Source organism: Zeus faber (genome assembly GCF_960531495.2).
Source record: "Zeus faber genome assembly, chromosome: 10".
NCBI lineage: Eukaryota > Metazoa > Chordata > Actinopteri > Zeiformes > Zeidae > Zeus > Zeus faber.
In genome coordinates this window covers 28,693,253-28,833,731 of record NC_137199.1, presented here as the reverse complement: position 1 = coordinate 28,833,731, position 140,479 = coordinate 28,693,253, and the positions used below count along the sequence as shown (strand labels likewise).

Here is a 140,479-nt window from a genome sequence, read left to right as displayed (position 1 = left end):
ACCATCCGATCCTCAAATTCACCCATGTGATTGACAGCAGTTTCCATTAACTTCTTTTGTATTGGCTTCCATGTGTGCACATTGCAAAGTCCGATTAAACATTAACTATAACCTTTTCTCCCATGTTTACCTCTCTCTACCTCGCTCATTTGTTTTCTTCTTTTTCCCCCCAATGACCCCTCACCTTTTCTTACCCAACACTTGGCCATTCTTATAGTATCACTCTTACTGCTGGTGACCTTTCACTCAGCTCTGTCTCTCTCTCTCATATATGCAGTGCTTGCTCTTTTTTGTGTAGTTTTCAGCTCAATTTCATCAGGTTTTGATGCAACCTGCAGGGTTCACTCAATAGTTGCAAATACAGTTACAAAATGAAGTCTTAAAGAGGCATTATGCACTTTCTGGTATCAATGCACGACTGACAATCACAGGTTTTTTGGAAACCCGCTCTGTGCTTGACATGTAGTGTAATGTGTAAAATGCATCATTTCCAAGCAAATGCATCCAGACTTCATGGCCTTAAGCCATGGAGTCTATAATTTTAAAGGCACTACTTTTTCCGCAAAAGCAAGTTGGCACATACGTTTTTCGGGGACCCGTTCTTGCTCATTTTACATGTGACCATAAATTGCATAGCGGCATTTAACTGAAGACTGGCATGACACATTCACCCTACTGGTGCACACTTAAAGTAATTATTCCGCCCTCTCCCCTTAAGGTTTCTATTCGGTAAGTGGGAGCTCTCTGTCAGACTCCTGCTACTCCGTCTCCAGCGAAGTGGCTCTGGGGGTTCCGGGGCTGCCGACCAAGCCCCCCAGACTGTGCGAGCAGGGCTCTGTGCCCGGGGACCACAGTGACACGCAGTGGTCAGAGGCCACAGGGCAACCTCAGCACCCTGCAGTGCGGAGCTCCCAGAGCGAAGCCGACACAACAGGAAGGGAGCAGCTGTCAGGTGAGTTGGCGGAGGTTGTGGGTACATGACTATGAACCAGAAATACAATTCATATTCAAAAGCACGTAATGCTTTATGTCAATGATGTTATAATTAAATAAATCAATAATAACATTAAAGTCACAATCGGAATGACACTGCACATACTAGGAAGGAACAAACATAATTCTTATCCACCATGACCTATAAATAGCTTAAACATTCTGGTAACCCTGTAATGATCATTTGAGACATATGTTCAAAGACAATTAAGATGAAAAACGGTAGAAGTCCACCAGACACGTTGGCGCAGCATATGGGCCCGGCCAGGCGTGCCCTAAGTGCACGCTTCCTATTTAATCCATGTTCATCCACTGGTGCAGCTCCACTGGGAACGTCAGCCACGCGGCGCTGCGTGGCATTTCTTTACTTACCCGAGAGGTTTTTTTTGTCCCCCCCCCCCCCCCCCCGTGCGTGGCTACGAGAGCTTTTTCCATAGAAACACGAGATAAAACCCCCTCGACACCTACAATTACCCACTCTCCTGGACACCTCCCCAGAAGAACTTAAGCAAATTATGACAACCCACCAATGAACATGAACCCCCAGTCATACACACACAGCCTTAACACTATTAAAGATTATTTATGGCAGATGACTCTAAAAATATTTTTTAGTAACTTAACTGGATAACTGCAAGACTTTGTTCAACTTAAGTGTATGCAGAGATCATAGGACATATTGTGAGACAGTCTCAACAAGATCAACAGGTTGTAATGTCATGTTTAAACAGGTAATAAGCAGAAATCCCAGAGAGTGTGATATTTTCACACAATAACTAATCAGGTAATTTGTGGTAAAAGTGTTTGTTAAACATTTAAATCACTGTTTCCTCTCTCTACGACAACATTGACACATCTCGGACACTTAACTACATTGCCGACGAAAAACCATGCTCTACGCTGCGCCAAGGAGCACGGTGGACTTCTACCGTAACACTGAAGTTTTTTCTTTACTTCAGTAAATATGGACAAGTGTTCTTAGCTTGCCCCGGTGTCTGACGACCAAACTAGCTTTTGTTGAATTTGGAATAGGAGTTATATTTGGAAGATATATTTGGATCAAGTGAAACATGTATCAGTTCTAAAGTCATAAAAAACAGCTCTTGTTTCTCAGTTGCAGATGACCTTGAGGCGACTGGTCTGAGTTTTTTATCTGACCTCTGTTCATCTTTCGGAGACCCTCAGCCCTCTGTCCTCCTCTCCCTCTTCAACCACTCCTCAACTCCCGCTCTTCATCTGAGACCACAGCTGGATCCTCACTACTGCACAGACCTGGTGTCTCGAAGGACCAAGGAGGTGTACCCCTACCCCAGCCCACTGCATGCCGTGGCCCTCCAGAGCCCCCTCTTCACACTCCATGGTCAGGAGCCAGGTGAACCAGATGAGTCTGTAGCCTCAACAAACAAAACCACTACAGTGCCCCCGACTCTGCCCAGCCAGCCGCACCAGGCTGCCTCAATAACCCAGCTGGAGCAGTACATCTCGCGGCTGGCTCATCAGTACCGCAGCAGGGCCACGTCCTCAACGTCTGACCTCATTCTGGCAGCTACTCCTGGCCCAGTCCTCAACAGGGGCCTCTGCACTCCTGGCAAGGGTCATGGTTCCACCCAGTCTCTTTCTGCCTTTGAGAGCCGCAGTACGCCCTCCTCGACGGCAGCAGTTGGCAGTGTCACGCCCTGTAAATCCCTGCTGGGAAACGCATCCAGAGTCAGTCTCAGCAGTATTGGGAAAAAAGCCAGCAGGAACTCAATCAACCTTGGCAACCTTCCCTCTGCCACCGGAGACGACTTGAGCATAAGTCTGCATCTCAACCTCAACCTGAACATGGTTCCTGGTTTAAATGGAAGCCTGGGTTTTGTGGATAACTCTAGAAACAGCAGTTGCGGAGCTTTGAGGAATGACATCCCTGCATCCTCCAGTGCCTCAGCAACCTCACTGTCCTCATCCACCCCGACTCCAGGGCTAAGAGCCCGCTCCCGCATTTCCACTTGTCCCTCCACACTGAGCCACCGCAGCTCATTGGAGGTTGCACCAAGCACCTGTTCAGCACTGGGGTCTCAGTCCTTTTGCCGTTCATTGGACTGGAGTAGCTGTGCTCCCCCTGGTGCCGGAGCAACAGCAGTGGGTTTTGGTTCCAATCCTGGATCAGCTCCTGGATCCCAGCGTAGCAGCTTGATACAGGAGTCCAGTACCAAGCTGAGTGAGGAATCAGCCATGGTGGAAGAGATTTCCCGCCTTTCAGGCTTGTCAAGGGCTGTAGTGGTGGGGCTGATGGAACAGGGCGTGGAGCTTGATGTCGACTGCTTCAGGGTAGATGCTGCAAATGAGGTGAGGGTTCAAGGGCACCAACCAGGCGTGGCGAGCCGCCTGCCTACTCAGACTGAGCAATCGCACACTAGGGTGAAGTTGCACAGCGCATCTGTTGAGACAGACCTCATTCCGCAGAGACCCATACAGCTGTCACTCAGTGTAACGCATTCTCCTCAGTCTCACTCTGGTCTCACGCCCCCTCTGTCTCGCTCCCCACAGTCTCAAGTCAGTCTCACCCCTCCTCTCTCACACACTAGCAGCCCCATACACATTTACCAGTCTGCACTACATCATTCCTCACACCACCACTACCAACAGAATCCGCCTCCATCTGACACACCGTCTTCAACAGCCTCATCCCCTGCGCCCCGTCCCAATCCAAGGGGCCACTCTCCTCCCTGCCCTCTCCAGCCCTCCCCCCTAGCCTCAACCCCTCTCTCAGTTTTCAGACGGGATGCGCCCTCCCAGTGTTCCCTGCCGCGCATCAGCTCTAGCACCTCTGCTGCAGGTATCCGACCAAGGGGAGGATCACTCCGGCAGAACCAGGAATCTGGAGAAGGAAGACGTGCGGCTACTGGTGGCTGGAAGAGGCCAGAGGGAGAAGGGCTCTACAGAGGGAAACACGCATCGCGAGAGCTGATCAGAGCATCGACATCAAGCAGCTTCGCCAAGCAGGAAAACTGCAGGTCTACCTGGGGGGAGGAGGAGGAGGAGGATGAGGAAGAAGAGGACAGGACAAGGGCAGCCGTGGCGGCAAAAACGACGCCAGGGAAACTCTGGAGGGGCTGGGATGGGCGCCTCTGGGGTAAAGATTCTGAGTGTGAAAGGGAGGAGACAGACAGAACAGAGTATGGATATGGATGGAGAAACAGCAGCGGGAGCTACAGGAAAGACTATCAGAAGGCGAAGACCATATTTAGCGCTAAAGACAAGAGGTCGACAGACAACAGCTCCCCCAGCTCCAAGAAGAGAAGCAAAGGCGGATGGGAGAAGCGTAGCTCCAGCCTCAAGCTCTCCAGGAGGGCTCTGTTCAGGAGCGAATCCCAGGGCTTGCTGGAGCCTCGTACCCGAAAAGCGGAACCTGTACGGGCCACACACTGGGTCTCCTCCCTAGATGTGGGCCGATCTTGGCTGGGGCTTGATACTTATGAGGGGGTGAAACCACTAAGAGGAGTGGAGGACAAACGCCTCGCCTCCACCGCCAGCCTCTTCAACCTCTCTCGTTCTCAAAGCCTGGAGGGAAGCTGCCTTTCCCTCTCTCCGCCCCTCTCTTCCCCTTCCTCATCTCCTTCCCCTCCGCCACATGCCCCCCTACAGCGCTCCCGCTCACTGAGGGACCTTGGGAGGAGGGTGTTTGGCTCCATGAGGTCCCTGAGTCTCAAGAGAAAAACATCAAAGAAGTGAGACAATAGTTTCATCCAAAAAAAAAAAAAAAAAAAGATACAATTCTATAATTAAAAAAAAAAAAGCCAGTCTGTATTTTACTAAAAGGCAAGTGCCACCATTTTTTTCTTGTGAAAGACTTTAATCACGTGGATGAGTGTGTGTGTATGTGCTGCTTTTCTGCATGCCGCTCTGTGAATTTGTTCAGTGATAATGGCTTTAGCGTGAATGTGACGTACATTTTTTTTTTTTTTTATAGGCAATATTGCCCAAGAAGTACAATCATATTGGCCAGATATTGACCAAAATCAAGCAAATACTCTTTACCTTGATATTGTGCTCAGGATTTTAAAATATATATCCCATGAGTTGAATAGGAATAATACGATTTATTTCAGACAAAATGTTGCTTCACATGGCCTATAATTAATAAAAGAATCTTCAAAGATGTATATTGTGTGTCATTTCCATTTAAACACTGGATTTAAAAGGGATATTGCAAAGTTTGACTTGGGTGACCAAATAACTAGAAAAGTATTTATTCAAACTAAACAAAACCAACTGGAACATATAAGGCAACATTCACAGCATTGATCAAAAACTAAACAGGACTGAGTAGTGAATAAGAAAGTGTCGCTGGAGCTTTCAAGTGCCTTTTAAAATACCTGGGCTCATTCTTTGAATAAGGTACCAGCCAAAACGTCGTTTTATCCTTGCTATATGTCCAATGGGGCCTAAACTGTGCTCTCACCCTTTTAACTTCTTGCCCAATCACCCAATTAGTGTGCACTCCTTTACTCATTTGCACGCAAAGCCATACTTTTTTCTTGCAACATCAGGGAGATGGCAAAAAAAATTTCAGGAGGCAGTCATCACCATCCGGTTCGTTTTGCAATCAGCTCAAATTGGACAGGGTTCTTGTAGTGGGTGAGTTTTGTTGGTGGGTTAGGGTTAAACCCCGCTGGCCACATTGCCCTGGTTGTTTCCTTCCACCGAGCTGCCCTTGTCTTGAGAGGAGAACATGCCGCGATACATGGCCTTCTCCTTCTGCAATTCTGTCTTCAGCTTCGCTTCTGCCTTCTGGAGATGCTTCTTCACATTGACATCTGCAAAAAAAAACAAACAAACAAACAAAAAAACCAAAACCCAAATGAGTTCACATTCCGATGACTCTTTCCTCTCTATTCTTATCACTCTGTGCATTCCAATATAAAAAAGTATGCGGAAGACTTCAAAGCTTCAAATACACAGTAACAATACAGTGAGTAGCAGTATGGGGATGGTAGCTCAGGAGGTAGAGCTGGTGGTCTAGTAATCTAAAGGTTGCTGGTTGGATCCCAGGCTCCTCCTGCTAGCATGCTGTAGTGTCCTTGAGCAAGACACTTAACCCCTTAATTGCTCCTGATGGCTGCGTCCGTCGGTGTTTGAACAATTGTAAGTCGCTTGGCACGGTGGCGCAGTGCATTGCACTGCTGCCTCACAGCAAGAAGGTCCTGGGTTTGATTCCCGCCTGGGGCGCTGTTGGCACCGTGCTCCGGCGGGTTATCTCCCAAATAGGAGCCTTTCTGTGTGGAGTTTGCATGTTCTCCCCGTGCTCACATGGGGTTTCCTCCACCTCACGTCAGTAAGGACCCCCCTCAAAAACATGCACCCATCATCGTCTGACCAGCGATGGACACTTATCACCTGGTCCCCGGGCGCGTCCACGTATGCTGCCCACTGCTCCTGGCTGTGCCCCCGGAGGAAGGACAAGCCAGGATGGGTCAAAAGCAGAGGAGCCATTTCACCGGCCACCATCAAGCATGTGCATGTGTGTGTGTGTGCAAGCATGTGTTGTGGAGTGTCGTGTGACAATTAAATTTTTTTTCTGTTTCGCTTTGGATAAAAGCGTCTGATCAATGACTAAATGTCTAGACTCAGCCTCTCAATGGACACAATGCAAAATGAATTATGATGTAAGGATTTCATAATAGGAAATAATAAAATTGTGCAAGTATAAAAAAAAAAGGAGAACACAAAATGCAGGAGTAGGTGTCAAACTATTCTTGATTTGTAGATATTTGGAAAAAGACTTTCCTCGCAGTAAAATGTTTCTCATCGAATTAAATACACACGCCAATGAGGGGTTAAACCTGAAACATAATTCTGCAAATTAGGTGCCTATCAATCTACTTGCACACAATGTTAGCTTTTGCACTAGGGGGCAGAGTTACATTCACCTAACCAGAATGTACATGAAACAAATAACTTGCAAATTGCTCTTTGAACTTTCCATCTGTGATTTTGCCGTTTTTTGTTTCAGTTCAACTTTATCCCCAATACTACCAGACATCCTTCCCTGCTCGACCAATCTGTGTTTTGGATGTGTGCGTCTGGTGCTGCGATCAATAAACTCTGCATCCCTATGCAAAGACATTCGCACGCATCTTTGCAGAGACCTGTGTACGCGGCTTACCGTTAGGCTGCCACCTGCAGGCCTGTGTGAGGTACTGCTTGGCACTCTGTGCATCTCCCAGCACCAGTGTGGCCACCCCAGCCCTGTAGAGCGCCTTGGCATCATCGGGCCGCCACCGCAGGACATGCCGACTGTATTCTTGGACACGGGTGTAGTCGACGCTTTGTTTTTGGAGCAAACAAGCTAAGATAGGGAGATGGATGGGGCGACAGACAGAGAATGAGAGGCTTTGTAACATCTCTTTTTGGTTCCACATTATCTTCTCATGGCAAGCAAAGTTCCTGCAAGGTCTGATGAGGCATTGCGTTCAAACAGGAAGGAACACATTTACCGTCACAATTGTTGATTTGTTTAAAACACACAAGGCTCAAGATGAGCATGAATCTAATCAAAACCTTATGCCCTACGCAAATACTCAATGGTTTCGAAAGAACAGATATTGCAATGCACTGTGATAAGACTTGTAATTTACAATCTTAGCAATAAATGCACTATACATGTAAAACTGACCTGCGTTCTGTTGAAGGGTTTCACATCTAGTATTGTTTTCATATTGTTCTGTCTGTCTGTCTATCAGAACAGTGCAGTGGACCGGAATTTGTTCAGAGATTTGAACATACCAGCTAAGTTATTGTAGCAGTCCACCTGCGTGTTCCTCAGCTGTTCCTCTTGTGCGGCCGTGAGGACAGGTGTGGCGGGTCCAAACCCTTTCATCGCTGTCATCACCTCAGAGTCCATGCCCCGGAGGACCAGAAGGGCCCGGTGGTAGCGTCCAATAGCTGAACGTATTTTCTTCTCCCGGTAGAAGGCATTCCCCTCCATTTTCAGACGGGCAGCCTCCTGCAGCTGGTCATCCAGCTTGGCTGAGGAAGTGTTGGGCCTCCGCAGCTCTGAGGTGCCCTGTGCTGCCTCTGGACTCTCCTGGCCTCTTGCCTCCATGTCTGGTGTGGAACTAGACACCTGCTGAGATGCAGTGGTGGAATGCACTTTGTCACTATACATAGTACATTTTCCAGCATATTCTGTTTTGCAGAACAGAATTCTGAATCATTTTATTTGACACACACACACACACACACACACACACACACACACACACACACACACACACACACACACACACACACACACACACACACACACACACTTTGATGGTGCCCGGGGACCAATTCCAGGTGTAGATCCATGGGACAGGACAGGAAATTGTTCTGCCTGTTTTTAATTGGGGTCCTTTTTTTTTTTAATATATATATTGGAGGAGACCCATGTCAACGCAGAGGGAACATGCAAACTCCACACAGAAAGGCCCCTAATCGGGAGATAACCCACCTGAGCACGGTGCCAACAGCGCCCCAGGCAGGAATCAAACCCAGGACCTTCTTGCTGTGAGGCAGCAGTGCAAGTTTGTTGATCACAAACTCCATCCACAATAATGAACCAAGATTTTCGATTTGTATTATGCTGCATTTCAAAGCAAATACCAATACTTTTAATGTACTAAACATATAGCACAATCACATAAAAAAAACCATAATTTACATATATATTGAAATATACCATTGCTATACAGTACAAAAGGTACAGTAGTACTTGATGATGTAGAAGGCTCTGTTATAACAGTGAACTTGATATGACGAGTCAAATACTTTTACTTTAAATACTTTATCTACATTGAACAGCAAGTACTTCAATACTTTTACTTGAGTAGAAATGCAAACGTGGTGCTTTCACTTTAGGGTCATTTTGTATCAGGCTATTTGTCCGTTTACTTAACTAAAATATCTGAGTACTTCTTTCACCACTGCTGAGAGCAATGCTTTTTCTAAACAGTTGGAAAACAGATGACACATAATGTTAGATATAGACCGAGCCACTCTTATTTGACTTCAGAATGTGTGTGTGTGTGTGTGTGTGTTTTGGAGCAGCACCAGCGTTGTGTTACTGTTTATTCATATTTCATCTATTCTAAGGTTATTAAGGTGACTAATTAAAATGTGTCGAGTGACATGACATTTTGACACGGTGACAAATGTACTTATTGTACGTGGCTTTGGACAAAAGTGTCTGCTAAATGACATCATGTAATGTACTGTACTGTACTGACAGTTAGTTCACAAGAAGAGAATAGAAAGCTAAGTTATGCATCTCAAATACAATGGTTAAACTTTTCACGTAATACAACGTGAGCAATTTCATTCACGCCTTTGGCAACTTGAAAGCCTGTTTTTCCAACTGGTCAGTAAAAAAAAACAACCACTAACTCACCAGTTACTCACCACTAACTCACCAGTTACATACCACTAACTCACCACTTACTGACCAGTTACATACCACTAACTCACCAGTTACATACCACTAACTCACCACTTACTGACCAGTTACATACCACTAACTCACCACTTACTGACCAGTTACATACCACTAACTCACCAGTTACATACCACTAACTCACCACTTACTGACCAGTTACATACCACTAACTCACCAGTTACATACCACTAACTCACAACTTACTCACCACTAACTCACCAGTTACTGACCAGTTACATACCACTAACTCACCACTTACTGACCAGTTACATACCACTAACTCACCAGTTACTCACCAGTTACATACCACTTACTCACCAGTTACATACCACTAACTCACCACTTACGCACCAGTTACATACCACTAACTCACCAGTTACATACCACTAACTCACCAGTTACATACCACTAACTCACCAGTTACTGACCAGTTCCATACCACTAACTCACCAGTTACATACCACTAACTCAGTTACCGACCAGTTACATACCACTAACTCACCACTTACTGACCAGTTACATACCACTAACTCACCAGTTACATACCACTAACTCAGTTACCGACCAGTTACATACCACTTACTCACCAGTTACTGACCAGTTTAATACCACTAACTCACCAGTTACTCACCAGTTACTCAGCACTAAGCTAAATCCACCTTTTCACACCAGGCTGATTTGCGCGTCAATTTAATTCACTCAACACTTAAAAACGACAGAAGCCACAAATGAAACACTGGCGCCTTATTGACAACTTTCGCGATTTGTCTCTGGAGGACGTTTGTTGTCATTTATTGCTTCAACTCAGATGTTTTTATTCTTACCTGGGAGGTCGTTTGTTGTCATTTATTGCTTCAACTCAGATGTTTTTATTCTTACCTGGGAGGTCGTTTGTTGTCATTTATTGCTTCAACTCAGATGTTTTTATTCTTACCTGGGAGGTCGTTTGTTGTCATTTATTGCTTCAACTCAGATGTTTTTATTCTTACCTGGGAGGTCGTTTGTTGTCATTTATTGCTTCAACTCAGATGTTTTTATTCTTACCTTGGAAGCCACTCGGGAGCACGAGCACAGGCGGCCACCATGCTACCAAGGCCTTCTTCTTCTGCGTCTGTTTCAACGGCGGTCGGCGAGGCAGCGGGCTGCCGCATTACCGCCCCCACTGGACAGTTCAGGCAAAGGCAACGTGACGCTGCAGCAGTCTGAAATGGCAAATTCGACGACTTTTTCCCCCCTTTATATACAGTATATAAAGGAGAAAGAGTATATAAATATGTCAAAAAGAAAGTGTATATATATGAAAAAAAATATACATATATATATAGCTGCACAGAAAATAATACACGGATAGCCATCAAACATACAAATTAACACAGTCAAAAAATTGTTTTTAACACTACACTTATGTACACATCACTTATATACTTCATGTATAAATCATGTAATTTACCACTTTATTTATGAAATGTGTTGCAGTAAAAACAATAATCGTCAAGCAATTAACAATATGCTTTTAATATGTGATTTTTATTATACTGTGCATCCAAGTTATTCAGTTTACATAAATAATTATAATAATTTGAGCGCTACGTGATGAAAGCCTCCTATGGCTACTAAAATAACCATTTCAAGCCGGCATGGCCGTTTAATACATAATCATTATAACATTATTACATTATGAGCAGTTTAAGAAAGATTGAGTCCTTGTGGTTTCCAAATATAATATTTTGCAATTCTACGTGGAGCAATTGTTAATTTCACTGGCTTGAGAAACATATAAGGTACTGTTTCAGTCAATTGAAGCCAAGTTGTACATTCAATTGTACATTCAACATAGTGAAGCTCCGCACTGCCATGTTAATTCTGCAGTCTTATTATTATTATTATTATTATTATTATTGTTATTATTATTATCATTAATAAGAAGAAGAAGAAGAAGAAGGAGAAGAAGAAGAAGAAGAAACTTTATTTGTAAAGCACTAGAGAATTCAGCTCAAAATGCTTTTACATTTCAGCACACAAAAAAAATTAAAATAACAAATCTAGCTGCAGGCAGCAATACGCGTGGTCCAGGGTGGTCGGCACTTCGTTAAAGTTCAATGGACGAATGCGCTTTGGCTCTCTGTTCCGGTGTGTTTTGTGACTACGGAAGTTAAATAGTTCCGGCCTGGTAACAATGTAATTATATAATCGGGCGGTGTTTGCGGCTGTGGATGGGTTTCTTACGCCGCAATTAACGACAGTTTCCATTCTGAAGTAGGGCTGAATGGCTAAAATTATAACAACTAGTCAATAATTAGTCAATATTGTGATCACGATTATTTATCACGGTTATTAATCCATTTCAGGGAACAGAATTCCTTAATGGCACTTTGTAAATCAACAGAAAACTCCCTTCACAATAATAATGTATTTTATAAACCTATAAATAAATAAACTAAGGTAAGTGGTTTAACTAACTTACATTTTAGAGGATGTACAATGAAATGAAATGTGTGTAGTGGGCTACACATTTTTGTTGCAATTGTAACAAATCTTTGAGGCATCTGGAAGAAAACACAAAAAGAAGGAAAATATTTAAAAACACATACACAATACATTTACATTTAGTCATTTAGCAGACGCTTTTATCCAAAGCGACTTACAAGGGAGAATAACATTCAAGCTACAATAAAAACATGTTCCTTGTATAATGTAATGATTTATGGTTATTGTTACCAGTAATTGTATTTCAGGAAGTTTGTATAAATTGATATCTCTGCAATGTCTGTAAATTCTGACAGTTATGTCATTGGGTTTTTATTTTGTAGAACTTACTCTGGTGTGTGTCAGTTGTCCTCTGAAGTGTATATATTTATGACATTTAATACACTGCTCTTTGTTTAATCCAATTGTCTTCTGGTAATACTTAAACTTTTTAAAACACACATAAACAACCATAAAACATATTCAAGTTTAATAGTAATAAAATACTGTCACTTTGTAACTTGGTATGATTAGGAGTTTTTATCTTTTATTCCTTTAGTTAAAGTCCAATCGCAACTATATCTGTGTGTCACTAGACTACAGTGCTATCACGTGATCTGTATACCCCGTTAACTTGCGCATGTGCGCGGCACCACCTTGGTGAGGTGGCAATTGTTGATCACAAACTCTATCCACAATAATGAACCAATCTGGGTGAAACTCGAACAATGCCGTGTTGGAACAGTACATCTTATTCAGATTGTCTGTGGGTTCATTGGACCCATGACATCCATGAAATTCTGACATCAGTCCCCCATCTGCACATGCCATCATCTTGGTGAGGACCCGGTTGTTGACCACTAATCACTAAGACTGCAATGCTATCATGTCTGTCATGTGCACGTAGCATCGATGATAAGAAATATAGTTGTAAATGTAAAACTAAATGATTCCATGAGGTAAGGATCAAACTTGGACAACAGCATGTCTGGACCGCCCTGAATACATATTCATCTTGTCTGTGAGTGTGATGGATCCATGACATCCATAGACTACTGACGGCAGTTTTTCATTAACAATAGCTATATAGCTCCGGTCCCCCCCTTTGGGGCTGGACCTCTAGAAATCTGAGAAAATAAAATAGGGTTGCAGCCCTACAGGCTGGATCTCTTATAATAATAATAATAAATCTGCAGGCAACAATACACAGGGTGCAGTTTAGTCGTGTTAGATATGTATTATTGTTTTCTGTTCTGTGAAACACAGCATGAGTTACAATTTTCTGAGTTTACAACCACCACGCATAGTTTATTTTCCACTCGTTTCATCACTATTTTCAAGGTTTTCTCAGATTTCCTTGGTCTTCTCTTTAACGCGAGTGGGACTAACCTCTAACGATGGATGTTTGTCCACTCCTTCTTTACTGAGTGGCAATGTGACCTGGTCGGGTCGCACTGAGGAAAACCTGTCTTGATCGAGGGTCACTCCAATCTGCCTCGTCCACTGCGAGGCCGGGGCGGAGGGACGCTGTTTTTTTTTTTTAACGTAGATCTTATGTTTTGGAGTTAAATTGTGTATAAATAAGGACGTGTTTACTTTCGATTAAGTATCTTATTTTTCCATGTGTTTTTTCCAATGGACTTAGGTGACCGAATGTTCATCTTGGGTGGGTCAGTTTGAATGTCCCTCAAGAATGGCGTTGGAACAATTAAAGTCGTTCCTTGATCAGGCAGTGTGGACGCAGAAGAAAGAGACGATTCCTCCAGAGGTTCTGAGAACTTCCTGTGGTGCAGAGACGCCTTCTGTGACCAATTTGTTTTTACGGTTTTGTAAAGCGCAGCACGGGTCCCCGTTTTCCGAGTTTTCTTTGAAACGCAGCATCGGCTCAAGTTGTCCGTCTCAAGGAGCAAAGCCCTCAAGGTGCTGGATGCGTGTTGAGTTCTGAGAGACGAAGCTTGGACTAACTTAATGATGACGACGGCGACTTGATGACGTCACAAAGTGATCCTCAAACTAATAAAATTGCGCCAACGTTCATCTACTTCCGGTAAAATTGCAGGCCTAATAATAAAAGACAATAAAAAGTACATGTAAATAAAAAAATCGGCAAATATACACATAAAGCCGAAAAATACAAAACGGAAATTGTGAAATAGTCTAGTCCCCAGTTGTTTCTGTTATCTGTATAAATCCTTAGTTACAGTGGAGAGCGTGGTTCTGAATCAGTTAAATATACATTAATTAGAAAAGCGGGAGGTCATTAAACACTTGTCCAACCATTGAAAATGAAGCAATTCCAAACAACCCTTTTATTCAGTATTATGAGTTACGTTTTCTTCTCTCTCAATGTGACAGAAACATTTCAACGTTTTACTGCTGTACCCAGTGTCACGGCTGAGGCCTCGCTCATACCTGCATGAGCAGCAAAGGCGTTTGCATTGCGAGTCCCTCTGCCATTGAAATGAATCCCAAGCGGCCCTATCGGCACAGGCGTGCAAGGTGTCAGCGGGGGGCGCTGTCCCGTCGTGGTGATAAGGCAGGTGCACGACGGGCGTCGATCAATAAAAACTCACCAGGGGGGGAAAAAAAAATAATGAACAGCGCCGCCATTCATGTGGGAAATTTTAATTGATATTTTGCAAAACGGGGATTTTTACCTCACGGCCTCAGCGTTGCGACTGGGAACAAAATACAATCGCAGCTTCCGTGGCGGATGGTTGAGTTACTGTCGTTTCCCATTCCGCGTCGGAGGGACCCAGGCCGCCTCGAGGCGTCGTCCATTCCTGTAAAATGGGTGTTTTTCTCCTGCTGCATTCGATTGACGGCCGGAACTCGGTTGTTCCGACTCCGTGGCCCCTACTCTCCAGCTAAGCGTGGCCAACGCAGCCCTCTGTGTGGGGAGAAGGCGGACGCCCCGCGGCTAATGTGAGCGTGCGTGACGACCTTGGGAGCTCCACAAGAATCTGCACAGGAGCTGAAAATGGCAGAGTGGTCGAAATCGACGTTGTCTGCCTGAGATGGAAGGGGCGTTTTCGAATAAGAACAATGTAAGGTGGGGGGGGGGGCTTTGTTCGCCGCCACGGTGCTGGGACGTGATGCCTGGTGATGCCTGGTGATGCCTGGTATCCCGGCAAGCTCGCGTCCGAGCGGCCTGGCCCAAAAATCCGAATTGAAGGGGCCGTTGCTTCGCGCTCTTAGGGTGGGGATCGTGTTTTCCCGAGTTCCGGCTTTAACGGAACGCAGCATTTGTTCGGCGAGGTGGGGGGGCGCGCTGGGCAGTAGTACGCGCCTGCGCACTGACATTTTACCCAACCGCAACAAGCAAACATGGCGGCGGCCGTCGACAGTGTTGTGAAAGTGTAAGTTTCCCCTTTATTTTACGAAAAATACGACAAAAAAACGGTGTCTACGCGGTCGAATTGTAGGCTTTAGATCGCATCGGCGCTATTTCGTGTCGAAAATGGAAAACGATGCGTCGGTAATTGGCAAGGTGATAGTTTCCCTGGAGACTAAGGTTTCCCATTGGAAGTGGTGGTCAGCAATGAATTCAGTGAAACAGTCTTTATCTCTCCCCGCGCCACCCGTGAGTGTAAGGCATTTTATGTAAATTGACACTTACATCAAACGGTCGTTTGTAAATTGGCCTGAGATCGGCGGCGTAAATTTCCAGTTATTTGTCATCGTGGCGGGCGTATTGTTAACAATCCTCCTTTTGTTCCGACCCCATCCACTCTGCTGCTTCAACGCGGGCACGTGTCTTTAGTGTGTGCCGATCTATGAAGAACGAGATTCATCCTGATTTTGTTGAGATAAGATGAGATGAGATCAACTCAATAGACCGGCGAGGAATAGTTTTTAACTACACAAAACCAAAATGGATGAAATCCCAAATAGGAAATCATAGTAAAGCAATACGAGTATGTATGTGACAAATAATTTCTTGAACTTGAACTTGAACTTGAATACAATCTGAGAAAATTTGGTTCTACAAAAAAACCCAAGTTTAAACACAAAAAAAATGACAAGACCTAGAAATTACATAATCAACCAGTAAAGAAAAGAAAACAGTGCCTCTGTAATGTGAAACAGGACACGGCATAAACCAAGCCAAATCATAATGTCAGTGATCTGTCAATTCTGGGTACTTTTAGTGTGTATCTGGATTTTTTGTGTTGTTATTGAAATTGTCTTTTACCAATGTGAACATGAAGTACACAACAAAAGCACTATTGGAACCAGATGTACAAATGGAACATCATTTGTGCCATTCCTTATTCACAATGCACATAATAAAAATTGTTGCTGGAGCAATTTCAGTGGAACTACATTAGGTATCATTACTATCAAACAGAGCTGTGGGATATAATTTGGTATAATTTTCAATGTATGTATTATTATTTTGGATCTAATTACATGGCAATTTGACCTTTCCATATTTCTCTACCATATTTAAGGCTGGGAGAGCAGTATTATAAAGATGCCATGGAGCAGTGCCATAACTACAATGCCCGTCTCTGTGCCGAGCGCAGCATCCTCATGCCTTTTCTGGACTCGCAGACTGGTGTGGCTCAATCCAACTGCTACATCTGGATGGAGAAGAGACATAGGAGTGCAGGTCTGGATCGAATCGGCCCCATAATGTCCTGTCTGAGCCACACACATACAAGAAATGATGTTGCTAATTATCTTTTTGGAGAAAAATAAAGGATCATTTTTTTTTTCTAATGTCAAGAAGAAAAAGATTCAAATGATCAAGTATGACCTTTTTAGGAATGACTGGAATTCTGATATTTTACTGACCTCACATTTTCTCATATAAACTATCACTCTTATGTTGCTGTCTAATAACATACTCATACTAATCTCTACCAGTGGCTTTCAAACTATTAACAGCTTGTCGGTGATGCTTCTTGTTGTACATTGTGCTTTGTGTAAACTAGGCCAGTGGTTCTCATATGGATGGATGCAACAGAGCTACAGTGTGTACTTGAGAGAAATTGTATTTGCGTCAAGTGATTCTGAATGAATCATTTGCTATATATCCTTTCAATTCTAAATATTAATGTTGATCCCTATTTCTTAGCTCCCTCACCCATTGTTAGAAAAATGGTCTCTAGGGTTCAAGTGGTTAACCTGTCATTTTCTAATCTGTTTGTATTATCAGGTATAGCCCCGGGGCAGTTGTACACATACCCTGCCCGCCGTTGGAGGAAGAAACGACGCGCTCACCCCCCCGAGGACCCCCGTCTGGCTTTTCCCCCTCTAAAAGCAGGTATGGGAACAGTCTGAGGGCACTTAAGTTAGGAAATCTTTATTTGTATAGCACTAAAAAAATCACCAAAAATACAGTTATAAAGCGCCTCATGGGTATACTGCAGGTAGCATAAAAGAAGCATAATTGAAGAAAGATTATTTACTATTTACTATTTACTACTATTTACTATTATTATTTAAGATTTTTTACTTAGCACTACCTAGCAGTATTTATTGTTACACTAATGTCTCTGTCGCAATGTAGCTTGAATGTTATTCTCCCTTGTAAGTCGCTTTGGATAAAAGCATCTGCTAAATGACTAAATGTAAATGTAATTATTTTGTTGTTAGATCAGTAAGCCAGGGTGTTGTCTACATAAAAGAGGAAAGGGATGCATAATGCATTTACCTGACCTGAGGAATGTTCCATTCTGCCGAAAGTAGTGCTGTCGCCTTGAGCAGTACCGGAGTCACTTTTGATAGCCGCTGAAATTAGAGTTGACCTGCATTCATAATTGATTGTCTGTGTTTGTGGCTGCCTCTGTGTGTTTTGATATGTAGCTGATCTGGAGCTGGGTCTGAAGCGCGACGCCCTGGGGGCCGTGGACGGGAGCAGCCTGGAGGCCCTGCTCAAGGGGGAGCCGCTGGACAGGAGAGGGGGGGCGTCAGACCTGCGAGGACCTGAGGACGACCAAGCCGTGGCAGAGCCTGTCGCCGCCTCTGCGTCCAGCCACACTTCCTCCGGACGAGTGCGCAAGGTCAGGCAGGGGGCTCACCGGCACACAATTGTGATTGGTTGATTGATAATGTTACATACTGTGTCTCTCTATTGGCCTTTTAACTCCTTGGTCGCTATATTTATTTTTTTCAACTACTATTCCCACTTTATTTTTATACAGAGGGTCCTGGACCACGATGACTACCTGGATGACCTGGATGATGAGGACTTTGAGGATGAGACCCCTAAGAGACGAGGCAAGAGCAAGTCCAAGGTAATTGTCCTGTGTTATCCTCCAGTCGTCGTCGGTTTCCTTCATTGGAATAAAGACGATGTTTGTTCAGGCTGGAAACCTGTTGAGTTACCTTCCTGACAAATGTTGGACCCAATTTTAAATCACAGAGACACCTGCCAACCTGCACGCATTTTGTCTACCAACAACGCAATTCTTGGTCAAAATATGCAGGTACGAAAACCCAACTGAAACTACGCAAAAAATATTTATTGATATATAATTACTGAAAACAATCAATCAATACAAAACAATACCGTACATTTATTCTCGTAAAAATGCTCCGATACTCAAACCCTATACCAGCGCAATGTAACGTAGTAAACGCTCAAAACATAGAGTGAAAGAAAGAAAATTTCAGCTGTTTGGAGGTACTTCAAGGTACACAAAGAAAATTAGATATATTATTTATCTATTGCCTGACAATATTCCAAAATTGTGCAGACTGCGTATCTATCGCTGTCACTACAGCGGAGCCTCTGCTCTGCTTGCTCCTAGTGCATGAGCTCTGCTCGTGATGAAAGGTTCCACTCTTATTTGAGACTCGGTTCATGACGAGCCACTCAGCAAAACGAGTCGTTCAATTTGATTCCGTTGGATTAATGCACGGTGAGCGAAGGAGGACTTCCAGTGAACGAGAGTGAGAAGAGTCGGCCATTTATTATTATTACTTTTTTTTTTTTTGCAATGATTGCACTTTATTTTGCAATGGCATTGGAATTGAAGCAGTAGTCTTTATGTGCAGTTGTCCTATCACGAGATGATAAGAAAATTTGATTTCTCCGATCACGGATATAAACTCAAAATGATCGTATGACAATGTAAGAGATATTTAATAGTCCATGTTTTATTATGAACATACAATTGAATCAGAATCGACCAAAATCAGAATCGACAGGTCAGACTTTTAAAAAATCAGGAATCTGAATCGGCCAAGAAAATTGCAATCGGTGCTGTAGTTGGTAAACATGTTTGGTAACTTTAAGAAATTATGCATTTCAAGGGGACTTTTCTAATGTATACTGGATATAGTCTCAGTGTAGTAGCGTGCACGCAACATGATTAGCTTCATTATGAGACGGCTACGGTGTGAATAACTGATGGAGTGATTTAGCTGCAGTAACTCAAACTCAAAAAGTAGTGTTTTATATAACGCATCGTCGGTAACCGTGGGATGGCTCTAAATGTTTTACCACAGAGTCGCAGTGAGAGGAATGGCAAGAAGAAAACTGAGGCGGCTGCTGCAGCGCTGGAGGAGAGGGACAAGCCGTATGCATGCGATAGTGAGTAGACCTCCCATCTGCAGTGTGTCGTGCGTGCATATCAAAAAGACGTGGCTGCTGCCCGTTGTGGTAAAATGAGTGGCACTGTTTGGCTACAGTTTCACCTTGAGCCTTGTGTGTGTGTGTGTGTGTGTGTGTGTGTGTGTGTGTGTGTGTGTGTGTGTGTGTGTGTGTGTGTGTGTGTGTGTGTGTGTGTGTGTGTGTGTGTGTGTGTGTGTGTGTGTGTGTCAGTCTGTGGGAAGCGCTACAAGAACCGCCCCGGCCTGAGCTACCACTACACACACTCTCACCTGGCCGAGGAGGAGGGCGAGGATCGAGAGGAGATTGAGGCACCACCCACTCCTCGCCAGCCCGAGGAGCAGAAGAGTGAGTGACACTCTTGTGCCGGGGGGAGAGGAGTGCAGGGCTGTGGAGTGCGTCAGGTGCATGCATGCTGACCTGGGTGCGCTTGTACAATGCCAGCTCTCTCTCCCTCATGCATTATGTTTTTCCTAATTTGTCATTTCTTTTTTTCTTCATCCTTTTTCTTTTCTTCTTTTATTTTTTTTTCAAAATTTATTGAAATAAATTGAATCTATTCGTGCCCCCACGGAAGGCACATACATTTTATATTTTTGTACATTTTTTTTTACATTTCTGTGTGAAAAGGGGGCCATTACATACTTTTTTGGTGAGGTAGAAAGAGAAGATTGGGCTAAAGGAGATTTTAGCATAGGTGGGTAGATGATAAACAACCTTCCCCAGAGGTGAGAGACTCAAACGCCTGACTGTCTCAGGGCCACACGCGGGTTAGATCAGGACACATAATGCTTTCTGCTAAGAACTGAAACTGAAACTGATGTTCTGCTAAATGGACCAAGTGGCTTTGGGTAATGCAGACCGTTGACATTTATGTGGACTTGTGACTTGGATATAAACTGCAACAGCACTGGACTGTTGTGTCAGGATTTTTTTGAACTGGTAATTACCGTTTTTTATATAGTATGTAATTATATATTTAGGGAATGGTATTCTTATCTCATCATATGGTGTACTGCATACGCCCCAGAACACTGCAGTGGTAGAAAATCTGGTTATTTCTGACTAAACGGCATGATTAACCAAATTGGATGGTCATACAGAATGCCTCTCTCAAGCCATAAGCCATTCTCCTCTGTTCATTGAATAAGCAAACCCTGTTTAAACGCTTACTTTGTCCTTTTAAAAAGTGGAAGATAAAGTTCAGGCTTATTAAGCGATCTGTTGTACTATGAGCCAGAACTTTTTAAAGATTTTTGCGACTGCATCCAAGATTTCTCTGTCACCGAGATGATTTATCATATGGTGTAATGTGGGTAGAAATGTCACTAACTGCACTCTTTTTTTTATCATTATGTTTTTATTTATTTATTTTTTTTACAAATATTCATTATCTTTCTCACTTGGATTGCTGCATTTAGAAGTTGTTTAAGAGTCATCACTTTTATCCAACGTATTTCCAAACACCAGACGAACTTCCTTTCATTTCTTTCCAAACCAATAATTAAGTTAGTTTTTTTTGGCTACTGTGCATCTCTAGTCATTCTGTTTGTCATGATTGAAAAATCATTGGATAATGTGGTGTGCATGCAGCAGGTGATGATTTCAGCCATTTGACCCATGTAAATTGCACTCTTTTTCATATTCACTCTCAATCATATTGAGGATGATTTAAAAAAAAAAAAAAACACCCAAAAAAACCTAGCTGGCTCATTGAGGTAAGATAAAGTTATACCTGTGATTTGCACCTAATGGTTTCTCTCACTCTCTGTCTTGCTCAGCACCTAAGAAGGGTCCCAATGGACTGGCCCTGCCCAACGACTATTGTGACTTCTGCCTTGGAGACTCCACCCTAAATCAGAAGACTGGCCAATCAGAAGAGCTGGTTTCCTGCTCAGACTGTGGTCGTTCAGGTAGGGGCCACATTTCCAGACGTATATTCTCTACAACTTTAAAATATAGTGTAGCTTGCCACTTGAACTGCCAATCCATTTAGAGTTTTTCTCTCTCCTCTACTTATGTTGGGTGACCAATTACAACTCATTTTGGTAAACTTAGTCTATGTATGGACCAAGCTCTTCACTTTCTTTTCAACAGATTTTTTAAATTCAGCTTGGGAGGTATTGGCCAAAGTTTGATGAAGGCATGGCCTGAAAGGATGATGGTTACAACTCCATGACAGTTTGCTGTATTACTCAAGTATTATTCCGGCTGGCATGTCTAGTGATATTTAGGCTTATAACTTGAGTTTGTGAACTGAGTGAGCTTACCAACGCCCTGTTTGGTACATGTACACCAGGTTTCATGCAAATCCACCTCTGTAATGGAAATGCTCTTCTAATGTCAAGTATTAACTCACCTTAAGGTCATTCTTGTTTCTATAATGTAATCCTATGTGCTTTTGGGAGCTGTTTCTTTGTATGTATCTTTCATTGCTGCTTGTGGCTATACCTCCCCCATTTAGGCCACCCGACATGTCTGCAGTTCACGGCTGTGATGATGGCTGCTGTGAAGACCTACCGCTGGCAGTGCATCGAATGCAAGTGCTGCAATGTCTGCGGAACATCGGAGAATGATGTGAGCGACGCTGAGTCACGGCTGTTTTATTTTTTCATGTCGTTGTTTTTTTAAACAGGGGCTCATGTTTAAGAACTCTGGGGGAAAAATAAGACGGCGAGAAAGTCTGATGGGTAAATCGGAAGCGCCGCTGAACTTTCAATCTGGGCTTTGGCAGACTGGCTCTTTTTGGGGTTTTTTTCTTGGATGAGATTAAATAATTTGTCTCTTAACAATTTAAAGAGAAAATCTTTAGAGATGCCTGAGGATTATCTGCCAATAACTCAGAACCCGTTTTGATTTCTCAGCTTAGCTTATTCAAACATAGTTGACCGCTGACAGTTCCACAGCTGCGTTATTTCCCCCTGTGTCAGTGGGCCTCGAGGAGATAATGAACAAGGTCGACTGGGAGTCAAGGTCTTTTTACTTCTAAAAGGTGGTTTTACAAAACGTTTGAAGCCCTGCCCTCTGTCACCACAGAAGAATACTTGTTTTCTTACGACATAGTGAAACAAGACCCAACTTATATGGTTTATTTCCGACATTATTCATGATTTTATATAAATCCAAAAAAAATTGCAAATTGTAAAAACTTGTAATTTTTGAGATACAGTATAGTTATTATATTTCTGTCAGCTATCATCCATTCAATGAAATGGACTAGATCATCGGTAGTAGTCTCTTTTTTATTTATTTATTTATTTTTAAACCTCAGATGTGTCTAAGAGCTCGACTGTTCCTCATTCTCGCCTCCGCTTTGTGTGTTTGTTTTTTACAGGACCAGTTGCTGTTTTGTGACGACTGCGACCGAGGCTACCACATGTACTGTCTCAGCCCCCCCATGACTGAGCCCCCAGAAGGTAAACTGTCTGACACCCCCCCCATGAGCATGTGGTCATATTTGTCATCCTTTACACATTTAGCAAATACCTGTCACCAAAATATAGCAGTTTATGCTAATTAGATGTGAGGAGGGTCTTAATGTAGATACTGTTCAATCATCTGCCTTTTTCATTATTTCAACAAAATGTCAAGTGCAAGTCTAAATGAACCAATGTTTGTATTTTGGGAGTAAGTTACTTGACGGCTGACTCACCAGCAATGAAAGCAAAACCTATCTCGGTATACTAGTGCAGTATCCTGAAATCTGTTTTTGGTGTGTTTGTGCTTCTAGGCAGCTGGAGTTGTCACCTGTGTCTGGCTCTGCTGAAGGACAAGGCCTCCATATACCAGCAGAACCAGAGCTCCGCCCCTGAGTGATTCACCACAACACACCCTCACCACCCCCAACCCCTCCCCGCCCCCCGTCAGCATTGGGGAGACCCCCACCCCACCGCAGCCTGCCCCCAAACCGCAGGGCTCCATCCTAACACATGGGCACATGGGGAAACTTCATCACCCCTGACCCTCAGCAAAGTCCAGAACAAACACTCCTTCATTCACGCTGCGCCCACAAACGCTCCTCAACAAGGTAGGCAGGGTGAGACAGAGCAATACAGAGCGCTCGATAACCATGGCGACCAGCATCTCCATGGGAACCCTGTGGAGTGAATAGAATAGCATCACGGCTAATTTGCTAAGCCCACCACCCCCATAACGCAAACATCTACACACAAAATCCCCACCAATATTGTGAGGAGCGGAGGGGGCTTTTAAATCTGCTAAACCCCCCCAGATGAATTGTGGGAAAGTGATGCAGAAAAGTGCACGTCACATATGGGTGGTTGAAGCAGATCCTGCTGTCGAGAGATATTAACGTTATTACCTGTGGATTTCTATAGTGGCATTCGTCCGTGTATTTCTGTTTGAACAAAAACATCAGCGTTTAGTTTGCAGGGAATCTGCCAGTGCCAAGGTCCATTATTATTAATCACACACATTGCCCCACCAAATACCTTGCTTAATGACCACAAGCTTGTCCTTATTATTTTTGTTATTATTGTAATTTTTATTATGATTATTATTAATCATAATAACAATCATAATAATAATCATATATATATATTATTATTTTTTATCAAAGAGGTTGAAAGAGGCTTTCTGGCAAAGCCAGTCTGTTATTGAGGCTCTTCAGTCAAACAGCCATCACCATCAACTCCTCCAGATGTTTGGAAGAGCGATGTTTAGCCTTCAGTTAATTCTGTTGCAAAAAGTTGTTGTTTAGCAGTTCAGCCACAGCGGCTTTGTCCTGTGCTGCGTGTGGTTGATTGTGGGGCACAAAACATGGAAAAAAGGCCGGGGGAAGTTCTCGGGCGCTGACACACTAATTCAAGCTTCATGTCAGCCCCGACTTCCAGCACAGTACATCTGTATGTTTGTTCTGGAGGTTTTGCAGAATGGCAAATATTGAGGCATCATGTTGTCCATGACACACCCCGTCCGTTGTTTTAACCTGCTACGGTTCCGCTACGACCAGTTCTCTGCGGTGGTCATTTCAGAGTTGCTTTTTCCACCCGTCATGCTGAAGCAGATTTGCATGCAGATTGTAGCTGTTTGAATGCACGTAGACACTCACACAGCAGATTTTTAATATTTTGTACAAGGTATATACTACTCGATATTCCACTGGTAATGGGAGTTTTTTCTAGTATTTTGTAAAGTATATAGAATAGCTAACATTTTTTGGGCGGGGGGACGGACGTGTAGTTACTAACACATTGTGTGTACTGTATTTTGTTATGATGGTGAGATGTTTTTGTTTTTTTTGGTCACTCTGCAATCATGTCGTAGACCTCCATTATATGAGTATTTGTAATGGTAAAATGATGTACTTTGTCGTATTTTTTTATTATTTTTTACATTAATTTGGTATTGAACCTGATGAAGTCCGACAGAAATAAAAAATAAATAAAATAAAAGAAGTCATTGTCCTTTGAGTAACATGCATAAATCATTCCGTGAAGAAAGACTTTGAAACTATTATGAATTTATTTTTAAGAAATTTTTTTCTTAATTTGTTACAATGTTGTCTGTTTTGCACACCCCTGACTACACACTGAACCTAGTGGAAAGGAAAGGGAATCCACCACACTGCTCTAGTATGGCCATGGGCAATACTGGGCAATACTTTTTTTAACATCATGGTAGTTCCCTGCAATTCAGACATCACAATGTCCATCAGAGAGCTGTTTTCTGAGTTTTATCACCAAATGTTAAGTGTAATAGTTTCACAACATCATGCAAAAAGTTACTCCGTCAAATGTAAAAAAAAAAGTACAGTGAAAAGAAGAACCTCCTGCTAAATGTATGATTTTTATTTCACTCACTTCTTTCTAAACACACAAAAAACGCTCAAAGTGCAAAAGATCCTACCTTATAACAAAAGCAACAACAAAAGAGAAACATCTCTTGGCTGACAAGCTTAAAGGAAAAGGGATCTTATGGGCACAGGAGCTTAGTGCAATTATCTGTAGCGTGTGGATCAGCCATGCTACATAATACAGGACACAGGCAGGATACAGTGTCTACAACGAACCCTTCACATAAAATAAACAACCCAAAAGTAACTACACATACACTGAATAAACAAATTGTATAAGTCATATCTGTTCTATTAGGTTTACTTTTCACGGCGGTCGTTAATGTCTACAACTTTCTTTTCTTTTCTTTTTTTCGGGGGGATACCTCGCACAATTTCAAAACAACAACCTTGCAGTTCCAGGGGCAGTGGAAGGAGGCACGATACAAAGTCAACACTGTTAAAAACGTGTGTCATCGGGAGACGACAGGTAGTTAGCCGATATCACAAAATGTGGGCTTGGTATAAAACGATGCAAAATACTTCTCAAAGACAGAAGAATAAAGCCACTTGTACACACACCAGCCTCAAGGGAATGCAAATGTCTGTCATATTCAATGGATATGGTAAGCGTTGAATGTAGAAAGGTGTGTGTGTGTGTTTGTGTGTGTGTGTGTGTATATGAATGTCCTCTACAGCCGTTCAAAGCCGATGGAGCACAGGAGGAAGATGGCGTAGAGCAGCATGAGACAGAGGCCCAACCTGCGGTCCAGCCTCCAGCGGTTCAGGTGGACGCTCAGGACCTGAACGGGGATGACAGGGAGGGGAAGAGAAGGAGAGGGTGATGAGAGGTGGAGAGGTGGAGGCGTCGGGTACGGTCATGTGTTGCCGAGCGTCGGATGCTCCTACTCACGGTGAGTGTGACTGACGCCAGCAGCAGGATCACAGAGTACACCAGGCCTCTGCTGTTGATCTTAACCTGAACAGAACAACACACTGCTTAGCAACCGACTAATTAAAGTGGAATTAATTTGTGTTTAATTTACCCGTGGGCCTACCTATAAATAGCAGCCGAAATGGGAGCGAGGAAGCCTTCATTTTGTCGCCTCAGAAAGTGTGATCTTTTGTTGCTTATTGTTTCCTGTTCTGCTTTAACTGTCTGTGTGATCTGTTTGTTTCACTTGTTGGGAACTTTCTTTATTTATCAAGGTTTTGTTTTCACAAATGTTCTCGTGGTTTATTATTATTATTAATATTATTATTATTATTATAAGTATTATTTGAGTTTCTCTTCTTATTCCAGTTTTTCAACAACTTCTGTGAAATGGGAAAATGTTGAACCTTGATCTCCCACATTATAACTCCAAATTATACCAAACGTGGTAGATACAGTATTTTATCATTGACAAATAGATGAACAAGTAGCAGCTTTGACTTTTGTAAGAACTTGAAGCTGAAGAAGCTGAAATGTAGCGGCATCCTCCTTGTAGGCGTTGCAAACCCTTCCTGTGCAAGATGAGTCACTGAAATGATTTCACATCGAACCAAACAATCTAATTTATGCTACGACTTTGTTCATTGATTAGATCCCACGAGTTTTTTTATGTCAGTAAATAATCACTACAGGTTGAATTCACTTTATTAACAAAGTTCCAACCTGTTGTGCTGGAAGGATGTTGCTTCAGAGGACCTTTTTTTTAAATTAAATTTTCTTTTCAAAACAACCCAAACCTTATTATTATTTTTTTTAAGTTAAAGCTATATACAAAAAAATGATATATATTTATATATATTAAGCAATAACAGACCGCAGCACACCAGGGTCAGTATCCACGGTAACGCACTTGATCGATGTATTGAAGCAATAAGATCTCTCGATCTTATTGCTTCAATACATCGATCTTTGTCTGTGTGTCAACGCCATCTGCTGGGAGTCTCAAACAGGTTAGAGAAAAGTAGGACCTCCTTTGCATCACTGAGAATTTTCTAATTAAATTCTTATTTTGAGAAGCTTGATAAACACAGGCCCTGGCCACTTGGAATAAGACATTTTTTCTTCTAGACAGTTTGACCATTTACCACCAAGCTCTTCACTCTTTTCACTCATTTTTTTTTTTACTTTTTATATTGGCCTATAAAGTTAAAAGAAGGGAAGGCCGACTGAAAAATGTCCAGTTTTTAATTCAGCTTGTTTTTTTTGAAAAAAAAAAAACTTGAAACTTGAAACTTGCTGTGTTGCTCAGACACCTGATTTATGCAAATCCATCAACCGGACCTTGTTTTTGGCATTATGACCCTGAGAAGGCTGAGAAGCCTATAAAGTAGAAGGTATTCACCACTGATCCATAGTTCACTATAAGAGTCCTCAGTGCCCATGGAAAGCCCAGGCCCAGCAGCACGTCGAAGATATTACTGCCAATGGAGTTAGACACGGCCATGTCCCCCATACCTGGGGCAAACAAGCACAGACACACACACATATACAAAGAAATTACACAGTACACAGGGAGGGATGTGAAATAACGCCACGAGACCGTTGCCCACACGGGTACACTTACCTTGGCGGGCCACAATCAGGCTGGCCATGCAGTCTGGGACACTGGTGCCTGCTGCCAGGAAGGTGATTCCCATGAGGACTTCTGGGATTCCCAGCGTGAAGCTAATGATGGTCACCTGCAGAGAGGCATCCCAGTGAATGTGTGTGTGTGTGTGTGTGTGCGTGTGTGCGTGCGTGCGTGCGTGCATGCGTGCGTGTGTGTGCGAGTGTGTCCATATCCATACCATCCAGACCATGAGGTAAGAGAAGAGAGCGATCCACAGCGTGGAGGCCAGGAAGGTAACCAGGTACCAGCGCTGCCACTGTGGGTGGGCGCAGTTGGGCACGGTGCAGTGGAGCAGCAAGCTCACCGGCCACGCCAGCAGCCACTTCAGACGACCGCTGCAAGAATCTGAGGGGAACACACACACACACACACACACACACACACACACACACACACACAGACACACACAACTTATTCCCTACTGGCATCATTAAAGTTAAATAAATATTAATGTGGTGGGGCTTTTGAGAACATGAATGTTTGTGTGAACTTGAACTTTTAGCAATGGGACTTTTAATTGGCAACACAACCATCAATTAGCAACGAAGGTCCCCAACAGCGCTCGCCAGCGGGGGTGGCTTCTGCACACGTGTGTGCGTGCGTGTGTGCTCGCGCGCGCAACCGCATGTCAGCTCACTCGGCACGACGAAGGGGCTAAAGGGATCGCTCTCCTCTCCCTTCTCCTCTTCCTCCTCCTCCTCCTCCTCCTCCTCCTCCTCCTCTTTGGACTGCGTCCCCGCCGCCATCTCTCCCCCCGCCTCCTTCCCTCGCTCCCTCTCCCCCTCCAGGGGCTGGTGGTCTCTCTCCGCCGTGGCCCCGTTCGCCACCCCCCAAGGCCCGCCAGCGCCTTCCTCCGCGGTGCCCGCCCCCTCGTCCGGACCCCTGGCCAGGATCAGCCGCTGCCTCTGTGAAAGGGGGGGCAACTGAAATGTAAGACGACATGACAAGTGCTAAAGAGCCTCAGAATCTGCAGAGAAGACTTTGAGATCCTTGTTTTCCTTTGGCCTTGACATACTGTATGCAGGTAAAAAAGAAAGCCCGCGGGGGGCAGATTGATCGCATCACCTGTAGCACGTTGCGATGTGTTTCGGTGCATTCGCATGCGTGTTTGTGAACAAACTTTTCGTGGCTTCGGCCTCTGAGAGACGGTGTCTCCGCGAGGATGAAGGGGGAGGCGGCGTGAGAAGGCTTGCCTCAGAGAAGGAGAGCTGGCGGGAGTGCACGCTCAGCAGCTCGTCCGCCATGGCCACGCCGGCGTCCTGGCCGGCCACCGGGCACGAGTCTGGGTGGAGAAGGGTGGGATGGATGGAAGGGGGGTTGGATTGACATTGAGCCACGTTCGGAGATGACGAGAGCATTGGTTGTTGGTTGATAACGTGAGCGGAGGGTTAGACAGAGTGTGAGGAAGACGGGGGATGAGAAGGTTTGATACGGGTATGGAGGAGGATTGGCAGGAGACTAGAGGAAAGTGGGGCAGAGTTTTGGTTTTGCAAGAGATAGATTGGATGTCATCAAACAAAGGTTAGAGAGAGAGAGAGAGAGAGAGCGAGAGAGAGAGAGAGAGAGAGTGAGGCAGAAAAGGGGGCTCGTCTCTGTTGCTGCACTACTTCTATTTCCGCTCGCTGCGCGCTCACTGGGGGATTGTGGGGGTTTGATTGGCAGCTTTAAGTGTGTCACTGGGAACGTCTCACAAGCCTGAAGAAATACGACAACGTTTACAAATGTTGTTTCTCTTCCTCTCGCTCGCTCGCACACGCACATTCTTACGAAGATAGAGACGGACGCATTCTCCAGCAGATTTATGTCAGGCTGTGTGATTGCTGTATATTAGTGCTGGAATCTGTCTTTAAGTGCACGTCTCCTCATAGACTGTATATATACGGCACAGATAGACAGAAGGATACATATATAGACAGATGGATTGATAGACAAATGGATATTGGTGCATCACCTTCAGCCCATTAAAGGCTGAAGGTGAGGCCGCGGCTGCCCCCTAAGATTATCTCTGTATTTAAAATTTTCTCTCAATTCCTCAGTTTTCCACATGCAGTATGTACGCAAAGACACACACACACACACACACACACACACACACACACACACACACACACACACACACACACACACACACACACACACACAACCTTGTGAGCCCACACAGCTACAGCTTCACCTGGTTTCAGCGGCACCATGTCCGTGTCACAGTCTCCCGCGTGTCCCACGGCGGTGGTGCGTCGCAGACTGCTCAGGCAGGGCTGGCCCCCCCGAATGCAGTGTCCCTCCACCCAGCGACACAGTGACATGTTGAACCTACACACGCACGCGCGGGCGCGTGCACACACACAAAGACGCACATTCAGACTATGGCACAGGGTGAACCGATGTCGTTCTCGGTGGGAGGGACTCACTTCATGATGAGGATGTAGATCCCGTACATGGAGATCAGGATGATGGTCTCCCACCTGCGAGGAACCCAAGAGAACACATTTATTCTCTCTATTGTTCCCTGTTTGACTTCAAATTGATTGTAGTCCGCCATCATACAGTAGCTGCTTTTCTCATGGTCTTACCATAGGACCTTCTCATCGTAGATCACCTACAAATAAAGTTCAGTTAGATTTCAAACACCATACAGTATCTGGCATTTTTTCGATTTGCAGCAAAACATGTGAAGATGTCAAAATGAATTCTGGCTGAGGCTCTTACTCTCACTCTAGCTCACATGTCGCCAGCACCCTTGTGGTCACAGGTTCGACTGAGCTTTGACTCTTTCTCTTGGCAATGATAGGTTATGTTACAATCTATGTGTTTTTTTTTTTTTACTCCAAATGGTTTGACCTGTGACCAAAGTGCCATTGAGGTTGAACCTACCAGGATGAGCACCAGTATGGACAGGATGTAGAAGATGGCGTCGCGGAACAGAGGCCACCAGCTCAGAGAGATGGGCTAGGAGAGAGGTGCACACCAGGACAACAACAGACTTTCAGGTCACCCAAAATGTAAATCAAGCGGTGTAACCTGGTTTTATTGAACTGAGGAGAACGGGATTGATGCTGGAGTCTCCTATCTGCATGTACCTGTCCGGAGAAGATGCCACAAAGGCCAATGATGACTAGGACGTTAAAAACAGCTGATCCTACAATGGTTCCCACTCCCAGGTCTCCCTTTGTGATGAACACCCCTAAACACACAAAACGAAGAGAGTTTATCGTGAACTATTACCAATAGCTGTATGCCTGTCAAGTTGTCATTTGTTTACCACAGAATTCTGTTTTCTCGTAATGAGCATCAATCATTTAAAAACTCGAATTTTTAACCCCATTATGGCATTTTTTTTACAAGTAACACACACACACACACACACACATACATGGGTTGATAACGGAATCCTATAAATTAGATAATTGAACTCGATTTGAGTACAAGTCGTTGCGTTGAGGAAGGCACTGCCCGCCGGCCAACGAGAGTGAACGTACGACCAGTCGAAGGGGCTGATATATATAAACTGACCAATCAGGGAGGTGAAGAGCTCTGGGGCGGAGCTCCCCGCGGCCATGAACGTGGCCCCAGCAACATCTTCGCTAAGCTGGAGGTTCTAGAAGACAGAGGGGAGAGAGGGAGGAGATGATTCCTAACCACCACTTGCTCAGTGAGCGCCGCTGAGACGGTTGTTCCCATGCACCAAGTGAAAGATTTGACGCCGGCCCGACTCAAAACATCTATTTCATTTCACGACCGCTTTAGAGAAAAACCCCACTGGGGACTCACCTCTGATATCTTTTCCAGCGCTGGCACAAAATAAGTGTCGCAAACGATGGCCAGAGCGTAGAACATGTAGACGGCCTGGTAACGCAAGAGAAACCTTGTTGGCCAGAGTTTGTCCTTGTGCTTTGCCGTGGTGGAGAAACCACAAAATCCAGTTGCTCAACCGCAAGGGGAGATTTCTAATTCAAATTTCGACATGAGCACCGGAGTGCTTTTAAACGTACTTGAGTATCCAAAAGCACATTTTCTTCAACTGATGTTAGTTATAAGTTGTTGTACCTGAGTTTGAGTTCTTCGGCTGCACTCACGTTGAGTACAGATACATAACTGAAAGTGTACTTTGTTACCCACCACTTGTGGTTCCTACTAAATAGTACGTGTTTTCTCGACAAACCCTCGGGCAAAAACGGGCGATCACCGTGGTCACTCACACACAGGACATGCAGAAGCACCGCTCCCTGCCTCCGCTGCCTCAGAGTGAAGATGTCTTCAGGAAACTCGTGGATGGCTGGAACAGAGATGGAGGAACACCGAGGGAAAGAGAGAGAGAGATCTAATGATGCAAGTGGGGTGGTGGGGAGTTGGGGTTGGGGGTGGTGTATTTAATCAATTAAACAAGAGACATCAGCCCTCCACCCTCCACCTGTGTCCTGCTGTGTCCCTTAGCAACAGGTGGCCAGGAGCTTGAAGGTTATCGTGGGTCTGGTCGCGTCACGCAACACGACCAACGCTATATTTGGTTTTGGACACAGACTCTCATAATATTTCACCCAACACTTGGAAATATTCACAATGTTGAGCGATATCTGTATTCTATTCCCCTGCCTCTGAGAGTCCAGCATCAGCTCAGTGTACACAGAGACAAATAAATATCCGGATTGAATTTGGTGCTTGGTATTTTCCCCCGGCTTAATTTGCAGAACTCTTCCATGGCTTTGGGGTCGAGCCGGCATTAGATCAACTGCAATGGACCATTAACAGCAAAATGAAAATGGAATCGTCCTGCAGAGTGCTTCCCTTTATGAGAGTAAAAGTTTTGACTTAATCAATCATCGGTACGTGCGAGTGATTTCCGCACTTTGACCTTTCTCCTTCTTCTTGCATCACTCGCCATACACAACTACTGAATTAATCACTGAACACATTCATTCCATGTCCTGAAAATACCTTTTATCCTAAATGGAAATCCACATAAACCTATACTATATGTGTATAAATAAACATATATGTATATATTTTTTTTTTTACCAAATTGAAATAGCTTAAAACCAGTTGGAATACTGACTTACAGTGTACCTGGATGTCGTGATAGAGGATGTTGTGCAAAATCCGCAGTAACACCACAGTATACTTCATACAGGATATAGTATACAAAACCGTACACTAATGTGCGTCAATCTCTCTCTCTCTTGTACCCAGTTATTTCTGAAGAGGGATGTCTGTACTCTCTTGCTGCCTATTTACCGGTTGACTGATTTGTCTCTGTTTTTTGGTTCCTTCGTGATCAAGTTGCTGCTGCTGTGACATGACTTACAGCAAATAAAGGAGTCTGTCTGTCTGTCTGTCTGTCTGTCTGTCTGTCTGTCTCTCTCTCTCTCTCTCTCTCTCTCTCTCTCTCTCTCTCTCTCTCTCTCTCTCTCTCTCTCTCTCTCTCTCTCTCTCTCTCTCTCTCTCTCTCTCTCTCTCTCGCTCTCTCTCTCTCTCTCTCTCTGGTGAAGCGCAGCCAAAAACAAACAAACAAAGGCTAAAGCGCCGACAGGCCTGCAGATGAGAGTGTTCTAATCAGCCGGTCATTACAACAGTACAGACACTTTGAACAGCTCCAGATGCACACAGGTTGCGACCAGAGATTCGGCATTCAGTTGCCAAGCAACATGGGGAGGGGGGTGGCTTAACTAAAATAAATGAAGACGCACAAGGTAAGACTAGATAGGTAGATCGGTGAACAGAAGAGACAAAGTGGCATTCATCTGATAATTACTTGATACACACACACACACACACACACACACACACGCACACACGCACACACGCACACACACACACAACTACAGGGAACCTGGTCGAACCATATTTGGGAATATTGGAGGTCTGGTTGTCTTCTGGCTCCTGGTTGAGCTCCTTCTTGGACCAGATTAAGACACTGTCCTCAGAGGCTTCTTTAGACCCTGGAGGGATGGATTGAAATTGTTTTTTATTTGCTGTGTTATCATGGCTGAGTGGATTGCATGATCATCAGGTAGATAAGTTTGAGTTCCAGCCTTAGAGTTTGACTTTAAGTTGTAGCACGAGAGGCATCGAGTGTGACCACATCTCCTTGTGGGTAATTCTATGTTTATTTTTTCCAAAAGTTATTCAAGATTCAACATACTTTGTATGTCACATACGTCATACAAGTACGGTGCAGTGAGATGATAAAAGAGCAAACTCCAAAGGCTGTGCAGAAGAAAGTAGGTATAGAGTAATAAAATAATAATATGATTAAGAAAATAACGGAAAACAATATAAGAAAAAACACAAGAGAAAACATCAAGAGAAAAATATTATCTAACTTATATAAAAAATATATAAAAGTCTAAAACATATAGTATAAAATATATGTATGTATATGAATATATCTATTTTTGTTATATATTTTTGCTATTTTTATATTATATTTTATATTTATATATTTTTACTGAATGTACCCTAGCATTGCACACTGTACATATACACATACATATTTTTCAATGTATTCGTTGCTTTGTTGTTGTATAATTATTCTTCTGATTATTGTATTTTTATTTATTTATTTATTTAAAAAAATATTATAATAATAATAATAATAGTAAAATAAAATTAAAAAAAATTACAATAACGCGGGAAACGCACCTGTCACCTCGAGCCAGTGCGCGAGGCAGCTGGCTGCCAGGAGACCGACACCGCACGCGACGAGCCGCGGGAAGAGCCGCGCGCGCCTCGGTCTCACCGGCCCCTTCATGTCGGCACGCGCCGCCGCCGCCGTCCTCCTCCCTCCCGCCTTCTGCTCAGAACATGTCGCCGCCCCGGTCGCCGCCCCGGTGCGGTGCGGTGCGGTGCGGTGCGGTGCGTTGCGGTTCGAGGGGAAGAGCAACTGTGGCGTCTCACGCGGCGGCGCCGTCGCAGCTTCGTCGCTGTTTGATGCGGAATCCTCAGCGAGCGCGCGCGTCGTCGTCCTCGGCGTCCCCGCGCGGACCGCCCGCTGCGGCGCCCGACGCCCACGCGCGGCCCATTCAAAACAAATACAAAAAATAAAAAAATATTATTATTATTATTATTATTATTAATAATAATAATCAATAATCAATAATCAATAATCAATAATATTAAGGGTGAAATTCCATTCCGACGGACGCGGACGGGAGCGGATCACGGACGGCACCGAGATGACATTATCCATCCGCCCGCCCGCCTCACCCCCTCCCCTCCCCTCCCCTCCCCTCCCCTCCGCCGCTCCACTTTGCGGCTGTTTCGTGACCGGGGGGGGATGGAGGCTTTCGGCCACGGCGCCGTGGACGCTGGCCACAGGCGGGGCGTCGCTTCTCAAGACTCAAGAGATTCAAGATTCAAGATTCAAGATTTTTATTCGTCACATACATATACATACTTTCATACATATACATACTTTCATACATCTACATACTTTCATACATATACATACTTTCATACATATACATACTTTCATACATATACATACTTTCATACATATACATACTTTCATACATATACATACTTTCATACATATACATACTTTCATACATATACATACTTTCATACATCTACATACTTTCATACATATACATACTTTCATACATACATGCAGTGAAATGTAATGCAACGCACCCGGTGATAACACACAATATGTCCGAGGAAAAAAAATATTTCTAATAGACCAACTAACTGACTCCTAAAACGTAATACAGTAAGTTGAATACTTATAGAATAAAATAAAAAATATATAGAATAAAATAAAATACAATAAAAATAAAATGGAATAGATAGAGGGAATATGCTTATGTAAATAATCGCGGGGGGCGGATTAACGACGCCCCCGCTCTGGAGGGAGTCTTTGAACAGCGGAAACGGAGAGGAAACGCCTGGAAGAGGCCGTATATTTCAATGTTACACTGGCGGCCAAAATAATTCAGAGAATTAAAAAAAAACAACAACAACTTCTCAGAAAATGTGAGGATGTATCTACTGCATGTTTTGCGCGTGTGTTTTTTTTTTTTTTGTTTTGTTTTGTGGAAAACATTCACATAAATGAAAATACATGAATAAAATACTGTTTACAATTAACAAATTGGTTTGCGACTGCCTCCCTGCAATTCCTGCGATGGCCAATAGGGGGGAGCTGATTCCGATTTTGGATCACAGGATGGAAGTACCAGTAGATTACAGCATGAGATTTGAAAGAATAGCTCTGACTGAAAAAGTTAATCATGTCGTCACTCAAATCACTACTCTTTCCAACAATCCTACAGTTTTCATAAATATCAACAAACAGTAAAACTGGAGCCCTTGCCCATATTACCTTCAAATGAGGCAACGTGACTGGGTGGAGTATCTCGTCTTAAAATTGCCACCAATCACCCTTGGGTTCAATTCGTGGGCTGATAAAAAAATTTATTGAATGATGTTTTCCGTCTATTTTCATTGAGGGGGTGGAAGAATTACGGTTGACAGCAAATATTATTCATTGCGAACATGCCAAAATGTCATGGTTTTCAATCTTTATTTAATAATATCAGATGAAACTTCCATTAAGGCGGTTTTCACTGTGCATTAAACTAAACAAAACGATTTTCTTTTGGTAAAAAAAAAAAAAAATGTATTCAATATAACATTTTAGCATATATAGCGTGTTACTAATGACCTTTAAAATATCTGATTTCAGTTTGGGGAAAAAAAACATTTTGGCAGATTGTTTAAGCTGCGTTCCCTTGAATTCGGAACTCGGGGAAAAAAATCACTCACTTCACGTTCGCTCGCAACTGACTGAGAGCTCAACTGAAAGGATCGTTTGAGGAAGTCATTTAGTTCAGTTCGTTCTCCCAAAAATATTGGTCTGCGGTTGTTACTGTTATAACTTCTTATATATAATTACAGAGACGAAATAATTGACTTTTAGAAATTTTATTGCAGATGAATCGTGCATCCGGTTTGAATCACTTCCGTAATCGTGTGGCTCACTTCCGTTATGTGGTTTTGCGGTTGTGTTTTCCATTATTTGCGAGTGTTTTTTTTTTTTTAAGTCGCAGTGACACATGTGCAAACAAAGTTCCCTTTGCGTTGTTCTTTATTTACAAACACGTTCAACGTCATCAACTCTGTAGTTTTATAATGTCGCGTTACTTACGTTTGACCTGGGATGCCGGGACTCCCGAGTTGGATTTAACCGATTTCCGAGGTGCGCTGGAATGCAGCATGCGTTAAATCACATCTATGTCACGAAGGAAAACATAATATTCCAGGAGATAAAGATACTTTATTTTTCACATGAAATAATGCAGATGACATATCTGCTAAAATGTCTGCTTGGAAATCCATCAAGATAAATATATTGTCACAGCACCATCTCCATGAAAGAAACTGGTCGATTTTCCCGTCGTTTCTGCTGCGCATTCCCGTCCGCCAGGTGGCGCTACCTCCACCAGCGACAACCTCCTGTCTCAGGCGGCGGTGCTGCAATATCAGCTAACTAGCTAGCTGGCTAGTTTACTGCCTAGCCATCCATAGACAACACACACAAAGGTAAGAGTGGAACTTTTTTGGGGGGATTTTATACCGTTTTTATGTTAATAAAGTCCTGGTTCCTCGGTGACCATGCATATAGCAGCAAGCCAACAGCGTTGCTAAGCCAACGACGCAGTGCTGATTATCTTAAGCTAGCTAAATGCTAACATTCAGCCGACGCCAGTTTATCCAAAATGTCACCTACTATGCATGGACATGAGTAACTGAAGAACTTAATGTTCTTGGCTTGCAACCACAAGTCTTTACAGTTTTTTTTTTAAATGATAGAAAAGTTGTTGTCTTATGGAACAGACTGCTTAACTTGACCTCACTGCATTGACTACTTTCCATGTGTTGCCATATTTAGTTCTCCTCTTCGTCAATACGTCCTGTAACCCACGACTGTGGTGCAGATCGGTTCATATATTTATATGACTATTCGCTTTATCCGATTTTGATCCGACATCGTCAGGTCACACCAGTGTCCAGTGGTTGGTTGTTTACCTTATTCTTCCTTGAGTTCAATTCTGAGTCGTTAGAACCTGTTACCCACTGTCCCTGTCTCCTTTCCTATTCTGCCTTTCAGTGCTCTTTGACTGCCTTCCATGTTCAGATCCTTAAAGCCTAGGACTAAGTGTTCATTTTACTGTAAATGCTCCTGTGGATCACAGACCTGTTTCTTCTTCATTACAGTTTGTCTGTTTTCTTTATAGAAGTGACACTTACACAAGCACCCACCTGGTTGTGTTTCAACAGAGGTAAAGCATGCCCCCTGTGGAGAGGAGACGTTACCCTTGAGTTAGACTCCTTTCACTCTTTCACATCAGAAAGCAACAAAAAAGACATTTTTGCGGGTCACCTCCTTGGTTCTGTATCTTGAGTCATCTACCGAACGGTGTCGAGACCTGAGTGGAGAGCCAGTATTGAAGGACAATGTCTCAGAAGAACCTGTTGGACGGTGGTCAGAAAGGCTTCACCGTGGGCCGCGGGCTCCTGGCAGCTGCAGAAACTTTGAACTTGAGTGTTAAAGAACAGTGTTCTGGCCCTCAGAGCCGGATATTGGCGAGCATGGTCCCCAGCTTGGGGCAGTCGCCTGCTGACCTTGACGCTCTGGCACAGATACCTGAAGAGGACATAAGTGTAGAGACCTTGCCACAGATACTCATGCAGCTTAAGAACCGGAAGGGGGAGGCTGGAGACAGACGCATGGCAGGCAACCCCAGAGATCTACCTTCACTATCTTCTGAATCCTCCTATCAAGGAGGCAGGGACGATTGGGGGGACATGCGTGGGGAGAGACTGGGTGGTTCTTCTATGGGACAAGCTTCAGCCCGTGCCCCACCCCAAGCAAATTATGCTTATGGTTCCATGCAGGATGCCAGCCCTGCCCGGGGATACAATTTAGGCTACAGCAGGAACAATGGAGGGACTGGCAACAGAGACAGACAATATTCAGACCTTTCTCGCCGAGATTCCTATGGCGGTGTTGGCATGGGGCCCCCCCAGTCCGACAATGTCTTTATGCAGAGGAGGATGGGCTCCCCGTCCCAAGGCAAAGTTCAAGACTTCTTGGGAGCCATGCCCCCCATGTTCCCCCATGTTTGCTCTCTTTGTGACTTTGATGTCCATTCCACCATGGTGAGTACCAGTCCATGCTCTTTTCCTGCCTTTCAGTGGGATTACCTGGTTAGAAATACTATGCCAATCCGAAAGCTTGAGCTCAGACTGTTTTTTGCCTCCAATTCAGAATGGGTGAATTTTCAGTTCATGTGCACATTTGACTGGAAATTGTATTAAAATAGACTTGCTATTTTCAGTGTTAATCGTACCGAACTAAAACATTTCAATATTTAGTTCAAGATGGATCTCACTCTGTCATCAGGCTGAATATCTTTAACATCGTGCCTTCCTATACTTTGGAAATTTAAGATGATCCGCTCTTAATCCAGTCATTGTAAATGTGATTTTCAAGTCAGCCTAAGCAGGAGTTTGTAATAGTTGAGTTTGTCTTCTAGGAGTGGGATCAACACACCAATGGGCTCCGTCATGCTGAAAACCGAAGGGTGCTCCTTCGAATGTAAGTTTTTCACCTCCACACCAACATGGCTTGATACAGCTCTCTAAAGACGTCTCGCAAAATGTAATCACATGTGATATATACCGTATTTTCGCGACTATAAGGCGCATATAAACGTCTTTTTTTTTCCTCAAAATGTGCGGCGCGCCCTATAGTGCGGTGCGCCCTATGTGTGTTGTTACTGCGGACGTTGTTGAGACCACCATGAGAACGTTAAAGGGGGAAGTGTGGGCGTGGATTGTGTATAAAAGAACAGGTATGTGCTTTATGCAGAACATTGTTGTCTTAACAACCCTTAAAATGGCAAAGAGACACGCCTATGAAGCACAGTTTAAACTGAAGGCTATCAGCTACGCAGAGGAACATGGAAATCGAGCAGCCGCGAGAGAATTCAAGATTAATGAATCGATGGTTCGCAAGTGGAGGAAGATGGAAAACGAACTCCGACAGGTGAAGAAGACGCAGCTGAGTTTCCGCGGACATAAGGCGAGGTGGCCCGAGTTGGAGGAAAGACTCGAGCGGTGGATCATCGAGCAAAGAACGAGTGGGGCGAGCGTTTCGACGGTCACTGTTCGACTAAAAGCAGTAACGCTAGCGGAAGAAATGAAAATTGAACATTTTCAAGGAGGTCCGTCGTGGTGCTTTCGTTTTATGAAACGGTGCCATTTTTCCATCCGGACCAGGACTACAGTAGCGCAGCAACGTCCGGCGGATTATAATGAAAAGCTGGCGAGCTTCCACTCCTACTGCAGCAAACACATCGCCGACAAACGCATCCAGCCAAGCCACATCACCAACATGGACGAGGTGCCGCTCACTTTCGACAGAGCCTTACTTTGAGTCAAAGTAAGGCTGCGAGCGGCGTGGGAGCGATGGATGACCGACGGAGACCACAGTTTCACGAAAAGTGGAAGGCAGCGCCGGGCAAGTTACGCCACAGTTTGCGGATGGATTGTAGATGCTTGGGCTAACGTGTCTGCTGGCACTGTTGTTCGAGCTTTCGCAAAAGCCGGCATCATTTCCGAGGAGCCGCACGGCACGGAAAGTGACTCTGACAGCGAAGAAGGGGAAACTGGCATGTCTGATTTAGCGCAGCTGTTTAATTCAGAAACAGAGGATGATGACTTCGATGGGTTTGATTAATACTTTGTAATAAATACATGAATAAAGCACAAACATACTCAGTTTTGCTCCCGCTCTATTTTTAAATACGCAGTAGAGGTATTTAAACGTAGTAGAGGATATGTACCGGTATATAAAACCCGCGCCCTATAATCCGGTGCGCCTTATGTGTGTGTTAAATACAGTAATGGCACACATAACTGAGACTGCGCCTTTTAGTACGGTGCGCCTTATGGTCGTGAAAATACGTAATATATTAAATAAATATATAATAATATATTTTTGGGTGAATGACGGTGAACCTTTTTCCTCTAGGTATCCAGATTGGGACCCTGGCATGGCCCAAAACCGAGGGTAAGACATGACAGATTAAAACATATGGTTAAGATGTGGTTGTGCTGTCTTTTTGGCAGGGCAGGAAGGTCTTTACTTGTGTTTGTGACTGCTATTTCATTTTATTATTTTTGGGGTGAAATGTTTTCGGAGGATTTTTATTTATAGTTGTCAATGAAACTTTTTGATTTAAATTAATTGTGTGGAAGCAAACAAAATCGAGTCTTAAGGTTGCCACTTCAAGTCATTTGCTGCTGTTATTTTGAAATACATTTTATACCCTGGAACTTATTGGTGTCCGATAATGTTTGTGTAATGCAACTATTCCAAAAGTTTAGGATGAAGTAATAAGTAAAATTAGATGTAACTGCATCATATTGGCACAGACAGTTTATGTCCCTTAGATTCAAGATTCAAGATTTTTTATTTGTCACATACATATACATACTTCCATACATATATGCAGTGAAATGTAATGCAGTGAAATGTAATAGCTACATGTAAGTCAGTATACTGCTACTCACTTTCATAGCACTTTCCAGATTTCAAACCATTATTTACCAGTCAACTCAGTTGAATTTTCCCACTGTCGTATGACTGCTTCCGGTCTCGTTCATCAGTGGGGGGGCTCGCCGCATGGAGACACCCAACCTTTCTGCTGGGCTGCGAGAACCCGCTCCCATGTCCCAAGGCCAGACAGCAGGCGGCATGTCCTCCAACTGGGGTAGGCAACCTTACCTCCTATCTTCATGACTTTGGTAAACAGTCTAACATTTATCTATATTTAGATAAATCTCGGGACTTTCTTCTCATCAGCACGACTACATTATATTGTGGGAAGAAATCTGCTTCAGTCCTCATAATTGATTGGCTGTTTACCATTTTTTATGTTTTTTTTGGTTATGAGAGAAAATATAACCATAGCTATTTCCAAAGGTTAATGAAAATGAATTGTAATCTTATCTATTTTATCTTCAATAACGACATAGGACACCCCATCAAAGTTTAATCTCTCACACGTGTTTTATTCTAGGGGGCGGTGCAAGTTCCAGCTTCTCAAACAAGAACCAGTCTCACTCAACTATGTTTCCGAATGTAAGCCATGTTTGTTAATATAAACTCATTGAAATCCATTTGTTGTTATTATTATATGTGTGTTTCTTTTACTTGATCTGAATTTTGGAATTTCTCCAAGTACACTTCCTATATAGTATAACTGTTTCAGTGGAGTGGCCAGCACAAAAAAATGTTTTACTTTCTTTCTTTTGTTCCCTACTGGATCAACGTTTACTTATGGCTGTTAAGTTACTTAACTCTAAACTCTTGAAGACTTTATTTGAAGGACTTAACCATTAAAATGAAGGTTGATGGCAAAACAATATAAGTGATATAGACTTTCCCTACATCTTATTGTACTGTGCTAAGCTAAAATTGAAAGTGACACCCTTGTTCCCTCAGATGAAAAGCAGAGTGGTAATGGCAAAATATGGTAGGAAGCCGAACAACAACAAAGCCTTGTTTGCTTTCACTAAGCCTTTTGGAACCCTGCGTGAGCATCTGGTTCTCAAGACAAAGGTAAATACAAACATGTCTCTGCATCAGATCAATTTTAAATTTTAACTGTGTGAACGTCTTGCCACTACTAGGAATGTTTCAATTTATTAGCTTTAACACATGATATGATCTTGTTGAGCACTTTGGAATATTAATGAAAACACTGCAAAATGGCACAATTTATTGAACGGTTTATTTGTTTATTATTGTTTATTTGTTGCTTTAATATTCTACTCACAAATAGTTAGAAATAGAAGGTTAACTACTTTGTTGTAACAAAATGAAGGTTCTTCTTCACGTCCCTCAGGCCTTCCTGGAGATGGACACGAATCAGGAGGCTGTAGACATGGTGAACTATTACCAGCAAAATCCGGCCAGAATGTGCGGAAAGAATGTGATCTTTTACCTTTCCACGGAATTACTGGTCATTGAGGTAACCACACTGGATTTGCTTTCATCACCCAAATAATATATTCAAACATTTCTTTTTATGGAAGCCAGCCAAATGGTTACAGATACAGTTGGCTCCATTGATTCTCGATGACTACTTGAGAGTGAAGAGAATATTTAGATGTGAGGTATAGATAGATCATGCAATAAAATACAGGACTGATACAAATGGACTTTTATTCTTGGTTTGATCGACATCATCTATCCAGTTTTTCCATTATTATTTGCTGACAGAGGCTAAATCTATTTTAAACAACTGATTTGTTTGTATAGATTATTATTATTTTTTATTTAATATGCCACCAAACTCTGTTTAGTAATCCTCTTGGGATCTCTGGGGGCTGCTGACGTGTTTTATGTGGTTTTCACTCCCTCAGAAAGAGGACCGGGTAGGGGACATAGTCAACAGAGACGTTAATGGTCAAGGCAGCCAGGTGGTGTTCTTCTCCAACCTGCCGAGGCAGCAAGACAAGAAGATGGAGCTGCTCACTGTCGCAGGGCGCTTTGGCCTCGTAGAGAAACACTTGTTCTTAACAGACGAGGTAACCAAGGGTGTGACAATACAAACCATTTGTTTGTTTGGTCAGATGTCAGATAGTGAAATTTTACAACAAATGCTACAGAAAGTTTGGATTCTTGTTGGGATTGATGTCATTCAGTCATTCTGCCATGTGATTATAGGCTCCTTTCACCAGAAGTTGTTTACCCAGTTTCCATTTTCGAGTCTTTCTAAATAAACCTGACTAGACTAACTTGGATGAAGTGATTCCATTCCTCTTCCTTTTCCTCCGCCAGGCTTTTGTCCAGCTCGGGACCCCAGAGGATGCTGAGATGATGGTGAAGTACTACAACCAGAACCCGCTCATCATCAAAGGCAGGAGCATCCGCCTCAACATCTGCACCAAGTACAAGACCCTCAAGTAAGTCGCTGGCTGAAGAATTCTGTACTTTAATTCACCAATTAAGGTACCTGGAGAGAGAGATGGGATGTAGTCTGTAGGACTGCACTCATCCCAATGGATACAAGTTGCCAAGCACGTGGCAGTTGTTTCTGTTTCATAAATTTTATCAAGACTTGAGTAATCTAAAGACAGATCAGCCACAACATTAAAACCACTGAAAAATGAAGTGAATAAAATTAATTATCTTGTTACAATAGCACCTGTCAGGGGGTGGGATATCTTGAAGTTGATGTGTTGGAAGCAGGAAAAAATGGCAAGTGTAAGGACGTGACCAACTTTGACAAGGGCCAAATTGTGATGGCTGGATGACTGTGTCAGAGTATCACCAAAACGATTGGTCTTGTGGTGTCTCCCTGGTATGCAGTGGTAAATACCTACCAAAAGTGGTCCGACAAAGGTCAATCTGTGAACCGGCGACAGGCTCATGGGCGCCCAAGGCTCATTGATGTGTGTGGGGAGCTCGTCTAGTCGAGCTCATCTGGTCTAATCCCACAGAAGAGCTACTGGAGCACAACTTGATGAAATGTTAATGCTGCTATGATAGAAAGGTGTCAGAACACACAGTGCATTACAGCTTGCTGTGTATGGGGCTGTGTAGCCGCAGACCGGACAGAGAGCCCAGGTGGTCCACCACCGAAAACGCCCACAATGGGCATGTGAGCGTCAGAACTGGACCATGGAGCAATGGAAGAAGGTGGCAGACCGGGGTTAGGGTCCGATCTGATCGACTATCTGTTGGATGTGCTGGAAAAACAAGCCTGACCTATCTGCTTCTAACTACTTGGTGGCGGATACCACAGGACACCTTCAGAGGTCTTTGCCTTGACGGGTCAGAGCTATCTTTGCAGCACGAGGGGGAGCTACACAATATTAGTGGTTATTAGTGGTGGTTTTAATGTTGTGGCTGATCGTTGTATATTTTACATGGATACAGATTATTTTTACTGTCTTCTTCTTTCTTTGGTGTCTGCTGATGTTTTTATTGAACCTTATTTATATTCCTCTTGTAGATGGAGTTCATTGATCCGTGCCGATGTTTTGGTGAACTTGTTGAAACATTACTTCTAGGTCAGCGTCGCTGAATTTATTTATTTATTTTTTTCCAGAGCTTATTCAGTGATTCAAAACAAAACTGCATATCTTAGCTCTGCTTCATAAACAGGTTCCAGGTGATTTGTCAACATTTGCGTTTTAAAGAAAACTTAATTTCCTTATAAAATGTTATTGATATATGACATGATATTCTTTTAGTTCATTGTGGAAACCGTCTTCATGGCTGCAACCCAGGGACCTACAAGAAATGAAACTGTTCAATGTCATGCTTCTTTTAGTGTGAGCCGGAGAGGTGGCTATGGACTGTCTATGGGAGACGACAGAGGCAGGTGGAGCAGCGAGTCAACACCAGCCAACAACAACTACTACAACCGTACCAGGGCCAAGACCTCCCCCTCGAGCTCCTCCTCCAAATCCACCGCCTCGTCAAAGGAGAAACGGGAGGAAAAGCACATGGTGGAGGAGGAGGAGGAGGTAGCCGGTGTGATGGAAGGAGACGATGAAGCGGAAGAAGGAAAAGAGGAGTGCGAGGTGGAGCGGGAGCCAGGTGTGAAGGAGCCCGGCACCTCGGCTCCAAGCGAAGTGGAGGAGGAGGGGAATGATGCTCAAGCTGCCGAAGCACGACAAGAACCTCATGGCATTCCCACCGGCGACAAAAGCGCCACAGAGGACAAAGACACCGACCGAGAGGAAGATAAGGACAGTCATCTGGCAGAGACCGAGGAGCCGTCCGCACGGACTGAAAGCTTGAGGGAAACGGCCACTGATCCTGCAGAGAGTGCCAAGATGAAAGAGGGAGAGCTGCCTGAGGACCTGGTAGGAGACTGCCACACACACACACACACACACACACACACACACACACACACACACATCCTCATCCAAGCAACTACAATGGGTGATTTATAGATATTGTGACATGAGACTAGATATAACTTTGGTTATCGTAATATCTTGATATAGGTAAATGTTTCTTCTTTCAGGCTGCATTACAGTGAAGTAAGGCAACTTTCTGAACTTCATGGACTGTTCTAGTTAACAAATGCCTCTCCCGCTTCGTTATAATATCCACTAGGGTTGAATGATTTGAGAAGATAATTTAATCACAACATTGGATACAGTCAACATAAACTTGTGGTCGATGTGTTATGATGAATTGATATGAATTACATATTTATTTAACTATATTGAATTGTAAAAAGAAAACCGTCAAAGAATATTGGCTGATTGATTTAATTTCAAGCCTTGTAATTGTTAGAATCTGAAAATTAACATTAAAAGAAATGCAGTGTTTCAGCAGAAATGTATACATTTTTCGAAAAATGTCCACATCCTCTGATCAATCAAGTGAATGATCTTTGTCCAGGTGCCACTCTGTGCGCTCAATTCTTTTTTTTATGCTCATTAAATAGATGGATGGATGGATGGATAAACAACCAACAGACACAGTGTTCTGGGAGAGGCTCTGTGCTGACTCTACAGGAGTTCTGGGCTCTGCCAGCAGCACATGGCCTGCGCTGAAGCACTGGTGTCGGGGCAGCGTGGGGGATGGTTAAAACAATCACTTAATTAGGCGGTGGCGGGGTTTGTTTAGTTTTTTCCATTTTTTGGGGCCGCTTTCTAAGATCTCACAAAGGATGAAGAGCGGAGGAGCTAAATAAAAGAACCGGTTGTCTCCAAAATATCCATTCCTAGCAACTTTCTTGATGGTATTCAAATGTAGTTTTTATAGTGTGTGTGTGTGTGTGTGTGTGTGTGTGTGTGTGTGTGTGTGTGTGTGTGTGTGTGTGTGTGTGTGTGTGTGTGTGTGTGTGTGTGTGTGTGTGTGTGTGTGTGTGTGTGTGTGTGTGTGAATAAAATCTGTCCTTCAAAACTTACTACAAATTACCACAAATGAAAAAGGACTGGTTATCTCTAAAAGCAAACCCTGTGGTTCAATGATCATAATAACATTATGACCTGCATTGTGACCATAATGATACAGTAAATGGTGATAAGTGCTTCTTGTCTGTTAGGGGGGAACCCTGGACCAGGATTTCCTGGAAAACATGGACGACTTTGTGACGCTGGATGAGCTAGCAGAAGACAAAGATGACCTACACACCAAGGATTCTGATTCTTTTGGTAAGGCGTCCATCACCTGATTCTTCTTGTCATTCTGATTGGCTGGTTGCTGTATTTGGCACAGTCAGGCCAGGAAATGAGCCAATTCACCACACCTTTTTAAACCAGCTAAATGTTGAGTAAATTACCTCTGTATGAAACTTACCATGTATTTGATCACAGCTGAAGTAACAGCTGTCGGTGGTGGCTTTTATGATATTTCCAATATTTCTGACGTATTGAAATGTATGAAATTGTAAAACTATCTTGAGACAATTTTATTTTGCGCACTTCTCATTTTCTTTGTGTTCTGTGTTTCTCTCATCCCTATGATAGACAGTACAAAAGAAGGGGTAAGTCCATGTCCCTTCTCTCATCAGTATTTGTCTCAAAAAGTGTATCAGCTGAGTTCCATACAGCTGTGCATACTGCCGACATAAATTCTAACTCTAATGGAAGTGAGGGAATGCTCAGTGGTTGTTGTGTTTGTTTGTGCATAAATTTAGAGACATCAAGTCTCTGACAGACCCAGTACCACATTGACCCTTTATTTTAAATGGCTAAACTTAGGCTGACCAATGAATCCCTAATCTTGAAATGCATATGTGGTAGTTATGAATGGTGGTGTTCAATTGTTCTGAGCAGGAATATAAATATGAATGAATAAGAATAATGAACAATTGTTTTCTTCAGGGAATGAGGGTCGTCAACATCCTTGGATTCAGACGTGGTTACAATTTCCTTGAAGAGCTGCTTGCGCTGGCAAAACCCTTCGGCAAAGTAGTCAAACACCTGGTGCTGGACATAAAACCAGAGGTATAGCTTTCACTGTTTATTTCATTGTCTCAACGCATTTCTAACTATTCCCTTATAAGGACGAGTAAGCACTTAGTAGAACGCAGACCTCACCCTCAAATAATTTCCTTGCAGTCAGGATGCAGGATTACATTACATTCAAATTCTACGTAAATGTTATTCCAATTCACACACAACCTAAAGTGTTGTGTGTGACCAATCTTCCACATTGGTCTTCATATTTGCACTCAGTTTTATACTCCTCAATCGAATGGGGGATAATTTTTGGAAAAATTCTGAATTAAATATTCAATGAATTTGTCTCTTTTTTTGCCTCTCAAACAGGCTTATCTGCAGTTTGCAACAGAGGATGAGGCTAAAGCCATGAGCAGATTTTATAACAGCAATGTGACAGCATCGGTGTGCGGCAAACCTGTGAGGGTTTGTCACTCCCAGACCTACCCAACCATCCAGGTGAGACACATCCTCGAATAGAAGCTTCTGGTTTGCAGTATGGGTTTTTTGTTTTGATGCATGAACAGAATTCTCATGTTGACACGTTAGATTCGACATTTTCTGCAAGTCCACATGTTATTGTTCACATAATCAATAATAATCAAGTCTTAAGTCTGATCAGATTTTCTTTGACTTTCTTTCTTAATTAATAAAGTCAGCCTAGAAAAGGTTGATTTGGTTTTAACTTAATGTGTTAACTCATTTGTGATTTTTCTTTGTCTCAGTCTGGCGGCGGCAACAAAGTAGTTTACATTGGACAGCTCCCAATCTCCAACTACACAGACGAGTCGGTCCTGAAGCTAGTGGAACCCGTTGGCCAAGTGAAGACGTATTTTCTAAACAGGTTACGCAGAGAGGTATTGATGACGCATTGGTTATAGAAAGAAAATAGAATTTGATCAAGTTATTTAGATGCAATAATAGTTATAAAGTCTACTTCCAACCATATTGACTGAACCATATACATAAACAGTCGTGTAAAACTATGACCATTTACTCATAATTGGGACTCTAAAATTATATTTTGTATTCTTCAGTGTTTTATTCAGATGGAGAATACAGAAGACGTAGAGAAAGTTGCTGACCTTTACAAAGTCAACCCACCCAAACTACAAGGCAAACGGCAGACGGTATTGGCGTATGTCAGTAGGAAGAACAAGCCACAGAAGTACGGGTGAGTCAGGTTTTAATGTTTTCACCACAACGGTACCTTTTGTATCACTCTTAAAGGTTACAGTCATTTAATGGCAAGTCCTGCTGCAATACATTGATTCCAGAGTTGACAATATATAGTTAACTTGTAGTGGGATGCATTAAATTGGTCCCCAGTCCTTTAGATTGAGACCCTGCCTTCCAGAACCCCTAAAAGTCTCCTTTCTTTATTTAGGCAGAGACGCCCCATTCAGCTTGAGGAGAGAAAGGCGTCAAAGAGAGACGCTTCCAGCAGCAGCAGCAGTTCTCAGGATAAGTCGTCCAAACACCCCGAGGAGACTCCGGCCAAGAGGTCCAAGGAGGAGACGACACCAGCGGAGGAAGAGGAGGCGGTGGAGAGGGAACAGGAGGAGGAGAGTGCTGAGGTGTCCAGCGGTGAACAGGAGGCGGCAGCAGAACCCATGGAGACACAGAGCGAGGATCCAGAACCCGGAGAGTCAGATCAGCCCGGCGAGCAGGACCCTGCTGTGGTGGGTGGAGCAGGGCCGTGTGATAGGAAACATTGACGTAGTCACACATTTTTAGTTACACCAATCATCCACAACATTAAAACTACCACTTATATTGTGTAGCTCCCCCTTGTGCCGCCAAACAGCTCTGATCTGTCGAGGCATATAGTCCCAAAATACCTCTGAAGGTGTCCTGTGGTATCTGGCACCAAGATGTTAGCAGCAGATCCTTCAAGTCCTGGAAGTTAGGAGGTGGGCCCCAATCGGATTGGGCCCGAACCCCAGCCCTTTTTTGGAACTGTACGGAGCGGGACAGTCCCTTAACTTAGTTGTGTTTAAAAATAAATAAATAAATGTAGTAATTAATTTCATACCTGTGGGAAACAAAGGAAAATAAATAGATATAAAATTAAAAGACAGGCACGGGAGCTGGCACGCACCGCTGTGTGGGGGAGAAACAGGTCCGCTCTAATTCTCTGAGTTAGGTTTACGTTTTTCATTTTCCATACAATTAAGAAACTAAGGAAACAAAATAAATGGGGATGGTAGCTCAGGAGGTAGAGCTGGTGGTCTAGTGATCTAAAGGTTGCTGGTTGGATCCCAGGCTCCTCCTGCTAGCATGCTGTAGTGTCCTTGAGCAAGACACTTAACCCCTAATTGCTCCTGATGGCTGCGTCCGTCGGTGTTTGAACAATTGTAAGTCGCTTTGGATAAAAGCATCTGCTAAATGACTAAATATATAATATATATAAATATAATATAAATATATATATATATATATATATATATATATATATATATATATATATATATATATATAATATATAAATATAAATCAAAATCTTTCCGTTTGAGATTATATTTTATACTGCTCTATTATAACTACAACATTTGCATATTGAGGTACGTGCAGGTGGGGGTGGAGGGTGCCAGAGCACCTGCCCTATGGACTCCATTGTGCCCTTCTTTTTTAAGCGTCAAGGTAGCGGATTGTCTCGGCAAGTTATTCATGAGGAACTCCTCATGAACCTTGCACCTCGGTGCACCTGCGATGTGCGCACAGCGACTCTACTGTGCTGCTCCGTTTGCCCAGAGCGGCAAAATGCCTAGAACCAGAAGTTCTTTTTTTTTGAGCACCTGCCCCTCAAAGTCTCTGTACGGGACTGTAGAGCGGAAGAGACCCGATCACCAGTGGTTACTGGACAGCTCTGAGCAGAGAGGGGGAGAGCCTCCGCCCCCTCTCCCTCTTCCCCCCTTTACCTCCCCACAACAGTTTCAGAACACGGTGAACTGCAGTTACGTTTCAATGCTCGCATTTTTCCTGGTGGATTAAAAAAAAAAAAGCCGAGCCCTCCACACCCTGGATGGATCCTTGACTGCTGGAACAAGCAATGGTCCGAGTCAACCTCCACGTTGAGGAAGTTCATCAACTCCCCTTCAACCAATCCACCTGGGTGTGAACTACCGCGGAATGCCTAGTAGCAAAGACCCAAACCTATCTGCATATGATTGGAGTGTCTGCCACAGATCTCTGCAAATACAGAAAACCACAGACTGTTGAACACATCATTGATGAATGCCCAATCTTCAAATCACCACATGGAGTCAGCGGCCTCATTGAACTGGATGACGATACCACTTCTTGGCTAATGTCCCAATTGCCTGTGTAGCCCGGCACGAACGAACGAGAAAAAAAAAAAAAAATTAAATTTTAAAATAATTGTAAATGTAAAATAATTGTAAATCTACCCCAGCCTTCTGCATACCGGGAAAACCCCACAAGACCTGCCATTTTGGAGATGCTCTGACCCAGTCGTCGAGCCATCACAATTTGGCCCTTGTCAAAGTCACTCAGATCCTTACTCTTGCCCATTTTTCTTGTTTCCAACACATCAACTTCACTGACTGTTCACTTGTTGCCTCATATCCCACCCCTTGACAGGTGCCATTGGTACGAGATGAGCGATGTTATTCGTTCACCTGTCTGTGGTTTTAATGTTGTGGCTGATCGGTGTTTATTTCTGACCCCGCCCCCCACTGGTTCTGCTGCAGGATGTGAAACGTGAGGAGGTGGAGGATGTTTCCGCCGATCAGAACCAGAACAGACCGGCCGAGGAGCCGACGCCAGCAGAGACCAAACCAGCCGCCGCGTCTCTGCCTCTAACGCCGTACGAGCAGAACAACCCCGTCGGTGAGTCCACTCACGCTGTGATGAAGTTAAAATCTGACTGTACTGTGGAGCCTGTTTTAATACAGGGAAACATATTTAACATTCACTTAAATTAGATCATAGAAACATATCTAACACACTCAAATTAGATTATAGAATATTCTCTTTTCAAGGTAGATTTTCTTTCCCCTCCAATATCATTTGCTTTATGTATTATTTCTAGAGAAGTCTAAGCTGTGATTTACGGTGGTTTGATACTTCAGACAAAATGTTCTTATTGCAAGTCAGAATTTGGTGACAGACAATGTTAATGTCATTTTCGATGTATGTAATTTATTGACTTGGTTTTAAGCCCAGTTTCAATAACTCTAGTTTGCCATCATTGGCGCAGTCTTGGATCTGAAAATTTGAACGCGTGCGGAGACTGAACAGGGGTTCTCGTTTGGATCAGGTGTGGAATACGTGAGGACGGGTTTCTACTGTCGGGTCTGTTTCCTGTTCTACTCCAACGAAGAGACGGCCAAGAAGGTCCACTGCAGCAGCCAGGCGCACTACGACAAAGTCAAGGTACACGCCTCACTGGCTTTGTTCAGTTGTGCCAAACCATGAATTTAAGCACAATTTAATTCATCATGTTTTATTTGGTGGTTAGCCAGCAGCTAGGAGGCTCCAGGAATCAATCCACTGATTTCTGGTGCATTCCAAAATGATTTATCTACAAAATGGCGACGCCTAGTCTCGGGATGATGGGGAACATAAAACAACAAAGAAAAATTACATCTATGAAATAAAAAGCTAAATGTTCTCGCCAAACAAGTGATTTGACATACAGAAAAAAATGTAACCCTTTCACATACTATTTACATGTAATACCTGGCTCTTTTCTTTTTATGAGAAAAAAACGTATTAATGGTAAACCTTGAACTCAAACACAGTATCTAATCTTGCTTTTTGGTGCAACCCTCCTCCTGTCTTGTGTTTCAGAAACATCTCGAAAAGGAGCAGGCAAAAGCACAGAACAAGAAAGAGAAAAATAATTTGGAGTAACCGTAAGATATGTTTCTACTTTCCTTTTTTTTAATGTGTGTTTTGTATTCTCAGCCTAGTAGTGTGGACGCACACTACAGAGAACAAATTGAACTTTTGGGACTTGTTTATGTAAAGCATCTGCTGAGTATTTTTAAATAAACACTGAAAACTCAAGCTTTGACACTTTGTACTTGTTTTTTTTTTTTCTTGTTTTTTTCAAAAGATGTGTTCACTAACAAAGCTACGCAGTTTGAAATCTAGTGTCTATAATGCTGCTGAGGATCCTGTGGTAGGTTTGTTCCCCTCTACCTACCGATGGGTGACTAACAACCTTTTTAAAATGCTTTAAATTATTCATCATATATATCATACCAGCACTGTATGGAAAACACTCGCACAACTGAACGTTGAAGCAGATGAGGAAGCTATTTGCACATAAACTGCAACGTTGGGTGAACTGCAGATGAACAGCGTGATTTCCTTAGTTTTTCTGAATGCTGCCGTGCACCTTGCAACAGGAGAGGTGTACGTGATTGGCGGCTGACTTCACACTTGATAGGTGTGTTGCTGGGGACCCCAGGACGTGCAGTGTTGAATTAGGTGCAATTTGGATACAAGACACGCGTGATCTTAATAAACATTGAATAAACAAGCAAACAGTGAGCTGCTCAGCTCTGTGCAGCAGCGGCGTCGGGGCAGGGCGGGGCTTCAGGACTCTGAGACTTTTACGACCGCAGTGCATCCGTTCCGAACAGCCATGTTTTGAACTACAGGCCTGTTTTTGAACAGTACCATAAAAGGAATATACAAGTAGAGAAAGATGAGCCATTAAAATAAGTTATAAAAAAAAAAAAAAAAAAAAAAAGTAAGGAATTGTACAAGGGGCTAGAATAAATAATATTCAGACATAAGTATATAGATTTTCTTGGCATGGGCTTTTTTTTTTTTTTTTTTTTTACCTTTTTATACATTTGTTTAATATAGATTTTTGTTTTTTGGGCATTCCACAATTGGGGGATTTTGCCAAGCAACATTTATGTATAAAGTATTTTGTTATGGTTATGATAATATTAACTCTAAACTCAATATGCTTGTCCTCCAAGATTACTCCTAACTGGATAGTTTTTAAAAGAGTATAAATCTATTTATTGAGCTCAGCAACTCAAGGATTTCCATAACTTTTGTGAAAATGGTGTCACAAGCACAAAACAGGTTGGTTCTTTTTTATTTGTTATTTTTTTATAAACCTGTGCTGTCAGCATGCTGGGCGTACAACACAGATTATTTTTATGCCATTGCATTTTGGGCAGAATTGGTCTGCAAGTGGAGTTCAACCTCTCAACCTGCAATGCAACTCTTCATTAATTTTTTCATCGTCAACAACTGCTGCAATAACTCTGTCCTGCGGACGACCCGTGGAGTGCAAGAGCACAACCTCTTGTTACGCAGAACCGCCACCAAGCCCCCTCTTTGGCGAACTCTCACCCATGTTTTGGTCCATAAGCAGCTAATCACTACTCTACAACTACATCACTACAACTACAACTACATCACCACTCCAAGAGGGGGCACCTAACCCACAGTCACCAGCCACGGGCACGAGGCGGCCCGCCATGCGCCCCCCATCGGGCCCCTGACGGTCGCCGCACAGACCACGGAACAGAGGGCGGCAGAACGCCCCCCCACCCACAGCCCGAGAGAGAGAGCGCGCGCCAGAGAACAGGTCCCCGGGCAGGCAGGTGGGACGACGGGAGTCCGCCCATCGTCCCACCTGCGATGGCCGCCGAGGGAGACCCACCGAAGGGGACCACATATGGAGCCGCCACATAGGTTGTACCAGGACATCTGTTGAAACATGGCTACTCCATGAGCGATTTGTACCACGATTAAAAAATGATTTAGTATCAGAAAATTTCCGCTGTGTGCGTTCAGTTCGAGTTTAATGTTCGGCCCAAACCTGCAGATACCTCCATGATGCGCTTGCCGTCGAAGCCGCATTGTCCCCTGAGGCCCCCTGCCTGGCCGCCTTTCCTTGCCCGCTCGATTCTTGAGCACAGCCACCCAGGTTAATCTTTATTTTCAATAGAAACACAAGATGAAACGACATAGAAATGTTTTTGTAAAGAGTGCATTCAATCAAGGTGTCAATCAAAGAAAATAACCCCCTGGGATGGCTGTGTCCCTCTTTATTACGGACTTCTCTTGAACGATTCTTTTGAACGGCTCTTTTGTTCACAAAGCGAAGGCACACACACATTGGTCTGACTGAGGTTTTAGTTCATGAACTTACATTACATTATAATATTATTATTATTATTATTATTATTAATAATCATATTCATAATAATCGTAATAATAATTTATATTCTTTTTTTTTTTTATTATACCAAAAAACAAACTAAAGCATTGGTTTTCTTTTTTTATTGTGAAAGTTTAAAAAATATTATGAATAAATTAATTTATATTCATGAAGATTTATACTGGATGTGGTGTGGCGATGGTGTGGTTTGAGCAGCCACACCTGTCCTGGGTCTACGTAATTGGGGCCCTGGATCAGTGTGGCTGCATACCTGCTGGTTGGTCTAACAAGCAACAGGATAAAAACCCCACCCCCCCACACACACTCAGGAGAGGAGCCCTTGTCATGACACATGTCCATCTGCTCCAGGTCTTGCTCCATCTTGCACACTTTCCACGATCAACTGTGTGTCTGAAACCCCGTCGTCTGTGTCTCCGCTGGAGGGCCCTGAAAGTGCCACTTGGGTGGTGTGTGGTAGGCGACATTCCCACACTGAGTTATTCTTTATCCTGGACACCTCCCCTCCAATCAGATGAACTTACGCAAATTATAATAACCCACCGATAAACTTGACCCCACCCCCCACAGTCATAGGCACATTATATATCAATAAATAATAAAACACATACATACATTCACTCTCACTGACTACTTTATTAGGAACGCTACTGTACAGGTACTACTCACTTAACGACCGACTTCCGTCGCTGGGACCACGTCGATAAGCGAGGACCCCTGTTATGTCACGCTGAGGGGGCGTGGCCATTGCGGACGCTAATGTAGTGAACACTGACAGACTGCAGGAACGAGACTGAGAACTGTGATGAGATGAGATGTATACACTGTATATAGTATACATAGTATATCGAGTGTGTATATACAGTAGAGTGTATATAGAGTGTAGTGTATGAAGGGAGGTGCGCGATGAGGCGCCGCGCATGCGCACGCCGCGGTATTGTACGCAGCGCACAATACTGACTGGTCAGAGAGCTGGTCGTAGGTCCGAGCGGTCGCTGAACAAGTGGGTCGTTAAGTGAAGAGTACCTGTATACTAATACTGGGTGCTGCACATTCCCGTCCGCCAGGTGGCGCTACTTTCACCAGCGACAACCTCCTGTCTCAGCCGGCCGTGCTGCAATATCAGCTAACTAGCTAGCTGGCTAGTTTACGATCTAGCCATCTATACACAATACATGCCAAGGTAAGAGTGGACTTTTTAGGATCTTTTATACCGTTTTTAAAGTTGATAAAGTCCTGGTTCCTCGGTGACCATGCGGGGTTTTAGCATATAGCAGCAAGCCAACAGCGTTACTAAGTGAACGACGCAGTGCTGATTATCTTAAGCTAGCTAAATGCTAACATTCAGCCGACGCCAGTTTCTACAAAATGTCGCTTCACTCATTGTTGACTATGGTACACAAAACAGAAGCTTTCCTAATATACCAGACATGCGAGTATACTTCAAATACTTAACATTGCTTAAACACTAACGACTTGCGGCTCGCAAGCTCCAGGCCGCATGGCTCCCGTCTTGGTTTGATTGGATGATAAACTATGTGACTGAATAACTTAATGTTCTTGGCTTGCAACCACAAGTATTTACAGTTTATTTTCAAATAATAGAAAAGTTGTTGTCTTATGGAACAGACTCTGATCAGATTAAAGCTAGATTCTGTTTAATTTGACCTCACTGCCTTTCTTTACTTTCCATGTGTGTGGCCATATTTAGTTCTCTTCGTCAATACGTCCTGTAACCCTCGACTGTGGTGCAGATCGGTTCTTATATTTCTCTGACGATTCGTTTATTCGCTTTATCCGATTTTGATCCGACGTCTTCAGGTCACACCAGTTTCCGGTGGTTGGTTGTTTACCTTATTCTTCCTCGAGTCGTTCGAACTTGTTACCCACTGTCCCTGTCTCCTTTTCTATTCTGCCTTTCAGTGCTCTTTGACTGCCTTCCATGTTCAGATCCTTAAAGCCTAGGACTAAGTGTTCATTTTACTGTAAATGCTCCTGTGGATCACAGACCTGTTTCTTCTCCATTACAGTTTGTCTGTTTTCTTTATAGAAGTGACACTTACACAAGCACCCACCTGGTTGTGTTTCAACAGAGGTAAAGCATTCCCCCTGTGGAGAGGAGACGTTACCCTTGAGTTAGACTCCTTTCACTCTTTTCACGTCAGAAAGCAACCATCAACCAACTTCTTCTGAATAAAGACATTTTTGCGAGTTCACCTCCTTGGTTCTATATCTTGAGTCATCGACCAAACAGTGTCGAGACCTGAGTGGAGAGCCAGTGTTGAAGCACAATGTCTCAGAAGAACCTGTCGGACGGTGGTCAGAAAGGCTTCACCGTGGGCCGCGGGCTCCTGGCTGCTGCAGAAACCTTGAACTTCAGCATTAATGAACAGCGTTCTGGCCCTCAGAGCCGGACATTGGGGAGCATGGTCTCCGGCTTGGGGGTCGGTGGTGGTGGGGAAAGCATGGACCGCAGCTCCCAGATGTCCCGTCATGTTGGCGGTGGCGGCGGTAACCATCTCGGTAGTACCATGAAGCTTTTTGCCAGCTTGGGACTGTCGCCTGCTGACCTTGACGCTCTGGCACAGATACCTGAAGAGGACATAAGTGTAGAGACCTTGCCACAGATACTCATGCAGCTTAAGAACCGGAAGGGGGAGGCTGGAGACAGACGCATGGCAGGCAACCCCAGAGATCTACCATCACTATCTTCTGAATCCTCCTATCAAGGAGGCAGGGACGATTGGGGGGACATGCGTGGGGAGAGACTGGGTGGTTCTTCCATGGGACAAGCTTCAGCTCGTGCCCCACCCCAAGCAGATTATGCTTATGGTTCCATGCAGGATGCCAGCCCTGCCCGGGGATACAATTTAGACTACGGCAGCAACAATGGAGGGACTGGCAACAGAGACAGGCAATATTCAGACCTTTCTCGCCGAGATTCCTATGGGGGTGTTGGCATGGGGCCCCCCCAGTCCGACAATGTCTTTATGCAGAGGAGGATGGGCTCCCCGTCCCAAGGCAAAGTTCAAGACTTCTTGGGAGCCATGCCCCCCATGTTCCCCCATGTTTGCTCTCTTTGTGACTTTGATGTCCATTCCACCATGGTGAGTACCAGTCCATGCTCTTTTCCTGCCTTTCAGTGGGATTAGCTGGTTAGAAATACTATGCCAATCCGAAAGCTTGAGCGCAGACTGTTTTTTGGCTGTTTATCGTACAGAACTAAAATATTTGAAAATATAGTTTAAGATAGATCTCACTGTCATCAGACTGAATATCTTTAACATTGTGCTTTTTTATACCTTGGAAATTTAAGATAATCCAGTCATTGTAAATATGATTTTTAAGTCAGCCTAAGCAGGTGTTTGTAATAGTTGAGTTTGTGTTCTAGGAGTGGAATCAACACACCAATGGGCTCCGTCATGCTGAAAACAGAAGGGTGCTCCTTCAAATGTAAGTTTTCCACCTGTACACTAACGTGATTTGACACAGGTATTTAAAGACGTCACACAAAATGTAATCACATACATTTGTTATCTTTGTGAAAAGGGAATCTTGATGTGAATTTTATTTATTTATTGTTGTGGTGAATGATGTAGGTATCCAGATTGGGACCCTGGCATGGCCCAAAACCGAGGGTAAGACATAACACACACAGCAAAACATAGGGCTAGGATGTGGTGGTCTTGTCTTTTTGGCAGGGCAGGAAGGTCTTTACTTTTGTGTGTGGCTGCTATTTTATCTTATTACTTTTGGGTCAAAAGGAGGAGAAGGATCAGAAGGATTTTTTTATTTTTAGTTGATAATGAAACTTTTCAATTTAAATGAATTATGTGGAAGCAAACAAAATCCAGTCTTCAGGTTGCCACTTACACAAAATCATTTTTGCTGAGGAATTTAACACATTAGCTGCTGTTATTTTTAAATACATTTTTTACCCTGAGACATATTTGTGTCGGATGAATACAAGCCTGCCTCAAATAAAGACCAGGGGAAAAACTGATCGGCGCTACTCCGGTGCGGAGCCCCGCTTTCAAACAAAGCTGACAAAAGCAGTGTCTTTAATGTAGAGGTACTTAATTTACTCCATTTCCTACTGTTGCGTAGCAGATCGCAGATCACTTATTGGGACAAATGCCCCCGCTCTGAACGCTTTCACTCTCCAGTGCTCCAAGCAGGAGGTGGTGCGTTCAAGGCGAACTCAGAAAACTGTAACTCTCCCATTGGCTACCACCACAACTGAGACTTTTAGGGTAGCTACTAGTTCTCTCTTTTTCACCATACATTTGTTTGCGTGGCCTGGTACGCAGACGGATGTTTAATTTAAAATTCATTCTAAAATAAGATCAAATATATTTATTAAACAGAAGGAATGAGATATGTAATGCAATCAAGGTTTGGGACCCTTGTTACAGAAATTAAAGGGTGGCTTTAATCTGCAGTTTGTCAGTCGGTGGTTTTAAAAAAAGAGGCAGACAGATGCTGGTTTTTACTTGTACAAGGGTCGGGTCAGAGATGTGCTAAGGAGCAGCTCTCTGAGTGGAACAGTTTATTTTCAGGGAGTCAGAGAATATATGGTCGGTTTGACGTCAGTGATTTTTACGTGTTCAAGATAAATCTTGTCACACCAAGGACAGTGAGGTGTGTTCTTGCTTTTGTAGCTGCATCGGCGGGGGGAGGCCGAAAAGACAATAGCATACAGACTATACTCCTATTTGTCCGGGTTGGAAAACCATTGGAAAATAAAGATATGTGACTGAGGATATATGAGGTTGTGTTCTTCATTATGTGTGTGCATATATTTTTATGTGATTACATAGATCTAGATTTATTTATCTCAGTTGAGTTAAATAGAAACGCCGGTCACTATTTTAGGAAATACTGTAAGTCATCTGCTACTCACTTTAACCAGATTTCGAGGTCATTATTTACCTGTCAACTGGGTTGAATTTGGATTAAAAAAAATAACTTTAATTTAAATCAAAAAAAACAAAAAAAGACAGTTCACAGTGTTTGGGTATGATTTTGTCCTGTTTCAATCTGGCTGTCATATGACTGGTTCCCGTCTCTTTCTTCAGTGGGGGGGCTAGCCGCATGGAGACGCCCAACCTCTCTGCTGGGCTGCTGGGACCCGCTCCCATGTCCCAAGGCCAGACGGCAGGTGGCATGTCCTCCAACTGGGGTAAGCCACTTTTGTTCTAAAGCATATTACATACAGTATATCATAAATACATCAAGGTTGTGATTATTTCACTCCTATTATGGACGGGCATTTTCATTTATTTTTGTGGTCGACGACCAACAAGAATTTCAGTCGATAAGTCACTAGCCGTGACGTCATAAATGTTGCCTCACAAATCAGCTTCAGTCCTTAAAATTGATTGGCTGTTTACTTTTTTTTTTTTTTTTTTTTTTGTCAATGAGAGAAAATATAGCCATAGCTATTTTCAAAGGTTAATGAAAATGTATTGTAATCGTATCTGTTTTATCCCCAAGAACTACATTGGCCACCTTGTCAAAGTTGAATGTATCACATGTTTTATTCTAGGGGGTGGTCCAAGTTCTAACTTCTCAAACAAGAACCAGGCTCAGTCTGCAATGCTTCCGAAGGTAAGCCATGTTTGTTAATATCAACTAAATTAAATGTGAGGTAAATAAGTTAAATAACTAACTTAACTAAACTAGGTAACTAAATTTTACTGTTGATGGCAAACCAATGTAAGTGTTCACTGATTTAGACTTTCCCTACATCTTATTGTACTGTAGTAATCTAAAGTTGAAAGTCTCACCCTTGTTCCGTCAGATGAAAAGCAGAGTGGTGGTGGCAAAATATGGTAGAAAGCCGAACAACAACAAAGACTTGTTTACGTTCACTGAGCCTTTTGGAACCCTGCGTGAGTATCTGGTTCTGAAGACAAAGGTAAATACAAACATGTCTCTGCATCAGATCAATTTAAAACCTAAACCGTGTGAACGACCTGTAGTGCTGAGCGATTTGTGAAAATAATCGACTTGTTTTTTGTTTTATTAGGATTTTTTATATATATATTTTTTTTTGTAAGATTGTGTAACATTAAAAAAAACAACTATTTTTATTTATTATTTTAATCACAGCTGTTGCGATGCAAAATTTGCGTTCTCTTAGATTGCAATGTTTGAATTTGATAAATCGTTCAGCCCTAACGTCCAACGTGCCATTGAGTGGCTTTCACACATGTTATGATGTTGTTGAACACTTGGGAATAGGAATTAAAATACTTATTTTTACAAAATGGCCCAATTTTAAGGTGTATTTCTTTATTTGTTGCTTTAATATCCTACTCACAAATAGTTAGAAATATAAAGGAAATTCCCTTTTTCTGGTCCTAAGAAAAGGGGAGATGATGTTGAAGGACTAGTCATGGTTAATAAGCAGGTTAACTACTTTGTTGTAATGACATTAAGGTTCTTCTTCACATCCCACCAGGCCTTCCTGGAGATGGACACGCATCAGGAGGCTGTAGACATGGTGAACTATTATCAGCAAAATCCAGCCAAAATGTTTGGAAATGTTCGGGTGATCTTCTACCTGTCCAAGGAATTACTGGTCATTGAGGTAACCACACTGGATTTGCTTTCATAATCCAAATGTTATATTCATACATGTTGTACGGAAGCCATGGTGGAACCTTTAGGAAATGGTTACAGATACAGTTGATTCCATTGATCATAGATGACAACTTGAGAATGGTGAGAATATTTAGATGTGAGGTATGGATAGATCAAGCAATAGTACAGTACAGTGCAATAAAACACATGGTTGATACAAATGGACTTTTAACATTTATTCTAAATATGATAAACATCATCGATCCTGTTTTTAATTTTATTCGTGGAAGGGGACTACATTTATTTTAAAGAACTGATTTTTATTGGGATACACAGATTTTTATTTTTTTTTTATTTAATCAGTCACAAACTCTTTTTAGTCATCCTCTTGGAGTCGCTGATGTGTTTTGTGCTGTGTTCCTCAGAAAGAGGGCCGGCCAAGGGAGAGACCCAACAGAGAGGTCAAAGGTCAAGGCAGCCAGGTGGTGTTCTTCTCCAACCTGCCGAGAGAGCAAGACAAGAAGATGGAGCTGCTCACCGTCGCTGGGCGCTTTGGCCTCGTAGAGAAACACTTGTTCTTAACAGACGAGGTAACCAGGGTTGTGACAGTACAAACCTTTAGTTTGTATGGTCAGATGTTACATAGTGAAGTTTGACAACAAATGCTACAGAAGGTTTGGATTCTTGTTGGGATTGATGTCATTCAGAGAGAGATTTAATTTCCAACTCCAAGCCCCTGGTGATTTGCCATGTGATTAGGCTCCTCTCACCAGAAGTGATTTACTTGGCATCCATTTTCAAGTCTCTCTAAATAAACCTGACTAGACTAACTTGGATGAAGTGATTCCATTTCCCTTCCTTTTCCTCCGCCAGGCTTTTGTCCAGCTTGGGACCCCAGAGGATGCTGAGATGATGGTGAAGTACTACAACCAGAACCCGCTCACCATCAGAGGCAGGAGTATCCGCCTCAACATCTGCACTAAGTACAAGACCCTCAAGTGAGTCGCTGGCTGAAGAATTCTGTACTTTCATTCACCAATTTTAGTTACTGGAGACAGATGGGATGTAGTCTGTAGGACTGCACTCATCCGAATGGATACAGGTTGCCAAGCATGTGGCAGTTATTTCTGTTTCATAAATTCAAGACTTAACATATGTGTTATACATGGATACAAATTATTTTTTACTATCTTCTTCTTCCTTTGGTGACTGCTGAATTTTTTTTATTTAACCTTATTTATTTTCCTCTTGTAGTTGGAGTTGTTTGGTCCCTGCCAATGTTTTGCTGACCTGTTTCATCATTCCTTCTAGTTCAGCATAAAAGAACAGTTAATTTCCTTATAAAATCTTTATTGATTTATGACTTGATATTGTTTTAGTTCATTGTGGAAACCATCTTTATGGCTGCAGCCCAGGGACCAACAAGGAATGAACCTCTTCAATGTGGTGTTTCTTTTAAGCGTGAACCGGAGAGGCAGCTATGGAGCGTCCATGGGAGACAACAGAGGCAGGAGGAGCAGCGAGTCCACACCAGCCAGCAAGAACTACCCCAACCAAGCGGGAGCCAAGAGCGCCTCCTCCAAATCCACCGCCACAAAGGAGAAGAAAAAACCAGAGGAAAAGCGCATGGCAGAGGAGGAAAGTGAAGAGGAAGAAGAGGAGGTAGCTGGCGTGATGGAGGGAGACAATGAAGCGGAGGAAGGAAAAGAGGAGTGCGAGGTAGAGCAGGAGCCAGATGTGGAGGAGCCACAGCCTGGCACCTCGGCTCCGGGCGAAGTGGAGGAGGAGGGGAATGAGGAAGGAGCTGAGAAGCTGCCGGCTGACTCTTGCCACGCTGCAGAAGCACTACAAGAACCTGAGTGCATTCCGACCGGCGATGACACGAAGGTCAAAGACGCCGACGGAGCAGAAGATGAGGACGATCACCCGGCAGAGACCGCGGAGCCGTCCGGACCAACTGAAAGGTTGATGGAAGAACCAGAGACCAGAGAGGAAACAGCCGCTGATCCTGCCGAGAGCACAGAGATGACAGAGGGAGAGCTGCCTGAGGACCTGGTAGGAGACTGCAACACACACACTCACACACACTGACACACACACACTTTATTATCCAAGCAACGAGGATAGGAGCCAGACCAATCAGCCACAACATTCAAACCACTGACAGGTGAGTAACTGACAAGTGAATAACATTGCTCATCTCCTTCCAATGGCAGCTGTCAAGGGGTGGGATATATCAGGCAGCAAGTGAACAGTCAGTTGTTGAAGTTGATGTGTTGGTAGCAGGAAAATTGGGCAAGAGTTATGGTTGGGCCAAATTGTGATGGCTAGATGACTGGGTTAGAGCGTCTCCCACACAGCAGGTATTGTGGTGTGCTCCCGGTATGCAGTGCCTAGTACCGAGCAAAAGTGGTCCAAGGAATGTTACACATTCTAACCAATAGGGCTGTCCAGGGCCAGCTCTTCTTATAGGTGAGATAGGTTGCCGCCTAGCGCGCCATCCCGGGGGGGAAGTGGAAGGGCACAGTTTGCACGCCTGTCTCAGACTCTCAAGACTCTCAGCCCGTGACCGGCACGCCAGAACAGTGTGTTTTTATTTAATTTAATGTCTCCTAATGGAAAAGAAGTGTGTATGGAACAAAACTGTGGGAAAAGAGGACACGTTGTCCGTGCCCCCCTGCCTATAGTGACTGTTTTAAGCCTCTGCCGCCCGTCGAGACCCGGTTCTTTGGCCGGGTCCATGGTGCCCTGTGCGCAAGCGTATGCTGCTGGCAGAGCTCTGGACGCACCCTCTTCCAGAATAATGTGTTTGTTTTTTTTATTTAATGAGCATAAAGCTGTCCCTGTGGATGTATGCGTGCAACATTTCTATAAAAAATAATAATTACTGCATTTTTTTTAAGTTTACTTGTCAGATTTGAACAATTACAGGGCTTGAAGTTAGATCAATGTGTGGGTATTCTACTGTGATTGAAGGTTTTTCCTTTTATAATTCAATACTTAAAGATATGTTATCCATATCAATTATTGCATCAATTTATCTAAATTCATCATAACATGTGGGCCTTGCCGACAGGAAAGAGCTGTTTATATGTTGACTGTGTCCATTCTTGTATTGGTCATACTATAGAATGATTTTTCGCTTGTGTTTAGTGAATAATACAGAAGATGAAGAACTTGAAAAAATAAATCACATACCAAATCGCAATATTGGTTCAAAAAATCGCAATTAGATTATTTTCCCAAATCGTTCTGGCCTAATCTGGGAGACGTGTACAACAAGCCTGATCCTTGGAGGCTCCACCTTGCAACTAACAGGACTCAAAGGATCTGCTGCAAACGTCTTGGTGCCAGAAACCACAGGACACCTTCAGAGGTGTTGTGGAGTCCATGCCTCAATGGGGACCTACACAATATTAGTCAGGTGGTTTTACTGCAATGTTGTGACTGATCGATGTGTATATAGATATTGTAATATGAGATGAGATATATCGTTTGGGATTTTGGTTATCGTTATATCTTGATATAGGTAAATATTTATTTTTTTAAGGCTGCATTACAGTGAAGTAAGGCAACTTTCTGAACTTCATGGACTTGGATGGTCTCGTTAGTAAACGCCTCTGCCTTCCTATTCATAATATCCACATTACGAATGATAAGTTCTTGGAAACTTGTAAAGTTCTTTTGAAAGCACCACTGGTTGTCCCCAAAATATCCATTCAAATCAATATTCCTCATGGTTTTCAAATTTAGTTTCAGTGTCAGTTTTCAGTGTACAGTAAATACTTTAACAGTGTATAATACAAACACGTGTATATAAATACTTCTTTCTTTCAAAACTCACAAAAAATGACTACAAATAAAAAAAGGACCGTTATCTCTAAAAACTACTTCTACCAACACTGTGGTAATATGATGATGATGATGATTATGACGATGATTATAATAATAATAGGGAATATAGCTGCAGGCAGCAATACACGGCTCCATTATTGACACCAATTACAAATGTTTGAGTTCCCATGGAACCTAACATCAGTTTGTGCTGTCGCTCATCTTAACATCAGAATTACGTCTAAAACGAGTTACATTTTCCAAGTTTTATATTGAATGCAGCATCAGCTGACGTAATGATGCGATGACGCACGTTTTCCCAATCCTGGTAAAATAATGAATTACTAATTCAAGCATATACGCTTGCTGCGTGTTATGACTTTATCCTAAAAATGAGAGGGTGGCTGACTCACGGTGTCTATGTGGAAGGAAATCACTCCGTGTGGAAGTTCCCAACAACAAGGTTCCGTTCAAACGGATTCGACACTCATGTCCCTCGCATTTCATCAACTTTTTAAAATTTTGGGACTAAAATAAAATGGACACGATTCGAACCTGTTGCTCTGGAGCTGCAAGCCAACTCCATGTGTGAGGACACAAATACGAAATATGTTTCGGACTGTTTTGGACTCCTACAGTTGGCGTGTTATGATTGGTTCCAATGCGGCGGGAGCTACACGGCACCGGCTTAGATGGGAACGGAATGTGTTGATTTACAAAAAGGGCAAAATAATGAAATATCAAACTAAATGCCCCACTGAGGTCAAGCAGGTAAGGCGATACACACATTGCTCACAGACACATGCACGCAGTTTGTAAACACTACAGAGCGATGGAGTCCACGCCACGAAGCTCGCGGGGTGCGAATGTGCGCTCGTAGCCACAACCTGCACATAAATAGCAATTTGGATGATGATGTCACAACGCATATCACTCCACAAACTCATCTCGTTCCTCATCCGACTGGTGGCTTTCAAAGGTTGGTGTGTCAGCGATGCACGAACGTTCACCTGCTTCCGCTCAAATTGTCGGTTTTTCACTAATTCCTGCTCCGTATGTGGATCGATATGGATGAAACTTGAACCACAGGATGTCTGAAGTCCTGGTTCTCACGAAGCCTCAACCGTGTTTGTGTTTACAGTGGTTATCCTGTTCCAGACACTTTTACCCCCGAAAAGTGCAGAGAAGGATACAGAAACGACACAAACCGTGTTATTCTCTTCTGCCGTTCTGTTTCAGATAGTTTTAGCCTGAAAAATTCAGAGAATTTTTTCATTTACAATTTAACATTTCTAATGTATAATTTCTAACAATTACAACTATTATTAGGTGTCCATCCCGTAATAATAACATTATGACCTGGCCCTACATTGTTATCATAATGATACAGTAAATGGTGATAAGTGCTTCTTGTCTGTTAGGAGGGAACCCTGGACCAAGATTTCATGGAAAACATGGACGACTTTGTGACGCTGGATGAGCTAGCAGAAGACAAAGATGACCTACACACCAAGGATTCTGATTCTTTTGGTAAGGCGTCCATCACCTGATTCTTCTTGTCATTCTGATTGGCTGGTTGCTGTATTTGGCACAGTCAGGCCAGGAAATGAGCCAATTCACCACACCTTTTTAAACCAGATAAATGTTGAGGAAATTACCTCTGTATGAAGTAGAAACTTACCATGTATTTGATAACAGCTGAAATGACATGTGGCTAGTAGTAATTGTAAATTCCTAATATTTCTGACCTATTGAAATTGAATTAATGAATTTGTAAAACTATCTTAAAATATTTTTTATCTTACAAACTTGTAATTTTCCTTGTTTTGTGTTTCTCTCATCCCTTCGACAGACAATACAAGAAAAGGCGTAAGTCCATGTCACTTCTCTTATCGTTATGTCAAAAAGTGTATCAGCTGAGTTGCATACTGCCGACATAAAGTCTAACTCTAATGGAAGTGTGGGAATGCTCAGTGGTTGTCGTGTTTGCTTGTGCATTATTTTAGAGACATCTAGTCTCTGACAGACCCAGTACCACATTGACACTTTGTTTTAAATGGCTAAACTTAGGCTGACCAATATATCCCTAATTTTAAAATGTATGTGTGGTGTTAAGCTATTTTGAGCAAGAATAGTAATATATGAATGAAAAAGAATATGATTTATTTTTTTCTTCAGGGAATGAGGGTCGTCAACATCCTTGGATTCAGACGTGGTTACAATTTCCTTGAAGAGCTGCTTGCGCTGGCAAAACCCTTCGGCAAAGTAGTCAAACACCTGGTGCTGGACTTAAAATCAGAGGTATAACTTTCACTGTTTATTTCATTGTCTCCCCACGCATTTCTAACTATTCCCTTATAAGGACGAGTAAGCACTTAGTAGAATGCAGACCTCTGATTCAATCAGAATTCAGGATTACGTACAAATTCTCAGAACACTCCTAAATTGTATCAGGACTGTGGCAGTTTCGCCGACCACACGCCACCCGGGTGGCGTTTTCAGGGACCTCAGGGCACAGAGACACAGATGACAGGGCAGAAAACACAAGTTTATTGTAGAGTGGGCTAGATGGAACAAGCCCTGGAGCAGATGGACACGTCACAGGGAGGAGGGTTTTACCTGTTGCTTGTTAGACCAATCGAAGACCAACATTTCACTGCATATATGTATGGAAGTATGTATATGTATGTGACAAATAAAAATCTTGAATCTTGAATCAGCTATACAGCCACACTGATCCGGGGCCCCAATAACCTAGACTCAGGGATTTTTGAAATTCTGCATTAAAAATGTTCAATGAACCCTTTAAATCAAGAAATGCCATCCCAATGCAATACAATTGCATTGCATTCAGCAAAAAAACCTGGGCACTGGGAAAACCTTCCACATTGGTCTTCATATTTGGACTCAGTTTTACACTCCTCAATCGAATGGGGGATCATTTTTGGGAAAAATTCTGAATTAAATATTCAGTGAATTTGTCCTTTTTTTTGCCTCCCAAACAGGCTTATCTGCAGTTTGCAACAGAGGATGAGGCTAAAGCCATGAGCAGGTTTTATAACAGCAATGTGACAGCGTCGGTGTGTGGCAGACCTGTGAAGATTTGTCACTCCCAGACCTACCCAACCATCCAGGTGAGACACATCCTTGCATAGAAGCTTCCGGTTTGCAGTATTGGTGTTTTTGTTTGGATGCATGAACAGAATTCTCATGTTGACAGATGTTTTTGGATTCTACATTTCCTGCAAGTCCACATAATAATAATAATAATAATAATAATAATACAGTCTCAGTCTCATCAGATTTTCTTTGCCTTTCTTTCTTAATTAATATAGTCAGCCTAGAAAAGGTTGATTTGGTTTTTCGTTTAACGTGTTAACTCATGTGTGATTTTTCCTTCACTCAGTGTGGCGGTAGCAAAGTAGTTTACATCGGACAGCTCCCAAACTCCAACTACACAGACGAGTCGGTCCTGAAGCTAGCGGAACCCTTTGGCCAAGTGAAGAAGTATTTTGTCAACAGGATCCGTAGAGAGGTAAGGACACATTTGTTCTAGAAAGAAAATAGAATTTGATCAAGTTATTAACATGCAATAATAGTCTATGCTACTTCCAACCATAATGACTGAACCATATGAACAGCCATGTGTAAAACTGTGACCAGTAACTTATAATTGGGACTCTAGAATGATGTTTTGTGGGGCACCACATCATTTGTACACTCTACCCAGGTAGAGTGTACTATATACAAAGAGTCCTTATGGCAGCGGCCCCGATTCGATTCCGGCACGTGGCCCCACGCTGCATGTCATCCTCTCTCTCTGACCCCTTTCTCTCCTGGCACTGTCACTATCAAATAATGCATGAAAATGCCAAAAAATATATCTTTAATAAAAAAACTTTTGTTTTGTATTCAGTGTTTTATTGAGATGGAGAATGCAGAAGATGCAGAGAAAATTGCTGAAGCTTACAAAGTCAACCCACCCAAACTACAAGGCAAGCGCCAGACGGTGTATGTCAGTAGGAAGTACAAGCAGCTGAAGTACGGGTGAGTCCGATTTGAATGTATTCACCAGAACAGTATGTTTGTAACACTCTTAAAGCAGCACGATGAAACTTTTGTTATTTGGCGCCCCCATAGCTTCTTAGTGCAATTGCACTTTTACACCACTCGTAAAACTTGGCCTAGTGTCTGAAAATAATTTATTTTACCGGACGAATTTGAACCTTATTGGTCACGTTGCAGCGGCCCTCGCCGCTTCAGCGAGCATTCAGTTCACGGCTGCCCCGGAGCAGGTACTACAGGGGTGTCCAAACTTTTTTCACTGAGGGCCACATACAGAAAAATATGCGAAAGGGCTGGGCCACTCACTAGCGGTGAGGTATATCGCCTCACCTCTGATGTATTAAACTTAGCAAAATCAATCCAATGTAGGTCAATTATGCTTGGGAATTTAATATGCTTCAAGAAAAAAACAGCCTACATCACAGCTTTCCATTAATGAGTTTATTTATTTTGTTCCAAGAAGGGTTGGCAGCACATTCTCAATACAGCAGCCTCAGATAGTCGGGATGGTGATCTGCTTTCACAGCCCTGTATAAAGGGGGGAAAATAAAGGGAAAAGGGGATGGGCGTATTTTAAGCTTGTTGATGTAAACTTGTTATTAACTTTAATTGACTGCATTCATTAAGTAATTGGGCTTATTAACACATGAACACACATTATATATTTTTAACCCTCCTGTAATGGGAACAGCCTTGCACTCAGTGGGAGCAGTGATGTTGCACTTTGGACTGAAGGGTGGCTGGCAGGTCAGGAGTAAGTTTGGTGGTTGAGATGCGAAGGACATCACAGAGATGCCTGTCGGACATTTGGGTTCTCAATCTGCTTTTGTTCAGAGTTAAGAGAAAATGTTTGCTCACATACGTATGTTGGGCCGAACAGACTCACCATTCTTTTTGCATGGCGCCTCTACACAGGAAACTTGGCCTTTTCCAAGCTCCGGTAGAAGTCGGGTAGGGAGAGAAGCTGATGTTGGTTCAGAGAATTATCACACTGCGTTTTGATAAGTTCTGATTGCAGACTCTCCACTTCTCCTGCATCCATCAGGGAGTCGAGAACAACTTGGTTTCTTTCTCAATGATCGAAAAACCTTGGATGTGAAGGTGTTAAGATGATAAAATCAACTAAAAAGCCAGGTCTGCCAACCGTAGAGGGTCACTCAGCTCATGAAGAGGTCGGTCATTCTCTTTAAAGAACTGGTCGATTTCTGATCTCAGGGAATAAAACTGCTGCAGCACAGAGCCACTTCTGAGCCAGCGCACATCAGAATGGTAGAGAAGGTCCCTGTATTCAAACATCGACATCAGATAGGAAAGCTTGAAATTATCTGTGGTAGAGCCCTTGTGCTCAAATTATGTTGGCGGTTTTCACAAGAGTGTTCATCACATCGCCAAGCCGGACGGTCTTGGCACAGAGGGCTTCTTAGTGGATGGCAGAGTGCATTTTACCTCCACTCTCTTGCACCTTGGCGCACACCATAGAGGCCATTCCTTTGCACTCGCCTGTCAATGCTGGAGCCCCATCCGTTTTTTACTCCACAGGGCTTGTCCCATCTGGTCAATTGCATCAGACACAGCTTCAAAAACATCTTTACCCCTTGTTGGGCACATTACACTCCTAAGATCAAGCAGCTCCTCCGTAATGCAGAAGTTATTGTCAACTTCCCGCAAAAGAATTAACAGCTGCGCGGCATCTGTGCTCTCATCACATGCAATCGAGTAAAAATCAAAAGCACAAGCTTTATCTGACACTCAGCCTGGCGGATTGGCTTGTGCATGGAGTCAAGTTCAAGAGATAATTCAGCGGGTGAAACAAACCCTGTGGCGCAATGAAAGTGATGGCCAGCTTAGGGTGCGCCGTGCGGGTAGCCGCACCACTGGGCATTGTGACGGACAAGTTTATAATATCGCTTTCTTTCTTATAATTTTACCTGGCAAAAACATTTTTTCTGGAGCCAAACATTAAGAAAGTGATGTAGTGCCGTAAAGCGCAACGCACTCGAACAGAGAAGTTAGATACAAAAACAGGCGTTTGGGGAGGTGTAGGGGAATGAAATAAATGATTTTGAAGTTGTTATTTTAAGGTAAAAGTTACACAGTGCTGCTTTAAAGGTTACAGTTATTTAATGGCAAGTCCTGCTGCAATAAATTGATTCCGGATTTGACAATGTTAACTTGTAGTGGGATGCATTAAATTGGTCCCCAGTCCTTTAGATTGGGACCCTGCCTTCCAGAACCCCTGAAAGTCTCCTTTCTTTGTTTAGACACAGACGCATTCAGCTTGAGGAGAGAAAGGCGTCAAAGAGAGACGCTTCCAGCAGCAGCAGCTCTCAGGACAAGTCGTCCAAACACCCCGAGGAGACTCCGGCCAAGAGGTCCAAGGAGGAGACGACACCAGTGGAGGAAGAGGAGGCGGTGGAAAGGGAACAGGAGGAGGAGAGTGCTGTGGTGTCCAGCGGTGAACAGGAGGCGGCAGCAGAACCCATGGAGACACAGAGCGAGGATCCAGAACCCGGAGAGTCAGATCAGCCCGGCGAGCAGGACCCTGCTGTGGTGGGTGGAGCAGGACCGTGTGATAGGAAACATTGACGTAGTCACATATTTCACATTTCTGACCCCGCCCCCCCACTGGTTCTGTGCAGGATGTGAAACGTGAGGAGGTGGAGGATGTTTCCGCAGATCAGAACCAGAACAGACCGGCCGAGGAGCCGACGCCAGCAGAGACCAAACCAGCCGCCGCGTCTCTGCCTCTAACGCCGTACGAGCAGAACAACCCCGTCGGTGAGTCCACTCACGCTGTGATGAAGTTAAAATCTGACTGTACTGTGGAGCCTGTTTTAATACAGGGAAACATATCTAACACACTCAAATTAGATTATAGAAACATATCTAACACACTCAAATTAGATCATAGAAACATATCTAACACACTCAAATTAGATTATAGAATATTCTCTTTTCAAGGTAGATTTTCTTTCCCCTCCAATATCATTTGCTTTATGTATTATTTCTAGAGAAGTCTAAGCTGTGATTTACGGTGGTTTGATACTTCAGACAAAATGTTCTTATTGCAAGTCAGTGAATTTGGTGACAATGTTAATGTCATTTTCGATGTATGTAATTTATTGACTTTGTTTTAAGCCCAGTTTCAATAACTCTAGTTTGCCATCATTGGCGCAGTCTTGGATCTGAAAATTTGAACGCGTGCGGAGACTGAACAGGGGTTCTCGTTTGGATCACATCAGGTGTGGAATACGTGAGGACGGGTTTCTACTGTCGGGTCTGTTTCCTGTTCTACTCCAACGAAGAGACGGCCAAGAAGGTCCACTGCAGCAGCCAGGCGCACTACGACAAAGTCAAGGTACACGCCTCACTGGCTTTGTTCAGTTGTGCCAAACCATGAATTTAAGCACAATTTAATTCATCATGTTTTATTTGGTGGTTAGCCAGCAGCTAGGAGGCTCCAGGAATCAATCCACTGATTTCTGGTGCATTCCAAAATGATTTACCTACAAAATGGCAACCTGATGCGGAACATAAAAAAAAACCAAAAAAAAAAACATTCAAATAATAAGCAAAATATTCTCGCCAGACACAAATTTTACCCCTTCCTAGTGTTTACATGTAATACCTGGCTCTTTTCTTTTATAAGAAAACACTTATTAATGGCAAACCTTCCTCCTCTCTTGTGTTTCAGAAACATCTAGAAAAGGAGCAGGCAAAAGCACAGAACAAGAAAGAGAAAAAGAATTTGGAGTAACTGAGATATTTGTGAAGCAGACTTGATTGTGGCCACGTCGACTGCGCTAAAATGTTCTACTTTTAGTATTCTCAATCTGGTAGCTTGGATGCACTACTCCGAACAAATAGATTTTTTGTGTACTGTTTGTAAGCATTGGTTGCCGCCGTTTTGAGTGTTTTTAAATAAACTTTGGAAACAAGCTTTGGACTTGTTTTTTTCAAAAGATGTCACTAACAAAACTGCAGTTTTAATTCTGTCGTGGTTTCTTCTCTTTCTACCGCTGGGTGAGTAACAACCGTTCATACTGCGCCCGCCCCAACTGCACATTGAAGCAGACTTACAACCCAATGAGGAAGTTATTTTCACAAACAGCCACTTTTCCTTAGTTGTTGCAACGTCTGGATGTGGAGTCGCTGCTCGTTCAGGTCGCCCACGGGTCCTTGCCTGTGTGCTCCTGACGACACGCAAAGACAATTGATCAAAAATCAACATAATCCAAACATAATATTGTGAAGGACTACAGCTGAGATGCAGCTACTCTTAACGTTCCTGGCCAGCACCAACACTTAACCTGTTTATTTTGTAGTTTTTAACAAAATGGTGAATCCAAAAAGATATCCTGGTCATACTAAGGAAGACGTTGGCACATACTGTATGTTTAGTAATTTGTAGTAATTTATTTTTCTCGTATCTTTTGTGACTAAGTTGTTTTGTAAAGCGGTGTCAAAATACATATTGTTAGATTTTCATTGATATTTACTCAGTGTAACTGTTCTCCAGAACCACATCAATGAGGTTACCTTGTATTTCTGGTAGTGTTGGCTGCTGCTGCAGTGCTGAGTCTTGGCTTCGTCCTCGTCGACATAGATGACGTTACACAAGTTGCAGAAGAAGCCAACCACTGGACGAACACACATTAAATACTTCTGATCTTGTCCAAATCCACTGTGCTGATAATTAAGGACAGAAGTCCACTAAAGCCGAACAGCTTCACACACTCCCTACGCTTAAAGAGTGAACCTCAGTATTTGAGATACACAGCAGGCAAACCAAAACTAAATAAACGTATTACCATCGAAAAAAAACGAAACCCTGCGCAACGTCCTAAATTTGGCCACCAAATTCTTCTGCATCGTCTTCTCGATGCCAGCTTTGCGTAAAAACAAAAACTCCATTGTATAATAAACACACAAAGGCATAGTTAATATATATGAATTGCGCTGCTGCCTCACAGCAAGAAGGTTCTGGGTTCGATTCCCGCCTGGGGCGCTGTTGGCACCGTGCTCCGGCGGGTTATCTCCCAAATAGGAGCCTTTCTGGGTGGAGTTTGCATGTTCTCCCCGTGCTCACGTGGGGTTTCCTCCACCTCACGTCAGTAAGGACCCCCACCAAAAACATGCACCCATCATGGTCTGACCAGCGATGGACACTCACCAGGTCCCCGGGCGCGTCCACGTATGCTGCCCGCTGCTCCTGGCTGTGGCCCCGGAGGAAGGACAAGCCAGGATGGTTAAACGCAGAGGCCTCATTTCACCAGCCAACATCCAAAGCGTGTGCATGTGTGTGCGTGCATGTGTTGTAGTGTGGTGTGCGACGATTAAGATTGCTCTTCTATAATATGAAAAGCTCAAGTTTCAATTGTTTGTCATTTAAGATGAGTGAGTTTCATTAACAATGTCCCAGACAAACATTACTAGAAAGAAACACAAAGGAGAAATAAAGACCCATTAGGTTTTTGCATATCAAGTGGATTGTGAATTGGGTTGTGAAAGAGGTTTGTTAATTAGTAGGTTTTTCCAATTTTCTACTTCATTCTTTTATCATTGCAAATTCATTTTGATGTGATCTGCCCGAACACTGCAATTTCCCTCCGAAGACGAATAAAGTATCTTTCCACCTAGTTTGTGCTTGTTGACGATGATCATTGTTTGAAGAACAAGCTCAAACATCTGTGGAGGTGAAACAGACAAGTGCATGTAGCTGGGACTGTGTTTGTTGCTTCACCACACCTGGCCATTGGATGGACTTTGGGCGTCTGCAGCGGTGGTGCTGGCGGTCACCTCTTTGGTCTTGGACCCCGTGACCACCTCCTGCTGGACACCTCCTCCTCGGGGGTCTTGGACTTGGTGTGGGAGCGCTTGCTCCTCTTGCTCTTGGATTCCTCCTCCGAGTCAGAGCCCGAATTCACCGCCTATCTGTGCATACACAATCAAATAGAAAAAACTGTCTCAGACAGTTTAATGTGCAGCAGGCAAACAAGAGCTACACTTATTTAAAGTTTAAACATTAATATGTATTGCTATGCTGAGCCCTCAGCACCAAAAAAGGTTAAAAAAAGAGCCCAATTCAGAATAGACAGAAATTGAGTGAGCCAGGAGGCTGCTTGGCATTGAAATTATGTAAGTGGTGCATTATTGTGAGCAATTGAGACCAGTATACTTTAGAGCAGCTGTACTGAAGTAAGTAAGAATCTGTCTGAGGGTACACCACAGAAACAGCAGGGGAACCATGTGGTTATTTACGACAAGGTGGTGTAGACCAACAGTTATATACTGATCTTTTAATGATCTACAAATATATATATTCTGTATTACACTCAAAATTACGCTTTACTATGGTACAATATTCAGGGATTATATTGGAGGAATTATTTTCAGCCAAATTATGCATTAGACAGTTGTTACTTCAATTAAATATAATACCTACAACCCTTACCTAGGCTGCAAGAGTATTTGCGGCATCAAGGACAGCACAGTTATTTCCAATTTTGTGCTTAAAAATTTTGATCAGTTTTTAGTTATCAAGCATGTTTTTTTTCATATGTTAATGCTTTGTGTAACTATCCAAATCTCACAAAACAGAGCAACAGATCGGTGAAGTAAAGTAATCGGTAAAGTCCTAAAGCGGCTGGAAAAATTAGGGCGTGTGCAGATGCTTGACGAGAATGACAGAGTGAGAGTAGTGATGGTGTCTGTACCCTACGGTGAGCTGGGGGTACTTGAAGGAGAGCTGGACGTTGTATGGCATTCCCTTAAATTCTTTAAAGTTCAGCTCCCTGGCTGCTCTGATGGCTTCTGTGCAGCTGGACATCTCGATGAAGCCCTGGAACACAAGCCACGGCCACACTGGAAGACTTAGATATATTCATAATGACAAAATACTGTTTGGTAGCGATGCAAGCTAAACTTGGGTGCAAAACAATTAAAACCACAAATGTTTAAGTATCAAAGAAACTGGTTAAAAAATGAAAAGTGTGCTAAAGTCCACTTTGACTTTGTGAAATAATTGGGAAGAGGAGTAACATCATATAAGGATAAAGATATAAACAGAGCTTGTCAGGGAGAAGGGTACGGAGGTTGTAACGTGGAGGGCACCTCACCTCCCTGCGGTTGCGGATGAGAAAGTAGCGCGTCACCTTCCCGTAACCCTTCACGATGTTCAAGAAGTCAGAGTCCGAGTAGTAGTGCCATGGCAGGCTTCTAAAGTAGATCACTCTGGTGAAGAAAGTCTGGAGAGAGAGAGAGAATGAGAAACACCACAGCGGACCGATGAATGAGCGCCTGTGTTGGCCGACACTGGACCAAAACCCTCTGGGTGAGTGGATCCCCACAGAGAGCTACGCCCAGCGTACTGATTGGAAAACACATCCTTTGGAGAAGATTGTGGTGTGGGAATGGTGTGGTTTGAGCAGCCACACCTTACCTTGATCTGGGTAATTGGGATCAGTGTGGCTGCATAACTGTTGCTCGTTGGTTGGTCTAACGAGCAGTAGGTAAAACCCCCATCCCCACACACACTCAGGCTAGGAGCCCTGTCATGACATGTCTCTCTGCTCCTGGCTCATTCCAACTAGCCAACTCTCTACAATAAACAGGTGTTTACAACCCCCTGTCTGTGTCTCTGTGCCGGAGGTCCCTGAAACGCCACTTGGGTGGCGCGTGGTAAGAGAAACCGCTCACTGGCACCTGAACAGGGACTCTCCAGCACAGGGATCGGGCACAGAGGGGCCGTCCGAAGACGCCCTGGAGCCACCAGCAGGTCAACGGGCGGCCCCAGCACTAACCCTCTCCCGACTGGCGGCAGCAACAGCCAGGCACAGGACTCTCTGCAATAAACTGGTGTGTAAAGCAAAACACCAAAGCATTCATTTGTGGAACTTAAGAGAGGGTCTTGCAGGTGAAACCTGTGGGCGGCTTTGAATACGGACGCACCTCCGTCACACTCTTCCTCGCTGACCTCATGATATACCTCCAGCAGTTGTCCTGTTCCAGACACTTTAGCCCAAAAAATGCCAAGGAGAATATTAATAATGAAAATCTGAACAATAACAATAAGGTTCCATCCCAACGGGACAACCCCATAATAATAATTAATAGAAGTTAACAGGGAGCAGCATGTGTGCAACTGATGACTTTTACCTGCCTTTATTGGGTTCACTACTTGTGTGTGTGTGTGTCAGATGGATAAACATTCAGAAATATGCAAAATATATATATATATATATATATATATATATATATATATATATATATATATAAATAACTTCACACTGTATCCAATTTGAGTTCTATACACTTATTTCCTACTATGGTACAATTTCTGGAAAAAATAAAATAAAATGCATCTTTTATGATTTTTTTCAAGTGAAATTTCAAGGATTTCAATTTTTACACGTTTTGGAACATACACATGGCACACACATCATTCTGAGCAGGCATACATTTTGTTTGCACCTCCAAAAAAGATGATTGCTACTAAAACATTGTTAATTTGCTGCAACTCATGTTTTTTCATTCAAAATTGTTCTGCTTACATTTCAATAACGACCCTCACTGTTCACCTCTCCAGGCATTTGTGGAAATGGGATCAAGTGAGCAGGTCAGGGACCTGGTGAAGTACTACAGTAGCAACCCTGCGACTGTGCAGGGAAATGACATCAGCTTCTACCAATCCACCACCTTTAACACCCTCCACGTACAAACTCTCCTTAAACAAGTAGTTGAAGCCCATTCTATCAGCTATTAAGCTGATGAGATGAAATGGTACACTGGAACTCCTTTTCTCCTTTTTGTTGTTGATTGTTTTTGAACACAAAACCAGGCATGCAGTACTTATATTAAAAAAAACAAACCCTGCTTTCTTCACATGGTGACAAAATGAGGCGATAGACCGACTGGTATTTGGAGGGCTGACATCATTTCCAAAACAATGGGGGAGATGCAACAGTGGTTCCCAAAGGTCAATACAATTTTAAAGTGTCGAAACTGGAGTGAAGGGTGACATTGTTTCCCCACAAAGCTCCTAGGCCGCTACCTGTCCGGAGTTTTCTTTTAAACTACCTTTAATGATGTGTTTGAGACATTTGTAGACTTCACCAGTCTAAAGTCTACAACCTAAACCTGAACCCACATGAGTACCTCTGTGTCTTCTGACCTGTGTGTGTTCCATCTTTCTCTCCCAGAGTTCTCGGGTGCTGAGCTACACTCCGGCCCCACAAGGAGAGGATGGCGTCTCAGACCTCATCAAAATAACCAAACGCTTTGGTTCTCCTCTCTACACACTCTTCCTGCCCTCTGTGGTGAGCTCCACCTTTCACTCAACTATGTGCGCTTGAAAAAAATGGAAGCACATTGTACACATACAAAAAACTGTATGGGTTGTGGAGTCTCCGTAATTGTAAATGTTTTAACCAGATGCATTAAAATAACCCTTGAAGTAAAGATTTTATGTAATTACAGATGGTGTGAAAAACAAAGGCGTGTATGTTAGTGATTGATTGGCATTCAGTAACACTTCAAATAAATGTCTGAAATGTTGCTACCCGAAAGAATTGTCCTCATTAAAATCCATTTGATCAGAATCAGAAAAACTTTAATAATCCCAGGGGGAAATTACTTAATCAATCGATTAATCAACTATTATGTATTAATATACTCTTAAAGTGTGAAATATTTGCCTGGAATACCCATGTACCCGTGACACCCAGGCCAGTTCGGTGGAGTAAAAATCAAGATAAAAACAGGTAAAACACAGAAGCTGAGACAGACACAAGTTAAAACAAAAAAAAAAAAAAAACGATCTAAAAGCCTGTCCGAACAGATGGGTTTAACAGCTTTTTAAAAGAATCAACAGATCTCAGAGTCATTGGGAAACTGTTTTATGCTTAGGCGCTGTCGACTGGAAAGCACAACCTCCCCGAGTCTTAAAATGTGTCCTCGGGACAATTAAAAGACCCTGGTCGGAGGACCTAAGAGACCGGCTTGTGGTGTGTGGGTGCAGGGGTGTCCATGAAACAATGTGGAGCCTGGCAATATAGGGCTCTATAGTCCGACATTGAGAGGTTAAAATATTGATGACCTTTGTGTGACCATCTGGATCATGTTATAAGCCTAGAAGCATCATTAACAGTTTGTAGACGGTCCAGGGAAGATTTATTTAGGGCTACTGTAAAAGACAATTACAGTACTCCAAACTTGATGAGATAAAAGCATAAATTTGTATCTCCATTTCAGCTTGTGACAGACGACCGAAGTTTGGCGACGTTTCTGAGGTGATAGAAACATAATCGTGCCAGAGTCCTAATGGGCACCAAAACTCATGGATTGGTCAAAAATCACACCTAGATTAGGTAGATTACGTAGACAACACCAAGAAGAGGATAAGGCACCATGGTTCTGCCCGATCACTGAGTGAATGTTATCAGGAGAAATAATCAGGACATCAGTTTTATCTGCATTAGGCTGCAGAAGATGATTTTCCATCCAGTTTGTGGTCGGATTTAAACAGTTGTTCAATACACAAAGTCAATCAAGCTCATCAGGTTTGAAGGAAAAATATAAACTAAATGTCATCGGTGTACAAATGATAAGAGATGTTGCTGAAACTACTGATAATCTGTCAGAGTGGAAGACTGTGTATGGAGAATAAAACATGCCCCAAGAACAAACCCTGAGGGATGCCACGTGGAAGAGCAGCGGTGTCCAACACAAAGTCACCTACAGAGGCAGATAAGAGTCCTATCTGTGAGATAGAAAGAGAACCACTCCAATGCAGTCCCAGAAATGTGTTTCCCACCAGGTGTTTTAACCTCTGGATTCATGTGGGTAGGACATCCAGTAGGCTCAAGGGTTTAATTTTCCTAACAGAGCTGTGATATCATCGAAAGAAACAGGACAAAACGAATCCAAGATGGATGGATGAATCTTGAATCTTGGATGGATGAATCTTGAATCTTGGATTAGAAGAACCACTGCTGAATGGACTGGAGGGTGAGATGTTTGCCCCAATAATTACAACCTTATCTATAAAGTATTCAAAAGAGTTATTTCCGTAACTGTTAGAGAAAATTGTCTAATTTAAAGTGCCTGGAGAGACAATACTTTTTATTGTGTCAAACAGGACTCTAGGATTTCTCTTGCTTGAAGATATTAGAGAAATATGATCTCCTCCAGCTCTTCACCGTGTCATTGAGAACACCCATAAGTTAATATGTAACATGTGTACTTGTGTAGTACTTGTTGCTTATGAATGACATAAGGGTTTCTTGCACTTTCAAAGCTCTGTGGCCGTGATAAAATTTGGTTTCTGAGGTTTTAATTTAAATACCATATCCAGTGAAGACTTACATCTGAAGGAGCATAAGTTGCGTGTTTGCATGCTGACCTGTTGATGTGCTGATTCCAGAACTGCAAGCAAAGAGCAAAGCACCCAATTTCAAAAAGACACTAAAAAGCATTTTCTTTATTAAGAGCTTCTGCGACCACGATTCATCATGGGGTTCCTGGTGCTTCACTCTGTTGTAGTTCTCCTCAGGAGGCTCTGACTTATAGGTAGTTGTACATGACTGGAAGTCAAGAGGAGGGCGCATTCTGTTGCCGGTCTCTGCTGTTTCAGGGCTGTAAGAGAACCTCTGATACCTGGAAGGGGGTTGATCCTCTCTCAGTGTAATCTGCCAGCCTTTCCTTATGGCCGTAGTCAACTATGTCGCTCAATGACGGCGATGATGATGGCGGTGATAATGATTCTGTTCTGCAGAGATGTTTGTAAGCGAGTCGTCGTCGTCCTCCTGCCCGAGCTCTCCCCATCCGACACCTTCTCAGCTGGGATGGGCTTTGGTGATAAACTGACATGTATTAGCGGGTAATGCATAGACTGACTTTGATCCCACTCGTCAGTGGAGCTTGCAGCCGGTAGACGGGATCTACCAGGAATGCGAGAGACAGAAGAATAGGGTTCTGATGATTAAGGTTCAGTTTTCTCTTTGCTGTCTTTTAAGCCTTTCAGTATATACGGGATGGTCTCCATGTTGAGAATATCATTGGGAAGCTTTACCAGTTTGGACAGATCCTCTGATTTAAGTCCATAGCTGTGGAGGATGCCATGAGCTGGGTTTTGATTGGAGTAGCTAGACTCTGCAGAGGCTTGACTTGAGGAAGACATGGGATAGGAGGGAGATGGTGAAAACCGTGATGATGTCTGCAGAGGTTGTCGGTAAAAAGCTGCATTTCCTGTAAACTGGGCAGCATTTGTGCCGTGAGTTCCACGATCAGGTTGAGACTCCTGAGAAGGCAGTGGAAAATTTCTGTATGGATAGTTGAGAGACATGTTGTGAGACTGACGTTATGCAACACAATGTGCTGGGTGTTCTCTGCAAGAAGGAGCTGCCAGGGAAAAGAGGAGATGTAAAAAAATATTTATATTCCAACGTTGACTTCTGCATTTACGGATTTTGCCTGATCAGTATCTAAGATTTCCATGTTTATGTAAACCTGCCAACACACAAATAGCACCAATGAATGACATTTACTTGTATATTTTTCCCCACTGAAAAGCAAGCCAAATATTCAACTTGTGATGAAATTACAATCAGCTCTACTCAGACTATAACACTGTTGTTGTTCTTCATCTGAGCTTTATTGATACATTGTTTATCAAATAAATTGATTATTTAGCTAGTGGAAGCTAATAGATACACATATTTCCGTGAAATAAATTACACTGCGCAAGATGGACTTTCTAGGCCAAGAAATGTTAGATTAATTTGAGTCGTTATTTATGCAGTTCGGCAAAGAGTTAAAAGACAAATTATTTGACGAGCAAACAAAAGTCCCTGTAAAATATCAAGGGATTGAATGTCTTTCAAAAAGGGTCACGAGTAACGTTTTCTCAAATCTCAGGTTGACTTCATTGTTAAACTGAAGTGGCATACAAGTTGGAGGCGGAGAACTGTCTGTAATGGATATTAGATGCTTAAAATATTTAACCCTTATATGGTGCTCGGGTCAAATTGACTAATTTCAGATTCCTACTAAAAGAAAAATGATACAAGAATACAACTTTTAACTTGAAAATCCATGGCTTATTTTCTGTGAAGAACATGTGAAAGAAAAAGAAAATCATTGAGTACACACACTACAAGCCCCCCCAAACATTCATGTCATTCATAGGATGTCCCTGCAATTCCCACACACACTCACACTCTGTCGTGTGGGAACCTGCACAGTGCAAAAACCTCCAAAAAATAAACATTTAACATTTTCCCGCACTGTACCGACCACCGCCCATCACATAAATTATAACTTTATCACAAACGAATGACACTTCCATTGTTTAATGTGATCCAGCAGAGATCAATTGCAAATATTAATCAGATGTTATCTTCATTGTTCGGAACTGAGACAAAGACAATAGAAGTCAAGGAGTGTTGATGTAAATAGTTATTTCTGTATTGCTTTTAAGACCCCGATAATGAAGCGGCTCAATTTGACCCGAACAGAACCAAAAGGTGAACATAAAATAATAATAAATAAATTAAAAAAAAAAAAGGCGTAAATATAGATATTTAAAAATTGAGACATAAAGAACAACTGTTAAATGCTCCGGGTCGACGTCTGGGACGTTGGCGAGCGAGCAGCTCGTGTGACAAGCGAACACGCTGTAAACAGCCAAACGAGCCTGTTGGACGAAGCGGCTGGAAACGCTGCTGCCTAGTTTATCATGAGCAAACATTGCGACGGACATCACACCCGGCGGTCGTCGGGAGACATGTTTCAACGCGCTGCTGGTGTTACCTGGGCTCGTAACGGTTCGTCCAGCGGCTTCACCCGGAGCCCGGACAACTGTCGCCGGAAGAACCTTACGACGGGAAACGAATCCTCCCGCCGGTTGGAAATACTTCCGGTTCGCAGTGGCGACTCTGCGGGGGTCACTTTTTTCCCTCCAAAAAAAAAAGTTTATTTTATTATTATTATTATTTTCTAAATAATTTAATTGTATCTTGCGAAGAAAAAATAAATAAATATAAACAATATACACCGGGATAAATATAATGTTATTTTCATCGCTTTCTAGGTGTGTTTTGAATATGAAGTAACAGGAGCTGTTTGTGCGATTTTCGTGTCTTTATCAACACAAGTACCTCCTGTCATTCCTGTCAGTGAATGGTGTCATATTTGGGAGAGTTTTTATTCTAAATATTGTTGACTTTTGGTAGAAACTGTGATTTTTATCGGATAAATATGCGAACCCCCCCCCCCCCCCCCCTTAACCCTACTACGTAGTGTTGTTGTTGTTGTTGTTGTTGTTGTTGTTGTTGTAGGAATGCAATTGCGGGATTTGACTAGAGAGCTCTGTTGTCCACTTTAGTTCGGCCGTTTCGAATAAACTATAACCTGATGCTTTTCTGTCCCAACACTTTCACCGCAGTTTACTGAGAGAAGACCAAAATAAATTGGACATAAACAAAAAAAAATCCTCACACACGTCTTTAGTCTTAAAACCACCGCCATTATAATAGGGAAAATGTATCCTCACAGCTGAGAATGCAACTTTCAGAAACTGTTCCTCCTGTGTTCAGTGTAGGGGTATAATAATAATAATAATAACTAATAATCGATTCCCGCCTGGGGCTCCGGCGGGTTATCTCCCAAAAAAATAGGAGCCTTTCTGTGTGGAGTTTGCATGTTCTCCCCGTGCTCACATGGGGTTTCCTCCCCCTCACGTCAGTAAGGACCCCCCTCAAAAACATGCACCCATCATCGTCTGACCAGCGATGGACACTTATCATCTGGTCCCACGTATGCTGCCCACTGCTCCTGGCTGTGGTCCCGGAGGAAGGACAAGCCAGGATGGGTCAAATGCAGAGGAACCATTTCACCGGCACCATCAAAGCATGTGTGTGTGTGTGTGTGTGTGTGTGTGTGTGTGTGTGTGTGTGTGTGTGTGTGTGTGTGTGTGTGTGTGTGTGTGTGTGTGTGTGTGTGTGTGTGTGTGTGTGTGTGTGTGTGCAAGCATGTATTGTAGTGTGGTGTGTTGCGTGACGAATAAAGACTGTTTCTTCTTCTTTCTTCTTCTAATCATTATAATAACAATTGGATATAGGGGGTGGGAAAATTGTTTGACATAATTAATATGATTAATTGTGAACATGGCCAACTTTCCCTTTTTTACTTATAATAATAATAATAATATCTGAGATGAAACTTCCATGACGCTGGTTTTCACTGTTTTCACGACCTGCTGGCAGGTGGTTGTTTTATAGACTGCTGCGTTCCATCGATATCAGAACTCGGAAAAACCCAACTCAAACTCCTTTATGTCAAAGGAAGGGGCAAAATCGGAATTCCAAGTCGGAATATCGGGGCAGATCCCAGATATAAGAGATCTGACGTCACAGAAACACACAGCACACGCCGTTGCGTTGTATTTTTATTTTATTTTTTATTTTTTGAAGACGCCCAACGTTCAACGTCATCTACTCTGTAGTTTTATAATGTCGCGTTACTTACCTTTGACCTGGGATGGCGGGGCTACCAAGTTGGATTTACCGATTTCCGAGGTGCGCTGGAATGCAGCATGCGTTAAATCAGATTTAGGTCACTGAAGGAAAACATAATATTCCAGGAGATAAAGATACTTTATTTTTCACATGAAATAATGCAGATGACATATCTGCTAAAATGTCTGCTTGGAAATCCATCAAGATAAATATATTGTCACAGCATCATCTTCATGAAAGAAACTGGTCGATTTTCCCCTCGTACCAACTTTCTGCTGCGCATTCCCGTCCGCCAGGTGGCGCTACCTCCACCAGCGACAACCTCCTGTCTCAGGCGGCGGTGCTGCAATATCAGCTAACTAGCTAGCTGGCTAGTTTACTGTCTAGCCATCCATAGACAACACACACAAAGGTAAGAGTGGACCTTTTTTGGGGGGATTTTATACCGTTTTTATGTTAATAAAGTCCTGGTTCCTCGGTGACCATGCGGTTTTAGCATATAGCAGCAAGCCAACAGCGTTACTACAAAATGTCGCTTCACTCATTGTTGACTATGGTACACAAAACAGAAGCTTTCCTAATATACCAGACATGCGAGTATACTTCAAATACTTAACATTGCTTAAACACTTACGACTTGCAGCTCGCAAGCTCCAGGCCGCATGGCTCCCGTCTTGGTTTGATTGGATGATAAACTATGTGACTGAATAACTTAATGTTCTTGGCTTGCAACCACAAGTATTTACAGTTTATTTTAAAATAATAGAAAAGTTGTTGTCTTATGGAACAGACGCTGACCAGATTAAAGCTAGATTCTGCTTAATTTGACCTCACTGCCTTTCTTTACTTTCCATGTGTGTGGCCATATTTAGTTCTCCTCTTCGTCAATACGTCCTGTAACCCTCGACTGTGGTGCAGATCGGTTCATATATTTCTCTGACGATTCGTTTATTCGCTTTATCCGATTTTGATCCGACATCGTCAGGTCACACCAGTGTCCAGTGGTTGGTTGTTTACCTTATTCTTCCTCGAGTTCAAATCTGAGTCGTTAGAACTTGTTACCCACTGTCCCTGTCTCCTTTTCTATCCTGCCTTTCAGTGCTCTTTGACTGCCTTCCATGTTCAGATCCTTAAAGCCTAGGACTAAGTGTTCATTTTACTGTAAATGCTCCTGTGGATCACAGACCTGTTTCTTCTCCATTACAGCTTGTCTGTTTTCTTTATAGAAGTGACACTTACACAAGCACCCACCTGGTTGTGTTTCAACAGAGGTAAAGCATTCCCCCTGTGGAGAGGAGACGTTACCCTTGATTTAGACTGGTTTCACGCTTTCACATCAGAAAGCAACCTTCACCAACTTCTTCTGGAAAAAAAGACATTTTTGCAGGCCACCTCCTTGGTTCTATATCTTGAGCCATCGACCAAACAGTGTCGAGACCTGAGTGCAGAGCCAGTGTTGAAGCACAATGTCTCAGAAGAACCTGTCGGACGGTGGTCAGAAAGGCTTCACCGTGGGCCGCGGGCTCCTGGCTGCTGCAGAAACTTTAAACTTCAGCATTAATGAACAGCGTTCTGGCCCTCAGAGCCGGACATTGGGGAGCATGGTCTCGAGCTTGGGGGTTGGTGATGGTGGTGGGGAAAGCATGGACCCCAACTCCCAGATGTCTCGTCATAGTGGTGGTGCTGGTGGTGGTGGTGGCGGCAGCGGCGGCGGCAACCATCTTGGTAATACCATGAAGCTTTTTGCCAGCTTGGGGCAGTCGCCTGCTGACCTTGACGCTCTGGCACAGATCCCCGAAGAGGACATAAGTGTAGAGACCTTGCCACAGATACTCATGCAGCTTAAGAACCGGAAGGGGGAGGCTGGAGACAGACGCATGGCAGGCAACCCCAGAGATCTACCATCACTATCTTCTGAATCCTCCTATCAAGGAGGCAGGGACGATTGGGGGGACATGCGTGGGGAGAGACTGGGTGGTTCTTCCATGGGACAAGCTTCAGCCCGTGCCCCACCCCAAGCAAATTACGCTTATGATTCCATGCAGGATGCCAGCCCTGCCCGGGGATACAATTTAGACTACGGCAGCAACAATGGAGGGACTGGCAACAGAGACAGACAATATTCAGACCTTTCTCGCCGAGATTCATATGGGGGTGTTGGCATGGGGCCCCCCCAGTCCGACAATGTCTTTATGCAGAGGAGGATGGGCTCCCCGTCCCAAGGCAAAGTTCAAGACTTCTTGGGAGCCATGCCCCCCATGTTCCCCCATGTTTGCTCTCTTTGTGACTTTGATGTCCATTCCACCATGGTGAGTACCAGTCCATGCTCTTTTCCTGCATTTCAGTGGGATTACCTGGTTAGAAATACTATGCCAATCCGAAAGCTTGAGCTCAGACTGTTTTTTGGCTCAAATTCATAATGGATGAATTTTCAGTTCATCATGCACATTTTACAGGAAATGGTATTCAAGTTATTGACTTGTTTTCAGTGTTTATTGTACAGAACTAAAATATTTCAATATTTAGTTCAAGATGGATCTCACTCTGTCATCAGGCTGAATATCTTTAACATCGTGCCTTCCTATACCTTGGAAATTTAAGATGATCCACTCTTAATCCAGTCATTTTAAATGTGATTTTTAAGTCAGCCTAAGCAGGAGTTTGTAATAGTTGAGTTTGTCTTCTAGGAGTGGAATCAACACACCAATGGGCTCCGTCATGCTGAAAACAGAAGGGTGCTTGTTAAAATGTAAGTTTTTCACCTCCACACCAACATGGCTTGACACAGCTCTTTAAAGACGTCTCACAAAATGTAGATTCAAGATTCAAGATTTTTATTTGTCGCATACATATACATACTTTCATACATATATGCAGTGAAATGTAATAAAGGATGGGCTAATAAAGGATGGGTAATCACATACATTTGTTATCCTTGTGAAAAGGGAATGTTGATGCGATTTTATTTATTTGTCTGTTTTTTGTTAATGACGGGGAACCTTTTTCCTGTAGGTATCCAGATTGGGACCCTAGCATGGCCCAAAACCGAGGGTAAGACATGACACGCACTCAGTCCATGTTTTCACTTGGCCTTAACATGTGTTTTTGGTGATCCAATTACAAATGACAGGTGTGAACGCACCTCTGTGCGGTTTGAGATCCGATTGCTCGGACAACATTTGGAGATGGTCTGGGCCACATTCTTTTAGCAGTGTGAATGTGTCCACAATGAAGGACTGCCTACTCAACTGACATCCTCTGTTTAAGCGCAAGTACATACTCAGTGGTGCGCCAACACCTTCATAATAAAGTCTGGTCGTAATAATTAAGTTTCCCCATTACAGGAGTGCAGGATTTATTATTTAAAAGTCAAAGTATTTACACAAAAACCTCCAGTTTTTACTAAATTAAATCCCAAAATAACATGGAGACATGCTTGACGCGGCACCGGCACGGGACCCATGGTTTTTTTTTTTGTTTTTCGTTCATTCCATTAAGCAGTGTTTGGTACAGATCCTAAGTTGTAAAAAAAATGTAATACAAGCGGGAAAATAACCAAAATAAAGAAAACTCTCTATATATATATATATATATATATATATATATATATATATATATATATATATATATATATATTTTATTTTATTTTTTTTTGTTTTTTTGTTTTGGCCAGGGACGCGCATTGGAATAGAGATTCCCGCCCCTCTCCATGATGCAGTGATTGGGACAGTCCCTTAACTCACTTGTGTTTAAAAGATACGGAAGTGACGTGTTTATTTTCATATAGAACGGAAAAGTGAGATCTGATCACTGGAGACGCATTCTAATGCCAGGTGTAAAGAGGGCCTTAAACATATGGTTAAGATGTGGTTGTCTTGTCTTTTTGGCAGGGCAGGAAGGCCTTTACTCATGTGTGTGTGTGGCTGCTATTTCATTTTATTCACTTTCGGGTGAAATGTTAAAGAATGATTTTTATTTTTTATACTTTATACAAGTTGAAAATAAAACTTTTTAATTTAAATGAATTGTGTGGAAGCAAGCAAAGTCAAGTCCTAAGGTTGTCACTTAAAGTCAATTTTGCTGTTGAAGGATTTAACACATTAGCCGCTGTTAATTTGAAATACATTTTATACCCTGGAACTTATTGGTATACGATAAAGTTTGTGTAATGCGACTTATTCTGAAAATTTAGGATGAAGTAATAATGCTGAATTCTGGAAGTTGCATTTCTTTTATAAGAATAAATCCTGTGTTGATTTGATTTACTGACTTGAGAATAAAATTAGATATAAATGCATCAAAGTGGCACAGACAGTTAATGTCCTTTAGCTACATGTAAGTCAGTATACTGCTACTCACTTTTACCAGATTTGGAGCCATTATATACCGGTCAACTCGGTTGAATTTCGACTTAAACTGAGCTTTTAACAAACAAATTGGAGACAGTTTACAGAGTTTAGGTCAGATTTATGTCCTGTTTCAATCCCACTGTTGTATGACTGGTTCCCGTCTTGTTCATCAGTGGGGGGGCTCGCCGCATGGACATGCCTAACCTTTCTGCTGGGCTGCTGGGACCTGCTCCTTTGTCCCAAGGCCAGACGGCAGGCGGCATGTCCTCCAACTGGGGTAAGCAACCTTTGTCCTTAAACATATTACTACATATATCATAAATACACCAGGATTGTGATTATTTTACCCTATCTTCATGACTTTGGTAAACAGTCTAACATTTATTATATTTAGATAAATCTAGGGACTTTGTTATTAGCACGACTGCAATTATATTGTGGGAAGAAATCTGCTTCAGTCCTCATAATTGATTGGCTGTTTACCATTTAGTGTTTATGGTTGTTAGAGAAAATATAGCCATAGCTATTTCCAAAGGTTAATGAAAATGAATTGTAATCTTATCTATTTTATTCTCAATAACGACATAGGTCACCTCATCAAAGTTGAATCTATCACACGTGTTTTATTCTAGGGGGCGGTGCAAGTTCCAGCTTCTCAAACAAGAACCAGTTTCACTCTCCTATGCATCCGAAGGTAAGCCATGTTACCTAATATAAAATCAATTAAATCCATTTATTGTTCTTATTTGCGTGCTTCCTTAACTTGATCAAAATTTTGGAATTATCTCAATGTGTAGGTAATTCCTATATCGTGTAACGAACTGTATTTCAGTGGAATTTCCAGCACGACAAAATGTTTTACTTTCTTTCTTTTTTTCCTCTACTGAATCAATGTTTACTTATGGCTATTAAGTTACTTGACTCTAAACTCTTGAAGACTTTATTTGAAGGACTTTACCGTTAAACAGAAGGTTGATGGCAAAACAATGTAAGCGTCGGGAGATTTAGACTTTCACTATGTCTTATTGTACTGTGATAAGCTAAAGTTGAAAGTGACACCCTTGTTCACTCAGATGAGAAGCAGAGTGGTGGTGGCAAAATATGACAGGAAGCCGAACAACAACAAAGCCTTGTTTGCTTTCACTGAGCCTTTTGGAACCCTGCGTGAGCATCTGGTTCTCAAGACAAAGGTAAATACAAACATGTCTCTGCATCAGATCAATCTAAAAGGATCAATCTAGGAATGTGGAAATTGACTAGCTTTAACACATGATCTTGTTGAAAACTTGAGAATATTATTATATTCTAAACATTATGACCCAATTTATTAAATGGTGTATTTGTTTATTATTTTATTAAATATCCTACTCACAAATAGTTAGAAATGTATCTAAAATTCCATTTTTTTTCTGGTCCTAAGCAAAGGGGAGATGATGTTGAAGGACTAGTCATGGTTGATAAGCAGGTTAACTACTTTGTTGTAACAACATTAAGGTTCTTCTTCACGTCCCTCAGGCCTTCCTGGAGATGGACACGCATCAGGAGGCTGTAGACATGGTGAACTATTACCAGCAAAATCCGGCCAGAATGTTCGGAAAGAATGTGATCTTTTACCTTTCCAAGGAATTATTGGTCATTGAGGTAACCACACTGGATTTGCTTTCATCACCCAAATTATACACCGATCAGCCATAACATTAAAACCTTTGACAGGTGACGTTAATAACATTGCCCATCTTGTTCCAATTGCATCTGTCAAGTTGTGGAATATATTAGGCAGTAAGTGATCAGTCAGTTCTTGAAGTTGATGTGTTGGAAGCAGGAAAAATGGCCAAGCATAAGGATCTGAGCAAATTTGACACGGGCCAAATTGTGATGGCTAGATGACTGGGTCAGAGCATCTCAGGTCTTGTAGGGTGTGCCTGGTATACAGTGGTTAGTACCTACCAAAAGTGGTCCAAGGAAGGACAACCGCTGAACAGGCGACAGGGTCATGGGCTCATTGATGCGCTTGGGGGGGCGAGGTCCAGCCAGTCTGGTCCGATCCCACAGATGAGCTACTGTAGCACAAATTGCTGAAAAGTTAAGGCTGGTAAGACAGAAAGGTGTCAGAACACACAGTGCATCAAAGTTTGCTGCGTACAGGGCTGCCTAACCGCAGACTGGTCAAAGTGCCCATTCTGACCCTTGCCTGTTTATTACGACTACTACTTCTTTCCTGTTAGCGATCACCAAAGTGACCATCTGCCTCCAGTACCTTCTGTTCTGCGCATTTATTCTTTTTTTCATTTATTTATTCTGTGACCTTTTCCCATTTATAATGGGCGGAAATAAAACCAAAATAAAAACATTTTAGTTTAGTTTATCAAATGGAAAAAAAAATTCAAATTAGTAAAATACTAAGTGTGTTATCAATACTTAGTCAGACGCCACAAAAGTAAGTGTCTGCTGGTGCTCACAGCAGAGTTGAGGCATAGTCTGCTTATCACAGGAGGAGAGGAGAGAAGACTATAGGAGACTAGATCAAGTATAGATGGGGACCTGTCTCCCCCCATCCGTAATAAGCACATGCATAACGGAGACATTAACCAAATTGTCATGATTATTTGCTGATGGACACAAACTATTTTACACAACTGATTTTTCAAATACCAATATACGCATTGTGATTGACAGATTATTATTTTTGTTTTCTTTTAACTTAATTTTTAAGCTGTTTAGTAATCCCTATTGGGGTCTCTGGGGCCTGCTGACGTGTGATCTGCTGTTTTTACTCCCTCAGAAAGAGGACCGGCCAGGGGAAAGAGCCAACAGAGAGGTCAAAGGTCAAGGCAGCCAGGTGGTGTTCTTCTCCAACCTACCCAGGGAGCAAGACGAGCAGATGGAGCTTCTCACCGTCGCCGGGCGCTTTGGCCTCGTAGAGAAACACTTGTTCTTAACAAGCAAGGTAACCAAGGGTGTGACAATACAAACCTTTAGTTTGTACATCAGATGTCAGATGGTGAAATTTGACAACAAATGCTACAGAAAGTTTGGATTCTTGTTGGGATTGATGTCATTCAGACAGTGCCAGCAGAAGTATTGAATTTAAACTCCAAGCCCCTGGTGATTTGCCATGTGATTAGGCTCCTCTCACCAGAAGTGATTTACTTGGCATCCATTTTCAAGTCTCTCTAAATAAACCTGACTAGACTAACTTGGATGAATTGATTCCATTTCCCTTCCTTTTCCTCTGCCAGGCTTTTGTCCAGCTTGGGACCCCAGAGGATGCTGAGATGATGGTGAAGTACTACAACCAGAACCCGCTCATCATCAAAGGCAGGACCATCCGTCTCAACATCTGCACCAAGTACAAGACCCTCAAGTGAGTCGCTGGCTGAAGAATTCTGTACTTTCATTCACCAATTTTAGTTACTGGAGAGAGATGGGATGTAGTCTATAGGACTGCACTCATCCCAATGGATACAGGTTGCCAAGCACGTGGACGTTATTTCCGTTTCTTAAATTCAATGAAGACTTCAGTAACTTTACGGATATATTATACATGGATGCATAGATGGATCCGTCCACCTGTATGTAGATCTCTCAAAATGCGCGGGCGCCACTTGGTGCTGCTGTCACCTGTCTTCAAGAAAACCCACGAGGACATGGACATTCAAGCTGTGTCCCTTTTCAGGGGCTGCAGCCTTGTAGGCTGCATTTTAAGACCGACTGCGTCACACCGGCGCGACGATGTGCTGTCCTATTCTGTAGGCTCCTTCAAATGCGGTCTAGAAATGCAGCCTTGTTTTCCTCGATTTTAAGGCTTCAACGTTTGAAGGTAACATGCGTTTCGTATAACCCCTGAAAAAGACAGATTTGTGACAGTCGCATTGTGTCGAGAGGACGTTGGCATGTTTTGTTGCCGCTTCTCACCTGCGTTTTTGCGTGTCTGTTTTTGTTTGTTTCTCGTCTCCCTGAACTTTTGGCTACTGCTACTTCAGTTTTCGCCCACTGCTGCAACTACCTGATTTACCTGGCCATTTATTTTTGTTTTTCCGCCGAAACTGGATCAACGGCTTGCCGTCTTGTCAGCTCCTAGGCCTGTCACCTCGCTACTAGCCCTCCCTGCTAGCCAGCGCCGCTGGCCGAGATTCGGTGCTCAACTGTTTCTGAGATGATGCTCCCCAAATACTCTGCATTGGAACTTATGAACCTCTCCTGTCACTCCACTCCAAACTGCCTCTTCGACATTAATTTCATCGGACTCCTGCGCCGCCCTCGCTATGTCCACAGGCTGCTTGCTGTAAGTCTATTTCCTCGGATCGCACTATTCCATCCATAATGTAGAATCGGCGGAGGCAACGTCATCATAACAAATCCCATGTACACTGTTCTGCAGCCGCTGGTCTGTGTTGACAGGCTCGTTCCTCCCAACTCGCCTTCCATAGTTAAAACTGCAACATTTATGCTACAGAATGCACGATCTCTCAGCAATAAATCACTACTCATTTACACATCATCATGAACGGAAAGATGACTTTCTCGGTTGAACAGAAACTTGGCAAGTTCAACAGGACTTTATTACACTCAACCAATATGTATACATACATACAGAACCCTGTCTCCATAGGTCGCAGTGTTGTGCTGGCTGTAATACACCGAGCAGACATCCTGGTCAAAGAACTCTCTGTGCCAAACACCACCTCTTTTGAATGTGTTGCAATCTCTCACACTGCACAGCCCCAGGTTGTCCTCATCTATCGCCCCCCCTAAAGCCTCCACCACCTTCATGTCTGAGCTGCCTGAGCTTCTTACCTCTGTCTGTTCCATGTCCCAATCTACCCTTCTGCTCAGTGACTTCAAAATCCACGTGGACTCCACCAGCTGTACGTTAGCTACAGATTTCCTGTCACTGTTGGACTGTTTTAACATTACACAGCACGTTTTAGGTCCCACCCACGCCAAAGGCCACACGCTCGATCTGGTGTGCACCACTGGCACCTCTCCCTCCCATCTTCAGTGCCTGGACCTAGCTGTTTCTGACCACCATGCTGTTCTGTTCACTGTTCCTGTCCCCCCGCCCAGGCAGTGTGTTAAACGCACCTTCACTTTCAGGAACCTCAAGTCATTAAGTACACCAGCCCTGATCAACACCCTCGCGACCCACCTGGCCCTAGATCCCCACCGGACACGGCCTGGTTGCCCATTTTCTCTTCTCTTGCCCCCCCCCCCCCCCCAACCCGGACTGTCTCCTTCACTCGCCCTGCCCCCGGTACACCTCTGAACTTTACAACATGAAGGCCAGCGACTGTCAGCTGGAGAGACTCTACAGAAGATATTGCCTCACTGTCCACCTTGAGGCCTTCAAACAACATGTGACATCTGAGGACCACGACCGCCCCATCTCCAACCTTCCATTCCTCAGCAAAATCCTGGAACGAGCAGTTTCCGCCTGACTCTAACAGCAAATTTCCAACCATGAACTTCACGAACACCTTCAATCTGGATTCAGAACTCAGCACAGCATGGCGACCGCCCTCATTGACATCACTAACGACCTCCCCATTGCTGCTGACGCAGGCTACATCAGTATCCTCATCCTCCTCAGCCTCTCGGCTGCCTTCGACACGGTCTCTCACACTATCCTCCTCAACCATCTATCCGGCTACCTTGGCCTCACCGGTACAGCCCTCCTGGTTCCAATCCTATCTTACCAACAGAAGCAGTTTGTCACTATCGGAGACGCCTGCTCCTCCCCTGGCCCAGTTGACCAAGGCTGCAATGGTGTCCTGTCTGGGGTTCCAAGTAAAGTCCTGGACAGGCTCCAGTATGTTCAAAACTCTGCTGATAGAGTTCTCACCCGCACCAAGCCCTGGCAGCATTTTACCTTGTCTTGTTTTTTTTCTGTTTTTTGTTTTCCATTGTAAAGTGTCCTTGGGTTTGTGAAAGGCGCTATATAAATCCCAGTTGTTATTATTATTATTATTATTATTATTATTATGTTGTGAACTATTGGAGATAAGCCAAGTTTAGTTTTGAAGTGCCCGATCCTCCATGTTATTTGGAAAGTGATGATGACAATGTAGGTAAAAGGTTTTTTTGATTAGTATAATTTCATTGTGTTCAGTAAAGTGACGGGGGGGACCCTCTCCGTTGACATGGCTCCTCAGGGTGAATTAGGCACATAGAATTTCGAGTAGGGCGCCATGGAGGTCAGGACCGGCTCTGTTGGCAACTGACCACAACGTCCACTGCACACTTAATACGCGCCACGCAACTCAACGACATGCACTGAATTGGTGGTGTGTGCCGGCAAGCACCCACACAATTTCCCGGAATTGTCTAGTTCAGCAATATTGTTCTTGGAGAGGATCAAGTTTGGGGCTGCCTTTTGCACTTAAGTTCATAATTTGTACTTAATTTTGTGCAGTCTTGTAATTATTTTAACTTGTGATCACGTCAACCCTAAAGTAATCCTAAAAGTAATCACAAATTAGCATTTAGTAACTTACTTTTCAAAAAGGGAACGCCCCCAGAGCATTACCCCGGAACCCTCTAGTGGGTTTGTGTTTTTCAGTTTGCATGCCCGTATTTGTCAATGTTGGCGTTTAAAAGAATGGCTGCAGCCCAGGGACCTACAAGAAATGAAACTCTTGAATGTCGTGTTTCTTTTAGTGTGAGCCGGAGAGGCGGCTATGGAGCGTCCACGGGAGACAACAGGGGCAGGTGGAGCAGCGAGCCCACACCAGCCAACAAGAACTACGCCAACCGTGCAGTAGACAAGTCCTCCGCCTCCAAGAGCTCCTCCTCCAAATCCACCGCCTCGTCAAAGGAGAAGAAGAAACCAGAGGAAAAGCAAGTGGCAGAGGGGGAAAGCGATGAGGAAGAAGAGGAGGTAGCCGGCGTGATGGAGGGAGACGATGAAGCGGAGGAAGGAAAAGAGGAGTGCGAGGTAGAGCAGGAGCCAGATGTGGAGGAGCCACAGCCTGGCACCTCGGCTCCAGACGAAGATGAGGAAGGATCTGAGAAGCCGCCGGCTGACTCTTCGCACGCTGCCGAAGCACCACAAGAACCTGGCGGCATTCCAACCGGAGACGACAGCACCACAGAGGACAAAGACGCAAACGGAGCAAAAGATGAGGACAATCAACTGGCAGAGACAAAGAAGCCATCAGAACCGACTGAAAGCTCAACGGAAGAACCAGAGACCAGAGAGGAAACAGCCGCTGATCCTGCAGAGAGTGCAGGGATGACTGAGCGAGAGCTGCCTGAGGACCTGGTAAGAGACTGCCACACACACATACTCATCCAAGCAACTGGGATGGTAGAATTATAGACATTGTGATATGGGACTGGATATCATTTTCGATTTGGTTCTTGCAATATCTGGATTACAGGTAAATGTTTCTTCTTTAAGGCTGCATTAAGGTGAAGTAAGGCAGCTTTCTTAACTTCATGGACCTTTCAAGTTTATAAACTCTCCAGCTTAGTCGTAATATCCATATTACTAATGATAGTTTCTTGGAAACTTGTAAAATTATTTTGAAAGCACCACTGGTTGTCCCCAAAATATCCATTGCCATTAAGGTTCTAGATGGTTTTACATTTATTTATTTCAGTGTACAGTAAATACTTATAACAGTGTATAATACAGATATAAATACCCCTGTTCTTCAAAACTCACTACAAATTACCACAAACGAAAAAGGACTGGTTATCTCTAAAAACAAACACCGTGGTTCTATGATCATCATAATAATATTATGACCTGGCCCTTAATTGTGACTATAATGATACAGTAAATGGTGATAAGTGCTTCTTGTCTGTTAGGAGGGTACCGTGGACCAGGATTTCATGGAAAACATGGACGACTTTGTGACGCTGGATGAGCTAGCAGAAGACGAAGATGACCTACACACCAAGGATTCTGATTCTTTTGGTAAGGCGTCCATCACCTGATTCTTCTTGTCATTCTGATTGGCTGGTTGCTGTATTTGGCACAGTCAGGCCAGGAAATGAGCCAATTCACCACACCTTTTTAAACCAGCTAAATGTTGAGGAAATTACCTCCATATGAAGTAGAAACTTACCATGTATTTGATCACAGCTGAAATGACATGTGGCTCTAAGTAAATTTTGGATATTTCTGACCAATTGAAATGTATGAAATGGTAAAACCATCTTAAAAGAAATGTTTATCTTGCACACTTCTCATTTTCTTTGTGTTCTGTGTTTCTCTCATCCCTATGACAGACAGTACAAAAGAAGGCGTAAGTCCATGTCACTTCTCTTATCAGTATTTGTCTCAAAAAGTGTATCAGCTGAGTTCCATACAGCCGTGCATACTGCCGACATAAATTCTAACTAATAATAACTTCTAATGGTAGTGTGGGAATGCTCAGTGGTTGTCGTGTTTGTTTGTGCATTATTTAAGAGACATCTAGTCTCTGACAGACCCAGTACCACATTGACACTTTTATTTTATATGGCTAAATTTGGGCTGACCAGGAATAAGAATAATGAACAATTTTTTCTTCAGGGAATGAGGGTCGTCAACATCCTTGGATTCAGACGTGGTTACAATTTCCTTGAAGAGCTGCTTGCGCTGGCAAAACCCTTTGGCAAAGTAGTCAAACACCTGGTGCTGGACTTAAAATCAGAGGTATAACTTTCACTGTTGACTTGTCCGTCTCAACGCATTCCTAATTATTCCATGATAAGAACGAGTAAGCACTTAGTAGAACGCAGATCTCTGCCTCAAAAAATATAATTAGCTTTAAGTCAGGTTGCAGGATTACATTACATTCAAATTCTACGTCAATTTAATAACACTTCACATACAACCTAAAGCGTGGCTTTAAACAATAAGACCATACAGACTAAACAATGACACCGATCAGCCACACGGCAAAACCATCTGCCGAATATTGTGTAGCTCCCCCTCGTTCTGCCAAAACAGCTCTGACCCATGGAGGCATGGACTCCACAACACCTCTGAAGGTGTCCTGTGGTATCTGGCACCAAGACCTTAGCAGTAGATCCTTTAAGTCCTGGAAGTTGGAGGTGGGGTCCCCATGGATCAGGCTTGTTGTTCCAGCACATCCCACAGATGCTCCATGGGATTGAGATCTGAGGACTTTGGAGGCCAAGTTAAGACCTGGAACATTGTTTGCAGTGTGGCAGGGAGCATTATCCTGCTGAAAGAGGCCACTGCCATCGAGGAATACCGTTGCCATGAAGGGGTGAACTTGGTCTGTAACAATGTTTAGGTAGGTGGTACGTGTCAAAGTAACATCCACAAGAATGACATAACCCAAGGTTTTCCAGCAGAACATTGTCCAGAGCATCACACTGCCTCCGCCGGCTTGACTTCTTCCCATAGTGCATCCTGCCATCTCTTCGCCAAGTTAACAACACAAATTCACCCGGCCATCTACATGATGTAAAAGAAAACATGATTCGTCAGACCAGGCCACCTTGTTCCATGGTCCAGTTCTGATGCTGATGTGCCCATTGGAGGTTCTTGTTGGTGGACAGCACCAACCACCGACAGATAGCAATTTGTGCTACAGTAGCTCTTCTGTGGGATCGGACCAGAGGGGCTAGGCTTCACTCCCCACGCACATCAATGACCCTGTCACCGGTTCACCGCCTGTCCTTTCTTGGACCACTTTTGGCAGGTACTAACCACTGCATACCGAGAACCCCCCACAAGCTCTGTCCTTTAGGAGATGCTCTGACCCAGGCTTCTAGCCATCACAATTTGGCCCTTGACAAAGTCACTCAGATCCTTATGCTTGACCATTTTTTCCTGCTTCCAACACATCAACTTCAAGAACTGACTGTTCACTTGCTGTTCATACCCCACCCTTTGACAGGTGCCATTGGAACAAGATGAGCAATGTTATTCACTTCACCTGTCAGTGGTTTTAATGTTGTGGCTGATCAGTGTACAGATGTGGACAATTCTGTTGGTACCCTTACAGCTCATTGAAACAATACTTCATTCCTTCTGAAAAGTGATGCAATTAAAAGCAATTTTCTCATGTATACCTGCATGCCTTTGGTATGTCAGAGTAAAGCAAAGAAACTGACAAGAGATGTTAGTTAGTTCCTCCCGTTCCTTCTGGAACATTGGGCGACAAGCCCCCACCATTTGCTCCTTACCAGAATGGCTTCTTCTCGTCGTTTCCGTAACATGCTTTTTTTTTTACGGGGTGTGGTTGACAAGAGATGAATTATTGCTAAGGAGATAAATTCTATTTGAAAATGGCCTGGACAGATTTGTTGCTACCCCTTAGAAAAGATTATAAATAATTGGTTTATAGTGATATTTCAAACTATTTTCTGAAATTGGTATCACACGTCTTCAATCTTATTATCAGTCGTTCAGCCTATATAAATGGGAAAAAGTAGTCACTCTGCTGATTGGTAACATTGTGTGCACCACACTGAACATGGACCAGAGAAAGCAAAGGACAGAGTTGTTTGAGGAGATTAGAAAGAAAATTATAGACAAGTATGTTAAAGGTATAGGCTATGAGAGCATCTCCAAGCAGCTTGATGTTCCTGTGACTACAGTTGCAAATACTATTTGAGAAGTTCATGGTCCTTGGGACTGTAGCCAACCTCCTTGGATGTGGCCCGGGAGGAAAATCGACCTCAGATTGAACAGAAGGAAAGTGAGAATGGTAGAAAAAGAGCCAAGGACAACTTCCAAAGAGGTACAAGCTGAACTCCCACGGTCAAGGTACATCCGTGTCTGATCGCACCATCTGTTGCCTTTTGGGTTACAGTGGGCTCCATGGAAGAAGACCCAGGAGGACTCCACTTTTGAAAGGAAAAACAAAAAAAAGCCAGACTGGAATTTGCTTAAATGCATATTGACAAGCCACAATGCTTCTGGGAGAATGTCCTTTGGACAGATGAATCAAAACTGGAGCTTTTTGGCAAGTCACATCAGCTCTGTGTTCAGACGAAAAAATGAAGCTTTCAAAGAAAAGAACACCACACCTACCGTGAAACATGGAGGAGGCTCTGTTATGTTTTGGAGCTGCTTTGCTGCGTCTGGCATGGGGTGCCTTGAATCTGGACAGGGCACAATCAAATCTCAAGACTATCAAGGCATTCTGGAGCGAAACATACTGCCCAGTGTCAGAATGCTCTGTCTCAGTTGCAGGTCATGGGTCCTCCAACAGGATAATGACCCAAAAACACACAGCTAAAAGCACCAAGAATGGATGAGAACAAAACATTGGACTATGGCCTTCTATGAGCCCTGATCTGAATCCTATGGAACATCGATTGAAAGAGCTAAGACATGCAGTCTGGAGAAGGCACCCTTCAAACCTGAGACAGCTGGAGCAGTTTTCTCAGGAAGAGTGGGCCAAACTACCTGTTGGCAGATGCAAAAGTCTCATTGCAATCAAGCGATTTCTGTAGCTCTCAATGATTGATTTTTGTGAGTTTCAAGTTATTTCAGAGAAAATTGTGGGTTCTTTTTTCGTCAAAGGGTACCAACAAATTTGTCCACGTCTGTATATCAACAGTACTTTTACATGAAACACCATGCACACAACACAAGGTGGTGTTGTGTGCAACACAATTTTGGCCTTGATATATACATTTGATTTTCACACTCCTCAGTTGAATGGGGACTACTTGTGAAATTCTGAATTAAATATTCAGTGAATTTGTCTCTTTTGTTTGCCTCCCAAACAGGCTTATCTGCAGTTTGCAACAGAGGATGAGGCTAAAGCCATGAGCAGGTTTTATAACCGCAACATTACAGCGTCGGTGTGTGGCAAACCTGTGAAGATTTGTCACTCCCAGACCTACCCAACCATCCAGGTGAGACATCCTTGCATAGAAGCTTCTGGTTTGCAGTATTGGTGTTTTTGTTTTGATGTGTGAACAGAATTCTCATGTTGACACATTTGATTCTACATTTTCTGCAAGTCCATGTTATTGTTCACATAATTTAATCAAGTCTCAGTTTCATTGGATTTTCTTTGACTTTGTTTCTTATTTAATATAGTCAGCCTAGAAAAAGTTGATGTGGTTTTCATCTGCGTTCACTCATTTGTGATTTTCCCTTCACTCAGTGTGGTGATAGCAAAGTAGTTTACATCGGACAGCTGCCGCACTCCAAATACACAGACGAGTCAGTCCTGAAGCTAGCAGAACCCTTTGGCCAAGTGAAGAAGTATTTTGTCAACAGGGTCCGTAGAGAGGTAAGGACACATTTGTTCTAGAAAGAAAATAGAATTTGATCAAGTTATTAACATGCAATAATAGTCTATGCTACTTCCAACCATAATGACTGAACCATATGAACAGCCATGTGTAAAACTGTGACCAGTAACTTATAATTGGGACTCTAAAATGATGTTTTGTATTCTTCAGTGTTTTATTGAGATGGAGAACTCAAAAGATGCAGAGAAAATTGCTGAAGCATACAAATTCAGCCCACCTAAACTACAAGGCAGACGCCAGACGGTGTTAGTCAGTAGGAAGTACAAGCAGCTGAAGTACGGGTGAGTCCGGTTTTAATGTTTTCACCACAACGGTACCTTTTGTATCACTCTTAAAGGTTACAGTCATTTAATGGCAAGTCCTGCTGCAATACATTGATTCCAGAGTTGACAATATATAGTTAACTTGTAGTGGGATGCATTAATTTGGTCCCTAGTCCTGTAGATTGGGACCCTGCCTTCCAGAACCCCTAAAAGTCTCCTTTCTTTGTTTAGGCACAGACGCGTTCAGCTTGAGGAGAGAAAGGCGTCAAAGAGAGACGCTTCCAGCAGCAGCTCTCAGGATAAGTCGTCCAAACACCCCGAGGAGACTCCGGCCAAGAGGTCCAAGGAGGAGACGACACCAGCGGAGGAAGAGGAGGCGGTGGAGAGGGAACAGGAGGAGGAGAGTGCTGAGGTGTCCAGCGGTGAACAGGAGGCGGCAGCAGAACCCATGGAGACGGCAGCAGAACCCATGGAGACGCAGAGCGAGGATCCAGAACCCGGAGAGTCAGATCAGCCCGGCGAGCAGGACCCTGCTGTGGTGGGTGGAGCAGGGCCGTGTGATAGGAAACATTGACGTAGTCACACATTTTTATATACACCAATCATCCACAACATTAAAACTACCACTTATATTGTGTAGCTCCCCCTTGTACCGCCAAACAGCTCTGATCTGTCGAGGCATATAGTCCCAAAATACCTCTGAAGGTGTCCTGTGGTATCTGGCACCAAGATGTTAACAGCAGATGGGTGGAGGGCCCACGCCCTTATCAGGCGTGCTTTTTTTTAAGCGTTAATTGGTGTCGAGGTAGCGGATTGTCTGGGCAAGTTATTCATGAGGAACTCCTCATGAGCGTCGCACAGCGACTACACTGTGCTGCTCCGTTTTTCCAGAGCGGCAAAATGCCTAGAACCAGAGCTAGGGGGCCATGTGCTTTGCAAGCAAAGGTCTTTTTTTTATTTTTATTTTTTTTTGAGCACCTGCCCCTCAAAGTCTCTGTACAGGACAGTAGAGGGGAAGAGCCTCCGCCCCGGTTTCAACGCTCGTATTTTTCCTGGTGGATTAAAAAATAATGGATCATGTCACCCGCGATCGATGGAGTTGATCACCGATAGACAATTTAATTAATCTACCCCAGCCTTCTGCATACCGGGAAAACCCCACAAGACCTGCCATTTTGGAGATGCTCTGACCCAGTCGTCGAGCCATCACAATTTGGCCCTTGTCAAAGTCACTCAGATCCTTACTCTTGCCCATTTTTCTTGTTTCCAACACAACTTCACTGACTGTTCACTTGTTGCCTCATATCCCACCCCTTGACAGGTGCCATTGGTACAAGATGAGCGATGTTATTCGTTCACCTGTCTGTGGTTTTAATGTTGTGGCTGATGGGTGTTTATTTCTGACCCCGCCCCCCACTGGTTCTGCTGCAGGATGTGAAACGTGAGGAGGTGGAGGATGTTTCCGCTGATCAGAACCAGAACAGACCGGCCGAGGAGCCGACGCCAGCAGAGACCAAACCAGCCGCCGCGTCTCTGCCTCTAACGCCGTACGAGCAGAACAACCCCGTCGGTGAGTCCACTCACGCTGTGATGAAGTTAAAATCTGACTGTACTGTGGAGCCTGTTTTAATACAGGGAAACATATTTAACATTCACTTAAATTAGATCATAGAAACATATCTAACACACTCAAATTAGATCATAGAAACATATCTAACACACTCAAATTAGATTATAGAATATTCTCTTTTCAAGGTAGATTTTCTTTCCCCTCCAATATCATTTGCTTTATGTATTATTTCTAGAGAAGTCTAAGCTGTGATTTACGGTGGTTTGATACTTCAGACAAAATGTTCTTATTGCAAGTCAGTGAATTTGGTGACAATGTTAATGTCATTTTCGATGTATGTAATTTATTGACTTTGTTTTAAGCCCAGTTTCAATAACTCTAGTTTGCCATCATTGGCGCAGTCTTGGATCTGAAAATTTGAACGCGTGCGGAGACTGAACAGGGGTTCTCGTTTGGATCACATCAGGTGTGGAATACGTGAGGACGGGTTTCTACTGTCGGGTCTGTTTCCTGTTCTACTCCAACGAAGAGACGGCCAAGAAGGTCCACTGCAGCAGCCAGGCGCACTACGACAAAGTCAAGGTACACAATTGATCATATTTTATTTACAAAGGGGAACAAAAAAAAAAACATACATTACAAATAACCCTTTCACATAGTGTTTACATGTAATACCTGGCTCTTTCCTTTTATAAGAAAACACTTATTAATGGCAAACCTTCCTCCTCTCTTGTGTTTCAGAAACATCTAGAAAAGGAGCAGGCAAAAGCACAGAACAAGAAAGAGGAAAAGAATTTGGAGTAACTGAGATATTTGTGAAGCAGACTTGATTGTGGCCACGTCGACTGCGCTAAAATGTTCTACTTTTAGTATTCTCAATCTGGTAGCTTGGATGCACTACTCCGAACAAATAGATTTTTTGTGTACTGTTTGTAAGCATTGGTTGCCGCCGTTTTGAGTGTTTTTAAATAAACTTTGGAAACAAGCTTTGGACTTGTTTTTTCAAAAGATGTCACTAACAAAACTGCAGTTTTAATTCTGTCGTGGTTTCTTCTCTTTCTACCGCTGGGTGAGTAACAACCGTTCATACTGCGCCCGCCCCAACTGCACATTGAAGCAGACTTACAACCCAATGAGGAAGTTATTTTCACAAACAGCCACTTTTCCTTAGTTGTTGCAACGTCTGGATGTGGAGTCGCTGCTCGTTCAGGTCGCCCACGGGTCCTTGCCTGTGTGCTCCTGACGACACGCAAAGACAATTGATCAAAAATCAACATAATCCAAACATAATATTGTGAAGGACTACAGCTGAGATGCAGCTACTCTTAACGTTCCTGGCCAGCACCAACACTTAACCTGTTTATTTTGTAGTTTTTAACAAAATGGTTAGTTTATTTTTCTCGTGACTAAGTTGTTTTGTAAAGCGGTGTCAAAATACATATTGTTAGATTTTCATTGATATTTACTCAGTGTAACTGTTCTCCAGAACCACATCAATGAGGTTACCTTGTATTTCTGGTAGTGTTGGCTGCTGCTGCAGTGCTGAGTCTTGGCTTCGTCCTCTTCGACATAGATGACGTTACACAAGTTGCAGAAGAAGCCAACCACTGGACGAACAAACTCAGCTCCTGCAACACACACACACACTTGGTTCAAATACTTCTGATGTTAAGTCCCTTGTGCTGATAATTAACGACAGAAGTGCAGTTCAGCTGAACAGCTTCAAAATCATTGTGATGGTACACTGACTTGTAATACGGAGAACGGCACCTCTTTCATTCCCACCCAACCCTCCCTAACGCATGTTCTTCCACTTTGTAACTTCTGCGTTCGGGTAGGAAACCGCCGGAAAAGTGCGTTACTCTTTACGTCACTTCCTTGACGTGTGGCTTTGGTATTTACTGTTCTGCCTGGTGAAGAATAAAATAAAAGCAAACTTTCCAATCAAAATGTCCATTAATCATGTTCATACAAAACGTAGCCACTCCGGCATCTGCACAAGTCAATCTGCCAGGCCGAGCACATCTGGTATCTATACCGTTTGCAGGGGGCTGCTGCTACCTAGCCGTACATTACATTGCATTTGTAAAAGACTTATTGAATCGTGATCCATAAGGTACAAATTTGTCCAATAAATTATTTTGGCACACCGGACCGAGTTTTACCACGGTGTCAAATTGCACTAAGAAGCTCTAAGTGCGCCTAATACCAAAAGTTACTGCTTTAAAGAGTGAACTTCATTATTTAACCTACAGTGCAGGCAAAGCAAAACTTAATGAAAACAATGTATTAACATAAAAATAAATAAACCCTGTTTAACATTGGCCACTAAAACTTTCAGCGTCGTCTTCTGTTCTTACACTATCTTTCCGTAAAAAAAACAAAACTCCACCGTATAATAAACACAGTCATAGTTGAACACATAACTCTAGTATAATTTGAAAAATATGAGGTTTCAATCGGGGACCTATTTATTATGCATGTCCTTTTTTTCCCCCTGTCATATGACAATGTCAAATAATGAGGTCAACTAATGACAAAGTAATCGCCGTGAGCAAAACATTCAGGCCCGGACCGCTCGGTTTATTAGGGTTTTTTCTGCTCTCTGCACGAACTGATCTCTGATCCACTGTGCGTTTCTCCAAACAAAACCAATAATAATTTTCTTTTGTTTTTTTATTGAAGATGTATTTATTTAGTTTTATGGCTAGACATTAATGCTAGCCCAGGGCAAGTAAACTGCACACTGGGCAAGTGAAAAAATAAGCGCAATCTCTAGTGTAATATTATCTGAAAAACTGCATACTGTATTGCTAAAGCGGAGCTTTTCCAGCTATATATCGAGATAGATATCTATCTTATTTATTGTAATTGTTGCCTGTTAATTGTCCAATTTGGGCAAGTGGCTTAAAAAGATAAATGTCAAACCCTGTATTTTATTTATTTATTTAAGGGTTTTTACATGAAACAAAATCCCTGCGTGAATGAGTCCGGTGCAGCGTTCCCCACAAGGTTGGAGAATGCAACAAAAGTCGGAACAAACTTTTAAATGAGGCCTTATGAGAGTGAGGATCCAGCAATTGGATTGCTTATCTCTCGCTTCAAATTAGTTCAGAAACAGATTTTGGTGGACTGATCAGGTGAAATCAGTAAAAGCTACAGAGTAAATAGAACAAAACCCGGAAGCCACGCTCAAACGCCATTGGTTCAGAAAACTGGAGGCTCCTCCCACTGAAACAGAGCGTCAGGAGCACAGCGGATTTGGAGGTATGTTACCATGGCTCTAATGCATAATCGGAGAGATATTTTCAGCAAAACTTCAAATACATGTTTTGGGGACCTCAGAGACCTGTATTAACTTGTGACGTGTAAAAAGGAGCATAATAAGTCCACTTTAACAATGTCCCAGACAAACATTACTAGAAAGAAACACAAAGCAGAAAAAACGACCCATTAGGTTTTTGCACATCAAGTGGATTGGACATTTAGTTTCTTACCAACAGGTTTGGGCGGCTCTCCGCTGCCTGGCTCGGGTTGGACCCCGTCCTGCGTCCGCTCGCTCTCTTCCACCTTAATGCTCTGGATAAAACAAATCATGTGTCACATGCAGTCCTACAAGAACAACTCCAAAGACCGTGCAAAACCAAGTAGGAATCATTATACAAATAATACGATTAATTATGCAAAAAATGTGTTATTCCAGTAAATGTCATGAATGAGGCATCACACTGAATGGTTTTAATCATCACGGAGCACTTATGTTAAAAACACCATATGCCACAGATTCTGATCACAAAACCAAAAACCATTACATTGATCAGATGCTTTTATCCAAAGCGACTTACAATTGTTTGAAACACCGCTTAAGTGTGTTTGAACAATTAAGGGGTTGAGTGTCTTGCTCAAGGACACTACAGCATGCTAGCAGGAGGAGCCTGGGATCCAACCAGCAACCTTTATTTAACTAGACGACCAGCTCTACCTCCTGCTACCGTCCCCGCCATAACCAACTGCATTTATATTATGACTATTTTGTATAGATTGTATCGGTGTGCAAACTCGCACAATTTCCTCTTTGACAGGGTTTGATAGAGGTTTATGTACGTTTCCATTTTTTCTTATTGTTTTTATTAATTTGGCCAATTTTTGTATTTAATTTTGAGGTTTTGTAAAAATTGTCAATTGTTTTTCCCATTTTCTACTTCATTCTTTTATCAGCATTGCAAATTCATTTTGATGTGATCTCCCCCCCAAGACGAATAAAGTATCTGTCCACATAGTTTGTGCTTGTTGACTATGATCATTGTTTGAAATAAAAGCTCAAACATCTGTGGAGGTAAAACAGACAAGCGCATGTAGCTGGGACTGTGTTTGTTGCTTCACCACACCTGGACGTCTGCAGCGGTGGTGCTGGTGGTCTCGGACCCCGTCACCTCCTCTGGGCCAGTGGAGGCCTTCCCCTTGGAGCTGCTCGTTGACGGCTTCTCTGTCGCCTCCTCGCGTTCCAAGCTCCTCCTGTTGGACAGCTTCTTCTCCAAGCTCTTGGACTTTGTGTGGGAGCGGCTGCTCCGCTCACTCCTCCTGCTGCTGCTGCCGCTCCTCCTGCTGCTGCTCTTGGATTCCTCCTTTTTGTCCTCCTCTGAGTCAGAGTCCGACTTCACCGCCCACCTGCGCGCGCACGCACGCACACACGCACACACACACACACACACACACACACGAGAGAGAGAGCGAAAACACCGTCACAGACAGTTTAATGTGCAGCAGGCAACCAAGAGCTACAGACTTATTTCAAGTTTAAACATTAATATGTATTGCTATGCTGAGCCCTCAGCACCAACAAAAAAAAAAAAAAAAAAAAAAAAAGGTTAAAAAGAGCCCAATTCAGGATAGACAGAAATTGAGTGAGCCAGGAGGCTGCTTGGCACTGAAATTATATAAGTGGTGCATTATTGTGACAAATTAAGACCAGTATACTTTGGAGCAGCTATACGGAAATAATTAAGTTTAACTGTCAGAGACCAACAGTAGTGTTCGACCGATTGTTTTTTTTTAAGGGCCAATGCCAATATCATGTTTTTTGCATCGGATAAAACAACAATTTCATAATAACAAATGAGACAAAATTACTAAACTTAAATTAACGATGTATTTAACACGAATGTTATTGTCTTCATTGTATCTCCAGTTGACTTATTTTAAATTAAAAAAAAAAAATGTCCACAGGTAATGAAAAAAATTAACTTTGTAAAATTGTTATGTTGTGTGTATATATATTTATATTTTTTTTAAACCTCATGAATGAAAAATAATTATAAAAGGCGTATTATTAATAAGCCTGGTCATGAAATAGGGTTTTCCTGTTACAGAAGTGCAGGACAAGTAGAGTATTTACAAAAAAACATCCAGTTTTTACGATATTAAGTCCCGTGGAGACGGTGTGATGCAGCACGGGACAGCAGGGACACACAGTCGGAGAGAAGAGAGCGAGGAAGCAGCTGCTACAGGTACATCCATAGTGTGGTATTGAAAGTGTTCCAAGTATTCAGAATCAATATGTATACAAAACAAAACATTCGTCTGCAGACAATTTGTTTATCGGCCTCGTGAGCGCAGGCAATGCCCGATGCCAATTATCTCAAAATGCGCAATTATCAGCCCAATAACTTGGCTGACCACGAACCAACACTAGTGTACTGATCATTTGCTGATCTACAAATATATTTTATTCTGTATTCCACTCAAAATGAGGCTTTGCTATTGTAGAATATTCAGAGATTAAAGAGGAGGAATTATTTTCAGCCAAATGATGCATTTGGCAGTTCTTCCTTCGTTTAAATCTAATATCTACAACCCTTACCTATGATGGAAGGGTATTTGTGGCATCATTATTTCCAGTTTTGTGCTTAAAACATCTCCCATCGGTTTTTTGTTATCAAGCATATTTTGAAATGTTAAGTGCTCCGTGTAACTATCTGAATCTCACAAAAAGGAGCAACAGATCAGTCGGTAAAGCTCTCAGTACTGAAGCAGTTGGTAAAATGATAGTGTGTGTCAATGTATAAGGTGACATTTTAAAACATGGTTAAATTTGTGGTTGGAAAACAAAGGAACCCAACCTTTTAATGAACAAATAAAAATGGCAGAAATTTGTGTTTGGAGTCCTACGCCCCCAAGACAAAGATCAGAAGATTCTGGTCTCAGGAAGTACAGGCATGTGACGAGAATGACAGTGAGAGTAGTGATGGTGTCTGTACCCTACGGTGAGCTGGGGGTACTTGAAGGAGAGCTGGACGTTGTATGGCATTCCCTTAAATTCTTTAAAGTTCAGCTCCCTGGCTGCTCTGATGGCTTCTGTGCAGCTGGACATCTCGATGAAGCCCTGGAACACAAGCCACGGCCACACTGGAAGACTTAGATATATTCATAATGACAAAATACTGTTTGGTAGCGATGCAAGCTAAACTTGGGTGCAAAACAATTAAAACCACAAATGTTTAAGTATCAAAGAAACTGGTTAAAAAATGAAAAGTGTGCTAAAGTCCACTTTGACTTTGTGAAATAATTGGGAAGAGGAGTAACATCATATAAGGATAAAGATATAAACAGAGCTTGTCAGGGAGAAGGGTACGGAGGTTGTAACGTGGAGGGCACCTCACCTCCCTGCGGTTGCGGATGAGAAAGTAGCGCGTCACCTTCCCGTAACCCTTCACGATGTTCAAGAAGTCAGAGTCCGAGTAGTAGTGCCATGGCAGGCTTCTAAAGTAGATCACTCTGGTGAAGAAAGTCTGGAGAGAGAGAGAGAATGAGAAACACCACAGCGGACCGATGAATGAGCGCCTGTGTTGGCCGACACTGGACCAAAACCCTCTGGGTGAGTGGATCCCCATAGAGAGCTACGCCCAGCGTACTGATTGAAAGACACTTCCTTACCCTTGGAGAAGATTTATCCAGGTCATCTGTAAAGCAAAACACCAAAGCATTAATTTGTGGAACTTATAGCTGACTGGTTAAGAGAGGGTCTTGCAGGTAAAACACGTGGACCGCTTTTTAAATATGAACGCACCTTCGTCGCACTCTTCCTGGCTGACCTCGTCCAGCGTGATACAGTTTTCCAGGAGGTCGGAAAAATCAGGCTCCTCCTGAGGGACAAACACAAATGCACACAGACACAAAAAAAATGTATTTCATCAAAAGGCAGTAACTGATTATTTAAATGATGAATAACATGATAGTGGGTTTGGACTGGTGTTTTTCCATAACCGTGATCCCAGAAAACAATTTTGCCTTGTATCAATATCTTGCCAAGACTCAAATATGGCTAGTGTAATAAAAGTTGTGGTATTATTACCCCAATTAGAATTATCACTATTATTATTTTTATTAATAATAATGTTAGTGTTATTATAATGCTCTATCACCATACTGTAGGTATAAAGTTTATATTTGACTATACATATACGATAACATATATGTTGGTATATATTCTATACTACGTTACACCATACCACTTTCCTATGAAGACAACTGGTTTTTCCAAAAACGGGTTTTTCCAATTGTAGATTGTTAACAGAAAAAATACAAGAAAGTACTAATTAAAACTAACATTTATTATGTTTGTGAAATAACATGTATTTATTATTATGTAAAATAATCACAAAGTTTGTGTTTGTTATTATTTCAGATGCAGAAAAATAGCCGCAAGTCTAAGATGATAAAGAAGCAATTGTCTAAACATCCAGCCTAAGAGGTCAGTCACATTGTTCTAAAAGAAAACACTAAAGAAATATACTATGAAAAAAATCTATCGAACCGGCCTATCTTCAAAATGCTTCATACGTAATGCCATGAAAGTTGCATGCATGAAATTGCATGACTGTAATTATGTTAGGTTTATACGTCCCGGTCACTCTGAAGGTCAGACCCAATATTCTAAAAGAAACTATGGTTATCTACCGACGCAAGTCCACAACGTTTGATGTTTGTACGTTGAGTAAATTGAGTTGCATTTCACATAACACAAATAACTGCTGGACCCTGTGTATTGATGCCTGCAGCTATATTTGTTATTATTATTATCTCTTTATGACATGCACCGTTCTGTCTGCTTGTAATGCCTGAATTTAAATGTCATACTATCTTATACAGCAATGTCCCAAATTGATAATTTGTATATCAACAAAAATCATGACGCAGATAACGCAGGAATAATTGTGAAGCCCTCAGAGCTGATTTGGGATCAGTCCCGTACAGAAATGACAGTAACAAAAACAAACAAGAAAATCTGCGAGGAATCAAAGGATCTCGGTGACCAGAGTGAGAACCTCTTTGTTTGTGAATGAAAGGTTGTACCTCAGTCTCTCCTGGGTGTGTGTTCGAGGTGTCCTGTTCTGGTTGAGAGCCACAGTCCATTGGTTCTGCTCTCTCTTGTGTCTCTGTGCTGCGGATGGGGCAGAGCACCAAACTTTTAATATCATTAATCCTACTAATCACACAGACACACATGCCACAATATCTGCTTATGAATACAAAATATCCATTTTAAAGAATCCAGCTGAGGTTCAGCATATTGCACTGCTGTTCATGTAAAGTGGGATCCCAAGTAAAACGTCTAATATTTCAGATGTGTGAGAAATGTCATATTTTTCCATTATTAATTTAGACCTCAAATTTGTATCACAATTTATTCATTTGGTAAAGAAAATAATATACCAGAGAAGGACGATAAATGTGTTTATTGATTTACCTGGAACTCATTTTCTGCTCAACCTCTGGTTCCTCCTCCACTTTCACTGGATAAAAGACATTTTTGACCAGTCTTGATTTGCGTTTGAAGACCTTTGCGTTGGCGACAGTATCAAAGCTTTGTTTTAGTATTACCTTGCTGTAGATCCCCCTCCTCCTCTGTGTCTTCCAAGCTCGCCCCATCCATACCGATCACCTTCATCCCCTCAATGTCGCTCTCCTCCCCAGATAACCTGCAGGGCAGGAATTACAGTCTAATGTCACTGTTTAAAATTTTAAAAGGACAATTTATTTTACATAGATGACGAACTGTAAATCAAACTCACTCTGACTCTTCCTGTGTGGCAGCAGTATGATCCAACCCTGGCCAAGGAAGCTCAGTCTTTGACTCTGATGGACAGAGGGGAAAACAATAATCATGAAAGGATTTCATTATTATTATTTTTTTTTTAATAAATAAAAATAATAATGAATATAGCTTAAGGCAGCATTACACAGGGTCCAGCTTATTCATTTTAGGTACATGCTAGTATTATTTTTTTTCTTTATTGCCTTAGATTTTCGGCTATTTTTTGGCATCTAACAATAACTAATCTAATCAGTATGAGCACATCCAGCGACTTTTGTTCCTTTTGGGCTTCCTTACCTGTGGGCGGTGCTTTGTCGATTGCTGCGTTCTCCTTCTTGGTCCTGCTGTCTGAAGACTGGGAGCTCTTTGAATGTCCCTTGCTGGATTTGGACATTTGACTCTTGCTCTCACCCTCGCAGCTCTTCTCTCCCTTGCAGCTCTTCTCTTTGCTCTCATCCTCTCCGCTCTTCTTCTCTCCCTCTCTACTCTTTTGGTCTCTGCTCTTCTCACCCTCTCCACTCTTCCTCTCACCCTCTCTACTACTCTGTTTGCTTTTACCCTCTCCGCTACTCCTCTCTTTGCTCTTCCTCTCTCCTTCTCCGCTACTCCTCTCTGTGGTCTTCCCCTCTCCTTCTCTGCTACTTCTCTCTCCTTCTCTGCTACTCCTCTCTCCTTCTCTGCTACTCCTCTCTTTACTCTTCCGCTCTCCTCCTTTGCTACTCCTCTCGCCCTCTCCACTGCTCCTCCTGCTCTTCTTAGATGCTTCCTCCTCTTTCTCTCGCTCTCTACTCCTTGGGCTCGGGCTTCTTGTCCTCTTCTTGCTGGGACTTTCCTCCTTGTATCTCTTGGCGAACGGCAGTCGCCTGTGGGATGACAGAAGAATGTCTGCTGTGCTGCTCTGGGTCACGTGTCCAGCTACTATAGACTACAACTGATGTGTTAGATGCCTGGTTTTGAAGCCAACAAAAGACTTCATAGAGAGTACAAGAGATCATAACAAAAGATTTATCATTTGAGTTATTTATAACTCACATACATATACAGTATATAATTTTTAATAATTACTACTACAATATAATAATATGAGCCCAATCATTTGAGAAAATTATCATAAATGATTGACAGGACTGTGATACTTGAGTTTGCTGTAAAATAATATATTAGTGTATTTATTATGATTTATTTTTTTACATCAAGTTCACATCATATTTATACATATTTTTGTTTTATTGTGTTCAGGTTAGGGTCAAGGGACTGAAACATTGCAGGAGAAGTGAGAATCAGACTTACATGAGTGTGCTGTGATCCACAGAGAAGTCTACCTTTATCACTTCATTGTTTATTTCCAAAGTGTTTGATGAATAATGGTTAACAATCTTCTTAGCATCGTCCTCAAATTTCATTTCTATGAAAGCCTGGTGTAAAAACAAACACATATTTAATATTACACTGTACACGGGTATTCCATGCAAATATCTCGATTGTAAGAGTATACATATGGTTGACAGACTAAATGGATTTTAATGAGGACAATTCTTTAGGGTAGCAACAGTTCAGATGTCATTTTTGAATTGTTACTGAAAGGTGGAGCTCACCACAGAGGGCAGGAAGAGTGTGTATAGAGGAGAACCAAAGCGTTTGATTATTTTGATGAGGTCTGAGACGCCATCCTCTCCTTGTGGGGCCGGAGTGTAGCTCAGCACCCGAGAACTCTGGGAGAGAAAGATGGAACACACACAGGTCAGAAGACCCAAAGGTACTCACGTGGGTTCAGGTTTAGGTTGTAGTGAAGTGGTGAAGTCTACAAATACCTCAAACACATCATCAAAGGTCGTTTAAAAGAAAACTCCGGAAAAGAGTGTATAAAATACAGGGAGCGGCCTAGGAGCTTTGTGGAAAAAATGTCAGCCTTCACTCCAGTTTCAACCCTTTAAAATTGTATTGACCTGAGGGAACCAGTGTAGCATCTCCCCCATTGTTTTGGTTCCTTTAACTCGTGAAATGATGTCAGCCCTCCAAAAACCAGTCAGTCTATCGCCTCATTTTGTCACCATGTGAAGAAAGCAGGTTTTTGTTTTTTTTACATAAGTACTGCATGCCTGGTTTTGTGTTCAAAAACAATCAACAACAAAAAGGAGAAAAGGAGTTCCAGTGTACCATTTCATCTCATCAGCTTAATAGCTGATAGAATGGGCTTCAACTACTTGTTTAAGGAGAGTTTGTACCTGGAGGGTGTTAAAGGTGGTGGATTGGTAGAAGCTGATGTCATTTCCCTGCACAGTCGCAGGGTTGCTACTGTAGTACTTCACCAGGTCCCTGACCTGCTCACTTGATCCCATTTCCACAAATGCCTGGAGAGGTGAACAGTGAGGGTCGTTATTGAAATGTAAGCAGAACAATTTTGAATGAAAAAACATGAGTTGCAGCAAATTAGCAATGTTTTTTGTGTGCCATGTGTATGTTCCAAAACTTGTAAAAATTGAAATCCTTAAAATAAAAGTTAAAATCCTTGTAATTTCAATTGGGAAAAGAAACTAACAAGTTGCTGTTTATTTATTGCAGAACTTGTACTTGTTCATAATACTTAATGTATATAACTCATATTAAATTGGATGCAATCGAAATAAATTAGTTGCATATTTGTGAATGTTTGTTTTTCCATTCTTGAGTTTTCCCATGTGTTAGACCACTGCACACACACATGCCCACCTAAGTTTCAAAGACAAAAGTGTTTGGTTTACTTACTTCAAGCTCAGCCTCTCAGCCAATTGGGCCATATGGACATTTATGTATGCAAACCGATTACATATAAAACAGGCTCGGTGATACACCAATATAATATTGATATTGTGATATGAGACTAGATATCATCTGGGATATTGGCTATTGTAATACGTTCATTTACTTACACGTTGTCTTTAAGGCTGCATTACAGCAAAGTAATGCAGTGACCTTGTAGACTACCTTCTAAATAATTGAAGATAAATCAGACTTACCAAAGATGGAAACATCAGGACTTTTACTAATTTTCCAAAGGGTGCAGTCAATTGCCTCAGCTGATGTTCATCAATGGACTGGGCTTCAAATTTAGCACAAACAACTTTGCTATTTCCTGGTGACTGTGAATTACATAAAAATATATATACAAATATATATTTTGTTTTCCTCAGATGAAGACCACAACTTAATGTACAAACAGGGCCAACTTTCACCAACACAGCAGGGCTACTGTAAGAGTCAATTAACTTGTTTCAAATGGGTCAATACCTTTTTTGATGTCTTTTTATTCGGCCGAGCATCTGTGGGAAAATTAAGTTAGTTGGTTAAATAAGTTAGCACAATAGATGTAAGTAAAATTACATGGAATAAACTATGATATTTTAATTTCACTTAACAATTGGTTGTTTGTTGGTAGACGGGCCTTCTGTCCTTTGGCTTCTCCGGTCGGTTATCATCCCTTGAGTGAGGGGAAGAGCTTTAACTGGGATTTGCACTCTCTTTAAATCTTGCCTAGTAACAGTGATAAAAATGTTTGTTCATTTTAAAAGCGTAATGCTGTATCTCATAGAACTAAATTGCACTTTTTACAAGAGAGATGGGAATACTACAATTGGTTAAATAATCATGGAAAAATGACATTAAGACTAGGTTTGGACATACTACAACATGAGGTTAGAAATGTAACACTGTAGTATAGACTGGAACAAACCATGGGATGCTTTCCATGCGGCAGTCCCAGTCAGGGAACCTAAAGGACACAGACAACAATGAAACAATGAAAACGATGGCTTTAAAATTAAAAAAAAACAAAACAAAAAAAAAAACACACCTCACAATAAAATGTCTTGTTTCTTGCAACTAGATTAACCCCTTGGTATTGCATCTAGCATTTCTATCTTGTAAAACGGTCAATTGGCAACAACAGGAGGTTTTTCCTACATTGAGAATTAAAAAGGCGTCCGCCTGCGTAATTTTCTGGCCGCTTGGATGCAATAAGAGGGTTTGGGAAAAATATAACTATTTTCATGATAATTACTGAATTGTTTGTTGTCAAACTCCTGTGTCTTTCTATTTATTTTAATAACAAGTGCTGGTGGTTGTAATCCAGAGCGGCACTGCAGTTTCATTCGAATGTTCTGCAGAGGAGAAAAAGAGGAACTGCTTGCAGCTGTAAGACAGAGCTGTAACACACTTAAAAGACCCTGGTCGGAGGACATAAGAGATCGGCTCGTAGTGTGTGGCCGCAGGGGGTCCATAGTATAATGTGGATAATGTGTTCTAAAATTAACAGAGTTTAACAGAGAGATTAAAATCTGTGTAATGTGTGACCATCTGTTGGGGCCTAGAAGCAGCATTTTGGACGGCCCAGGGAAGATTTACTAAGGCACGTAAAAAGAGCATTGTAGTAGTCCAAACGTGATGAGATAAAACCATGAATTAGCATTTCTCCATATCAGCTTGTGACAGCAGACATGATCTTGTCAGCATCCTAATATGGGTTCTGCCCGATCACTAAGTGAATGTTACAAAAATGATTGGTCATCCAGTTCATGGTCGGATTTAACAATTGTTCAATACACAAAGTACACTCTCCAGCATCAGCAGCCATTAAGATATCATTTGAGTCCGTAAGGAGAGCCGTTTCAGTGTAGTGTAGTTTACTAAATCTCAATTGAAATCTGTCACACCCTGTGCAAATCCAGTATTTGAATGAGTTGCTTTTCAACATCTTTTCTAAAACTTTAAAAAGAGAGTTGTTTATAATAGTGACCAAACAGGAAATGATAGATTTAAAGACCTTTAAGAACAAAGAGGTTGGTAGGACATCTAGTGGCCTCAAGGAGGGTTTCGTTTTTCCGAACAAAGCTGTGATATTGTATAAAGAAACAGGATAGGATTTCTCTCGCTGGAAGATATTACAGAAATAAGATCTCTCAGCTCTTCACCATGTCATTGAGGACACCCATGAGTTCTTACGTAACATGTGCACTTCAAGCTTTGTGGCTCTCCACAAGCGCTCGGCCAGCTGACATTTGGTGTAGCACTTGTTGCTTATAAACGATGTACGTTTTTTTTGCACTTCCAAAGCTCTCTGCGGCCATGATAAAATGAGGTTTTGGATGTTTTCATCAAAATACCATATACAGTGAAGACTTACTTCTGAAGGAGCACAAGTTGTGCATCTGCATGCTGAGACCCATTGATGTGCTGATTCCAGAACTGCAAGCAAAGAGCAAAGCGTCTGATTTCAAAAACGGACACTAAAAAGCATCTTTAGTCAGAGTTGCTGCGACCATGGCTCATCATGGGGGTTGTGGGGTAACGAGACTGTTAAAATCACAGCAATAACCTACCTGCCTTCCTTCCTTTTGCATAGAGCATGTAAAAATTGCGTTTGTAAAATAACCATCCACACATACAGACAAATAAACACCCGCTCTGCCCAGCAGCCTGTGGTCAGAATGAAGAAAGATTCATGTTTAAGGAGTGATGAAGGTACTTACCTTATCCGAGAAAACTGTAATATCACATAGTGAGCAAGAGTAGGGGTAAGCTTCTGGTTTCACCCCGTGGAAGTCGCGTGCTGCTTTCCTGCAGGGGGTCTTATCAGTCAGACTGAGCCTGCTCCTGCTGCTGCTCCTGCTGCTACTGCTGCTGCTGAAGCGAGCATCTCGGTCCTGGTGCTTCATTCGGTTGTAGTTCTCCTTAGGAGGCTCTGACTTATAGGTAGTTGTACATGACTGGAAATCATGAGGAGGGCGCATTCTGTTGTCGGCCTCTGCTCTTTCAAGGCTGTAAGAGAATCCCTGATACCTGGAAGGGGGTTTGTCCTCTCTCTTAGTGTAATCTGCGAGTCTTTCCTTATGGCCGTAGTCAACTATGTAGCTTGATGACGGCAATGATGATGACGGAGGTGATAATGATTCTGTTCTGCAGAGATGTGTGCAAGCGATGGAGTCGTTCTGCCCGAGCTCTCCCCATTGGTCTTCCCAATCCGACACCTTCTCAGCTGGGATGGGCTTGGGTGATAAACTGACATGTTCTAACGGGTAATGCATAGACTGAATTTGATCCCACTCGTCAGTGGAGCTTGCAGCCGGTAGACGGGATGTACCAGGAATGTGAGAGACGGAAGAATAGGGTTCTGATGAATATAGTTCAGTTTTCTCTTTGCTGTCTTTTAACCCTTTCAGTATATACGGGATGGTCTCCATGTTGAGAACATCATTGGGAAGCTTTACCAGTTTGGACAGATCCTCTGATTTGAGTCCATAGCTGTGGAGGATGCCATGAGCTGGGTTTTGATTGGAGTAGCTAGACTCTGCAGAGGCTTGACTTGAGGAAGACATGGGATAGGAGGGAGATGGTGAAAACCGTGATGATGTTTGCAGAGGTTGTCTGTAAAAAGCTGCATTTCCTGTAAACTGGGCAGCATTTGTGCCGTGAGTTCCACGATCAGGTTGAGACTCCTGAGAAGGCAGTGGAAAATTTCTGTATGGATAGTTGTGAGACATGTTGTGAGACTGACGTTACGCAACACAATGTGAGGGGTGTTCTCTGCAAGAAGGAGCTGCCAGGGAAAAGAGGAGATGTAAAAAAATATTTATATTCCAACGTTGACTTCTGCATTTACGGATTTTGCCTGATCAGTATCTAAGATTTCCATGTTCACATAAACCGGCCAACACACAAATAGCACCAATGAATGACATTTACACACACACACACCACTGAAAAGAAAGTCAAATATTCCACTTGTGATGAAATTACAATCAGTTCTACTCAGATTATTAGACTGTTGTTTTTCATCTGAGCTTTATTGATACATTGTTTATCAAATAAATTTATTTCTACACTCATGGAAGCTAATAACAGCCATGAAACAATAACAGTATGAAATAATACACAATGGGCACTATCACAGGCCAAGAAATGTTCGCTTAATTTGAGTCGTTATTTATGTATCTCTGGAAACCGTTCAACCACAAGTTAATTAATGAACAACCAAAGGACTTGTAAAATATCAAGGAATTGAATTGGATATGTCTATTAAATCGATCACGATAAGTGTTTGCTCAAATTTCAGTTTGACTTTAAAGGGCTCGTTCAGTTTGACGGTTGATCTGGGTTACTATGAACTCCGATCGCCATTTTTGGAGGATCACTTACATTCATTTGCATAGAGAAATAGCTAAAATATACGAAATGTACACAAATGGAGAAAGGGGGGGGGGGAAGAAGGGTCGAGGTTTCACACAAGATGGTTGCGAGATTTTCTGTGACAGTTTTTCACCGAACAAGACTTCCGAGCTATCTCTTAACCAAAAAATGCCGACTGACGTTCACACTCAGTGCGAGTAATCCCCCACATGTGGCGGCTTGCTCCCATCAACGTGACCTCAGCTTCCCAAGCTTTATTGTTAAACTGAAGCGGCACACAAATTTGAGCACAGTCCGCAGTGGATATGACATAGTTTTGATTTAAAATTGCACATATATTAGACATAAAGAACAACTGTTAAATGCTCCGGGTCGACGTCTGGGACGTTGGCGAGCGAGCAGCTCGTGTGACAAGCGAACACGCTGTAAACAGCCAAACGAGCCTGTTGGACGAAGCGGCTGGAAACGCTGCTGCCTAGTTTATCATGAGCAAACATTGCGACGGACATCACACCCGGCGGTCGTCGGGAGACATGTTTCAACGCGCTGCTGGTGTTACCTGGGCTCGTAACGGTTCGTCCAGCGGCTTTACCTGGATTAAAGTTCGTTCAGAAACGGCACCTGTCGCCGGAAGGAAAAACCTTGCAACCGGAAACAGATACTTCCGCCGTTTCAAGATCCTTCCGGTTCGCAGTGAGGGCTCCGCGGGGTCAACGGGGTTTTTTTTTTGTTGTTAAGATAAATTAATACAAACAATGTACACCGGGATACATGTGATGTTAGTGCATACAATTACATCAAATAAAAATAAGATCAAATAAAGAAAATTAAGGATGGTTTTATCTTTAAAAAGCAGCAGTTATTCCAGGATATTTTTGTCTCTTAGATTTCCTATTCAGTTCAAAAATAGGAAATGTGTTCGTTTTTTATATGTTATGTGTAGTATAATATTTATCGTGACGTCCATGCAATGACTACTCTCCAACTTTATCACTTTACCGCATTCCGCCGCTGCGCCATCTGCCGGGCGTAGAAGGCTATTTATATGACGTCACTTCCGTAAATAGTTTCCATGGTAATGAGACATGGCGTCCGGTAAGTAAATCTCCTTATCTTAAATTGAACGGTGTAATGCACTGTCTTTACGTTGTTGTTTTTTTTTTTGTTTCTAACAAAGAACACCTCCTGTAACGTACACGCACACAGTCTTGCAAGCCAGACACTACCCCCGGTCGTTTTCATTGGGACTATGGGCGGGGGACCAAACGGGGCTAGCAAGACGCCAGCTCATGTTGTCATCAGCTCTCTCAAAAACCTGTATTTGTACCATCGAGGGAAAACTCAAGCCACTTAACATGGAAATGTTGTATTTTTCTTCATGCAGGGCGGCAACCAATCGTATCCTTCAACTGGAACAGTAATCTGGCCTTGTGACTCTGCGTTATCTGTGTATAGCTGTGTATGTATGTATGTATGTATGTATGTATGTATGTATCCATCCATCCACCCGATGACACACACACGATACTTTGATTCCATGTATTTGAGATATACATTAAAGCAAATATCTAGAATTTACAGTTGTTTTTATAGGTATTCCCTTTACCGTCCTTCCCCTACAATAGACAGCAGCTCACTACAATAATTTACACTGAATCAATTATTCTTTGACTATCCTTGCCAGTTGTCGTCCACATCACTACAGGTTCTCCTCTACCTGAACTGTTGGTATTTTGCAGCCTACTTCCTTGCAGAGGTTCTCATGTTCATCTACAAAGGTCTTGACAATCATTATATGAAATAATGTGCTGTAGATAAACAACAGGGTCAATTCCAAATATACATTGCAGCCACAACATTAATACCACTGACAGATTAATTGAATTATTTTGATAATAATCTTGTTTCAATGGCACCGGACAAGGGGTGGGATATATTAGGTAGCAAGAACAGTCCATTCTTGAAGTTGATGTGTTGGAAGCAGGTATCAACTATGATACAATGCTTTTTTTCTGCAGGTATCCTGCTCCCATACCCCTCAAACAATCTGATCCTGGATGTTGTTCTCCTTCTCCTTTTCCTTGGCCTGGAGACCGTTAGGATCTTCTATGGTGAGTGATTATGAAGGAGAAAGGGAAATGTATTCCACATATTAAGATAACACTTTATTAATCCCCAGGTGGAATTCAGGTGTTCCAGCACCAGAATTTGGCAGAACAGTGCAAAAACAAGAAAGGGAAGCTAACAGACATGGGGATGGTAGCTCAGGCGGTAGAGCTGGTGGTCTAGTGATCTAAAGGTTGCTGGTTGGATCCCAGGCTCCTCCTGCTAGCATGCTGTAGTGTCCTTGAGCAAGACACTTAACCCCTAATTGCTCCTGATGGCTGCGTCCGTCGGTGTTTGAACAATTGTAAGTCGCTTTGGATAAAAGCGTCTGATCAATGACTAAATGTAATGTAATGTAAAATGTAATGTAATGTAACAGTGTAGCACACTGCTGCTTATTTTGCTAACTTGTGAGCTCAGGTGGCGGGTGCAGTAAAGTAGAGAACAGATAGTATACCAGGTAGCAATGATAGTACAAGTAGTAAGTGGTATATTGCAATCTTCTATAGTATGGTATAGTAAATATATGTATAGACGTGTTGTAAAATATATCCATCTATAGTATGGTAGAATTTCCCTCTGGGGAATTCCCTCTGAATGAATTATCTATCAGCTATGTTGTTGCACCCCTGCCCTCAAAGTGCCCTGTGTTTCTTCATGGGTGTCTGCTCTCCAGGATGGAAGGGGAACTTGTGTGAGCGTTCCATGGCCACCAGCATCTCTGTGCTTATCCTTCTACCGTGTGCCATGCTGGGCGTTTACTACCTTCTGCTGCAGACCTTTGTCCTGCGACTTGAATTCATTCTCAGTGCCATCCTCCTCTGCTTCTACGGCCTGGAGTTTCTCCTGGGGCTGATGACCATATCGTCCTTCTCCAGGTAAACCTAACCTTTTTTGCGAAATTCCATGACTCACAGAAAATATTATCAGCATTTATTCTGTCTGGGAAAGATCCATCTAGTACATTTTATATTGTTGTACACATTTCACATGTCTTAATGCCATTCCAATTGGTTTTGGGAGGCATTTAACTTTCTCCTGGGGAAAAAAAATAGGTTATTTTTAGCTGCTTGAGAATTCTCACCTATATCTCTCATTGAACTTTTTGAGCTAATTAATATTGATTGAGAAAATTGCTGCAGTCCTCCTTCCCCATCTTTTTGAATTCACCACACAATTTAATATATTTTATCTGTGAAGCACAAGCACCATGCAGACCTCATTGAGCCGGTGACTGTTATACATGAGATTTTCCCACTTTTGTCAAATTCATTCCATTTTTGCTCTTTCTCTTAGATCAAAGGGGTATTAAAGCATCTACATCAAGCTTAAAGAATGGATTCTTCCTCAAGAGCTCTTCTATTTCTAAAGAACCAGCTTTCCAATTGAGAGAAAGAAAATGCACTACGTTTTTTATATTTTGAATACAGACTTGTATATTTTTGTGATGGTTTTGTAATACCATTAAGATCATTTTTGCCCTTGTATATTGCTTTTGTTAGATATTTTGTTAATTGTTCTTTGTTTAAAAGCTTTTGCTGTGCATGAATATAATGTATAAATAAATAAAATGTGTTTCTCAAATGCCATTTTCTTTGCAGAAAATTTTGCTTTTCAATAGAAGGAGTTTATTGAACCGGGAAAAAATAGGTATTCTATTCAGGTAAGACGTACACCTGAAAGCCCAATTTAGAAACAAATTGATTGAATAAGCCTCCACTGAAATGTACTGTACTATGTTTCTAAAATGTGACATTGTCACACATTATGAAGTTCAAAGCTATGTGTGATAATAGGTCATGAAGCAGGAGCGTGTTAGATCGCCACTAATATTGTTTTATACTGTTGCTATTGCTATGCCATTTAGATAAAGCATATGATAGGGTGCCGAGAGAGGAAGTGAGGGAGTCGGGGGTGGCAGAGAAGTACGTAAGAGTGGTACAGGATATGTATGAGGGCAGTCAGACAGTAGTAAGGTGTGCAGTAGGTGGACAAAGGCATTCAAAGTGGAGGTGGGATTGCATCAAGGAGCAGCTCTGAGCGCTTTCTTGTTTGCAATGGTGATGGACAGGTTAACAGATGAAATCAAGCAGGAGTCTCCGTGGACTATGATGTTCGCAGATGACATTGTGATCTATATTAGGGAGCAGGTCGAGGAGAGCCTGGAGAAGTGGAGGCGTGCATTAGAGTGAAGAGGAAGGAAAGTCAGCAGGAGTATGACAGAATACATGTGCCTGAATGGGAGGGAGGGCGGAGAAAAGCTGAGAATGCAAGGAGTGGAGGTGGAGAAGGCGGATGAGTTCAAGTACTTGGGGACAACCATCCAAAGCAGCGGAGAGTGCGGGAGAGAGGTGAAGAAGAGAGTACAGGCAGGGTGGAGTGGGTGGAGAAGAGTGTCCGGAGTGATGTGTGACAGAACGGTTCCAGCAGAGTTGAGGATGTTGAGGTTTTCATTGGTAGCGACAAGGATGGACAGGATTAAGAACGAGTACATTAGAGGGACAGCTCAGGTCGGACAATTTGGTGGAAAAGTGAGAGAGGCCAGATTTATATGTATGTGACAAATAATCTTTTGAACTTGAACTTGAGATGATGTACTTGAGACATATTTGGAGAGATGAGAATTACACTGGGAGAAGGATTCTGAGGATGGAGCTGCCAGGCAAGAGGAAAAGAGGAAGGCCAAAGAGAACCTTTATGGATGTGGTGAGGGAGGTCATGCAGGCGGTTGGTGTAAGAGAGAAGGATCCGCAGAACAGAAGGTGTTGGAGGAAGATGATCCGCTGTGGCCACCCCTAATGGTAGCAGCCCAAATAGGAAGAAGAAGCTATTGCTATGCCTTTTATGTGTTCGGATGTCCATTCCCTAATATTTTCCGCTGCTTTTTTGGCCAGGTCTCTCTTGTAGAATACATTCAAGATCTCAAGAGTTCAGATTTTCAAGGTTTTGGTGTGCCACATGCAGTCATTAAAGTATGTTGCAAGTCTAGAACTACATTACCCACAATTCCCAGGCGGCGCGTTGATTGGATGAGGCAGAGCGCTAGGTTTACGTGGCACTGATGACTTTGCGCAGACTCAGACGAGGACTCGCCCGGCAGGAAGATGGCGGCCATCAAGATGCAGTCGTGTGTGTTGTCAGTTCTACTTTTAAACGTCTTCTATAGCTTCGTCTCGTCTCTGTACTTTCACATAGGAGAGACGGAGAAGAAGTGCTTTATTGAAGAAATTCCGGATGAGACTATGATTATTGGTAAGATGGCGCTTTACGGTGGCTTTTCAACTTTAGCTGGCTAGTTGGCTAACTGCTAGCTAGTTGCTTTAACTAACCTTTCACAAGATTCAATCATGTAATCATCGGTTTCTGATGAATATGTTGATACTCTCCATGGACTGAAGACACATTTTACAGTGTCGTATTTTACGAATTATTAATTTCTTTTCTTTTTTCTTTCCACAATTTCCACTTTTTTTTTTTAACATAAAATACATAGTAAAACATTAAAATAAAACACAACAAAGCATCCTCTCCCAAAAATAATAATGCATATGCTCTGGAAACATACCTACTTAGTATTTTTTTTCGTTTACCAATATTCCATACTTAACAGATATTTAATACTTAAGTCTGAAAAGCACCGACCAGTACTTCCTGATTTTAGTCAGGTAGTCTAGTGTGGATTAGATTCGATTTAGTCTAGTCTAGGTATCATCTCTCTGTTTCACATCGCAAACCACGATAAGACAGACCAGACAGAAGCTCAACTGTTTATCATATTTTCCCTCATTACCCCTTTTCGAGAGTTTCAATTTGGTTGAGGAAAATGTAACCATCTACCCAAATTTTTATGTTCCAGTCTTCAATGCCAATAAATGGCTCTTCTGTAAAAGGTATCAATGTATGAAAATTGTCAACTAAAATGTCATTATTGTGACTGCCCTCTCTGCCAGACAGAAAAGTAAATTGGAATTAGAACACTCTTGCCACACCTTATTGGAGAATGTTCAATATACAAGAATGAAAAAATTACAAGCAAATCTGCTAACTTGAATAACTGGTCTTAAAGCTTTCCTACAAGGCATTCTGACCTAATATGTAACTAGGTTAATGAATGTGCAGTTCATTATTGTGTTGAATTTCCAATGAACAGTAAGAATGTGTATGTGCCGTGCCATATAAATGCATGTTCCACGTGCACCTTTTCTGTGCAGGGAACTACAGGACGCAGCTGTACGACAAGCAGAAGGAGGAATATCTACCTGCTACACAGGGCCTGGGCATGTTTGTTGAAGTCAAAGATCCAGATGAGAAGGTAAATTCTCAACACACAAGACCACCACAAGTCTGTGACTAGACAAAAAGACGCTTTTACACATGACCATTCGGCCATTAATGTTTTGTTGTAATTTTCAGGACTATTAAGTGTCCTGTGCTGAGGCCACACACTTGGATGTGCTCTAAGCATTGCTCCCTGTAGTGTATAACTAATCCATTGTTGTCACTGGGCATCCTTCCACAATGTAAAAAAAATATGGGGGGGGGGGAAGAAGTTAATGGCTTCTTGTTTTTATTTTTTTTTTTATTCTTATTTTTTTTTAACGATGAGGTAATTGTGACTGATTCCACTAATTTGACATGCCTGACGGGTGTGATAGAACACTCAGTAATAATTGATTATCATTTCATTGCAAGCCTGTAGGCGATATACGAAGCAGTCACAATTTTTTTTGGAACACAAAGATACAAAGTTCACAACTGCTGCTTTTGAACATGTTATGGCGGTCATTGTAACCAATAAACTGGTGAATATTGCATGCATCCATGCATGTGTTGATGTGTCTCTACCTTGGTTTTTCCTTCAGGTGATTCTGTCTCGCCAGTATGGATCCGAGGGCCGCTTCACCTTCACATCTCACACTCCAGGAGAGCACCAGATCTGTCTGCACTCTAATTCCTCCAAGTTTGCCCTGTTCGCTGGAGGCATGCTGGTGAGTAGACGTACTAAACACAGACAATCATGGCGGCGTGGGATCAGATCCAGACAAATTATGACGTCAAGCCTTTGGCTGCTTAGAAATGCTAAATTGCTCATATAATGTTGTTTGTGGCTTATGGTTTGTAAACTCTGAGATAGAGCAGGGTGCATGTAGATCTTTGTTCGGTTATATGCAACCATGTATTCACGCTTGGGATATTTAGCATATTTAAAATACTTAAAACATTCAAAGTAGTTCCAACATGTTAATCTGACACAGGTCCCCGTGTCAGGTTAAGAACAGCCAAATGCTGTTTCATTTAAAAAATACAAGTATGGAGCCTTTTTAACTTGCAGGCCTCTTCTTATCTCATATTATGTTCTGACTGTAGCACTTTATACAACATGTCTGTAAGATCACTTTATGAATGTATTCCTCCATTGATTCATTTATACTCCACCCAATGCAATTTCAAATATTTCCTATGTCACTGGCTTTAGATAATGCAATTGCGTCATGTTCAACCACTTTCTGTACATGCTTTTACATACGGTTTGAGACACTGTTAGCTGACTGAGGCTGCTTACTTATCTTTATCTCCTTGCAGAGGGTCCATCTAGACATCCAGGTGGGCGAGCACACCAACAACTATGCTGAGATTGCTGCCAAAGATAAACTAACAGAGCTGCAGCTCCGAGTCAGACAGCTGGTGGAACAGGTGGACCAGATTCAGAAAGAGCAGAACTACCAAAGGGTCAGTATGCGCTCCTGGCAAGCTGTGTGTGTTTAATAACTTGAGATGGAGAATTAGTAAGAAACTTTTTGTGAGTCTTCATGGTTAGGCCTCTCTATTGCCACTACCACCGCAGATAGTCCACCGATAGTGGAAAGCCTTATCTGCCAGTAATAGTCTACAAGTCTATTTGTTAATGGGACATGGCATCTTTAAACGTCCGATGACTGGGCCAATTTTGTCACCCTATTTTGTTGTAATAATTAGTGTGTGACCAAAGCATTTCATAGTTGACAACCTATATTCTCATATATTACTTGTTATTCCTCCCATTTACTACTTTTTTGATCAAATAGATTACATCTCATAAAATACCTTATCCTTTTTGTGATTTAAAAGAAAAAGTATCCTACCATGTACCCTTAGGAAGTGGGGAGCTTAGTGCAGATTGGCTCCAGGTGTTATGGAAAGAGATGTTTCTTTATTTTGCAGCCTTCATGTGTTTGTTTCTTCTAGTATCGCGAGGAGCGCTTCAGGCAGACCAGCGAGAGCACCAACCAGAGGGTGCTGTGGTGGTCCATCGTCCAGACTCTCATCTTAGTCGCCATTGGTTTCTGGCAGATGAGACACCTCAAGAGCTTCTTTGAGGCCAAGAAGCTGGTGTAGCGCCCCCGGGGGGGGCGCCTGTGCAGTTCTTCGTGCGTGTGCATTTGTGGTGTGTAAATCGATTGGTGCAGTACTGAGAACCCTCAGGCGGAGCACAGATGGGCACTGGAGAGGAAGCAGTCTGCCGACTGATGAAGAGACGTGTAGTCATTATCAACAGAACAGGAAAATCCACCTGCTTGATTTGATTTAGTTTGGAAAGGGCCATGTCTTAGACTCTGTTTTTATTTTTATTACCGTCCTGCTTGAGATATATCCCTCGTAATCTGACTACCAGAAGAAAAGTAATTTTCTATTTATTTCAAAAACTATATTTTAATTTGACCAGGAAATGGCTCCGTTATCTAAAATGCAAAGAGCATATATTATGTTCTGGGCACATTAAAACAATTCCTTGTGTAGATGAAATATATTCTTTTACAGAAAAATATAGTCCTGCACCACAGAGATGCAAACTTCAATCAGATTGTCATTTATTAGGCAGACATCCCAATGTTCATCAAAACATAGATTTTGCCCTTTTCCGTGTGTTGCTCTTTTGAAAAAAGTACATGTTGTGTTACTGGCCACTAGAGATCACTCATTTTGTTTATGCCTGAACATGATCTTTAACGGGTAAGTTTCCATAAGGCGAGAGTTATCAGCAAATGCAATTGGTTTACTCATTCGGGCTTCATGTAATCTACAATCCTGTCCTGGACACCACCATCAAAAAATGTATTCTGTGATCTTGACAACAAATTGTATTGCGCTGTTCTGCTCTATATGCCAATTGCATTTGTTCAAAAAACTTGCCTCAATTGAGTACTACCCAATGAGAAACTGTTATTACTATTTTTTAGTGTTGTGCGCAGACTCTGTTTTTATTGTGTCCAAATTGAATGTATGTTTCTCTGCATTAGTGGGTGGGTTGTCAGGTGGGGTATACAGTAATGAAGCGCTATAATTTGCATGTCAGACAAGAGAATTTGCAATGAAGCAACAAGATTAGAAATTTTGCAGCAGCAATCTTGGATTGCAGAAATAATTTGGGGATTTATGGAGAATTTTGTACTTGTAATATCCTATACATTTTATCATCCTGCACCTGCCTGGCTCCAAACACTGCCAGAGATGTTCCTTTTGTACAGTCCTTGTCATGGTGGTGGTAAGAGGGATTACTTTAGTACTTTCAATTTGACCCACTCTATCTTGATCATGCTCCTGCCACTAAATGAGCTAAAAAAAAAAAAAAAAAAGGAAGCTTTTTGAATTGAATAAAAAAAAAGGTAAAAAAGGACTCGTTGACAGCTGATGGCTTTATTTGTTTAGCATATTCAATCAAAGAATACTCTGCACATTTTTTTGCATTTTATTCTCAATTCCTATTGTATACAGTATTTCTTAATATTTGAACCATGGTCTCCCAGCATTGACCTTTGCAGAGCGCTGCTGGAGCAGCAGCTAATCTGTAATGCTTATTCTATTCTTTCCAGTGGAAATAAAGGAGTGTGTCCCTGTCATGAGAAGCATCCTGGTTTAAATGACTAAATAATAAAATGTAATGTCTGTCCAAGTGAGTTTGGGCCTTGGATTGATTAATATCTTTTGGGAATAGTTCACGTGAATACCCCAATACAGATACAGAGAAAGATGAAGGCAGCTGAAAAAATTAACTCTACTCCTGAGGACCGGCTGTGATTCACCCAGAGTAGTAGTTGCAGATCTGTTTGCTAAAATGCCAATCGTATAGAAACCAAACAACATTGGTGGATAGCTTGGAGGGAAATATATATTTATATAGCATGTTATTTTATGTATTACATTACAGCATTGATATTTCTTGTTTCAAGAAAAAAAACATGTTTTAAGTTGGGTATATGCAACAAAGAATTTTGTACAAAAACAATGCAACAAAAACATTTCATGTGGCTTACAATTTAAATCACTTGATGATGGTCTTGGCAGTGATATTGTTCTACATTTGAAAGGAGATTCTTTTTGTGTAAAATCTTGAAAAAAAGTGCCCTATAAATAAAATGCACATACATTCAGCGGATAAGTTTTGTGATGAATCCAGATTTGTGCTCACACAGTCCTCAAAATCCCACTATACACAAAAATTTGGGACTATAGAAGTGATTCTGTATCACAGTAGCGCAAAAACGTACACAGAATATGTTGAATAAATACTACAATCCACAAATCTGGATTAATATTGTTTACACAAAAACAACGAGAATATACATCTCCACCCATACGTTGAATCAACCACTTGAATGCGTGTAGACATTTCAAAAATTGTAAGCAATAGAAATATGTTATTTATATTATTTATAATATTTTTGTTATTGAATTTTAGATAGATCAATTAATGTGTTTGTCTTTTTTTTTTGCATTTAAAATACTTAAATAAATACTACATACTTTATACAGATTTTACATAATACAGATATTCAATTGTATTGTTGTAGGTTTTATTTTACATGTTTGTGAATTATGACAGACCTCCCGTAGGAACCTTTCTTACCTATTAAAATAATCAACGTGTTGCGCCCGGAATTATATTAGAAGCGGACCACCTCACTGTACCGTACGATCCGCTCGTTCAAATATGTAAGACTCAAGTAAAGCCATTTATGACTGAACTCGCTCGGTGTCAGTTTTATCTGTTTCGGGAAACAGTACAGTTAAATTGAAGCCCTCAAGGATGTTGTGTCGGGGGAAATAACAACGTACTTTATTGGACATTAGCTTAGCATTTCCCCCTGCACCGCTATGCTACGTGGACATTAAGGGCAATGGGAGAAGGGTGTAGAAGCCGAAGGAGAGGAGCTGGAACGTTACTACCTGGCTGAGTTGGTTTTTTTGGGGGGCGGGGGACCACGTACTCCTGTTGTGATCTTCAACATTTAACTGCCTTTTGAAAATGATGTATTCGTCGAGAAGGAAGCCCGTGCTTTATCTCAAGGAGGAGAGGAGGTAAGCACTCTTTGTTGACCGTGGGAATAACGATGCTGCAGCTCGTGCTGTTCACTGTTTTGTTTGTTTTGTGACATGGCACTGGTCACCAGAACAATGTATTGTCTCAAACCATTCAAATGATATCATTTCTTGACCTCACAAGAAGTGAGACGTCTAAAGAGCCGCGTCGAGAGAAGACTATGGTTGTAAAGTGAGTAAATGGTGTGTTGGCGTGATGCTGAATGGTGTTCAGTGTATTGAAAGAGGAACTCTCACAGAGTGGCATGGGCTTTGTTAAATCCACCTGGACTGAACAAGGCATGTCGGAAGAGAGCTGGTGTGGTTGTTATGTTTCAGAAAACAGCTCACACACACCTTTGCATGGGATATGAGTTCTTTGTGTGTGTCCAAATTGGAAAACTCACCTGTTTGCCGTCTATCATAGCGAAAATAAAAATGCTGCAAATTCATTGGGAAGTTGAAAGCACCTTAAACGTTTAAAATATGAGTCTTTCCACAATTAAATATTTAAAATATTTTGTGTTTATGGTCCATGTTCCGAGGCTTCTTAGTTTGATTATATTTCTGCACCCTATAACCCATTATGTTTTGTTGTTGGACTACAGCTTTTTCCTTGATTTCCATACTGCATTATTAACCACATTATTCCTAAAGTTATTTTCTACTTTAAGTATATTTATTTTGAGAAAGGGATATTGCTCATCATGGTTGGCATAGCTGGTTAACTGAGGTGAAGTTTAATACTTGCCTCCCTTGCGTCAGGTTCCTGTCAGGGAAGTGCACAGTCTACAAGCTGTTTGGACTCTGCATGGTTCTGGTGCTGGCGTCCCTCCTCTGGTTGCAGCTGAGCTGCACAGGGGACTTGTCCACTGCCATGATGGAAGACAGCCACATCTCCCAGCAACAGCAACCCTGTCTGGCTGAGCACCTGGCATCCTCCACGGACGACCCTTCCTGGGGTCCTCACAAGATGGCCCTGATCATCCCTTTTAGGGAACGCTTTGAGGAGCTGCTTGTGTTTGTTCCATTCATGCATGCTTTCCTCAACAAGAAAAGGATCCGCCACAGGATCTTGGTCATCAACCAAATGGACCACTACAGGTTAGTGAGAGGAAGGGGAGAAGGCCATGTCTTACTTTATTTATAGTTTTTGGAATTTCATTTTTTGAATGCATACAGCTGCAGCGTAGCGTGAAAAAACATTGTACAGTTATACTGGGTAGAACCCCACCCGACTAAATTTGCCCCCATAACATCCTGAATTTATCATAACATTGAGATGAGAGCTTTTCATCCATAGCAAGTTGATAGCATCATGCAGCTCCTGCAGATTTTCTGTCCACATATTCATGCTGTAAATCTCTCATTCCACCTCATCCCAAAGGTGATGAGGTGTTTGCTGTTGACAGGGTTCACAGACACCACCTTCCAACTAGAAATAAAAGGCTGAAAAATTTAATGAAGTCTGACAGCTGGATTCTTCCTTCTAGGTTCAACCGTGCGTCTCTGATCAACGTGGGTTACATGGAGAGTGGGAACGACACAGACTACCTGGCCATGCATGACGTTGACCTGCTGCCCCTCAACCAGGCCCTCGACTATGGTTTCCCTGAGGAGGGACCATTCCACGTGGCCTCACCCGAGCTGCACCCCCTGTACCACTACAAAACCTACGTAGGAGGAATCCTGCTTCTTACCAAGAAGCATTATGGCATGGTAACACTCAAGATTTATCATAATGGTTGAGGCTTGAATAAGACTTAATGATCAGTCTTGATACCCTTGATACCCTCGCTCTCCGGGAACAGCAATATTTATTAGACAAGGGTGGTATTGGAACAGAAAATTGCTGCGAGTGAGCGTGTTGTTCTGTATTGTCTCTTTTCTGCCTTTAGTGTAACGGCATGTCCAACCGCTTCTGGGGCTGGGGAAGAGAGGATGACGAGTTCTACAGGAGGCTGAGGAAGGCTGAATTGCAGGTAAAAACCAAACCAGACTGTTTCAAATATACCTTTTACTCTATGAGGACACAGGGGGATCATTTTCAGCATCCCGCACATAAACACAGCAACACAATTCCAACTCAAAATTCAAACTAGCTCGCATTCAACACCGGATAAGAACGTAAACAGTCTGGATCTCAATGCTAAGTTGGGCTGATAAACATAGTGTCTGTGCGTCACCGTTGGCCAATTAGGTCAATAAGTCACATCACCAGTGATTGTCACACAGGCTTCACATTAAAAGACCCATTTCGATAGTCTGCAAATTTTTTGCTGTTTGCTCTAATTCATAGCAATGCGAGAATCTTATTTAATTGAGCCCACACAGCAATGGAGAGAACGAATAATTTAATGGATGTGGTTAATCATTGTATTGGAATAAGGCTTTCTCCTTTTATTATTTACAAGGAAGGATATTCATCACTTTAAAAAAAGGAAAATTGTGTGAAAATGATATTTATCACTCTCCCTGGTCAGTTGTTCAGACCCAGTGGGATCACCACGGGCTACAAGACCTTCCGCCACATTCATGACCCCGCCTGGCGAAAGAGAGACCAGAAGAGGGTCGCGTCTCAGAAACAGGTACGCTCTGACCTGACCTCTGCCTGTGGAGTGCTGTGGTTGCCCACGGTTGCGACCATCTCCCTGACGAAAGGTAGAAAGTAGGGGGCATCAATGTGAAGACATCAAGTTCTTCCTTCCTTCTTTTCCCATTTCTCCCTCTCCCCCTGTTCCCCCTGTGTAGGAGCAGTTTAAAGTTGACCCGGAGGGGGGGCTGACTAACCTGCGCTACCAGGTGGAGTCCAGGCAGGAGTTGACCGTCAGCGGCGCTCCCTGTACGATCGTCAACACCAAGCTGGACTGTGACCAGAACCAGACGCCCTGGTGCCTCATGGCCTAGAGCCGGCCACGTGGGACCTGTTGGGTCGACATTCCGGGGCGGCAGAACCCACCGGTACCTGGACTTAAATGTGGGGCGTGAACCAAACCACAGCCCACGTGGTTGTTCAGGTTGTCCCGGAAAACACTGACGGAGGTCTCAAAGAGTGGACAAGCAACAAACAAAGAGCGATCTGAAGCGTGGAGTTTTTGATTACATTTTTTACTTTTACTTTAAATGCACAATACACCTCAACACTGTCAGGAAAGGACAGCGTCTGCATCTGCTTTCTACTGTAAAACAAGATGGCACTGCAAGGGAGGATTTCTGGGGAGACATGTTTTTTTTTTCCCAAATGCCCCGCTGCTCTGAACCAGACGGAGCTCAACTGAGCAGAACTGGAGCCGAGAAGGGAGCTCGTGCCGAGGCCCGTGTGCCTTAAGGGAAGCCCCTTTTCACCCAGCTACCGAGGTCAATAAGGGCAATCCTTATTTTGGTCCTGCTGTTTGACAGTAAATTCCAGGAGGACGACTGATTTGGGGACGTGCCGCAGACATCCCTTCCCCTCCCCGGCTACAAGACCTTTCACGTCACACTGATGAACTGGAACCGGGACCGATCCGAGCTGCACCGGTTTAGACCTGTGCTCGGTGCCTCCGAACAGCGCCTCGTACCAGAGTTCTCTCCAGAACAGATGTACTTTTACATGGTCCTTTTTTATAGAAAACAAAAAACGGTACATGGATGGATTTTCATGGCCAAACTGTAAAAGATGTGATGGTACTTGGTGACAGGAACTCTTGCAGGCGTTGAAGATTTTTTAGTATTATTATTTTTTTCGTGAGCTAGTGCTAATTCATCAGATGATGTAGAGGCTGGGGGTAAACTACCAGTACTCTATATACTGTATCTGACAGAAATCTGATCTGATATTTCTACCGTGTGTCACGGACATAGGTGGGTCAGGTAGTAACGGGGAATCCTGACTTGATACTTTTGTGGAAGTATAATGAGTGAATACTTAAACACCCCAGGTTTAATTTAACCAAACTGGAGTAGGCAGTGTTAACCTGGTCTGGGAACTGGGTTAGTGGGTGGAGGACAGGGTGATATGAAAGTGTCGAATAAATGTCGGTCTGCGCCCGCTTCCTTCATGTTAAACTGCAACAAAAAGCCCCTCCGAGCAGATTTGGTGAAGCAGTTGCCTTTCACAGGGCGGACTGCATTTCTGAATTTGGCGACGAGCTACTTCAAGGCTTTCACATTTTTAATTGTATTTATGTGCCAGTCGCTGTAACTGATTGATTGTAGGCTTTAGTAACTTGGAGTGTTTTCTCACGGACTGGAGAGGAAACTAATTTATTAGTATTTCACTGCCATTTGGCTGCTGGTTACTACTGACATCCAACCAAACCAAAATAATAGAAATCAACATAAATTCTGACCTATGACAGTATTACGAGTATTATGGTGAAGATTTTAACAATGCTAATACTTAAACTCGGGGAGGGGGTTCCTAATTGATAATATTTCTTTTACCTTTTGTGCGAGTTTTACGAGGACAATTGCCAATATTACAATATGGGTTTCGTATGGTTTCTGTGATTAGCAACTCATCTGCTGCTGCATGAATGGGCCCGATGGGATACACTGCACCCACCCTACGTTCACTCCATGTCAAAACAAAGGCAAGCTCTGGATGAATAGGAAGGGATAGATTGTGACGATCATGTCTGTTGTGCCAAAGTTGGGGCGAAGGTCATTGAGGAGGGGTGTGACCTGTTGAATGACCTCATTCCAAGAATGGGATGTATTTAAAATAGTCAAATTCTTCTTGGTTTATTTTAAAGGGATACTAAAGATTTGGGCACTGCAGTATATAACAGTGTTTGAGATGCTAGAAGGAGCATATTTTCCTAATTTCACAGCAACTCGGCTATTCGTTTCCCCTCCGCAGCCTTGCATTGAGCTAACACGGTTAGAATGGAGACGGTCGCAATCTCCCCTTTAAACATTATTTTATTTAATGTACTGTATGTTTTGTTCTGCGTCGTAGCTGCCTGTTTTGCGGTCAGAGGTGACGGGGCTTGTCGAAGGCTTGATCTGGCCCGTTTGGCTTTTCATGGGAGCTGTAGCTAGATTTTATACAAGCAGACCGAGTGAAAAGATCGGATGACACTTTAATAATCCCAGGAGTGAAATTCAGGTTTATTTATTTTTGGCAAGTAAATGTTATCTCCATCTCCTTTTCCTTGTTGCCACACATTAGACTAAAAATGTTTTTCTTTTAACGTTTCTTCTGTGAAGGGCTTCTTCTGTAGCGTCCGTGCTTATGTGCCCATAATCTTGAAGGTGATATGCCACAGTATCACTTCAGTTTAAGCTGTGCAGGTCCTGCTCACAGCCTTACACGTGTCTTTTTGTGCGCGAATTCATGAAACCTGTTTGACGACAAAGGTCCATCCTTTCCTCCTCTTTGACAAAACATTCAGGACATGTCGTCTTTGTGTTCGGGTTAAAAAGGAGAGGGAGTCTGACACAGACGCTCGGATTTAGGCGATGTTGATTTTGTTAATAAATTGTGCATGTTATATTTTTTAAACGAGGCTTGAACGATCTCAGTTTATTATGTCTTATGTTGGATTCGCACGCCCTCTGACCGGCCTCTGGTGTTCCAGGTTGAGGGTGCCGTGTGCCACCTTTTGGAAGCCGCTCCTGGCGGTGCTACCATCTTGATAATATTTACTCATGTAGAAATGCGGGGGTTGCTTACTCTTGACACTCCCAAACATTTGTTAGGTGTTAGGGCCGCTCCCATGGTTCAGTTTTTGCCTCGGGCCATATGAGGATTGCAGTAGTTGGCTTGTTGTGTAAAGCATGTTTGTAGTTAGTCCTTATAGCTGCACATGACTAATGGCTTTGTTTGCACAGGAGGCAGTCTTACATTATAGTGAGTTTTAAACTATGCCATGGATGAGCTGATATGGGCCGTGATTTTTATTTTCATCTTTTTACCGAAACGATGACAGAATGGTACCATGTATTTGTACAATATTCAGTATTTATATAAATATTTCACTCTTCCAAACAATCTGTGAGTTATGATTGTCATTTTTTTTTCTTCTTTGCTCATTTCAATGTCGCTGCAGATTTCACCACCACCAGTTAAAGTGGGACCTTTCACAGCCTGCGATGAGAAACTCTGGGATGGCTGAGATGGGATCTTCAGAGGGGTGTAAATGGGGGTGTATTGCTGCTTGTGTGATGGATGAGCTCTAGTTGGACCATTAGGAGGTTAAACGGCTGGTGTCTTAGAGACAGTCAGCCTGTTATCCCAGGTGTCTGCGCCACCTAATGACCCTGTGAAAATCTGATAATGAAGGCTTTCTATTCTGACACCCAGGGCTGCTCACACCCCACCACTAAAATCAGATTTCTCCATCGGTTTGTATCCCAACTATAACTTATTGAAAAAGAAGAAATTGAACTTTAGGTGCCATTATCCCCCCACAATTTAAACATTAATCTCGATCAATGGGGCAAACTCTGTCTATTGCATAATTTATAAAGGGGGATTAATTAAAAACCTGGTTTCTGAAAATGAACACTTAAAGATTGTGATTGTGTGTGTGTGTGTGTGGGGGGGGGATGGATGATAGCTCAGGAGGTAGAGCTGGTCGTCTAGTAATCTAAAGGTTGCTGGTTTGATCCCAGGCTCCCTCCTGCTAGCATGCTGTAGTGTCCTTGAGCAAGACGCTTAACACCTAATTGCTCGCTCCGTCAGTGTTTGAATAATTATAAGTCGCTTAGAGAGAGAGAGAGAGAGAGAGAGGAGAGAGAGAGGAGAGGAGAGAGAGAGAGAGGAGAAGAGAGAGAGAGAGAGAGAGAAGAGAGAGAGAGAGAAGAGAGAGAGAGAGAGAGTAGAGAGAGAGAGAGAGAGAGAGAGGAGAGAGAGAAGAGATGAGATGAGAGAGAGAGAGAGAATGGAGAGAGAGAGAGAGACTGTTCATTGTGAACAGTGCCCTGTGGCACCGGATGATGATGCCACTCAACTCCAGGCACATTTAAGGGAGGTGAGCAGGCACCAAGTGTCACGTCACGTCTTGTCGTCCATGGAAGATGAAATTAGGAGACTGGGGGCACCTCAAATGGAGTGGCCCCGCACTTTCTCCAGACCTGAATCCCAAAAGAGAACCTATGGGATGAGTTGAGTCGCCGTTGTAGAGGCTTGTAACTCTGTGCCCCAGAACCTCAATGACCTGAGGGGCCGCCCTTCAAGAAGAAGTGGGGGGCCAGGCCTCAGCAGACAATGAGTCGACTTGTGAACAGCATGAGACGTCGTTGTCAAGCTGTAATTTATGCTCAAGGGCCACATGACAAGTTATTGAGACATTGACATTTGTTGTTGTGGTAAACCCACCACTGTTGTTGGCTTTTGTTTCAATAAATTGTTTGAGATGAGGAAATCACCATTGCATGCTTCTACTTAAATGCCCTACTTTCATGATATAATATTTTACATTACATTGAGCAGACGCTTTTATCCAAAGCGACTTACAATTGTTCAAACACCGACGGACGCAGCCATCAGGAGCAATTAGGGGTTAAGTGTCTTGCTCAAGGACACTACAGCATGCTAGCAGGAGGAGCCTGGGATCCAACCAGCAACCTTTAGATCACTAGACCACCAGCTCTACCGCCTGAGCTACCATCCCCATATAATTAATAATAATAATTTATAATTATAAATATCACTGTAGCGTGAACTTTTACGTTTTCCATAAATTTCACCCGAAAGCCAAATATCCCTAACTTTTTGTGAGTAGTGTATATATCTCTCACACACATAATATAAATGATTAAAAAATGCTTTGTGGCTAAAATAAGGGCTACAAATGACCCGGTTTAAAACGTCAATGGCAGCAGTGGTCAGTGTCATTTCTGTCACCTTTGACCCCCATTATGGTCATTCATTCTTGCAAAGGCTTTTAGAAGGTTTGTTCTGTCCCAAATGGCCTGTTAACCTCTTCCAAAAACCGATCTGTGGTCCCATAATCAGGGATCTACTGCTAATCTCTACTTCAAAGTAGAGTGGTCTCTCTGGGCCTGGGGGGGCTTTTGTTCCCAGGCGGACTGGATAGAATGCCCCTGCCGGTGTAATTAAAAATAATATATTGGAAAAAGTGGTTATAATTATAAAAAATATATATACAGAGACAAGATTATATAAATATAAAAAAAAACAAAAAACAAAAAGAAACTGATGATGTCACTTGATGTCAGCAGCCCCAAGGCCAGCGGGTGGTGCTGGACCCTATAAAGAGAACATTTGGCGGTGGATTTCCTCCCTCCCACTCTTCTATGAAAAGCAGGGGCTGAAAGGGACTGGTGATCCTGCCTGTCCTATACAAGAACCAAATACTAGTCCGTCTCTCCAGGGTCCACACCCCGACCTGCTGCTGTGCCTTCCCCGGGCCTCTGGGAACTGTTCCAGTGTCGACAATAAAGACTTCCTTCCTTCCTTCAGTATCCTGGCAGGTTGGTCACCAGAAATCGACAGTAACAGCTGTGCGTAATGGCCAACCCGTGCCAACCCAGGCTCGCTCAGCACCTTGGACCAGCCGTGGACACCCAGGTTTCGAGAGTAAAAGGGGTTTGGTGATATGGCTGGAATCCTGCTGAGTTAAGTCCCAAATGTGGCTCTGAAGGACCACGCAAGACCCGTAACTGTCACCAAAGTTACGCGCGTGTAGCTGCGCGTAAAGACGCACAGTTCGGAGGGTGATGGACGTCCAGTGGGTGGAAGGATGGACGGCCTGAATATCCAGTGGATGAATCGAGCTCCAGTGGATGGATGGATGATTGGATATCGATGGAAGGACAATGGGTTTTGGGTGTAATCCGGTCTTGGATGTGACCCCCAATGAAATTGGCTGTAGTTTTCTTTTTTTTAATTACATAAGTGAAAATGCCATTGAGCGGCCTGCGCCATAATACAACTGCTGTCTATATCTTCTATCGGTGGGAAAAGAAAATATATATATATACAGTACATGAAATTACATTAAAGTTCATAACCTTAGAATTAAGCGTAGGCCCATAATTAGAAAATAAATCAGTTTGTTGGAAAACCTTTGGATTTCTGTCTCATTGTGTAAAGTTTCGTCCGATCGTATCATATTATCCCATTAAAAAATGTTAATACGCAAAATCCCATTTTCGTGTGTGAAAACGGAGAAGGGGGAGATATTTTCACACAATTACAATTTGCACGGACAATAGTCTGCTGCTTTTGCTAATGGGGTCTCAATTATAGTCCAATTATATGAAATGCAAGTCTGCATACAGTGATAGATGATACCACCAAGTTCAGAAGTGTTGTGTGTTTCTGTCAGTGCGTGTATGCAGAGGGAGCAGAGAAGTAATGAATGATGAAA

The 140,479-nt window shown here is 42.7% G+C and overlaps 12 protein-coding genes and 1 long non-coding RNA gene across 21 annotated transcripts in view; 8 read left to right on the top strand and 5 right to left on the bottom strand.

Annotated features, from left to right (window-relative positions):
• The window catches only part of LOC307236231 (uncharacterized protein), a 10,868-nt gene extending 6,147 nt beyond the window's left edge, over nt 1-4,721 (top strand). Inside the window, exons 3-4 of the mRNA XM_080008574.1 lie at nt 719-952; nt 2,108-4,721. Coding sequence (XP_079864700.1) covers nt 719-952; nt 2,108-4,707 — 2,834 coding nt within the window. The 3' untranslated portion in view covers nt 4,708-4,721. The remainder of the gene's footprint in view (nt 1-718; nt 953-2,107) is intronic.
• A 71-nt stretch (nt 4,722-4,792) lies between these two features.
• On the bottom strand, nt 4,793-10,601 carry ttc9c (tetratricopeptide repeat domain 9C). Of its 2 annotated transcripts, none has more exons than XM_080008576.1 (4): nt 10,496-10,550; nt 7,762-8,101; nt 7,142-7,324; nt 4,793-5,792 (listed from the first exon to the last, which is right to left on the bottom strand). In XM_080008576.1, the coding sequence occupies exons 2-4, from the start codon at nt 8,078-8,080 to the stop codon at nt 5,638-5,640; spliced, it is 657 nt and encodes a 218-aa protein (XP_079864702.1). In that variant the 5' UTR covers nt 8,081-8,101; nt 10,496-10,550; the 3' UTR covers nt 4,793-5,637. The 2 variants fall into 2 exon arrangements, with proteins under 2 accessions (XP_079864702.1, XP_079864701.1); XM_080008575.1 differs by having other exon boundaries at nt 4,799-5,792; nt 7,762-8,104; nt 10,496-10,601.
• Nucleotides 10,602-11,128: 527 nt separating this feature from the next.
• On the bottom strand, nt 11,129-14,684 carry LOC307236248. The gene is made up of 3 exons (XR_013844370.1): nt 14,330-14,684; nt 13,307-13,978; nt 11,129-11,997 (listed from the first exon to the last, which is right to left on the bottom strand). It is a non-coding gene; the product is annotated as an uncharacterized lncRNA (long non-coding RNA).
• A 541-nt stretch (nt 14,685-15,225) lies between these two features.
• Nucleotides 15,226-24,876, top strand: dpf2l (D4, zinc and double PHD fingers family 2, like). Of its 2 annotated transcripts, none has more exons than XM_080007978.1 (11): nt 15,226-15,276; nt 16,372-16,532; nt 17,082-17,189; nt 17,732-17,928; nt 18,070-18,162; nt 19,379-19,463; nt 19,695-19,829; nt 21,263-21,394; nt 21,946-22,058; nt 22,816-22,897; nt 23,212-24,876. In XM_080007978.1, the coding sequence occupies exons 1-11, from the start codon at nt 15,245-15,247 to the stop codon at nt 23,295-23,297; spliced, it is 1,224 nt and encodes a 407-aa protein (XP_079864104.1). In that variant the 5' UTR covers nt 15,226-15,244; the 3' UTR covers nt 23,298-24,876. The 2 variants fall into 2 exon arrangements, with proteins under 2 accessions (XP_079864104.1, XP_079864105.1); XM_080007979.1 differs by lacking the exon at nt 15,226-15,276 and adding an exon at nt 15,403-15,500.
• A 1,091-nt stretch (nt 24,877-25,967) lies between these two features.
• On the bottom strand, nt 25,968-34,623 carry slc24a6a (solute carrier family 24 member 6a; the record flags this gene model as incomplete). The annotated part of the gene is made up of 17 exons (XM_080008248.1): nt 25,968-26,078; nt 26,189-26,254; nt 27,612-27,724; nt 27,834-27,948; nt 28,057-28,223; nt 28,516-28,783; nt 29,072-29,160; nt 30,052-30,188; nt 30,287-30,340; nt 30,449-30,474; nt 30,750-30,824; nt 30,956-31,059; nt 31,389-31,473; nt 31,647-31,721; nt 32,075-32,151; nt 33,713-33,811; nt 34,515-34,623. The coding sequence occupies 17 exons, from the start codon at nt 34,621-34,623 to the stop codon at nt 25,968-25,970; spliced, it is 1,770 nt and encodes a 589-aa protein (XP_079864374.1).
• Nucleotides 34,624-37,321: 2,698 nt separating this feature from the next.
• LOC307236355 (uncharacterized protein) lies at nt 37,322-52,902 on the top strand. 3 transcript variants are annotated; one of them, XM_080008746.1, is made up of 21 exons: nt 37,322-37,415; nt 38,154-39,035; nt 39,413-39,474; nt 40,912-40,950; nt 41,550-41,653; nt 41,963-42,024; nt 42,388-42,504; nt 42,791-42,916; nt 43,311-43,475; nt 43,729-43,853; nt 45,227-45,764; nt 46,964-47,072; nt 47,388-47,404; nt 47,745-47,867; nt 48,192-48,320; nt 48,587-48,718; nt 48,899-49,035; nt 49,249-49,543; nt 51,575-51,713; nt 52,144-52,259; nt 52,677-52,902. In XM_080008746.1, the coding sequence occupies exons 2-21, from the start codon at nt 38,331-38,333 to the stop codon at nt 52,737-52,739; spliced, it is 3,303 nt and encodes a 1,100-aa protein (XP_079864872.1). In that variant the 5' UTR covers nt 37,322-37,415; nt 38,154-38,330; the 3' UTR covers nt 52,740-52,902. The 3 variants fall into 3 exon arrangements, with proteins under 3 accessions (XP_079864872.1, XP_079864873.1, XP_079864871.1); XM_080008747.1 differs by having other exon boundaries at nt 37,349-37,415; nt 38,091-39,035; XM_080008745.1 differs by having other exon boundaries at nt 37,401-37,415; nt 38,111-39,035.
• A 3,212-nt stretch (nt 52,903-56,114) lies between these two features.
• On the top strand, nt 56,115-73,475 carry LOC307236352 (uncharacterized protein). Of its 2 annotated transcripts, XM_080008738.1 has the most exons (21): nt 56,115-56,221; nt 57,132-58,145; nt 58,430-58,491; nt 58,638-58,676; nt 60,117-60,220; nt 60,587-60,648; nt 60,842-60,958; nt 61,505-61,633; nt 62,052-62,216; nt 62,500-62,624; nt 63,087-63,681; nt 66,882-66,990; nt 67,313-67,329; nt 67,639-67,761; nt 68,466-68,594; nt 68,867-68,995; nt 69,377-69,507; nt 71,787-72,075; nt 72,165-72,303; nt 72,768-72,883; nt 73,220-73,475. In XM_080008738.1, exons 2-21 carry the CDS (start codon nt 57,330-57,332, stop codon nt 73,280-73,282), a joined length of 3,459 nt encoding a protein of 1,152 aa, XP_079864864.1. In that variant the 5' UTR covers nt 56,115-56,221; nt 57,132-57,329; the 3' UTR covers nt 73,283-73,475. The 2 variants fall into 2 exon arrangements, with proteins under 2 accessions (XP_079864864.1, XP_079864865.1); XM_080008739.1 differs by lacking the exon at nt 56,115-56,221 and having other exon boundaries at nt 57,112-58,145.
• A 139-nt stretch (nt 73,476-73,614) lies between these two features.
• LOC307235988 (matrin-3-like) lies at nt 73,615-83,713 on the bottom strand (the record flags this gene model as incomplete). The annotated part of the gene is made up of 7 exons (XM_080008247.1): nt 73,615-73,718; nt 74,065-74,165; nt 75,274-75,459; nt 76,242-76,366; nt 76,644-76,772; nt 83,335-83,398; nt 83,682-83,713. The coding sequence occupies 5 exons, from the start codon at nt 83,711-83,713 to the stop codon at nt 75,456-75,458; spliced, it is 354 nt and encodes a 117-aa protein (XP_079864373.1). The 3' UTR covers nt 73,615-73,718; nt 74,065-74,165; nt 75,274-75,455.
• A 1,677-nt stretch (nt 83,714-85,390) lies between these two features.
• Nucleotides 85,391-104,310, top strand: LOC307236351 (uncharacterized protein). Its single transcript, XM_080008737.1, has 21 exons — nt 85,391-85,452; nt 86,247-87,349; nt 87,728-87,789; nt 88,053-88,091; nt 89,563-89,666; nt 90,022-90,083; nt 90,463-90,579; nt 90,905-91,030; nt 92,172-92,336; nt 92,629-92,753; nt 96,047-96,650; nt 97,202-97,310; nt 97,625-97,641; nt 97,911-98,033; nt 101,093-101,221; nt 101,476-101,604; nt 101,777-101,907; nt 102,121-102,427; nt 103,321-103,459; nt 103,926-104,041; nt 104,201-104,310. Exons 2-21 carry the CDS (start codon nt 86,507-86,509, stop codon nt 104,261-104,263), a joined length of 3,510 nt encoding a protein of 1,169 aa, XP_079864863.1. The 5' UTR covers nt 85,391-85,452; nt 86,247-86,506; the 3' UTR covers nt 104,264-104,310.
• matr3l1.1 (matrin 3-like 1.1) lies at nt 104,045-120,332 on the bottom strand. Of its 3 annotated transcripts, XM_080008743.1 has the most exons (23): nt 120,274-120,332; nt 118,058-119,124; nt 117,712-117,773; nt 116,263-116,301; nt 115,949-116,010; nt 115,821-115,852; nt 115,550-115,672; nt 114,779-114,904; nt 114,149-114,265; nt 113,844-113,968; nt 112,851-113,416; nt 112,531-112,594; nt 112,340-112,437; nt 112,206-112,251; nt 111,812-111,899; nt 110,526-110,601; nt 110,393-110,418; nt 110,119-110,247; nt 109,717-109,841; nt 107,848-108,127; nt 106,957-107,038; nt 104,966-105,087; nt 104,045-104,698 (listed from the first exon to the last, which is right to left on the bottom strand). In XM_080008743.1, exons 2-23 carry the CDS (start codon nt 119,066-119,068, stop codon nt 104,666-104,668), a joined length of 3,432 nt encoding a protein of 1,143 aa, XP_079864869.1. In that variant the 5' UTR covers nt 119,069-119,124; nt 120,274-120,332; the 3' UTR covers nt 104,045-104,665. The 3 variants fall into 3 exon arrangements, with proteins under 3 accessions (XP_079864869.1, XP_079864868.1, XP_079864870.1); XM_080008742.1 differs by lacking the exon at nt 120,274-120,332 and having other exon boundaries at nt 118,058-119,368; XM_080008744.1 differs by lacking the exons at nt 104,045-104,698; nt 104,966-105,087; nt 106,957-107,038; nt 120,274-120,332 and having other exon boundaries at nt 107,963-108,127; nt 109,722-109,841; nt 118,058-119,368.
• A 449-nt stretch (nt 120,333-120,781) lies between these two features.
• tmem216 (transmembrane protein 216) lies at nt 120,782-123,295 on the top strand (the record flags this gene model as incomplete). Of its 2 annotated transcripts, XM_080008513.1 has the most annotated exons (6): nt 120,782-120,809; nt 121,099-121,112; nt 121,399-121,492; nt 121,733-121,825; nt 122,497-122,698; nt 123,117-123,295. In XM_080008513.1, the coding sequence occupies exons 1-6, from the start codon at nt 120,800-120,802 to the stop codon at nt 123,130-123,132; spliced, it is 429 nt and encodes a 142-aa protein (XP_079864639.1). In that variant the 5' UTR covers nt 120,782-120,799. The 2 variants fall into 2 exon arrangements, with proteins under 2 accessions (XP_079864639.1, XP_079864640.1); XM_080008514.1 differs by lacking the exon at nt 123,117-123,295 and having other exon boundaries at nt 122,497-122,702.
• Nucleotides 123,296-124,914: 1,619 nt separating this feature from the next.
• On the top strand, nt 124,915-129,703 carry tmed9 (transmembrane p24 trafficking protein 9). The gene is made up of 5 exons (XM_080008334.1): nt 124,915-125,072; nt 126,032-126,132; nt 126,683-126,808; nt 127,404-127,550; nt 128,046-129,703. Exons 1-5 carry the CDS (start codon nt 124,925-124,927, stop codon nt 128,193-128,195), a joined length of 672 nt encoding a protein of 223 aa, XP_079864460.1. The 5' UTR covers nt 124,915-124,924; the 3' UTR covers nt 128,196-129,703.
• A 1,115-nt stretch (nt 129,704-130,818) lies between these two features.
• b4galt7 (xylosylprotein beta 1,4-galactosyltransferase, polypeptide 7 (galactosyltransferase I)) lies at nt 130,819-135,266 on the top strand. The gene is made up of 6 exons (XM_080007603.1): nt 130,819-131,156; nt 131,922-132,260; nt 132,650-132,875; nt 133,055-133,138; nt 133,640-133,744; nt 133,908-135,266. Exons 1-6 carry the CDS (start codon nt 131,104-131,106, stop codon nt 134,061-134,063), a joined length of 963 nt encoding a protein of 320 aa, XP_079863729.1. The 5' UTR covers nt 130,819-131,103; the 3' UTR covers nt 134,064-135,266.
• The last annotated feature ends 5,213 nt before the right edge of the window (nt 135,267-140,479 follow it).

Bases quoted from the DNA above. Each gene is read 5' to 3' on its own strand.
- LOC307236351 (XM_080008737.1), top strand. From the start codon at position 86,507: ATGTCTCAGAAGAACCTGTCGGACGGTGGTCAGAAAGGCTTCACCGTG. The intron at 91,031-92,171 runs GTAACCACACTG...TTACTCCCTCAG, and splicing joins AGGAATTATTGGTCATTGAG to AAAGAGGACCGGCCAGGGGA. The intron at 101,222-101,475 runs GTGAGACATCCT...CCCTTCACTCAG, and splicing joins AGACCTACCCAACCATCCAG to TGTGGTGATAGCAAAGTAGT.
- matr3l1.1 (XM_080008743.1), bottom strand. From the start codon at position 119,068: ATGTCTCACAACTATCCATACAGAAATTTTCCACTGCCTTCTCAGGAG. The intron at 113,417-113,843 runs GTAAGTCTGATT...GTCATCCCACAG, and splicing joins GTGGATCACAGCACACTCAT to GCGACTGCCGTTCGCCAAGA. The intron at 110,419-110,525 runs GTGCGTTCATAT...TTTGCTTTACAG, and splicing joins CCAGGAAGAGTGCGACGAAG to ATGACCTGGATAAATCTTCT.
- dpf2l (XM_080007978.1), top strand. From the start codon at position 15,245: ATGGCGGCGGCCGTCGACAGTGTTGTGAAAGT. The intron at 16,533-17,081 runs GTCTGGATCGAA...TTGTATTATCAG, and splicing joins GAAGAGACATAGGAGTGCAG to GTATAGCCCCGGGGCAGTTG. The intron at 17,929-18,069 runs GTCAGGCAGGGG...ATTTTTATACAG, and splicing joins CCTCCGGACGAGTGCGCAAG to AGGGTCCTGGACCACGATGA.
- LOC307236352 (XM_080008738.1), top strand. From the start codon at position 57,330: ATGTCTCAGAAGAACCTGTCGGACGGTGGTCAGAAAGGCTTCACCGTG. The intron at 60,221-60,586 runs GTAAGCCACTTT...GTTTTATTCTAG, and splicing joins TGGCATGTCCTCCAACTGGG to GGGGTGGTCCAAGTTCTAAC. The intron at 63,682-66,881 runs GTAGGAGACTGC...CTTGTCTGTTAG, and splicing joins GAGAGCTGCCTGAGGACCTG to GAGGGAACCCTGGACCAAGA.
- ttc9c (XM_080008575.1), bottom strand. From the start codon at position 8,080: ATGGAGGCAAGAGGCCAGGAGAGTCCAGAGGCAGCACAGGGCACCTCA. The intron at 7,325-7,761 runs GTATGTTCAAAT...TCCCTATCTTAG, and splicing joins CTGCTACAATAACTTAGCTG to CTTGTTTGCTCCAAAAACAA. The intron at 5,793-7,141 runs GTAAGCCGCGTA...TTTTTTTTGCAG, and splicing joins CTGCAGGTGGCAGCCTAACG to ATGTCAATGTGAAGAAGCAT.
- b4galt7 (XM_080007603.1), top strand. From the start codon at position 131,104: ATGATGTATTCGTCGAGAAGGAAGCCCGTGCTTTATCTCAAGGAGGAG. The intron at 132,876-133,054 runs GTAACACTCAAG...TTCTGCCTTTAG, and splicing joins CCAAGAAGCATTATGGCATG to TGTAACGGCATGTCCAACCG. The intron at 133,745-133,907 runs GTACGCTCTGAC...CCCCCTGTGTAG, and splicing joins GGGTCGCGTCTCAGAAACAG to GAGCAGTTTAAAGTTGACCC.
- tmed9 (XM_080008334.1), top strand. From the start codon at position 124,925: ATGGCGGCCATCAAGATGCAGTCGTGTGTGTTGTCAGTTCTACTTTTA. The intron at 125,073-126,031 runs GTAAGATGGCGC...TTTTCTGTGCAG, and splicing joins GGATGAGACTATGATTATTG to GGAACTACAGGACGCAGCTG. The intron at 127,551-128,045 runs GTCAGTATGCGC...TGTTTCTTCTAG, and splicing joins AAGAGCAGAACTACCAAAGG to TATCGCGAGGAGCGCTTCAG.
- LOC307236355 (XM_080008746.1), top strand. From the start codon at position 38,331: ATGTCTCAGAAGAACCTGTTGGACGGTGGTCAGAAAGGCTTCACCGTG. The intron at 43,476-43,728 runs GTAACCAAGGGT...TTCCTCCGCCAG, and splicing joins ACTTGTTCTTAACAGACGAG to GCTTTTGTCCAGCTCGGGAC. The intron at 51,714-52,143 runs GTGAGTCCACTC...CGTTTGGATCAG, and splicing joins CGAGCAGAACAACCCCGTCG to GTGTGGAATACGTGAGGACG.